The sequence below is a fragment of the Amaranthus tricolor genome, chromosome 17 (genome assembly GCF_026212465.1).
Source record: "Amaranthus tricolor cultivar Red isolate AtriRed21 chromosome 17, ASM2621246v1, whole genome shotgun sequence".
NCBI classification, from domain to species: Eukaryota; Viridiplantae; Streptophyta; class Magnoliopsida; order Caryophyllales; family Amaranthaceae; genus Amaranthus; species Amaranthus tricolor.
This window is the reverse complement of record NC_080063.1, coordinates 15,228,854-15,373,032: the sequence shown is the minus strand read 5'-3', so window position 1 is coordinate 15,373,032 and position 144,179 is coordinate 15,228,854. Positions and strand designations below refer to the sequence as shown.

Here is a 144,179-nt window from a genome sequence, read left to right as displayed (position 1 = left end):
AAAAAAATAAAAAATAGGAACAAATTAAAAAATATAAATAAGAATGAAAATAAAAATGTGAATCAGGACAAAGATATAAAATTAGTTATTTTATAAGAGGCTAGGGAGTAGTAAGAGCCTTCAATAGTATCTATATAAACCAACCTCCTTATTGTTATACATTCACAAAACCAATAAATTAAATCAAATTACAAACTAAACTACCTTTTGTTGTTTAAGCGATAAACATGTTAAGAATCTCCCCAGAAGAACCAAAAATCCATGTAGTATGCATACCATACCCGGCACAAGGCCATATAAGGCCAATGCTAAAACTAGCCAAACTCCTTCATTCAAAAGGCATTCATATAACAATGATCAACACTGAATACAACCACCGTCGTCTTCTCCGAGCTCGCGGCCTTAATTCGCTCAATGTCGTCCCATCTTTTCGGTTCGAGGCAATTCCAGACGGTTTACCATCATCCGATGCGGATGCTACACAAGATATTCCTACTTTATGTCATGCTGTTTTGAATTACTTTCTTGAACCATTCAAGAAGGTTATTCTTAGACTAAATGATTCTTCCTCGGGTTCGCCTCGTGTTAATATGATTATATCGGATTGTGTTATGCCTTTTAGTTTGGATGCTTCACGTGAGTTGGGTGGGATTCCCTTGATGTGGTTGTGGACTGCTAGTGCTTCAGGTTTTCTTGGGTATTCTCAGTATCGTAGTCTTATCGACAAGGGTATCGTGCCTTTTAAAGGTACGTACGTATCTCTATTATATGGATAGTAGATGCGATTTTGTTATAAATAGAAAATCAGTTTCTAAATCAAAGATAATACTCTTCATTTGACATAAATTTATTATATTTTATAAATAATTACCAATAATTTTAAACTTAATATGTATTAATTATATATATTTTAATTTCATTAAATTAAGGAAAAATTACAAGGAATAATACAACCTTTTACTTATTTTTCTATTATAATATCGACTTTTAATTAACCATGAATAATACCAATTTAGAGAGGTGTTTCTTACAAAATTCCCAACATATTAAAAGTCAAACTATAGGAGATTATATAACAAAAAAAATGGTAAATTAGTTAAAAAAAATAAAGTTGGTATCATTCTAGAAAAATACCCTCTAAGTTGGTGTTATTCATGGTTAATCAAAAGTTGGTATTATTGTATGGAAATTAACAAAAGATAGTATTATTCACGATAATTTTTCCTTAAATCAATTACATTTGTTAGATTTGAAAATAAATCAATGTTGTAGAATGTTATTCAATAAAAGTGTGTCTTAATTACATACACCTTGTCAAATAATGTTGTTCAATTTAAGGGAAAATCACTAAACTACACTCCTATTGCTTGTAATATATTTATGGTAAATTAATATTAATGGCTAAAGCTAACAAACACTTTTGCAGTGTTTTCTAAGAAAAATAATTATACATTTTATTCGAACTCAAAAATAATACTTATTAAAGAGTAATTTTTTAAAATTATTAAAATAAGTTGAGCATTGCACACAACAAAGTTTTTGCTGATTTTCCTTATTAATCCAAGTTTTCCCTTTGATTTAAAAAAAAATAAAAAATTGAACATTGCAGTTTGATGATAAAGTTTTCAATTAAAAAAAGAAAGTATTGAGTCTTGAGATTCACAACATTGGAAATTCGTGACAAAAAATTAATATAGACTTGAATTTTAGGAATTAATGAAGCTACAACTAATCACAAGATAAGATATATTATGTACGAGGTGACAATTAATAATTAATTGATAAATAATTTTTTGATGAGTAGTCGGTGAATAATAAATACATATAATTTTTTATATCTTCAATAATATCTTAGGTGGATAGTTTACCGACCATATAAACAAAGATTTTCTCTTACTTTCGTATAATGTAAAACGATCCTTTGTAATTTTAAAGTAATTAATTAAAGAAATGAGCTAATAGATGGATCCGTCTCATGGTGAAACGGTCTCATACAAGATGAGCTAAAAAAATTAGGTATTGTGTTAGTTTAAGCAAATACTTTTTTTTTACAAGATTTTTAAAGTTAATTATCACTGATGCAATCTTTTACTCGATCTATCATTTAACAAAAAATGATGGTTGTGTTTTTATAAGTGGAATAGTGGAAACGTAAATTTAATGGATATTTAAAAAAAATAGGAAAATGCAATTCAACCAAATTAATAATCCATTATGAACTCATTGTTTGTTTAGTAAAAATCTTTTATTACGGTCGACGTATCCAAGGCAGTGTGATACTTAATTGGATCAATTAACATGTATAATATAATATTATTAAAAATATATAATTTGGAAAACTTTATTAGTCCAATCAAAACATAACGCATGCATGCATGTGTAAACAAAATAATTTTACTAATTAAATAAATCTCTAAGGTTAATTATTTTATTTTTAAATCTGACGCATTTCTTATTAAAGCCATTAAATAACAAATAAAATATTAAAAAATAAAAATAAAATTTTAAAGCACCTTAATAATTAGGATCTTGCTAACGGACATCCAGATTATTTAATCAACAAAAATAAAAATAATTTTAAATAGTAAATTATAATATATTTTAAATTTTTTATTATATGAATATAGGTATTAATTATAGGAAAATTTACCCAGAATAATCCAACCTATTCACGATTTTCCTACAATAATCCCAACTATCGATTAACCATGAATAATCCCAACTATTGACTCACTTAACCTGTACTGTTGTTGCTCTTGTTTTTACCGGTGCAACAAGTAATTTTCTGGCATTTAGTCAATAGTTGGGATTATTGTAGGAAAATCGTAAATAGGTTGGATTATTCTGGGTAAATTTTTCATTTTTTAAAATATTTATCTTTTTTTTTATATTCAAAATGACTTGCTACAATGGGTAGCAGGTCACCCGGGTGTACCCAAGGCAAAGACCCTCCTAAGTTCGGATTATTCATGGTTAATCGATAGTTGGGATTATTGTAGGAAAATCGTGAATAGGTTGGATTATTCTGGGTAAATTTTCCTTAATTATATTGCCGTATATAACATAAAATTTATTATTTATCACCAAATCACACGTGAAAATACATTTTATTACTATTATTTAGTTTTAAATCTGATTTTACTTTTCAATTATATTATTGTTGTTGTTAACACCCTTTGTTAGCATTTGCTTATTAACAAAGAGTATTTTTAAATACTCGCCAATAGTGTTAAATTTTTTAGTTAAGATCAATAAATATTTTATAGTGATTGATTTTGTAATATGATTGTTGCCTCATAAACACAGATTCAAACTTCGCAATAAATGGTTCCTTAAACAAGGTCATGGATTGGGTGCCTAGCATGAATAATATACAATTGAAATATATTCCAAGCTTTATCAGAACCACAGACAAAGATGACATTATGTTAAATTTTCTAATAACTACAACTGAAACAGCTGCCCAATCATCTTTTCCTATAATTTTTAATTCCTTTGATGCATTTGAGTATGATGTTCTAAGGGACATTTCAAAAATAGTACTTGGTCCTATGTACACTATTGGACCCATGCAATTACAACTAAATAATGTGTTAGATGACCCTCTTGTCAAGTCTTTGGGATCTAATCTTTGGAAAGAAGATCAAGAATGTATAAAATGGCTTGATTCAAAGGACCCAAAATCAATTGTTTATGTGAGTTTTGGAAGCATTACAACTATGACAAATGAAAATCTAATTGAGTTTGCCTGGGGTCTTGCGAATAGTAATCATCCTTTTTTGTGGATTTTGAGACCTGATATTGTTAGTGGGGATTCAGCTGTTATACCACATGAATTTCTGGTTGAAACGAAAGATCGAGGATTAATTACTAGTTGGTGTGATCAAGAAAAGGTTTTGAATCATCCATCGATTGGTGCATTTTTAACGCATTGTGGATGGAATTCGATGTTGGATACGATTTGCAGTGGGGTGCCTGTGATATGCTGGCCTTTTTTTGCGGAACAACAGACTAATTGTTGGTTTAGTTTCGAAAAATGGGGGATTGGAATGGAAATTGATAATGAGGTTAGAAGGTATGAGGTTGAAAAGCAAGTGACAGAGCTTATGGAAGGTGAAAAGGGAAAAGAGATGTCAAAGAATGCAATGAAGTGGAAGAATTTAGCTGAAGAAGCAATTGCAACTCCTAATGGTTCATCCTACATAAACTTTGACAAGTTGATTAATCAAGTGATTCTTCCTCTTAAAAATCATGACAAGAAGTAATGTTATGTTAATTTATTGAATAAATTATGAGTTATTCTTTTGGGTTGATAGACATGGTTTGTTTTTGTTTTTTCATTAGATTATTTTGCATTAAATTTGAAAGCAAACTTGTGTTATTGATCTCATATGTTACTACTTTGCTTTACTTATTGATGAAGAGATTTTCTTTTGGTGATTTAATTTTATAATGGGATGAAATAGATTAATATATAAGTTCCAATCGTTGTGTTCTTAATATAATAAAAAAATCTAGAAAGTCGCAGTATAAAATTCTAACATCTCATCTTATTACATATTTTCATAAAATTCATTTAATGCGTGACTATAAAATATATAGAGGAAAAATATGAAAAAATCATTGATCCCAAAATATTAGATTGATCAATTATATAAACTAATAGAGTAGTCTTACTTCCTTAACAACTTACTTCACAAGAATATATATATATAGTAGTATCCTCTTTTAATCTCTACTATCTAATCGTTTGTTCCTTTTTGGCTTTGTTATTCTTCAATATCTTTTGTACACAAACGACCTGTATAAGTAACTTGTTTTTATTGATTTTACACCATACTCTAGCAATGTGTGTAGCGTGTTGCTTATATGCAACAAGCTAGTAAACTTTGCATACTTTACACTGCATACAAGCCTAAAAAGTGTTACACGTAGCTAAGCATAAAAAGACCCTATAAGAATTGATTTTCAATTCATAATTATAGAATGTAAGTAGATTTCACTGAGCTTGTTGTAACAAATTTTTGCCCACTCTTATTTTATTATCCCATCTTAAGACCAACAATAAGCGACAAGCAAGCAAAATTAGCATTACTAATGACAAATCCTAAAAGCTAAAAACAATTAATGCAATTCATCTCAACTCAAAAACTAAAAAAAATAACTAATTAAATACTAAATCCAATCAATCTATTAAAATAGTTTTGAGATATACATAAGAAATGCACTTCATACTTAAGATAGATCAGGACGTTCATTAATAAACATACAATATTTAGGAGTAAAATATCCTATATAATATTACTACAATGATGAACATCTTCAATGAAATTACTCCTGATTTAGCCAATACAAGTCTATAATCATGTTTTCCATCACACTCAATAAAATTTTTCTTTGACACACAAACTAATTGAACTGCTCTGAATCAAATAAAGGGGGAAGGGGGGCATGACCCGACCCAAAAGCACGAATATGATCCTTAAGTGATCTTTTGTGCTTGAAGTCGGAACCACAAAGACATAGCCAACGCTTGCCACAGTTCTTCTCGTGGGTACGCCAGTCGCCTTTGACGGCCAACGACTTGCCACACTTGCGGCAGCTAAAGGGCTTGTGGCCATGCTTACGCTTGTAATGAGTTTGGAGTGTGCGAAAGTCTTTTAATGGCTTAGATTTTGGATGGTTGATGTTGTTTTTGCACCCCTCCTCGCAGCAATAGCATGGTACACTTAGTATTGCTCTTGGTTGTACACCTTTTAAGGAGTCTGGACCTTTTCGATATTGTGATCCATGGCCCCACATGTGCATCTGACGTTCACGTAATAAAGTTGTTAGTTTAGAAATTGCAAGAGCCCCCAAGGCCAAATATTATTATACTCCATCTGATCTTTTTCATTTCAAATGTTTCATTTGCATTTTTCACGTTAGTCAATGTACTAATTTAATACTTAATAGTGATAATTATGTATAATTAAAAATTATAAAAACTATATATTAATAAATTTTATATTGAGACGAATCAAACAAGATTTCATTTAACTATATATTAATATATGTATTAAGAATAAAATACAAATTAGGAGAGATTGATGAGTAGTAACCCAAAAGCAAATGAGACATTTGAATAGAAACGGAAGGTGTATTAATCTTTCTGTCTCTCTCTGTCCCACGACATTTGCTACACATATTTTGTGGGATTATACTAGGAAAAAGAAAGAAAATAGATATTTTATGAAAAAAGTGTAATAAATATGTGAATGAGATAAAAAAATAAATAAATGTAGGAAAATAAATCGGAGAGTAGGGTTCAAAAAACATTTGAAGTTTTTAGATATAGCTCTAGAATAAAATTTAATAATATCATGATGATGAGAAACCTCACTTAAGAATTCTAAAATGAGCTTGTGTCTTGAACAGGAAAAGATATTACTTTTCTGTCTCACTTAATTTGCTATCTCAAAGTTATACGTAAGAGCTATTTATCCATATAAAGTTCGCAATATGAATAAGAATCACAATTCACAAACAATGGGCTACAAGTTGGTTCAATAATGTATCCCATAACCAATTAACCACCATAATAATATAAGGACTAATGAAAACCTAAATACTACAATTATATCAAACTAAAAATTTTCTTTCAATAAATTTGTTCATGATAGGTACATGTCCATTGTAAATAATTAGCATTACTTCTTTCAAAAAGAAAATAATTAGCATTACTCAGTACAAGAAAACTTTATTTTTTATTAAATCCAAAACATTCTTTAATTCTTCTTCAATTCATTTAATTTTGTTATAATTATTGAATTTAAAACCAAGTCATACACACATCAAAAAAACTAAGTCATACAAAATATAATTATCCAATTATTGCTTCAAACCCTACAAAAATCCAATTATTGCTTCAAACCCTACAAAAATCCAATTATTGCTTCAAACCCTAGATGCAAAATGGGTCGCAACAAGCTATTGTACCACAAACCAGCGCCACATATTATCAAGTCGTTGGGTGTCGTTGATTGCTACCAGCATAGGATAGTGGGTGTTTAGGTTGTTGAGCAACGAAATGTGTGTGGTCAGCTGGTCGGTGATATTTAATTTGGTCGGTGTCTCCGCACGTGTTTTTGTAGTAGTATGTCAAAATAAGTACTAAGTAATGAGAAAAGACAAATTCTTTATTAAGACCGTTTCACCGTGAAACGGCTTTGTATGGGCTGACTTAATTTTAATTTCCTAAAATTTTTGAAAAAAATTGTTTTTATTTAATTAACTGCTATGCAAGTTTAATATTGGGCTGCTTGTATGGGCCTGTCACGCGATGAGACGATCTCATAATACAAGACTTGCTGGTTAGAAAATAGTCTATGAAATAATCCAACCAAAAGTTTAAGCTAATGGCTGAGACTTTAAAATATGTTATGTAATTTATCATGCACATTCACATGAGAGCCCCAGAAATGTGCATGCATGCAACATATGTAAAAGGGTGGATGAGATTCGAATTGAACTGGTGACTATTTTGTCACGTTGGCTTGTAATACCAACTCAACCAAAAAAATATGTTAAGCACTATATCATATTATGTCAAAAAACCAATTCAATCAAAAGTTAAGTTATCAGTTGAGACTTTAAAATCATACGATTTAATAATTTTGTTGTAAAATGATGAATGATAGTCTCATAACCATTTGCCAAATCAATCAAAATGATTGGACTATTAAATTTTGATGTGGATCGTTATTTTAAAATACATCTAAAAATGATAGTTTATTTTAAAAATTGATTATAAAATATCTTTTAGTACACTCAATTTTATTCATGTAATAAACATCAAAACATAACTTTTTGACTTGATAAATGACATTATTCATGATTAAGAAATTTTTAAATTTAAATAAATTTAATTCGAATGATGCTATAACTACTATTATGTTAACTTATTTCAAAACTTTTTGCAAATAATATGCCTAATTAATAATATCTTGGGTTGGAAAAAGAATTTTTCTAAATTATATAAGCAATAATTTTTGCAAATTGTTTTAATTGCAGTAAATAATAATCTTAATATTGCTTTTTAAAATTTGTTTATCAGATTAGTAGTTTTGAAAATATATCAATAGTAATCATAAAAATTGCTTGTAATATATATATATATATATATATATATATATATATATATATATATATATATATAACAACAAATGAAATATTACCTGAAGATTATTGTATCGATTGAAAGTCTTATTGCAAAGGTGACAAGAAAAATGGGTAAAACCCACAAGAATTTGAACAGCACTTGGAATCCAATAATTCTTGGACCTTTGAACTTCATTATCTTCATTATTATCACTAATTCCCTTCCTAATCACATTATGATCATTATTATTATCTGGTAATCCAATATGTAAAGCAACCATAACACCGCCATTATCATCTTCTTCTTCTTCATTTTCCAGCTGTAATTTCTTGCTATCTAAATCCCTTGAAGAAAAAACATTCTCAGTTTTGTCTGGGAAAAGTTTAAGGGGCTCTATATTTTTATCATCTAATTCTATCTTACTAAAATTACTTAATGAAATGCATGAAAATGCACTAACTGGTTCCATTGTATTATATACTACTATTTAGGAGTATGCTATACATACTCTATATTAGTCTACAGAATGAAAAAAAATTGATAGATTGATAGATCCCTACATGCTAAACGATATTTTATAGAAGCATGTGTATATATATATATATATATACATATATATATATATATAAGCGCGTGTGTATATATATATGTATAAGTTTGATTACATGGTATGCTAACATAGGAGTTTCTGAGTATTTTCAACATGTTCGATCACATAGTGCCCCGAAAAATTAAGGGCTTCAATATTAAATTACTTAGTATATGCTAAGTAGGGGTGAAGTCAGAAAATAAAAATTTAGAAAGGAGGCCGAATAAAATGAAGCAATACTAGTTATATATAATCAAAAAATCTGTAGGAGCAAAGCTATAAAATAGGGTGCAAAAATGGACTTTGAAATTAGGTTGTGTGGCTTCGCCTTTGGCGCTAAGGGAAAAGAAGGGCTATAACTTATTATGTAAGAATTGAACTAAAAAATATTTTCGGAAAAGTAAAATAAAACTAAGACAAATCTAATTCTTTCAATTATATACTTATATTCTAAGTATTATACTTACAACAAATAATGTTATTTTTCTATGCAATATGTCACAATTATTTCATAATAGAGGTTATATACTACATATGTAGATGATCTATGAGTTTGGAAATTTTAATTTTAGTATTCAATCATGTATTGTAACGGTAAAATAAACTTTTTACAAGACTTTTAGGTGATGTGTGAGAATATATTAGGCAATCGTTATGATGCATTAATTGAGAGCACAATGATAGCATACCTTTTTTTATATGAATCATACTATAAATAGAAACAAATTATTATTAATATTAAAGGGAAATTATCAATTTTGGTCTAACGAACGATCATAATTAACAGTATGTTTTTTTGATTTATGATAATTCCAAGACAATTTTATGCTTGTTTACTAATAAAATACTGTAACGTATTACTTGATTTGTAGCAATGGTAAGTTTTGAAAATAACTAACGATTTGTTTACTGCATATCTCCTGTGATATTACAAAGATAGGAGAGAGTTGATTGATTTCTCTTAATGTAAATTTTATTAATATTAACTTTTTATATTTTTAAATCATGCATAATTAGAGATAATTACCATTAAAATATTATATTAGATAGAGTGCAAAAAAGCAAAATAAAAATAAATTGTGAATAAAAGTGTAACACCCGAATTTCGGGAGTAATAATTTTCGCGTCTTTAACTTTCAACTCAATATCCGCCTCATCATATACATTTATTTAAGAAAATGAAAGTAGGGTAGTTTTCACAAACTGAATAGCCAAAATACAACTTCTTTCTTGTGGACATGTAATTAACACTTAATAGTCATTCATTAAGAAAAAAGTCTAGTATGGACTTAGTCTACACTAATATTAGTGTAAAGCAATATTTACACTCCTCTCCATTTCACTCTTATACTTTTACACTTAACCCGCTCCACTCCACTCGACTCAACTCGACTCTACTCTACTCTCATACTCTTACACTCTACTTCTCTCCACTCCTAAAAAATTTTTTAAAAATTAAAAAAATTAAGATTAAAAAATAAAAAAAATTTAAAATTAAAATTTAAAATTTAACAATTTAAAATTTTAAAAATTTATAAAATTAAAAATTAAAAAATTTTAAATTAAATTAAAATTAAAAAATTAAATTAAATTATTTTTTTCAAAAAGTTTTTTTTTTTTTCCAATTGCTTTAAAGTATGTAATAAAGACCGCAAAGAGTAAGAATAAGAATATTAAAACTTAGTCCATACTATTTTAATTTCCACTAATTCCACAAAAGTGTTTCTCTTTCATTAAGCCTCAATCATACATTATAATTAAACCTAAAGCTTATATAGTACTCCATATAACTTGCTAGAAAAGAAACAAACAATAAAATATGGGGCCAAGCTTAGCATTGTTGGATGTAGGGCATATTATATGAGGTAGCTGGAGAATCTTGGTGAAGAAAACAACCTTTGAGAATTTTTATGTTTTGCACATCTGATCTCATTTAATACTCCCTATTACTCTCCCTAAGTGTGCCATTTGACTTTTCACCATCTTTTATTTAGTTAAACGGGACTACATGTGTAAGAGAAAAGTGTAAAGTTTTTAAATTTTTATAGGTGTAAAGTGGGGTTGGTAAGTGTAATGGCATAAAAAAGTTAAGTTTAGTAGGGATAAATTGATGAAATTAATATACCCAAAATAGAAATAACACATTTAAGGTGACTTGACCTAATAAGAAAATGAAACACGATGAATAGAAGGGAGTATCTTTAAATGGAAACACACTTTTAATCTTTTCTGTATGTTCTCTTTTCCTGTTATTGGATTCCAAAACCAAGTGAATTTAATATGGTGGCCCTAACTTTTGTAGTTTTAGAAATTTTCCTTTGCAGAAAGCTTGATAATGTGAAGCAATATAAAAGGCTTAAATGCACCATACCAAGTAATAGTTGGTATGAGAAAAGGAGATCTGTCCAAATGTATTGTTACCTCCATTTCTTTAAATTTGCACGGTATAACTCAAAAAACTCTAATGTATTTCAGTTATACAATACTCAAGTTGAGAGGCTCTATTCAACTGCAATCTCCTCGTAATGAGGGTATTGGTCTGCCTTCTTTACCACCCTTTTAAACTCTGCCTTGGACGGAATTCACTGAGAAGATGAGGTGATATATGATGATAATGTATGTGTAAACTCAAAGGGATAGTGAGAGTATAAGGGAATGAAGAATGTCTTGGGGTTTTTATTTTCTTATAATAATGTCAAATATGTCAAAAAACCAATTCAATCAAGAAGTTAAACTGATGGTTGAGAATATAGGATATGTTATATAGTCTTTTTTTTTTTTTTGAGTGGATAGTCTAATTTTAGTGTAGGATTAGAAGTTTGTATTTGAAGTGTAGTTGGAGCAACCTTATTCTGTTATTGATAGAGGAGTAAATAAGAGTATGAATTAGATGTATGCAGTAAATACATTCCTAGATGAATCCACAAGCAACTGCAGCATATGATAACACACGCAAATGCTGAATTTGGACTCTTGCATGCTACTTTCTGGGGTAACTGCTATGCTGCAGAAAATCTGCAATTCCACTCCCTTTATCGTCCCATTATATTTTATCCGTTCTGAAATACTTGCAATTGATATTCTATAGTGACTTGCATTGTATACCATTACCAGTGGTAGCAAGTATAATAGAATTGAGGAAGTATGTGTATATACTACTTCCTCCTGTTCACCTAATGCGTTTTCATTTGAACTTTTATCATTTTTTAAGTGGTTAAATGAGATCATATGTGAAAAAAAATATATAATTTTTAAGTTTTGATAGGGAAAAAATAGAATTAGTAAGTGTAAAGGTGTGAAAGAGTTATATTTATTAAGAGTAAAGTGATAAAGTTAACATATCAAAAATAAAAAAAATATTTAGGATAACTTTACTCAATAAGTAAATAAGACATTGAATAGGTACTATTTTACAAAGAAATCAGAAATGTCTTGGGCTTTATTTCCATCCATCATACTCATTCTCTAATTAGTTTACACGGTAATCAAAAGAATATTTGAGATTATCAAAAATTAATTGCTCTCCAAAAGTAAACAAAAATAATAAATATTGAAAAAATGTTTTAAAAAATCAGGGAAAATATATAGAGATAATAAATATAAAAAAAAATAAAAATAAAGATGAACCAAGTTAATTTGGTCCAACTAATGTTACATATATAGTGAAGATTAGTATAGAAATCACAAAGTACGGTTATTAGTATTAAGATATAAAAATATTATGATTTTTAAAGAATGATATAATATATATTATCTTTATCAAATTGAAATTTACACATTAACAAAAAAGTGATGAATCATTGCTCTAAAAAAAGAAATAATTTAAAATAAGTAAGATATCAAATAATGCTAAATAAGTAGAATAAAAGGAGTATTTTTTTTTTACCATGTTCCTCCCTTTTCTTGATTTGCTCAAAATATATACTTGAAACTTATTTAGTAAGACATGGAGTAGTTTATATAATATACTATTAAAAAAACAAAAGAAAATAGATAATCAAGAGTATACAAATATTAATTTTTAACTTTTATGTTAAGATGTTTATATTATTTTTAATGTCTTTGTTTTGTAAGTTTTTTATTAAAATGTAATAGAATAAAATCAACTTTATCTTATTTAGTTCAATAAATATAATAATTAACCAATTTAATTATTCTATGAGGCACATTTTTGTGATGGTGTCAAATGAAAATTTTCAATTCTTCTAGTTAATTATATGACTTGATTATTCAATGTGGCAAATTTTATAATGGTGCCATATTAAATTTTTTAATCATTTTAATTAATTGCATGATTTTATAACGATTGAAATTGCTTGTTTAGTAACTGTGACGATCATTGTAGAATGAAGTCAGTAAAGTATATATTATTTGTCTAATGATGTTTGAAATAACACAAAGAATAATATAATCGTGAGACATTTTGATGCGATTACTAGCCCATATCCATTTTTTATGTCATTTTATGAACAAAAGTTAGCTGAAATTCTGTAACATTTTCTTATTATTTTCTCATTTTTAAGGTAACAAAACATAAATGCTGAGACTGAATATATTTAAATTTTTAAATTTTAATTCAACAAAAAAAGTTTATACAAATTATTATATGAAACGATCTTACTGTGAAATACACTTCATATATAAAAATATAAAATACTTATTTTATGGCAGTCTTATCTCAACAACTACTTAAAGGTTTTTGAAATGTTTACAAAATGGTATACATTTTGACCCCTTCAATTTTCACCTAAAAGTGTGGACTTAATTCTTTGTAAGTCGCATATACTTATCAACTACTGATTTATATCATATACTCTCTAGTCTCTATGGATTTCTGAGTTCTCACCATATAACTTAAAAACTCTATCTTTGAGACATATTGTGCCTAATTACTAGGAAAATGAATACTTTAAGTAATTCTCTAAGTTGTCAAATACTCTTAAGAGCTAGTCTTGTGAGAGATTGAAACTCAATAAGACGACCTCAAACAAGAAGTTTATATACTCATATTATGTATTAAATGGATTATTTAACCTATGTATAAAGTGTATTTTTATGATGAAACCGTATATACATATAGCTTGTGTACTCTTAATAATAGGTAGAACTAATACTAAGTTAGGACTAATAAGCCCAAGCTAGTAGTTTGGAGTCCACATGCCAATGTACGTTCTTCCATGCTGCTTTTTTAGCCCAACACAACCTAGAGAATGAAACACATGAAGTAAGCTCGTTTAAACCATAGCCCAGTCTATATTTAAAAGAACAATACATACAAGAAGCCTAAATTTAAACTGTGAGTGTTTTAATATTGAAAATAAATATTTTAATTAATTTATATAATTGGATTATATACTATAATTTAAAACTATCTCAGATAAAATCATTTTTAATGAGAATTTTTGTAAAGAGAATTATTTTGTAGTGATTCCTTTTTGTCATACCAATTTTTAAATTTTTCACTAGCTTTAATACAACATTAACTAAAACAGATCAACTCTGATCTCACACAATATGTCTTGATTCTGTTTTTATTTATTCCTTGATCAAATTATTATTGTTAGCATTATCAGTTTTCTATATATAACTAAATCATCAATATTTCCTTATTTAAATGATATTATTGATGATATACAATGTAATATAAATTTATACTTCTTTCTACTCTTTTTATTACAATTTTTTCAAAAGTTAACTACATAAACATCTATTTTTTTTTTACTTTTTACCCTTAAACTCATTTTTTATGGTCATAACAGTCATTTCAATACAAAGATACTCATTTCATAATTCTAAGTCCGTGTAGAGCAGCTACAATAGAACATATAAAGTAATCACAAATTGTTGTGTGAGACGGTGTCATTGAGAGTCACGTCCCATACATGGGATAAATAGTCCATCTTATAAATATTATAAGTATATAGGCTTTTTATTTAAAGTCATTTCACCGAAAAATAGTCTCTTATAAAAATAGCTTTAAAGTAATTTGTAACATCTAAGATTCAAAAGTGACAAAAGTTTAAAGTTCCAAAAATTGAAAAGATACAACTGTTCATTTCCAGGTTCCACCACCCCTTTATCATATGATCAATCACTCTCCAATTCAAAAATGCAAATAAATCTTTAATTTTCAACTCTTTATCATTATTTTTAATTATAATTTATTTCAATCTTGAATTTAATTATAAATTGTGGTTGAAGATGATTGTAGTGATACTATTATTGTTAGAAATACTAGGATGCAATGACATAGAGGTTCAAAATGAGATTAGTTTATGGAGTTCATCCACTCAATTGAAGATGTTTGTTGATGAAGTGCAAGATGTTCCAAAACTCTATGGCTATAAAGTTGTTCATGGAAGACTTGTTCCCAATTCTTTGACTATTGGCATGTTCCAAATTACTTGGGTTAGTTCTTCCTTCTTCTATAATTTCTTTTTTCACTATATATCCATCACTCTTTGTATATGAAATACTAGATACTCTTTCCTGTTCACTTTATATGTTGCATTTGAGATTTTGGACTATTTATCCATCACTTTTGGTATGTATTTTTTATTCTCAAAATGCTTAACTTTTTCTAACATTTAATTATGTATAATTAAAACATTAATAATTAAATTGATGCATTGACAAGTGTTTAAGAAAATGGTACATATGAAGTGAATATACATTCATATTCATATTAAGTAAATGTTTAATAATATATATATATATATATATATATATATATATATATATATATATATATATATATATATATATATATATATATATATATATATATATATATATATATATATATATATATATATATATATATATATATATATATATATATATATATATATATACAACCTGCGTAAAACCTCAATTAATTTAACCATGGTTGTTTTGGGTCAATTCCAAGCTTGCAATTATCAACTTGAAAGTTGTAACTTATACGTAGAGTTGTTTATTTGGGTTTTTGAGTCGATTGTATATTACGTGTTTTGAATCAGTTTAAATTCGATTTTTTTGTTCATATTGATTTTACATAATTTTAAATTTATTTTGAAGTCGGATCAAGTTAGATTCAATTACAAAGTGAGATAAATATTAAGATATTGAATTTGTTTAGAACATCTCTATTTGTAAGTTGTAAGTTGTAAGTTGTAAGTTGTAAATTGTAAATTATAGTAACACTTAATTAGGCCCTATTTTTTTCCTCTTATCTCTAAAACCATCTTATTCCTTACCTTTCCAATGAAATATTGTAGGATAGTACTCCTTCTGTTTCTTTTTGATCTCACTGTTTACTTTTTGCATAGTTTTCAAAGTAAATTTTAGGTCTTAATATCTCTAAATACACATAATTAAAAATTATTAAAAATACATAATAAAAAAGTATATATTAAGAAAATCTAACGAAATCTCTCATGAATATATAAAAACATTAATCAAATTTCTTGGCAAATGAGAAAAACATTAAAAAATGAAGGGAGTATTAGTTTTGGATTAACTGACAAATTTTAGGATTTTTTGGTCATTTTATTCTCTAAATCTTTCAACCAAACTTTACTAGTCTTTTTAATTTGCTATATTCCACTTTATTTTCTTTTCATCCAAATTCATCATGCCGAGGAATATATTATTCTCTCCCTCCTAAGTTCTAATTAATAAATTTCTTTTATTTTATATTTTAGCTCATCCTAATAAATTTGCTTATTTTCTATTTTTAAATACAATCTCACTACTTTTACTTTTTATACATAATCTAACTCTGTTTTAACTTTTTAATTTATTTTAACCAATTATACCTAATTTTTTAATCACCATCCCATTTGCAAATAAGCTAAGAAAATGAGATGGAGGGCGTACTTTGAATTATCTTGTAACTTTTGAAATCAAAAGTTTTAATTCAATTAAGCAAACTTAAAGTCTATAAAAAACTCAAAGTTGAAACCAAATAATTATAAAAATATTTGTTTTATTAATTTGTGGTTTTGTTTTGGGAGCATTATTATTGGACAAATTCCTAAAATGTGTTAGATATAATGAAAACAATAACCAATGTACGTGTTGATGAAAAATAAATATTTCTAACAAAATTCTTAAATTTATGGTATACACAGAAATTTCATAGAGACCTTCCACCAACACAAGTGTTTGCCTACGGAACATCAATTAAGAAGGCAACAATTCCGGGACCAACAATTGAGGCTCATTATGGTATAGACACATACATAACATGGCAAAATCATCTCCCAAGCAAACACATCCTACCATGGGACCGAACCATACCAACCGCGATCCCACCCAATCAAGAAGGTGTTCCGACAGTGGTACACCTTCATGGTGGGATCGATGAGCCCGAAAGTGATGGACATGCTGACGCTTGGTTTACCAATGGGTTTAAACAAAGGGGACCACATTGGACTAAAAAGACGTATCATTATCATAACAAACAACAACCAGGGAATGCATGGTACCATGACCATGCAATGGGGTTAACACGAGTTAATCTCTTGGCCGGGTTGGCTGGATCTTATATTATTCGTCATCCACAAGTCGAAGATTCTCTTGGTTTGCCTTATGGAGACGAATTTGATAAGGTTTTGGTCGTTTGTGATAAGGATTTCTATAGAAATGGTTCCATTTTTCTGAATTCAACAGGTAAGTTATGCTACATCACTACATATGTACATGAACTTTTTATCGAAACTGAATTTTACTCAATGAATATTTGAAATTAAATTATATTTATCGAAACTTATTTTGAAAACATCCTTCGGAAAGTAATGATATTTGTAACAGTAAATATAGCATCTTAATAATTATTATTTTAAAATATTATAAAGGTAGAAAAATTAAATTGTATCATTTGATTAATATACATGTATTATAAAATAAAAAAATTCACAATATTGATTAATTTGAAATTGAAGACTTATAATTATATATATTGCAGGGACTTTAATTTTATATAACTTTAATAACTGATGCTCTGATACCATGTTAAATTGGAATGAACTTATTGTAAATATCAACAATATAAAATTGAGAAACATAAGGTGCACACACTTCATAAGTGAAAAAGATATCATCCTAAAATTATATGGCCAGTAATAAAATCTAGGATAAGCTAAGGGTAAGGGAAAGAAAGGGCGGCTAGGTAAAAAACTCGAATCGAGGACCACCTTGCCTAAAAAACGTGATACATACTCTAACTAAGACAAGATCCAATTATCGTTTTAGATTCTCATATGAGCTTATGATGTTTGTGCAGGAAACAATCCGGACATACATCCAGAATGGCAACCGGAATATTTCGGGTCAGTAATAATAGTAAATGGGAAAGCATGGCCGTACATGAAAGTTGAACGTAGAAAATACAGGTTTCGAATCATCAACACAAGCAATGCTCGGTATTATGGATTCTACTTAACCAATAGACTTCCTTTCATTCATATTGGGTCTGATTCAGCATATCTTGACCGTCCAATTACTACTAATCATACTTTGTTGGCTCCTTCTGAAATTGCTGATCTTATTATTGACTTTTCTAAGTCACAATCCAGTTTTGCTGTGCTTGCTAATGATGCCCCTTATCCTTTTCCATCTGGTAATTAATCTCTTTTTATAATTCCTCCATTATGTTATTAACTGGTTGAGTATAGCCAGGGTGTTTGACAATTAACTTTTTTTATTGACTTTTTTGATGTTAAAGCAGCTAAAAAATTATTAGGTAAATGACTTTTATGCTAGTTAAAAGTTGACTTTTAAGTCAAATTAAAAAGCTACTCATAGTTTTTTTTTCATTTGCTTTAAACCTATTTTTTTAATAAACAGTCAACAACCAACAAATATTTTTATCAAATATCTACATAACAGCTAGATTATGAGCTTATCAACCAATACTTGTAATGGTCGAGGCTCTTCTACACTTTTACATTAACTTCATAGATCAACTCATTACCAATGATATATTTGGGACATAGGTAGTTTTAGTGTTAAATAAATTCTTGCTTAAGACAGTTTCACTTTAAGACAATTTTAAATTATATTTTCCTCGTTTTTATATATTCTTCTCAAATAGATTTTACGAATTTTAGTATCAAACTTTGATTATGATTTCTCATCGATCTAAATGAAAAAACATATTCATAAGGAATCTTGATAAATTTGTCTGAATATATATTTTTTAAATATTAACTTTTTAGAATTTTTAAAAACTCAAAATTAAAGTTATTTAGCTTTTAAGTTTGCATTTAGATTTGCGTAAAAAGTAAATGAAAAGAACAAATGAAAACAAAGAAAGTATTAAATAGTCTAACTAATTAATTAAAACATTCGCTTTAAGTATAAAGACACTATATTTTCAATTTTGAGCTTTTGTATAAATTTGTCTCATAATAAAATGTCATTCGGTTTCATACGAGTTTTGCTTTTAATTAGTGTTAAAAAATTTAAAATTCTGCTAAAAATATTTCTTTATGTTTATTTACACAGGGAATTCAGTGAATGATGCCAACAGCAAAGTCATGAAATTCATAATCAAAGATAAAAATGTAGATGATCCAACCCACATTCCACCAACTCTAATAAAATACCCACCACCTGATTTATCCAGTGTTTCTCAAACAAGATACATAGCAATGTACGAGTACTCAGGTCCATCCGATCGACCCACCCATCTATACATCAACGCCCTATCTTTCGAGGCACCAGTAACCGAGACTCCTAAGGTAGGGTCCACCGAGATATGGTATGTCATCAATCTAACGGAGGATAATCACCCTTTTCATATCCATCTAGGGTTGTTTTTGGTTTTGGAGCAAACACAACTGTTGGATTTTGATACGTTTAAAGAATGTATGGTTAAGATGAATGATGCAGTGAAATGTAATGTACACCTGCATGCACAGGGTAATAATTTGGCTGTTCAAGATTATGAGAGTGGATGGAAAAATGTGTTCAAAATGTCACCTTTTTATATGACAAAGATTTTGGTGAAGTTTTCTTATATACATTCTAATGAATCCTATCCGTTTGATGCTACTAAGGAACCGGGTTACATCTATCATTGCCATGTAAGTGCTCTTACTTATGACTATGCAATACAGTTGTCAAATTTTGACCTGACCTAAAAACCCGACCAACTAGATCTATTTTTACTAATGAAAATTTGGTAAATTTTTAAGTTTTGCATCAATATATTCGAGTTGAAATCTAATTTTTTTTTGTCAATTTTTATTTGACTTAAAATGATACTTCCTCGTTCTGAATTAGTTGCACTTTTGAATTGCACTTTTGAATGTGACACAAGAATTAAAAAAGTAACTTTTAATGTATTTTTGTTTGCTTTACCTTGCTTTAAATGATATGCGACAAATTAATAATGTAGTTACTGAGAATACAATAAGAGTAAAATAGAGAATTATTAAGTTGATTTTGTCAAAGAAAAGTGTAAGTATTATAAACAACCAAAAACGATAATAAGTACAAGTATATTTTGACCAATATGATAAGAAAAATTAATTTTTAATTTTAACGAAAAAAATTAAATGTACATAATATATACTACTATTATTTACCTATCTTACAGCAATAAGAACAATTATAACAATTGATATCGATTTGATACATTTAATATAGAGTATACACGAGCTTACTCATTTTGCTATATTTTCACTAAAAAAACTCAAAAAGAAAGTGTTCCTTTTTGAGAACCTTGCTCTTATTAGTGACGAATTAATATATGGATTTTGCAGATATTGGAACATGAAGATAATGTGATGATGAGGCCGATGAAATTGGTAAAATAGGGATCATGTTGGATTGTTGGAACATCCTACATGAAGATGATGTGTAAACTAAGTGTTCAAATAAGAAATTTATACCAAATTTTAGTTGTATTTTTTTTTTAATATTAATATTAATATTGAGAAAGGTCATCCGTCAAAAGCATGAACGTACAATTGTCTTATATATCTTCTCAAGAGAGCTAAGGATATGAATATGATCAAAAGAATTCAAGGGTTAGAAAAGGAGACCAATTTTCATCTACTTATCTATCCCAACACCTCCATATTCCTAACATTATTCTATCAAACCAAACAAAAAATTTAATTACTCCATCATTTGCATTTTCCTTAGAAACAACCACACATTGATCTAACAAGTGGAAAATGTGCCGAAGTTGATAATTCTATCACCCTTAACAAATAAAAATTGAATTTTATCTCAGTTGGAGCATATACCGTCTTTTCCAGGAAAAGACTTGAGATCGAATCGCAGAAATCTCACATAGCTCTCTTTTCCTCAGATTAACCTATAATCCAAAAAAAAAAAAAAAAAAAAAAAAAATAACTATACAACTAGATAAAATTGGGTAAAAAGATAAATACAAATTAAAGGGTAACAAATAGCAAGTCTGAACATCAGACGCAAATAGGGCATCCAACAATATATTAGATCATTTTTTCCATCCTTTTTGATTACTATAAGCCATCAGTATTTAAGAATATACGAGGAATATACAACTTTCTCAAACTAGAACAAAAATTTTATCACACAAAAGATAGTCAGGTAAATGCAAAGTTCACGAGTCAGTGGAGCCAAATTCCTGGACCAATGTGAATGCCCTTTGTACAGACTTCTTGACAATGATTTCCGATGATTTCCAGCACATCAATTTACCTTGGAGTCGAACATATTCAAGTCATAGACGAGGCAAAATTGATAAGTTAATTATACCTCCGCAGCTTGTGAAACCTAATTTTCAGCACATCAATTTTACACTTATGGCAGCCTCCGAAAGCTATGCAGCAGAGTCGATCCATGTATATTAGCATATAATCAAACTGATGCTATTCATTGCCAAGATCCTTTACTCAAATTCTGAAAAAAGCAATAGTTAAACTCCGTCACGCCTATAGTCTTTGTCTGTTTTGACCAATACCATTGAGGGTCATTTCTTCATGTTCTTCGAGATCCTCTTCTTCGTCAGAGGATAAAAGGGAAGAGCCCATCCAGGTTTTAAAGCCTTCAGTGACACGTCTCTCAACGTCTGGTGTGAGTTCCCATGGATTTGTTTCTAACATCTCCAAACCTAAATTTCTTCCAGAGAAGTTTCCCTCATCCAAAATAACAGCAGCTTTCCTTCTCAGTAAAATTGCAGTGGCAGCATATAGAATGACGAGCCCCCATGCAGCAACCTCATAACACCAAAACAAGGGCATTGAACAGCTACTCCCCAATGTGAGAAGACTTGGACCCAAGAAAATTGCAAGAAGACCAAAGATGATGGCAAAAACCATATTAAGAATAGCTAAGCAGCGTACCCCGCCTGCAAATTAGAGTAAAAACATTTGACTTACAAATAACTCTTGACAAAGATTTTTGAAACTCTTTAAGCCAGTTTTGAGCGTCTTAAAGGGTTTTTCTTTGTGGGGGAACTTTTATAAATTGTTTGTAATTTCATAATTAAGAGCAAAATTTTCAGCGTCCCAGCTCTGTTGATAAGGGAAATTGTACAGTTGACATTTTGATCACTGCCAACAGAACCATTAAAGCAAATTTCAACTTGCCTCAGCACCACATTGGATAAACTACATCTATTATAGACTAACATCCTGAGGTTAAAGGTAACAATACCTATCAGCAAAGATCCAAAAATATCCTCAAGGCTGAAATCTTCTTACTACACAGCTCGGAAACGGAGTCACTTCATGAAGTTCCAAAATCTAACCCTTGATATACACAAGAATACCATATACAGCTTAAAGTGAATATTTTTTAACCAAATAAATAGGAATTGTTTCACAGAGGACTACCCCTGGACATGTTTCATCCACTAGAATTAGGAACACTTAGAGTGGAGAGTCACAACTAGAAGTGTTCATTCGGGTCATCGAATCGGTTTCCGATCAGGTGTTTCGGATCGGCTTAAATTGTGTCTTGTGTCCAAATTGGTATTTACATAATTTGAATTCATTTTGAAGCCGGGTCAAAGTCAGCTCTGGTTATAATGTTGGGTCGTCGAGTCTGTTTTGAACACCTCTAATCACAATAGCAAACATTAAAAACTTAAATATTTGGTTGTTGTACACCTTTTATGTTAAGTCTTTTCAAGCTGCAAGCTTACTTTTAAGCCATTCCGAAGAAACAAAAAATTTATCATCAAAAAGAGCTAAAAGGTAACATACCCCTTCTTGAAGCACAATAGTTGTTCTCTACCAACTTCAAACAACTATGCCTTTGTGGCGCAGAGTACGCAACCATAAATCCTGCACCACAAACAAAATTATCACCTACTGGAAAAAATAAACGGTAGGCCATTTTCCATGCTTCAAATATGCTTTACTTAATAGTCACTTCCCATGCTTTAAAAATCGTTCAACAAATTTTACAACCATGAAAGTTAAAAATAAGCTTTAATTAACAGACATTTTCCATGTTTAAATGATAATCAAAGCCTCACGCAACTCATCTGCCTTGTTTCGATCATGTGATCTAGGTTATGGCAAAAGTAAGTTGCATGGAAGAAAGAGAAAGGATGAAATTTCTGGTTATCACTAAGATGAAAAGGTTGCTTTACTTAACCGTCATTTCCCTTGCTCTAAACCAATAACCAATTAAGGCCTCATAACCTTGTTTGTTAGGCTGGCAAAAGTATGCACAAGCTAATGATAGAACAATATAGTACGATATTCGGTTGATTCACATCTGTATAACTTTTTATATAATGAGCATTTGAGTTCCTTGAAGCACATCAGATCTACACAAACACATATCAAAAGCACCTCTGTCCAAACTATAAATGTCTAAATAACTAGGCATTGTCTACAGCCAAATGAGTACATTATACAAAATGGGGGCTTACTTAAATGTTAACTTATATGCACATCATGTGAGGCAATATACTGAAGGTGCTGTTTTTGATTCACTGTAGAACAAGATTACGCTTTTATGGAACCATCATAAACTAACACCCGAATGAATTATTATATCTATAATGCATTAAGTGGCCGCAAATTGTTGTGAGAAACTCCTAAGAGCAACTACACAATGGGAGTGAGGAAGGAGTTGTATAACATCTAAGCCTCCTTACAAAGCTAACAATCCCAAAAGATTATCAACAAAGACATTTACAAACCACATTGCCCCCACATGCCACCACTTTTCCAATCGGACTTGCCTGTAACTAGCATTATTCCCATTGTCTATTAAAAAACCAGTTCTCAAGATCATTCCTAGTGGAACATGTTACTCTATACAAGCTAAATCAACATAAATATCAAGATGTCCATTCCAAATCTGATGCACATAAATAAAACTTAATTCAAAGGTCAACCTTAGGTCATCAGTGAGTAATTTTGTTAAGGTCTATTTCCCTATTCTTCAGCTATTACAAGGAGAACATGTGTAACCTACAAAACTCCCTCTTCAAAATTTTGGGACATTTAGACTTATCACAAAATCCAAGTTCAATACATATATATAACCATAATCAAAAATGAAAAGAATAACCATTGAAAATAATGCAAGTTCTGCTTCAGAAGATGAGTAACATCCCTACAAAAGATAATATAGTAGCCATCATTAAAAGCTTCACCTAGCTTGGTTGGCATTTCAACTACCTGAAAAATCAGCATAAAGGATAACTATATCCTCCCTCAGGACAACCTTTTAAAAAGAAAATTCCAAAGTTAATACTCACAGTTCCATCAGATTTCATCCTTCAAGCCTCAAGGTCAACCCAACTAACCAGCAGCCACTCCATCCTCTTATATATAGTGTCATGGAAAAATTAGAACACTATGCTTCAATGGTATACTAGAGGCGTAAGAAAGGGGAAGAAAGGAGAAGGACGAGGTATAGAGTTTCTTCCAAATCTCTCCAATGTTTGGATCCCTTCTAAACTATAACACTATGCTTTGATGGTAAAGTATAGGCGAAAGGAGAGGGAGGGTAAATGGATCCCTTCATTTTCTTTCTTCCAACCCTACATCCAAATTAGGGAACTAATCCTCCTTTCTCCCCCTCCCCTCCCTTTTCATTTCTTTGTTTTCTATCCAATGTGTAAATTTACACGAATCAGCTTCATAATCTAATCTAACTACAGGGTTAAATAAAATAGGACCTATGATGAAATGGGTAACCCACTCTAGCACTAGCTGCAAAGGGATATAGATGATACTTATTATGTTATTTAATACTTCATTAATTGTAATTTAGAATATAGTTTAAGTATATCTTGTATTATTGCATAATTAAGTAAGTTGGTGCAACCCTAATATTTAAATCCTAGTTTCCTCCTTGGCAATTAATCAACATGACAATATGTTGACAGTTCATTAATACTTGCGTGATGTTAATCATTATGTATATCAGCTGCCGAATATAATTCATGTAACTATAATTGCTAGAGATGTAAGGTCTGCAGGAAGTTCAATCCTTCAAATTTCTGCCAATTAGTGATACTAGCTTAATGTAAGCAAGAAAAAAGTTCGATAATTATAAAGAAATACTATATTTCTGTTACCTAGCTCTCATTTAATACCTCCCTAAATTATACTAGCACTCAAACGCTCCGATCAGATCACAATTACCATTCCGGAAATGAGGAGATTATTGATCAAATTTGACGCGTAAAATGTCTCAGCTAATAGCAATTATTCAGTAATATAAACACAACAATACAAACATTAAGCGCATGATAAACTCATAACTGTTGTAAAAATGCTAATGGTCAAATACAATTCGAATTAATCAAGATTGAACTAACCTGCAATAAGATATGCGAGAGAAACGAAGAACAAGATCGATGAAGGAAGAAACAAGACCATATAATAATAGTCAACAGTTTCTTGATCCGTAAGATAAAAAGCACCAGGAAACGAATCCGAATCACCAGAACTTCCACCACTAGTAACATTAATCGGCAAAGGTTGAAGACGAAGATCGAAACAAAAAGGTCGATTACCAGAATCACCAGGAAACACAATCTTCAAACTAATAGCAGTAGAAAAAACAATTGCAAAAGAGAGAAAACAAACAATTGCAACACAAATCGGTCGTTGAAGTTTAAGCCAAGCTTTATCTTCGTCTCGGAGGTTTTGGTACTCGTGTTTGGGCATAAAAGCTTGACGAAGTGCGTCGCCGATTAAATCCATTAAAGAAGACGATGCAAAACCTAACAATGGCAGATGAGAAAAGTGAAAAAGGGGAAGATGGAAGATTCCCGTGTGTTTGAGGAAATAGAAATGGATGTTTATGTGTTGAAGTTTGGTGGTTAATTGAAATTGAAAGGTAATGGAGGATGAGTGATAGTGAATTAATTGAACTTTGTTGTTGTATTATTATTAGTTTAATTAATACTAATATAAAACTGGTGCGCACCGATTATGAAATATATAAAAATATAATTTTAAAGAATAATATAAGTATATATTATTGTGATTAAATTTATCAAAAATATGATTTTTTTAAGTAAAAATTAAAAATTAATTTTTTAAAATTATTTATTGAATATATTACTTTTTCATTCAATTAAATATATTAAATTTTAGGTTAGTTATATAGCATTGGTATAATAAATTATACTTCATACTATAAATAATTTAGCTCTAATTTTAAAAACAATCAAATTTTAAATCATGTAAATATTATCATGTAATCAATCATCATTATCCATTAAAATAATTGCATTTGTTAGTCTCCTTAGAGGATGTCACATATAATTTTTCAATATTTTTATATGATTGTATGATATGATATGATAATATGATGATTAAGACAAGAAATTAATTTGGTGTAATCCTTAAAGATTAGGGATTAATTAATTGGGTTTCCGGTGTCTACTGTGGTCATCATGACTATGAGTACGTAAAAGGCGGGATAAGTTTATGAAGCTGCTAGTGTGGTTAGCGCCTTAGCGGTGCGGCATTATATATTATTTCGGTGATGGTTATAGTTATGATCATCTGTCAATTATTACCCACATATTATATTTGTATCTCTCAAAAGAGACGATAGGAGGAATGTGACATGTTTAGCAAAGAAATATTACTATCAGTAGCAAGTATAGAACATGAAAATTATATAAATAATTAAATATGGGATATGACCAAGTATATTACTAGTTTATTAGTTTTAATACTTATCTTACTTTTTATCGTGTCTCTAAAGCTGAAGTGTTACTCTAAATTTTCCAACATAAAATTTTAGGAAAATTTCACGTGATAATTCTAAATTTTCGACTTTTTATATAGTAGACGAATATTTTATTGATCCGCATAGTGATCCCAAGCTTTCAATTTTTCTCTAAATTAAGCAATCATAATTCATACATTGTTCTTTTTTCAATTAAAATGCTTTGTAATACTCTTTTTATTCATCCAATGTGTCCAATTTAACTTTTTATTAATTTTTAGGTTGTCAAATAAAATCACATGTGCAAGAAAAAAGTGTAGTATTTTTAAATTTTAATAAGGGTAAAATGGAGTTAGTAGGCATAAAAATGAGAAAGTTAAGTTTAATACGAGTAAATTAATATAGTTATTAATAGGAAGGGGTGGACCTAGTAAGCTCCGGCATGCAAGTAACCTCACTAACTTTTTTTTTTAAAAAAAAAAATATTTGTAAAAAATACTGACGCCTAGGGGAGAACGGAAACCGCGACCTATGCCGACTCAAAGAGCTCTTTGCACTCGCTGCCAACTGAAACACAATTCACTTGTGATTATTATTCCCAGTATCGGCATATATAATGGTTGTTTTAATCAAAAACTATAAATAACCAACGAAAAACATTACTCCTCAATTGCACCATTCCTAATATTATATCAGGGCATCTTTGATTCGTCTACCACCAGTCCACAATGACCACCACTGTGCCGTCTGCCGCCGTTTTCCGCCCTCGAATTAGAATATAAAAATATTCTTTTATAAGAATAAATTGAAAATATTATTTTTTTTGTATTTAACAATTTTTTTATTAAATTATTATTTTATCGACTGTGCTCTTACTGATTTTGAGTTCTGAATCTGCTACTGTTAATAGGGATAGTGATTTTTTATTTTCATCCCTAAACTTAACCATTAACAAAAGTACTTTTATATTCATCAATAAAAAGTAAAAATTCCAACCATATCCAAAGGTACAAATTAAAATACGGGCAAAAATGACATAATTAAATTCCACACCACAATCTCATCCCTTTCTCACAACTTTTTTACATGCTACTTCCTCCGTTAATAATTTTTTAAAATTCTTTTTACTGTTTCTTAGCAAGTTTTAAAATTTAATATTTCTAATTATACATTATAAAAATTTTAAAAAATACTTCCTCTAATTCACTATCAATATCCCATTTGCTTTATACACTCTATTCAATGCACATATTAAATCTCTAATCGTTCGTAATTAAAAATTATGAAAAGTTGATATAAATAATCTTTGCATTGAGAGAAATCAAATAAGATCCCACATGACTATGTTTTAAATTATAGATTAGTAATAAAATATAAATTAAGAGTAAAATAAATAGTATCCAAAAAGCAAATGAGACATTAGTAGTGAATTGGAAGGAGTAATAAGATAACATTAAGACAAATTTAACTATCTCAAATAAATATACTTCATCCGTTCTTTAAATCTTACTTTATTTTACCATCGTGTAGTATTTATGTATCCGTAAAATTTAACTCTTATAATGTCGTTAATTTATAAGTTAAAACATAGTATATAAAATCTTGTTTTGAACTGTCTCCATAAATTTGTAGTTCTTATAATTTTTTGATAAATATAAATAGAGATATTAACAATTAAAAACGATTAAAATTATACATTGAAGATGTGAAAAATTAAATAATAGAAGATTTAAAGAATGGAAGTAGTATTGTTTCTTCTATGCTTCGATTGCATACAAATCTAATCAAACTTTTTTCTTCTTTGATAGGAAAATCGGATAATTCTAAATAAGAATAACATTAAATAACGAACACATTTGACATTACCACATCAGAATTAAATATGAAATCATTAATTAAAAAATTATTTTCAATTCATGCCCTCATTGAGGGGATTAGAGAGAGAAAACGAGAGAGGAGAGAGAAAGATAGAGCAGAAAATTATGGAACCCTTGATTTCAATTTCTAATTTTTGTACTTATTTTAAATTTTATTTTAGGAGCTGATTTTCAGATCCACGAAGTGAGTTTTTTCTTATTTTTCCGGAAAAATTTCTGATTATCCAGTGTGATTTGTTAGCCGGAATATTGATTTATTCGTTGAAAATTTTGATTGATAATAGAAGGTGAGAAAGAATTTTGAATTTGAAAAAGAAAAAAAATGGTGAATTCAATGGTGGAAAGAGCTACAAGTGACATGTTGATCGGACCTGATTGGGCTATGAACATCGAGATCTGTGACATGCTTAATCACGATCCCGGGTAATTATTCCTTTTTATTCTTTTTTTTCTGTAATTACTGTTTCATTATATTGGTATTAGTAAATAGTAATATTGTTTGTTCTAAATTATTAATCGTAAATCTGCACAGCACCTACTGTTATATGAATATGATGCTTGTTTTTATTATGCAAGGAATTGTCTAATGATTGAATTTGTTATGGTTGGACCAGTAACGAAATGATTAAAATAAGGGGGTTCCTGGTATAGCAAATTTGATTATGGATGGTTTTGAGGAGTGGTTTTGTTTTAAGTAGAGATTAGAGAAGAGAGAGTTGAACGCCATGTTGTGCTGTGATTATGACGAAGAAAGGCACTTGTAAGTTTACCTAAGTGTAGAAAATTGTTACCTTATTGTATACGGTTTGGATGAGGGGATTCCGGCCCTTCATATGATTTCGAAAATTAAGGGAATGATGTAAATCATATAGAGAATAATGATGTTTGCAGTAGCTTAGCCCATTAATCTGATGCTAAGTGACTGTAGGCAGGGTTTGAGGGGGTCAACTGTACAAACCTTACCCTTCAATAATAAAAATGTTGTTTCCAATTGTTTGCAAACATAGTCACATGCTTGTGCATATCGAGAATTTTCATGTCATTTCTCCACTTATGCTATTCAAGCCATCTTCGGCCTAGTTTTTCTTAATTTAAACTTAGATTTGTTTTCCCTTCTAAATTTCTTAGTGTCTGTTTTTCTATCTTTGCACAAAACCTATGTAAACGGTTTTCTCTTCGTATGTTCAAGTATCTATGATTTCATGTCCTCTTCTTATGTCTTCATTTTGTATTCTACCCTACCTAACTCATCTTCCTACAACAATTTCTTCTAAAAACCGACCCACACAATAAAAGTGCAATAGGATTTTCCTTTTAACCTTTGTGTCACACCTTAGTCACATAAATATTTTGGTTATAATTCTTCATTTAAATCACCCACATTAAATACTACACTTAACGTCTCGTTTAAGTCTTTATATGCATCTAAAGCTACCATAAGCAGGAATGAACTTGAATAAGAACCTTGATGTAGACCAATCGTGGTTGGAAAATCTTTAATTGTTTCTCCATACGTCGTAACATTGGTTTGTACTATTTACATAGCATACCTTTCGTTTTTATAACCCACCAAAATTTTCTCTTGGTACTTTGTTATACGTTTGCTTTGTTATCAACAACAACGATGCCAAAGTCTTAATTCCAAAAATTTTCCTATAACTTGATAGTGTTACATGTCCATCATATCAATGAAAACCATGTGCAAATCATATCCTTTTTATTTTATATTGTAGTACTTCTTTTAATGTCGCATTACATAAATAGATTCCATGTTAGCTGGTCTTGTATAAAACCAAATTGGTTTTTGAAAACGCTTGCGCATTTTCTTATGCGTTGTTTAATCGCCTTCACTCATAAGTTCATGATGTGACTCGTCCTATATAGAAGCGCACAAAAATTCTTTGATAAGCCATATATAATGGGAGTAGGAACACAAGCAATAAATTTGTGTACTAAAATTTGTTGTGGAATGTATTATATATTTCAAAGTAACTCAACATGGTGCCATACTATGTCATTGAAAGGACTTAGAAGAACACTAAGAAGTGGGAATTATGATATGCGCTATTGAAAAATGATGAAAGAGACATTACTATATCAAGTGCCCTTTGGCAATATTCATGTTCCCTTGGCTCTTCAAACATCTTTTTCTCCTTATAGATCACTATGTCAAGTGCCCTTTGTGTCTTAACCCAATATTCTGTTGTGCTATCTACATCTTTTCCTCTTATCAATCTTTTTAAGTGGTTGAAATGAACACATATGGTGTTAATTGTCACTTCTTTTGTCGTTATAGGCAAGCTAAGGATGTCGTGAAGGGCATAAAGAAACGTGTTCGTAGCAGACACACCAAGGTCCAACTTCTAGCTCTAACGGTGAGAGTCTTACAAAATTTTAAGTTGTCTTCTGTATGAGCAATTGTATTTTTGTGAAAATTGGGTTTGATTATGATGCCCAATCCAACATGGGATATGACCAATCAGGTTGGAGACTATAGTAGAGAGGGTAATTGCTCAAACAAATTGTTCCATAAACAAAGGTCAGCCATATCAGTTTTGAAGTTTAGATTTAGGGTTTCTAAAGAAAAACTCTTGATCTAAGGATTGAAAAGAAAAGAAAACTGATGAAATTCAAGCAACTTTTATGGGGCTTTGTTTTCATGATATGGTTACCCCATTGAGCTTCCAATGATGTGAGTCGATAGAGAGAGAGATAGAAGGTTGTGGGGGTGTTGTGGGGTAGAACAATTGATTTGTTTTGTTTCATTTTCTTGTTGGAAAAGTAGATTTGTAATGTGGGTGAATTGTTACTTTTTATTGCCTTATTGGAAGAGTGGAGTTGTAAATGCTACATGTGGTTTCTGGCTTTGTTGACTTCTTGAACCTTTTTAAATACACAGCTGTTTCTATAGAACTAAATAAAAAAAATTGTGATATTTTTGATAGTATGCTCACTTGCTATAGTTTCGAGTTTTGGAATACATATCTTATTAAATTTTTTATAGTTTTGTTAAGTTCTATGAATGTTTAAGAATAGATATCAGGGATTCAGTATTTCCTATAATAAAGTTTATTGTATCAACTTGAATCACCAACCTGTCCATGTATCTCTGATAGTTGCAGTTTCTGGTGCATGCATTTGTTATTGTCTATAACATTATATATTCCATGGAGGCAATCGACTCACTTGTTAGGTTCTCAGATAATAACCTATTTCTACTATTTTTAAGATGCCTTTAATTCTGTTTTGCCAAGTTATTTTTTAATACGTCACATCTTTTGGTGTTTGGGCTTTGGGATTGTTGTTGTTCATCATGTCCCTTGGAATTTGTGTGTTTTTGATGTCGTATATGATTGTTTTGCATTTCTGCTGACAACCGTGTTGGCACATATATGATTGCCAAAGGACTGTGATTGTGAGGCTCAATGGTTATACTGGGTTTCATGATATGAGGGAAATGGATTGAATAACACCGAGACCCCCCCACCCACACCAAAATCAAGCGAAACACAATAGAACTGAAGGTAATTGATAATTGACAGTTTACTTACAATATTTTTGATTTTAAACACTTGTTATGAAAAGCGTGGCATTCTGCTGCTGCAATATGGTATTTTAAATTTCATTTTGGAAGTAGTGTTTTTATTTTCTTTATGCTATATAGGGAGCCACAAAGGGCAGAGATGTAAATTATTTCTGATCCTTGTCCTTGGCTGGCACCCTTAAAGGCTTTACAAATATACTATGCTTTTTGACAATCAGCCAACCACTTGTGTCTGTATATACATTTTGAAAGGCAAATCTGAGGGTTTGAAGTGTAAACAAAGTTGCGGCTGCAAAAATTCGCTTCTTGTTTACTTTGGAAAGCGGCGATCTTTGTGCTGTGAGGGAGCAAATACGAGGAGGGTATCACTTACAAATTAGTTAGTTAGGCAGTTTATTCTAGAAGAGGGATATATCAAGAGAAGGGGAATTTTAGTATAAATAGGAAAGAGGGGGGGGGGGGGGGGGGGGGGGGGGGGGGTGTGTGAAGAAAGCATGATAAATTTTTATTCACATTAGTTGAGTTTTATGCTTGCTCATCTTGGGAGAGAGTATGCCTCTCAAATGGCTGTGTTACTATCCTTATTGTAATTCTTTGAATTACACTAATACAAAATTCATTTACATTTCCATCTAATTCACGCCATTACTACATTTTACGACTTAAAAACTACAGTTATACTTTCCACATATTGCACTTTTTCATTCTATTACACACATGTGATGGTATATGTAAGTATAAGTTATTTTCAGGTGGGACAAAGGGTTTTTTTTTGTTGATAATGGACATTTCTTTTGAAGGGCTTTATTATTGTGACCAAACATATTCTTTTCTTGCTGTATAATCTTTGGTTTGGAGGACCCCTTGTATACCTGTCACTTGAAAAGAAGAACTGTTCTGTTTGATTTAGACTCTTTGGATTCATATTAAATAGTTGGTCCAGCTTTCTGAAAGTTCTTCAGTTGCGAAAGAGGCTTGTTTTTTTTGGCATATACTATTGCAGTTCACTTAATCTATTTTTCAAAATATTGGTTTATCTGCATACTGGAAATATAGCTACTGGAGACAATTGTAAAGAATTGTGGGGATATCGTACATATGCATGTAGCCGAGAAAGATCTACCTCGTGAGATGGTGAAAATTGCCAAAAAGAAGGTCGGCGATATTTTCTTATGATTTATTTTTTGTGTTGCAGATTACTATATTAACTGGGTCGCTGTTAAGGTTCTGACTCATGTTATTTATTTATTGATTTATGTTAAAGCCGGATTTACAAGTTAAGGAGAAGATATTGATACTTATAGACACTTGGCAAGAAGCTTTTGGTGGACCTAGAGCACGATACCCGCAGTATTATGCAGCTTATCAGGAGTTATTGGTACGCCTTTTTCATGCACCTCACTCTAAGGGAAAATATATTATCTTATTCATGAAATTTGAGTATGATGCACTTCTTGCTGTTAAGCAGAGGTTTGTTGGACTTTCTTGATGTTGATGCTCTATCATTCTATGGCTATTTGTCCCTTGTGAATCAGCGTGCTGGTGCCGTTTTTCCTCAGAGAACTGAAAGGTCTGCTCCAGTATTTACTCCACCACAAACACAGCCTCTGTCTAATTATCCTCCAAATGTACACAATTCAGAGCAAAGGCAAGAATCAGCAGGGGCTACATCAGAGGCCGACTATCCCTCTTTGAGGTTTACTTTCCCTCCCTTTGTGATAAGTTTAAATGATCAATGTCTGTTTAAAATGGGGGATTTTCTGTTTTCTCTTCAGTTTATGAAAATTTAACGTGTTTTTTAAAAGATGACATAAATTACTGACTGATGCCTACTAAAGAATATCCCTTCCGGTCCATATTCTTTGGAAATATGTAAATTATTGGGTGGAGAGAGGTGGAGTGATATTAAGTTTTTCTGACGTTTTCATGTATGCTAGGGTTTTGACAGTTAGATTTTCATTGTAATGTATTAGTCTTCCTCTGAGAATTCAGAATTCAAAATTTAGTTATCAATTTCTTGACCTTTTTTGTTATCATTTCTGCATTTTATTTCACAGCTGCATGCATGCATTATGTACCATTTTCATATGCAATACAAAATTCTGTTGATATTGTAGCAATAGGTATTAAAGGGGTATGAGTGACACTACTATTGGATTGCTTTTGCAAATAATCTTTGTAGTCTATTCTAATATCTTTTTTCATCTTGGACAGTCTGCCAGAAATTCAGAATGCACGGGGGATTGTGGATGTTCTATCTGAAATGTTAAGTGCAATTGATCCGTCAAAGAAAGAGGTAATTGTTACTCTGATAATTTTCAGTTGAAGTTATTTGATTTAGGAAAGTTTCTATAAGAAAAAGTGTGACAGTACCAAACATTTTTGAAAATCGAAAATGGTCTTTAGTAGAATGTAAGATGGAGGTTTTTCTTTAAAAACATTATGGCTTTGTAGTACAGAGTCAAAATGGATTTTTTGCAGTTTCAAACATAGCTGATCTCAGAAATGTTGGTCATTATACTTGCAAGTTGCAACAGATTTAGTTAGCTATCTCTTGTTATTGGGTCAATGTTAATTATTGATTTAATAGATTGACTTGGTGAGGTACAAGTGTACAACAACAATGCCAAATCCTTAATCCTAACAACTTGGGGTTGGCTACAAGAACCAAAACAAATCAAATGAGAGATTGTCTTTCAAGATCGAGTTGTTGAGGTACATGTGATAAATTAATCTATACGGTCGTAAAGGACACTTATGCAAAAGCAAAACACACTAAAACTCTAGTTGTGACCTTCCCAAAGGTCGTTTCATTAGGTGTTTTTAAACACTAACTTAAACATTGAGCTTCATGTTAAATTATACTTACCCTATAAACTAGCATCAATTGGAATCAGTAATGTCACATTATCAACTAGTATAAGTAAGCAGAGTTGAAAAACCATATGGCATATTTAAAATCTACCTTTTTGTGGCCTTCTGGCTAATTTTTGCTGCTTTCTCTTGTGGTAATCTTTGCAGGGACTTAAACAAGAGGTAATTATGGATTTGGTTGAACAATGTCGGACCTACAAGCAGAGAGTTATGCATTTAGTTAATTCCACATCGTAAGGCCTTCTGCTGTTCGATTATACTATTAGTTGGAGGTTGGGGAGGGGTAGCTTTCTTTTCATTGTGTCTTTCCTTGTGTCAGAGATATAAACGAGTTCACTGATGTTGAGAGGAGAAAATTTCGATTAGTTTTCCTGTTATGCTTATGTGTCAAAGAAGCTAATATGGCCTTGTAAAATATAAAATTGAAGAGATGTGTAATGCTCTAGAATGTTGTATTTCTTGTGAGCCCACAATTCCAAGTCTGTTTCTCCTTTTCTCGAATCTTATTAAGGACTCTTTTGTGAAATGCAGACTGGACTGAGCTCATTGTGATGTTTACTACTAAAAAAATTAAGTTTAAATATAGTCATCTGTGCATAAAGCTTGTTAAATTATTTGATACTTTATACGTCCTTCTTTTTCTCTGATAATCGCAGGTAAGTATTGAGTCAAATTGCTTAGTTTGGCTTTTGCTTTGTTCATGAAACTCGATTGCTAAAGTGTTCCACCAATAGATTGTTTTTCTGCCTTTTCTGTGATCATTCTTGGTTCTTTATTGAGACAAGAGCTGATTATGTGACGGACATGATGTAGATATGTGTGTAAGGTTTGTCAGAGATATTTTGTTGCTTGCGAAAAAATTGTGAATGCTTGAATACTTTATACTTTCATGAGGAAAAATTTGCTGGTGTGTCTGTAGTTCATACATTTCCTTTTGATGAAAGTGGTTGCAACATTTTATTAATCTGGAATATATGCGTACTGTGTTGAAGCCACATTATTACATTTTGCTCTCTAACTGATTTGAACCATTCTAATTTCAGGGATGAGTCATTACTTTGCCTAGGTCTGGCTTTAAATGATGACTTGCAGAAAGTACTTGCAAAGCATGAAGCTATTGCTTCAGCAAATGTTGCGCCACAGGAGAGCCCTAAACCTGAATCTAGTAAGGCTCTCGTTGATGTTGAAGCTCCTCTGGTTGATACAGGAGAAAACAGCAAGCAAACTGATGGAAGGTAATTCTGCGTTAAATTTATGATCTTGTGGTCTGCTTCATTGGAACTGGATACTCGTAGTGTTTGAGTTTCAGGAAGTCCTGAAAATATAATCCGCATATACTAAGACTCTATTTTACATTTTGAGTTTTATATTAGGTGTTGATGTCATTGCCTGGACTTCATATCAAGGAATAACTTTGATTGTGACCTGGATAGTTATTACATCTGCATGTATTTTGAACATTGTGATTCATGATTACCTCTTTAGTGGTCAATTTGATATTTGGAATTCGTTGCCAGTATCAAAAGTAAAGAATGATAGTGAAGAACTGAAAATTCTTGAGCACATGGCCCATTAATATGAAGGCTATATTATATGATCTGTTGGCCTGTGAGATACAAGGAGAGGTAATTGTGTAAATTTTGTCTATCAAAGATGTAAAGATTCAAAATGGATTGATTACTTCTTTGCATCCCTAAAATTGGTATGTAATCAAAGTATAAAAGATGGATTGTGTGATTGAATCCCTAAAATTGGTGGGTTATATTAAATATGCGTTATGTGATTGATTGGGTTTGGACAATTAATATTGGGTTATTAACCAACTTTCCCCGAGTTTTCCTTGTAGTCTGACTCAGTGAGACTCTGACTGTGCTGACTTGGTTAGTTGGGAGCCTATTGGCAGATGGGAAACCAAGAAAATTTTGTGCCAAGCTGCCAAGCATGGTTTAGACTAAGCTACCTGGTGTTGTTTGTTTGCTTTTGGATGTAAGTTGGCAGGCCGCAGGATACTGCAGAAATGAAGCGAAGTTCTTAACATGGGAGCTTAACTACACTTTTATGTTGTTTTATTTGTGCAGCTCTGCCTCAGGTGCAACTCTTCCAACTTCCCATGTGAATGGCTCTGCAGCTACGCTGACTAAAGAGCTTGCGAAAATTGACCTCCTGAGCGGGGATCTTTTAGGTGATGATTTTGGTACACCAAGTGCACAGGACTCATTGGCTCTGGTTCCGGTGTCTGCACCTCAATCATCTAGTCCAATTGCTTCCGAAAGTAATGCTTTGGCTCTTGTAGACATGTTTTCAGTGAACAATACTCCAGATTCCTCTAATTCCCAGACTGCCATTTCTTCTGGGCATGGACAAGCATACCCTTTACCACAAGAACTTCAACAGCAGCATAACTTACAGTTCGGTCAACAAACGCCATTTTCAAATGGAATTGCGACAAGCATGGGGTTACCTCAGTATGAGCAGGCAGGATATATGCAACCTCCTGGTGCTTCCTGGAACCCGCAGGTTTCCCAGCAGCAGCAGCCACCTTCTTCCATCTATGGTTATTTCCTCTTCTCAATTGCTCTTTTGTTAGCCATGAAAGAGACTGCAAACTCGTGGTAGATTTATGTTTCTGTTTTAAAATTATTTCTGGGGAAGGGTGTAAGAACTAAGCGCCTGTATTTTAGCTTGAAAAGTGACTTGGACCCTTTGCCCTTTTGACAAACATACAGAAGGCTGAGTTATACTAGTTGTAAATCAGAAGCGCAAATTATTTTTTACCTAGTACTTAACATACTTTTATCTGCCTTTTCAGGCTCTGATAATGGAGCATCGTTGCCGCCACCACCATGGGAATCTCAGCCAGCTGATACAAGCCCGTCATCGAGTCCTCAGTATGCTCCTGCAATGCAGACCTCACCTATGGCTGGACCTCCTTTCCAGGGTGGCATACATCCCTTTGCCCCTCAACAAACCGGAAATGATCAAGTTTCAGGAATGTATGCGCAGCACATGGCAGGTGGTCATATGCCTGGAATGAACATGCAAGCCATGAACCAAATGCCAAGCATGCTTCCTCAGGCATATCAGGGAGGTCAAATGATGGGTATTCCTCAGGCACTTCCAGGCTCCCAAATGAACTCTATGTATCCCCCTCAAATGTATGGAAATCAAATGGCAGCTTATGGCTATGCTTATGCACAGCAACCCAATGCTCAGTATATTGATCAGAGAATGTATGGCTTATCTTTGAGGGAAGACAGTTCTCTGAAAAACACTTCGAGCCAGACATCGATGGCATCATACTTACCTCCAATGAAGCAGCAATCCAAGGGAGATGACAAATTGTTCGGAGATCTTGTTAATATGGCAAAATTGAAGCCGGGAAAACCCACCCCAAGTAGGACCGAGAGTGTGTGATCAGTAATAACATGGCTTGTTCTTGCATATTAACCTAGATGTTTTGAAATTCTTATTTTGCTTGCTAACTTGATTCACATTGTTTTATATATTTAACGCCTCTATTTTATTCTGGGGTTTTTTCGGTGACTCAAAGTTTTTCAGTACTTCATTTCAGTATATATGTCATTTTTCTGTTCGGTCCAGGTTTGAACATATCCATGTGGGCATTGGATTCTTTGTACATCACCTTGTAGGAATAACCTTGATCGATAAGAAGTTGCGACTTGCGAGTCGCGTTGAATTGATTGAGGATCCTTTTCTTGTAGTCACATTTTGATTGTAATGAAATTATTTGGGGGAGTTTGATGGTGCATCTCCTATTTTCTTACTTTTTGTTCATTTTTCCTGTACTTAGAATTTGGAGAAATTCGACACGTGAATTGTATATGGCCTTTGAATTAATTGTTTAGGGCATGCGATAATTTGTTGCTCTTTTTCTACTCATGGTTGATGGAATTATGAAAATGATACTTATATGATTATATCATTCACAAATTATTCATGTTACTCTTTATTTTTGCTAGTTATAAAAGGTCAATAAAGTTTACATGAGAACTTCAATTATAGGCTTTTATTATGTGGAGTAAAAATTCAGCAATCTAGATATAATACTTACATAACAAAGTAGAAAAGAAAACTTCCTTCATTGTGTATTTAATCAATAATCCCATCTTTTGTACATTTTGGTTTTTAATTTCATAAATTGTTGGATGATGCAAATAATTAAGTTTAGTCTATTGAAACTTTAAGGGCAGTGATTACTTGTTACTTCAGTTGGCTTGTTATTTGTAAAAAAAGTCTGTTAAAGAATTTTTTTAAATGTTAGATGTTTAATAAAGAAAAAGTGGAAATCCAAAAGCCATTGAAAAAACTAAAATTAATTTATTTATTTTGGCTTAAAAAAAAACTTTCCAGCTTAATTAAAATCATTCCCAAAACGAAATTTTTGGTTGTGTGAGAGACTAACAAATCAAAAGTCAATTAATAAGCTAGCTTAAAACCCAATTATCAAATAAGACTCCAATTTAAAAAAATATTACGAAGTGTTTATGATATGGACTACCTTTACATAAAAAATGAAATGGATCTTTCAGGAGAATAAATTAAAAAAATAATACATACTTGAATTTTATAATTGTAATTAAAGTGCTACACATTGCTTGACACGAAGACTTGCCAACTTTCTACAGCGTGCCAAAGCGAACAAACACGCAACAATGAGCATCTGAAAATTGTTTCAGAAACTATATGATGTTACATTTAACAGCAGTGACAATGTAATTTCTTTTCTACAGCATGCAGTTTAAATATACAGACAAAATTTATTCAACCTTTGAGGCTGCTTCAGCCTTCACTTATTATTCTAAGCATTTTGCCAAATTAGAGCGGTTTATCACGAAACAATGAAAAAATACGCAGCAAAAACAGCATAGCATCCAACCTCACACCTCACACTCTAAAGGTATTTGTCAAACCAGTCACTAGCTTCTTTGACCATAGATGATGTCATACGGTGTCCTATTCCAGTGTCTGCTACGAGCTGAAGAACACACAATCATATATCAAAATGCTATAAGTGCAAGCAAGCTAAAAGAGAGTAAGGGCAGAACAGCAAAAGTTTCAAAGTATTCAAGACTGTACAGAATTATTTAATTCATTTATACCTTGACAATTTGAAGTGTGCAAAAGAAATTCAACTAGTACTGATTACTAAGTTAAACTGAGTGATATTCCTACCATGGTTCTATAATTACCTTGAAATAATCACTATGATGTTGTGCTTCATATGCTTTTTGAGCTTTCAATTTAGGTGTCTCTAGACCATCAAGGGGGCATCGATGGTCATCAGCACCTGTATAATTTTACAAAGAACGTGAGATACAACAACATTGCATTACGTACCCTAATGCAACTAACTGGTTCATGTCTAGACATGGTTGGGGCTTGGAGTCAGACATACACAGTGGCACTTGTAAGTAAAAACAAAGGAGGTTATTTCTAAATGATCCTTGATTGCACTAAAAAGGTTGAGTAATTTAATTATTCAAAAAATGGTGCATATGAGCATATCAACAGAACTTCCTGCTGCTGCTCACAAGAGAAAAAAATTGGAAAAGATATAGAAAGTTGGGGACTAAAAATCTGTTAATGAGGTTTTTATTAAATGTAGAGGAAATTTCCAAAATTCAACATTGTGATTTACAGGGAGTTGCTTTCTCGTCGGAAGTGGTTATGTAAGTAGATTAGGGAAGAGTGGTTTAGTTTAGACTTCTGATTTGTTTGAGTTTACTCTAAATTTAAAAACTGTTCATTAGGTTTAGTAATGCACTTAATTACCAGATTTTTCATTTATTACCGTCGACAGGGGCAGCTTTGGATTCTTACATCAGTAATTTCTAATCATTCAGTTGGCTGATATTCTGGACATTTCAATCTCAATTTAATTTTCAATTTTTCAATTAATTGTTTTTGCTTAATTACTTTATTAAATTTTAGTCCTTAAATTGTTTGGGTGTGTTCTGCATTTTTATAGTTCTGGCGTCAGTAATATACAGCGTCACTTTTATTATCTTTCCCAATTCCTATGTTTTGGTGATATTACGATCAAATCACCTCTTACTTTCTTTTGTTGCAGCACATCATGCTACTTATTAATTTATAAGATCAGCAAAGATGACAATGGCCATACGTCTCTAATGCAATGTAGATTTCTATTAGTGTCCCATTCTTCTATGGTATGATATATGAATGTACAATGGCAAAAAGGTTTCTGCCTCCCAAAAACGAAACAGGGAGAATACTTATCCAAATTCAAATTTTAAAAGATCTATAGGCGGGTCAAATGTCCATTCAGAATCTTAACATGTTGAAGTTGAAGTGCCATACCGTTCAAAATTAGCAGAGGACGAGGGGCTACTGCTGGAATTGTATATGGTGAATCAAAATGTGATGCTAGACCAGGAGCAATCCTATCCCAAACCTGCTTAAAAAGAAGTATCAAAGACCAAATCTAAAGAAATGGAATCTCAGAGCTACATATATCTAAGCAAAATTAGCATGTTCAAGCTTTGCCCTTCTTAGAAATTAACAACCAGAAAAAAGCACATGACAGACAAATAAATGACAGAACCAACAACATGCAGAACATAGATACATAGAATCAGAAGCTGACCTTCTCCACAACTTCTTTATCTATTACACTCTTTCCCAAATCAACACGGGCTTCTGCAAATGCAAAGTTTGGGAAAATCAGATAAATTCATCCAAGTCCCAAGTACAGACAACGAAACCTTTGCAAGTAAAAACTTAAACTTTCTCTTTGCTAATTTTTACCTTCAAAAACAATCTTGATACTATCCACACGTCCCTGCCATTTATCATTGTCTATGGCCCACCGAAACCCCTACATAGATCAATTACTTATTCAGCTTTTGAAATTTATCAATAAATCAAGTAGCATTTCATTAATGCACCTGAACTCCTATAATAGGTGCAACCACAGCATAGCGCGTATCCGCGAAAGCAGCAAACCATGCGTGCATTCCTGCATAACATCATAATCTTTGAGTTACATTGATATTGACATATAAATTAAATAAGAGTCTTGAGTTAAAGACCTCCAAGTGACTCGCCAGTGATTCCAATCCTCACAAAATCAATATCATCCCTTTGATTAGTGAGATAATCAGCCAGCTTAATTAGATCCCATACCTGCAAAGTTTTTATGCGCTTGAGATTTTTCCCAACACATTGAAACAAATTGGAACCAACTAAGGTTGATCCCCACCACACCCCACCCCATCTCCCTTATTCCAAACAAATAAAGTAACTGAAGAAAAAGAGTGATGAGAAACAACTTAAATGGATACAGATTAGAAAATCCATTTTATGGTTCATAATAGCATCGCATGATTACATCAAAACATCAATATATAATTCTTTGGTCAAAGCTTAGCATCTGTTCATTTTTTCCATCATCATCCTCTTTTCTTGAAGAATAGAATAGGAGGGATGAGTTTACCGTATCAAATATGAATGGCATAGTGTCACCATTTTTCCATGATGATACAAGTGCCTGCAATCATTAATTAGAAAGTACTCTAAATAAAACAAGGAAAATGAGAAACTAAGCTCATTCATATTACTTGAGAGTATTATTATTAAATAAAACATAAGAAAAATGCCTAGCTAGAGGGATCAAAAAGACCAACAAAAAAAACAAGGTAAAAAAAAACTACTTCACTATATGTTGTCAGACTATTCGCACGTTCACCATGATAACGGGAATCAATGGCAATAGCAACATAACCACGTGAAGCATAAGCCTGAGAGTGAAAATAAGAGAAAAATACTGAATTTTGTGCTCAATTATGCCAAATTAATTAAAATATTCACAAACATATAGTAATAGCAACCTCAAGTAGAGGTCGTAACCATTCTTTACACTTGTGTGTGCTGTGCAAGAAAACAATAGCTGGCCTCTTCAAATCACTACTTTGTTTCATGCTCAAAATCAAAACTGGCAATCGTCCTTGCTCGGAAGCCTATGCAAGATTAAGAAGGGACTCAACATAAATATCTGGATAGACTGACAATCGGCGCCTTCATAAAGACATGCCCCAGAAGCTGCAAAGTGAGCAGCAACTGCAACATGTGAAATTTTCAAATAAAACCATCACAACTTCTCACAATATAAACATCCATACTATTGCAGAAACAGAAATATAAAGTGGATTTCCAGAAGCAGGAAGGCACTTTGCTTGAAGGAAGCAAATCAGGCAGGTCAGGAAATTGCAGTCTGAGATTTTTTTTTCTTTTACAATTATTTTTTTCCTGTTCAATATCAATCATTGCCAATTGGAAAAGAGTACTTATAATATAAAATTATAAATTTATCGTTTAAGAGTATATGGTACACTATAAAAAAAGCAAATCAGAGGAAGAAACTCTCTTTTCAATTTGTAACAAATTCTTATTTGCAAGACTAACCATAATACCATAATATTGTTTAATCCCCTCAAAAATATAACACTGCTTGATAGCAAACTAAAAGAATTTCACTTTTGTAAATGAAATTCCAATTGAACCCGGAATTTTCTCCATGCATTTAACCAACTTTTAATCAAGGAATTCATCAATTCCTCAGAATAACTACAATCATAGACATGTAGCTTTTTAATAAGAAAATATATTTCTGTTTAGATTCATTCCATTTCTTCAATATTCTACAACAGTTGATATCAAATGGTCAAAAAGGATATACTTCTACAACAGATCTTTTCAACAATACAATGACTAATGTTAGCAACCAATATCAAGAACTAATAGAACGAAGTAGGAACATGAATCCGCCATCCCAAAGAAAAGAGCATACAATACCTCAGTGTACAAGTAAAGGTTTTCCTCTACAAGCAAATCCTCAAGATTCTCGATATCTGCTTTAGGACACGATTCCATTGGCTGAATAAAATTCGGATAAATCAAGCTAAAAATGTAATTTACAATATAGAACCAAGAAATGTAAGCACATCCGACTCGGTTCCAAATCCAGGGTGAAACAACAAAAAGTAATTAAACCTCACGGAGACTAGGTGAAGGCGGCTGATCCCCTTGATACAAAGGATGTGTAACAGGCTTTGCAAGTTCCACTGTCAAAGGAACTACAGCAAGAGAATCACTAATCAGTCTCGCATCCAAAAGTTCTCAATTCGTCCAATCATGACATTTACAATAATTTTACTAGTCCACTCCAAATAGGTAAGTATTTGAATCCTTCCCTGTTAATACCCTCCCGCGTGAACTGTAAACCGCAAAGGCAAATCACAACTTTTGTTCTTAGCTTTATTTATGTATGAGCACACTGACAACCTGATGATTCAGCAAACGATTTCTCGTGGCACCACGAGAATCACGCTTTCGAATGTGACAACTTTTTCCGAACATTCTTTGATAAGTCAATTCAACTATAATTTCCAGCAAATCAAAGTCAAATTACAAATTTTCACCAACGAATTCAAATTAATCACGTAATTACCAATTCAAGTGCATAAAAACCTAATCATACAAAAATCAATCGTAACATATCACCCATTCACCATTCTTCAAATTCAAAATAAGTACACGAAGTTTTAGCAATAGAAACTTAAACTTCAAAAGAAAATTCAATGAACTATAAAAATGATAATTGAGACCTTCAGCAGATCGACGACAGCGAAGAAGTTGAATAAAATCGGCGCGTAATTTGGCAGGATCAAATGATGATTGTTCCATTTTCTTCTTCTTCTTCTTCTTCGAATTTTCTGTGGTTGAAGTTGAATCAAAGCGACTGTTGATGACTCGAAGGAGAACTTGGTAACTACAGATAGAACCGGAAGTGATGCTTTGATGATGGAAAGGAGAGAAAATTAACGCTTTATTCGGGGCAGTTGTACCGCATGTTAGGCGTAGTTGAGGAGGAGCTCCAAAGCCAGATAATGAGGTTGACTGAAAAAAGCTAGCCATTAATAAGAATACATTCTTACTCATCAACACCAATAATTTGCTTGCTTCTTTTTTTTTTAGCTTTTTCATTTTCTTACTTTATTTGAAAACCCTTATTTTCATGTACTTTTTTTCTCCACCATTTTACTCCTAATCACATGTATTCAGTTAGATTGTTTCATTTAATTTGACATATTTATCAATGCACTATTTTTATAATTAATAATTTTAATTATATATATTAAAAAATTATAAAAATTTAATATTAATAATTTTTTTATTGAGACAGATTAAACAACATTTAATGACAAATATTGAAATATGTCTATTTTAAAGCATATTAATTAAAAATAAAATACAATTTAAGATTGATTGTTAAATATTATCAAAATTCAAATGAGTCGCTTATACTGAATTAAAGTAGTATTATTTCCTTTCAAAAGAAAAAACTAGTATTATTTTGATTTTAAATGTATCTAATTCGTTAACAATTATAAAAATTGATGTCAGTAAAATTTTAATCCTAAATCATCCCTACCACACGATCTACACCCCAATTTTCCATCCTTTTGCCATCACTTCTAGCACACTTAAAGACGGTAAAATTTGCATGAGTTACACCTCTTTGTGGATTTGACCTGGGATAGGGATAGTTGGAGGCGCCTTATCCATACTTTAGACTATTGATTTCCTCTTCACATACTAGCCGATGTTCTAATTGTTCTATGGCATTTACTCCCTCTATTATTATTATTGTTGTTGTTTTCTTTTTTAATTATTTTTTTTTATTTATATTTGCATTGTATTTACCTTCATTTTATGTTTAAGGGTCACACTTGGGCGATACGATGCAAGCAAACCAAGTTACCTTTAGCCTCACTCGACCCTAGACGTTGCAAAAACCTCTTATATTTTTTCTTGAGTCAAGGGACTCTTTGATCGCGCTCTCCTTTATCCTTTATGGGTATGAGTTGCCGCCATCCTTCCCTTTTCAAATGCCGACCATAATTTTTTATAGTTGAGATACACTGAATATGATGATGATGAATACAAGAGAATACATGTTAGCTAAATGAGAACATTTCACTACCCTCACCACAAAATTAAGAATTTCTAGTGTAATAACTTACTCGCCTAATTAAGCAGATTCAACACAACCTTACAACCCCTACAAAGAAGCTGTTATACAGTGAAACAATAGACATGAGATATGGGAAGTATGCAGGGTATGCTATAATAAATTTGTTAACGGAGTTGTACATAAGATCCACATAAAAGAAGATTTGACTGCACACAAATTCGATGAGATTCCATCCTAGAACCAATTGAAAATAGTAGGAGTAGCGCATCAAGTATATAAGTTAGTCAACCTCTCTTAAATTTTTGACGTGGGATCAAATGTGTTCCATCATGCTAGGGGAAAGGTTGGACGAAAAAGAATTGAAGGGGACCGAGAGATAGTTAGGGTAAGGTGTTTCCGTGTTGGAGTGAAGGGTGCCACGGAGTCGCGTACGTGCGTTTGGGGTAAAGATCAAACTTAACGGGCTTTGGAGGAAACCCTAGAGCAAGTACAAGACGTGCTCCACATGCATAGTCCCAAAATAGAAAAACCTGCATTTGGCTACTAGACAGCCTGCTCGAACAAGCAAGGGCACTACTCGAATGAGCAAGGGCACTATTCGAACGAGCAACTAGATCAGCCCTTTACTAGACTCTTGCGTAGCAGTTGTGCCTCGTTCAAGGCACCCTTCTTTGCCTGCTTTGCCCCGTTCAAGGCAATTCAAGTTCACTCCATAATTACTTATCAAGTGATCCAAATTTCAATTCTCTATATCTCATTACACACTTAATATCGTTCTCAAGTATACAAGCTATAAAATATGCAATAAAATGATCAAAATCATCACCAATTACACCAGGAGAACTAAAACTTACTTCAACACTAATTTTTTTTTACCCATGGAAATTTAAGCAAGAAAAAATGTATGTAATTTTGACATGCGTCATTGGAATTAATGTATAAATTTAGTTTTTCCTTTTCTACACCTCTTAGATATTTATCATAATGTTTAATAATTTAATAATTAAATACTAATGAAATCTGCACTTTATTAATTAATTAGCTTGTCTCTTGAGAGACCGTCTCTCTGAGAGACATATCTCAAAGCCAACCAATTAAAGATTAATGTTTACCTACGGTATTCTTAATGTCTACTTTGACTACTTATACTATCCTAATGTTTACATACCATATCCTTAATACTTATTCTCAATATTTTAAATGTCTACTTACGTCATTTTTAATGCCTACTTACAATATTTTGAAAAATATATAATGGACCGGTCCAAGTAGAGATAGTCTTTCAAAGAGACCGTCTCTCACGAGAATTTGTGTTAATTAAATTAAACAAGCAACAATTAGTGCAGGAGTCGATTAGTTAGGCATTAGTTAATGATTCTTGTAGCCTGTATTTATGCTATAATTAAGTTTTTTATTATTATTATTGACTAAGTCTTTATGTTCTTTATATTTGTTCTATATTTTTTATAATGTTTTAGTTTAGCGTTTATTTGACTGATTTTAAGTATGTTGGTTTTGAGCTAATCAAACTTTTGTTTTAATTTTCAACTCTTCAAATTTGGATAAAATATCCTTTTCGAATCATAATAATTCAATAATTATAATTATTATCTCTTTAAATCTGGATTATAGGAGTAAAAACTATCAATTTGGAATTTTATATATTGTCTCTACTCCATATGATTTCGTCGGAAAACATCCTCTCTAGTTATTCATGTACGCAATGAAGTATTCATCATAATGACATTCAGCTCAAACGTACTCCCTCCATTTTGTTAGATTTGCTTAAAAGTATACTTTTTTATTGTATGGAGTATTTTTTATAATTTCTTATGATGCGCATTTAGAGATATTAAGACTCAAATTTTACTTTGAAAACTGTGCAAAAAGTAAACGGGAAGAAGATTAGGAAACGGAGGGAGTATTACATATTCACAAACTCTTATATGATGCGGTCTTACTGTGAGACGTGCTTCATACTTGAGTTAATTAGCTCAATACTAAAAAACTTTTAGTATAATGTACCTTTTATATGGGTACGTCTCACAGTAGAACGCTTTCATACAAAACTTATTGCTACATATTTTACAATAATTCATTCTCCTTATTTTTACAAAAGATCATGCACAAATTTTTAAATGAGAGACTATTTTTATTAAGCTGATCCATTTATATTTATTTATAATTTTAAAGTAATTATTTACAAAAATGAGCTACTTAGATGAGTCTATCTCATGATGAGACAATCTATCTCATACAAAACATGATAAAATTTAAAATTATAAGCTCTTATGTACATAATTGAAAAACCATTTTTTTTTTCATTTTTACCGATAACCTACACAATGTCAAGGTCGACCCTCATGCTAATGACCATTAAATCACAAATCGTCGTCATCATCATCCTACTTAGTATATCCCGCTTATAAAAAAACTAAGGCCAGGATCTAGGGAGGGAAAGACGGCGACAACTCATACCCATAAAAGAAAGCGCGGCCAAAGAAGTCCTCCGATTCGAGAAAGATAAAGAGACGTGATTACACGTGCAAGATTACCTAAAGGCCTATAAAAATATGAGTTAATAAAATCGTCAATGAATGACCATCTTTTTTATATTTCTGCCATCTAATTACTCATGATTTTTTAAAATCATTTACAAAATTATAGTCATAAAGCTTAGGTGATTTATTATTTATATGGATGAAGTTCAATATTTACAAATTATAATTATTATAGTCCAAAAATCAAAATATGTAACATTATGATTATATTACCGGATTTCCTGTTTTAATTCATAATTAATCCCCGTGATATGTAAATAACCATAAAAAGACAAAAAAATAATACTAAAATAAACAAAACCAAAAAAGATAAATTAAAAATCACAAAACTCTTATCCTATCGTTAACTCACAAATCACTAGCATTTACTAAGACTTCCTCATTTCAGTTATCAAATTTTTAAGAAAAAATATTAGTAAATAACGGTTATTTGTGAGATTAATAAATCACAAGGATAGCACGTGAGAGTGAGAGGTTTGTTGTTTTAATTTATTTTTTTGATTTTGTTTATTTTAATTTATTTTGTTTGTCTTTTTTTTGTTGATTTAAAAATGACGCGATTAGAAATTTTTGAATTTTTAATGTCCTTTTAAACACAATTATGACATTTGACTCTCCCTAATTTTCTTTGACCTTTCAAACTTAACCCAACATTCTCTCGACACCATTTTTAAGCCATTCAAGCTTTCTCTCTCCTCTTCCAAACTCCTACAACCCTTAAAAACACTTCTTTTATCTTATCTCTAAAATTTTCTCCCAATATCCAAAATCATATAATTTCAAAGATGGATTTTTAATTTATGAACTGTGTACATTTCGGTATTAGGAGAAATTAAGAGAAAAGATGAGTGGAGAAATAATTTTAATGGTTGTAAGTGTTTAAAAGAGGAGAGAGAAAGCTTGAGTGATGGAGTATAAACATAGAGGAGAGATAATGTCGGTTTAAATTAGATGGAAGGGTAAAGCTAACTAGGGAAAGTCAAAACTCATAATTGAGTTTACTAGGTTATTTAATGATTTTAACAAAAAATTAATTAATTAAATTAAAATGCAACTGAACAAGACATATTTGATTATTGTTCCTTTTATTTTTTAAAAATGAATTAAATATTAGGACAGTTCATTTCAAGCCCTTTCATTGTGAGACGGTGTTAATAAAAAATTTGTCTTAATTAGAATCCGGTTCAATGGTCACTATGCATACACTTTTTGATTTATAGTGACTATAACTTTTAAACATTAAATTTTGCACGCGCTGGTATTTAATAAACAAACTAAATTTTACATCTATAAATTTTAAATGATTCTTATTTTTTCTCTTTTGTACGACTTTCATAGTTATTTTTCAATTTTCACCCTCATCACTGATAATGTGAAAGAAAGAAAAGAGGGTTTTGTTTTGGAAAAAAATGTTTTCAAGAATATTTATTTTTCTATTTTACACTTTGTTGCTAATAAGATATTAAAATGATAAAACTATTGCAAAAGATTTTTTTATTGTTAATATTTTTTTATTTATTGATTTAATTTTCATTAAATATTATTTATAAGAAAATATTGTTGGCCAAACCAAATACTCTAAAAATCAAAATATAGTTGCTTGTGTACTAAAGAATTACCCAAATTTTCCTTTGTAGTACGTATGTCCCAGTGATTTTGTCCCTTATCCCCTTTATAATTTTTTTATGACTCATACTCTTTAAAATATATATATATATATATATTTTTTCTTGATTTTTAACTCATTTAAATTTTATTTTCTAACTATTTTATCGAGACAGGAGTTATTATTATTCATAAAGTAACACACCAAGAAGAGATGCCAGCTAGAAAAACCCTCCATGACCATGGCCAATTTTAGTCCATTATTTTAATGTCCATAATTGAATTCCCTCATACAATATTTCTACTACCATATATATAATCCATTAATTTAGTAGGGAAAAATATTGACATTTCGTATTACCAATGGACTAAACTAAAGTAGGGATAAACTACTTATTAATTTCCATTTTCCATTAATTTATTGACATTTCGTTTTAATTTTGTAAGAAATAAATATTAATTATATTCTATTTTTTCTTAATTTATGTTTTTTATTAAACATTACTCTTTAGAAATTTTGACTATAAAAAATTATTATACTCCTGATTACAACGAAGCTTTGTAAACGGCAAAAGACTAATGCTGCAAATCTCTTCAATTTCCTTCATTCCAAATCTCCCACTCCAAAATTGTTAATTTACACCTCCTTTTTGTTTAAATAGTACTATAACCCTATTACCTTATTTTTAAAATTTAATTTCAAGAATCTCATGTTTAGTTGATTAACCTTTTAATATCTTACTTCTTATTTATTCTATAAAAATTCAACCTTTGAATTATTTTTAGTTTTTTTAAAAAAATGTAAAGGCAAATTTAATAGGATAAATATAAACTGTGATTTTTAAAAGCTGACAATCAAAAGTTAAGATTTGTAAAATTTAAATTTTCTTTTTTCTATATTCAAACCTACATAAATATTTTTTATTAAGTGTAGACAAAATTAAAATATAAAATTAAATTAATTAACTTTTTCTTTTTAGGATAAAATAAGTAACTAAAAGATATACTAATAGTCAAGCGGTATCAGCAAAATAGAAGTAATAATTTACTTTAAGCGAAACCCTAACCAGTAATTTAGTAGTGTTATCTGTTATCTCTAACAAACATTACAACCCACTATAGCCTATGGGCATATCATTTAGCTAGAGCTAATTGTTATTACATTATCAAAAATTATTTACTATTCAAATTGATTTTATATTTTGTAGTTAATATCTAAGAAAAACTATAGGTAAGTAGAATCTAATTTAAAATGTCTACTCACATACTTTAAAATATCAATTTTTTATAATTTTTATTTATAAATAACTTAAAATATAAAAAATCAAAATAATGCGAAAAAAAACATACTCTTTCCATCCCTTAAAAAAATTTCCACTTTTTATTTTGAAGCGTTTCATTTGTTGTTCCCATATAAAAATTTTTCATTTATATCACAAATTTTGGACAAAAATAACTTTTCTCATCCTCATTTTAATAATTTAATAATATTTACGGTCCCTACATATCTTCCACTAACTTTATTTTAATATTTTTAAATTTTTTATAGTCCTTCATATGTTTCCCACCAATTTTACTAAAATATTTTTTATTAGTTATGGTCCCTATCTACTAACTTATATTTATAATTTTTACTTTTCCTCCATTAAATTTATAATTTAATAAAATAATATGTTGATTAAGTAAAAGAATATTCTTTTATGATTTGGGTGAAAATTTCTTGTTAAAACTTCCTTAAAAAAACAGAGGGGTAGAAATTAGAAATGGAACGATAATACTAATAGTACTTTACTACACTCATTGTAGGGTTGAGTATGACAAAGATGTCTCTTTCAGGATATGAGAATATAATTATTGGGGTCCACCTTCTCTTCTTTTTTCTTTTTTCCTTTCTTAAAATTACTTTAGTTTGCCTATAGAGAAAAGTAGCTAAAAGTGGTGGGCCTACTTTTGTGATGTATGGTATGCATGTTATACTCAACTCTATTTCGAAGGTTTCTAATCAATACTTGCTCCTGTTTCGATCTTCCAACGTTTGTTTTTTTACCCTATTTAAATTCTTAATATCTTTAATTATGTACAATAAAAAGTCATGAAAATTTGATATTAATAATTTTCGCATGAAAACGAATCAAATAAGATCTCACTTGACTATTTTTTAACCTATAAATTAAAAACTAATCAAAAATTAAAAGTGATGAATGAATAGTATCATTTTTATAATGATGCGACTAATTTGAAACAAAAGAAGTATTTATTTAAATAATTATTTATGTTTGATATTAATTAATCCAATTAATTTTAACTAAACATTTTTTTTCTTATTTTTCGCTATACCACACCTTAATTATTTAAATCTCTTTTTATTTTTATTCATTCTACTACTTAACAACAATATTATAATTGTGCTAATAGACTATCTATTTTTAAGAATTTAATAATTTTTTAGAAAAAGAAGTATAACTTGAGTTGAGTTCTTAAAAGGGAGAAATGGCTTTTTTATTCTCCCTTTCTTTCTATTTGCAATATTCTACTTTAAAGATAGAAATTTATTTAAGATTTTTAGAGAAATATAGAAGAAAAAATATATTAATGTGAGATTTTGTTAAATTAATCTTAATATATAGTTTTTTTATTATTTAATATTAAAATAATACGTAATTAGACATATTAACGGTTAAAAACTATTTTGAAAACTGACAAAAAGTAAATATGAAGAACATAAAACAACAAAAAATTTTTAATTCGTAATATAGTTAATTTTATAATACCTTTAGTTATTAAGACTAAACATCAAGGCCTCACGAATATTTGAAATTACTCATAGATCATCCATTTCTACTCCCACAATCTCCATGAATTGAATTTGCGCCCAATAGACTGAATTATGACATAAAGATTAAAAAATAATAAAGATAATTAAATTGTATAGATATAATTAAAAGTAAGAGAAACTAAAAAAATATATATAAATAAAAGTTAATAAAAATAGTGACTAAATCACAAAAAAAAAAAAAAATATTACAAAATATAAGCAACATACCAAAATAAAAATATAACTACTCATAGAAAATTAGATTTATAGGGAGTACTAAAAAAAGGGCTAGCTAAGGTTTTAGGGTCCATTTTTAACTTTCATGGGATGTAAATTTGTTGATTTTCAAAATTGATGATTGCATCAATTAATTTATTCATTTATTTAGAGGCATGAACTTTTGTGTTCCATTATGATAATCGAGACGAATAAAGGAACTAAGTTCCGTCTATTAATACGTTTGTGGATAATGTGCTAACTTTTAAAGTTCAAAGGTGGCACTCAACTTTTGTTGGTGTGCGTTTTATAATAACTAAGTAAACCTGCCAAAATCTCGGGTGGACAAATTTTGGATAAGATCAATTTAGATTAGATTTTATTATTTATTTTTTGAAAATACTATCTCAAAAATAAGAGAATAATTTGCGAATTACAATTTTAAAGTTTGATACTTTTGCGATATAATTATAATATTTATTTTTTTGTAAATTACAGTCACCAAAGTACTAAACGCTATAACATTTAGGCCAAATCATATAATTCCGAACATTTTATTTGTCGGAATTTTAAATTAAGTCGTCTCACAGGTCTAATAACAAGTGTATGTTGTCTGTCGTCAATTCTTTGGCGGGCCTGATCCATTTTGAGATGCATCATATTAAGACAAATTCTGCAGTTATTTATTTACGGCAATTGTCTATTTACTCCATTACCGTACATATCTGAGCTTAATTAGGGTTGAAAGTAGCCAAGTACTACGAAATCAAGCCATCAAATGCATAATTTTAACTTTTTAACAACGTCATTTTAAGGAAAACTGACTATAATTAATTAATTTTTGTTTGATTTGCAGAAAATAAGTACAATTGTTGTTTATTTATTTATCAATAAATCCATATGCTAAAAATAAACTCACATATTGTTTATAACCATCTTTGAAGGCTTTTTTTAAATCAAACTTTGAAATAAACAATAATTAGGTATATCTTCAGCAATTATACCGAATATGTGAATTTACTCTAAAATAAACTATAATTTGGTTTATTTTTAGGACCGAGCAAATATTGATTTATTTTTGACAATTTTCCCATTATTTTATTTATAAAGTTTATATAACGTTACTGCATTGTTTCTTTGAGATTGCTAGTAATAGTGACAATTTTCTCACAGTATATCAGTAGCAACCTCAAATAAATATATATGATATGAGTATTTGAATTGTCTAATCAGGTCTTGTATCCTGTACCAAAAATATAGTGGCTGAACATTTGGATCAGATAAGTTAGCTTAGTGTTATTCATTAGACTATGTTATATGTTTTGAAATTATTTAGCGTTATTTAATTATTGAAATTTAAATGGGGTAAATGCTTCCGTTATAATTCAGTATTATTTGTCCTAGATAAGTTATTATTATGAAAGACCATTGTCTATTAGTGAGATGATCTTAAATAAAAAGTCTATATTTTTGTAATTGAATTTATGTGCTATTCATTCTAAGTGATGAGGCAAATTTAAGATTATATTTAATTAAAAGGCTTTTATCATAATCAAGATTAAGATGAAATGAGCTTTTAGAGTTTTGGCAATTTTGGGTCGAGCCTATTTTTCTAACTTAATTATATTTTTCAAGAAAATTTGGTGGACAAACAAAAAAAATCATACATAATAATAGAAGTCAACAGTTTAAGAAATTGGTTTTCGAGTTTTTTCCGTATCCCATTTATGAACTTTTCATTGAATTTTTTTCTAGTCATATAGAATTTTGGTGAGGGATATTCAAATATAATTTATTAATAGGCGGATGTTAAAATTTAAATATAACCTATTATATTGTTAGGAAAATACAATTACTTTGAATGTAATAATACCGACAATAACAATATAACACTAGCACGTAAATACAAGTCAAAGGATTTGTAATTTTAATGAAAGAACTCCCTCACACTTATATTTATTATCAGTGACAAATAATATAAGACTTCATTTGAGAATTCTCAAACTCTCCCTCAAGGCCTCAACCATTAATGAGAACTCTTACTAATCTTACATAGGTTCTCTCTCATAGTTAGAAAATATAAATATGAATAATCTAACATTTCGTTTTATAGGAGTACGTAAAAAAATAACAAGCAACCTACTATTATTAGGACACTTTTAGAAAACTTATATGATTAAGAAAACTAGAAAACTTATATAATTAACAAAACTATACTTTTCTAAATTATTTGATTCCAATTACCGAATTATTATCAAATAATAGTAAAAGATGAAACGAAAGCCTCTACGAGGTTCAACAAAGAAAAACAAGATGAAAAACAAATGTAAAATGAACACAAGTGTTTATTGAGGTATCTTAAATACCTCCCCCTCAAATGTAGTTTTATTATAAATAATTCAACAATACAATTATAATAAATCTTCCCTGTCTTGAGAACAATCCTCTCAAGATCACAAAATGCTTAAACAATGATGAACACTCTCAAGTTTTAATCAAATTAAAGCTCTCTCTCAATATGTATTTGTGGTGCCCTTTACTATATGAATGATATTCCCTTTTATAAAGGAAGGTGAGTATCATTCTTAGAGTCACACTTCAATGCACCATAAAGCACAATTACATCATACAATTAACATACCAATTAAGTATAACAATAAACATCACAATAAACAAGCATTAAACAAGAAGTTACACAACCTTTCAATGCCTTTCAAGTGGTCAAACTGACCAAAAAAAGGAATCCGAGGCATAGTGCTCGAACGAGCACCCCATGTGCTCGAACGAGCACTTAGTTCAGAACTCACCTGCAGAATGTGCCTTGAATGAGCACACCTCTCCAGTCCACTTTTGATTTAGTTTTCATGTTGCCTTGTTCGAGCAACCTTCATACCATGCCTTACCTTGTTCAAGGCATGGTTCCACCCTTTAGTGAAGCCTCATTTGCCTCACATTAAGCACCTCATCGATCATTTCAAACCTTAAACCATTCACATACGACACATCCTCATCATTCCTCTCCAAAGTACAAGCTAAGGCATGGCTAATTAAGTGATCAAATTCATCATCATTATTAAGTGTTTTGGCACTTGTATTAACAAAAGAAAATCTATCAAATAATAATATTATTCATATTTGGGTTTACATCTTAACATATATATCATCCCTCTTTCATTTGAATTTGCTACACAATATATAAAAAGTTTTTATTGTATTTTTATTCAATATAAAAATAATTCCAAATAATACTCTTATAAAATATATATTCAATCAAAATTCATTTTAAAATGCTAGGAGTAGTATTTCTTTACTTCTAAAAAAAATTTTCCCTTAAAATAGTAAAAAATTAAAATAATATTAATTTTATATTGTCAGTAAAAATAAATCTGTGTACCATTCACGTAGGACAAAGTTACTTACTGTAGTTTTTTAAAAAAATTGTCCTAATATATAGACGATGGACAGAGAATTATTTTTCTTACCAGAATAACATTGGTATTATTTATTTTTCAAATAATTATTGAACAAAAAATCACTATTCAAAATTCCTAGTTTTGAATCTACATCACAAAGTTTTTCATCCCTTCAATAATTGCAAAAATATTCTCTCTTATTCCAATCAAATTGATAATCTTTTACCTTACTAATAATTAATGACTTCATAAAATTTGATTATACAAATTACAAAATTATTATAAAATTATCATTTTTACTTGCTCACTCCTCGGTCCTCCCATATGATCCCTCCTTATTTTCTTAAATCAACAGTTCTCAAATGAGACATATGATTAACATTGTCCCTAAAAACCTAAAGAATTATGGGGACGACCGCAATAGGACTATTGGAGTATCTATCAGAACAGCTCACAAGTGCTGGGAACTTTAATGCAAAGATCTGTAATTTCTACTACAACACTAATTCTAATGTGAGGTTAATTTTTATGAATTGTTTTAATATTTATTTTTTTTTTATCTTAAAGTGACTAAATATAGTTTAAAGATATTATTTTTTTGTCTTAACGTCATTACTTATAATATTAAAATGATCACTTATAATCTTAAAATAAATAATTAAAAAAATAGAATACAAGTTTTGGAATAAACAATTAAAAAAATAGAATACAAGTTGTGTTTGTACAATATATGGGTGTGTACCGTGTGTGCGTGCGTGGCATTAGTTGTTTTGGGCAATCTAATTGGACCTCACTCACGGATTTCCGAGTCAATTACTAAACCAAGATAGAAAACCTTAAACCAAACTCAACTTTTTGCGTCTACGTTTCACTAATTTATTTAACAACACCTTTTTGAATTGAATTACCCTCTATTTCATCAAATTTGTTGGTAAGCTTAGTAAAACAGATCATATTGGGTCAAGTTTAAATTTAGGTCATATATAAATAAGTTTAAAATTCTTTGACCTAAACTTAATCCGTTTAATTAAGTGAACTGAAAATTACAACTAGGGACTTGATATGCAATAATCAGATTAACCTGATTTTGACTTACTTAAACAGTTTAGAGTATTTTGTTTTCATTTTATTGTTTTTAACATTAATTATATCTTGTTTTTTAGGTCTCAATTTTAAAATTTTCGCTTATGAGTTGTTTAATTTTTTTTACTTAGAAAATTAGAAATTTATTATATGAATTAAGTTTAGATTGTACGTATCTTTTAACTTGGAATTTAACTTGTTTAATTAAATGGGTTATTCAATTTTATTTCAGGACTAAAATTTTAACCTTATCTATTTAATTAATTGGGTCAAAAATCTCAACTCAAACCCTTTTATTTTGGATTAGGTTTAGGTCGGGTTAGCAAACTGAGTTAGCTTTTGCTAAACTTATTTGTCGTTATAATTATTTATTAGAATAATGAGAGAAGTATGGATAAAATAAAATTGTAAGTTAAATGTGTGGATGAAAATTTAGAAAAAATGAATAATTACCAAAAACGAAAAATATGACAAATTTATTAACACACAATAAAATGAAAGTAAAGTAAATTTCATGGAACTGAGTAATTATGTACTACCACTTTTATGCGGAAAGTAAATATGTAGGACTTAGATCTGCTATTTATCTGGAAATATTTTGTGCTGAAAAATCAAAATGGAGTTGATCGATCCTACTATGACCTAACTCAAACTTAATTATGGGTATGGAAAATAACTTTAAATCATAAATTGTAACTTTTAAAATAAATGATTATGATTCAACATACTAAACATAAATTTATTTATTAGATTGCATGATCCTAATATTTAATTTTATCGATTCAATCCTTTCAATCAAAACGGCATTCTAAGTAGATTTCCATCTGTTGAGTCAAACCTCAAATCTCAACATGATGAAGGTGTGTTCGATCACCTCGTAGTGTACTCCTTGGCTTGCACGTTTGAGAATGAGGTTGTGAGTGCAAGGAAGTATAAGGACTTATGTTTTGGATCACTTGATGAAGTGATCAAAGTGGGAGACTTTGTGTGCCTTGATGAAGGCAAAGGAGTGCTCATGAAAGGTTTCGAAGGTGGCTCGAGCATGTAGGGCTCGATCGAGCCACAAGACAGAAGCTGATTAGTGTAAATGAGTTTATTTTAGTGATAAGATACTTTGTTTGAGGGGGAGGTATCATTAGATACCTCATATATTCTTGTGTTTTGCCATTGTTGTTGCTTGCTCTGTTTTTGTGGTTTACTTTGCATTAATTTATTTATTATTTCTTCACCAAAGTAATAGCCCATCCCCAACACCATCCTTACAACTTTACTTATCATAATACGATGAATTTTTTTACAAGCAAGTGTTTTTTTTAATGTTTTTAATCAACATCTTGCAAATAATTAATTGGGTAAAAAGCCAAGAAAATATTTGGTTAATAACATTTAAGCTAGCTTGAAAGCGAAAATTTTAAGATAAAATGAAAATATTTGTATAAGTAGTTTTTTAAATTAATTTTTGATTTGTTGACCTATTTTTATCTAATAAAACAACAACAATAAATACCTAATGGAGCATCACTAACTACCCCTACAAACAACTCTCTATTACTCGAACAAAATAATAATCATTTGCCAAACATATCTAATAACAAAGTATTTCTTAGATTTCTTTGAATTTGCTAAATACTTTAGTTTGCCTAAAATAGCAAATTCAAATGAACAAAAAAAGTGCGTCTATTTCTTAACATTTTTATTTGATGGAAATTTCATAAAATTATGTTAAATTCAGGATAAATTGAGAAAAGACAAAAAAAGGTAAATAAAATTTAATTTTAAAACTTTATCCTAAAAAGACGGTTTTTTAAGAGAGATACAATTGAGTTTTAAGAAAACAATTACTTCCTAAAAAAAATTTGAACTTGAAAATGGAAAACGCTCTTCCATGAAAGGGGCTCGAAAAAAGAGGCATTAAAATTTGTAGGGTAGACAATTCACAAAAGGAAAGAACATGTTAATGTGATGTAACGATATTGCCGATGCCCATTTTGTTGGCAAACATCAACATTTTGGCAACAAACAAACAAACGTGTCCCACTTGCTGACCTACACATTTTTACTACGTATTTTATTTTTTTTATTACTAATTTTTACCGAGTGACACACTAACATCACCACAAATGAAAGTGTCCATCAAACCTAGGTTCTATTGAATGGAGTTAAATGGAATAAAATTTGATTTTCTTAAAATAATATTTTTTTCGATTTATATTTCTTTCACTAAATGAATTTTTGTATTATTCATCATTTTAGTTAATTTTTATATTTCGGTTATTATATATGGAAAAATATAGTCATGTGGGATTTTTTATTCGTCTCGTTGCATATTTTCATAATATTAATTTTTATAATTTTTATTTGTGTATAACTCTAGATATAAACAATTTGATAAACACATTGAATTGTTCAGTTGTTTGAAAGTAATAATAGTGAAAAATAATAATATTGAGATTTCAAACACAAAGAGTCAAAGACAGCACTATTATAGATCATTGCATTTGAAAAAAGGAGAATTTTGATTCAACATATTCCAAATTACAACCAAAAGTTTAAGTTGATAATTGTAGCTTTGATATATGTTATATATACTTGTGACCTGAATTTACGATACATTGTCAAGATATTAACTCAATCAAGAGTTTAAGTTGATGATTAAATTTATACTATATATTATATACTTTATCATATACAATTATTACTCATACTATTTAATATGGGATTGGAAATGGTTATTTCTCCATGACATAAATAATTCTATAAGAGATAATTATAAAATATAAATAAAACTAATAAGAAATGAGAGTCAATGAAATGATGTAATCAACTGAATATGCTCTAGCAAACAGACCGAGTCATTTGTGAATTGGAATTCAACAAAAAATCATATAAATAAGGTCTTAAATTTTTATATGAAATAATGTTATCATTAAATGTTTTTCAATATAGATTAAATAGTCTAATTTATTTAGACTTGATACTAAATTTAGAGTGAGAATCCAATTTTTTGAAATTCAAGGAGTTCGGGTTTGGGCTTAGACTTAGTTCAAAAAACAAAAATAATAAAACTAAGTTTTAGGCTCTCCACTCTTATTCAAACCTAGACCCACTCTAGATCTGACGAAGACTCGTTTTAAACTAGACCCCTGAGTCCCTGACATAACCTATAATTAATTTTATAGCATTTTAAAACTATCTTATACAACATATTATTATATGAGGTAGTCTCACTATAAGACACGCTCCATACATACACTAAATAGCTCAAATATTACAAATTAAATAGAAAATTAGAATATGGACTCCTTATTTTTGACACTGTCTTATTGAAAGACAGTCTCTCAAAAAAACAGACAATCTTATATTTATTTGGATTCAATTTAGATTTACATTGACCTATAAACCCATTTTTATACCTAATCAAATCTCAAAATGTAAAAATTAGGAAGTTAAAGAATAAACAATTAGATTGTGTCCCATAAAAGGTTATCTCAAAATGTAAAAATTAGGAAGTTAAAGAATAAACAATTAGATTGTGTCCCATAAAAGGTTTCATTAATGAATCATTTAGTGTCAAGAAATCAACTCAACGAAAAGTTTAAGTTAATGGTTAAAGCCTATGATATGTTTTATACTTTAACACAACTCCTTACATAAGAGCCCATTGGGTTAGAAGTGTGGATGCGCACGCATAGGGGCTGGATATTCCAATTTAAATAAGGGGTGGTTGAGATTCAAACCCGTAACCTTTTGTCATGCTAGCTTCTGATACCATGTCAAGGAACCAACTCAACCAAAAGCTTAAGCTGATGGTTGAGACCCCATGATATGTTATATACTCTAACATTTAGAACAACTAAAACATTTGGCTGATGATTGAACTTTAAGAATGTATTTAATATTTTATTTACATCCGACCTCTTATACAAGTCATTTGGGCAAGAAGTAAATGGATGTGATATATGTCTTCCTCATATAAAAAACTAAATATTCCACTTAAAATAAAATATAAACTAAATTTGAATTTATGATTTTTATGTTACTTTGACTTTAATACCATACCATAAAATCAAGTAAACTAAAAATTTAAGTTGATGATTAAAATTTAAAAGAATATAAGGTTTATAAATGCTTGTTATCCTTCCCGATTATTCCCATGTTGAAGATGGTGGGTCTACTAGAAAGTAGAAGAAAGCTAGGAAATTTGAAATGCATTGGATATAATATTCGTTAATTTCTATATTGATTATTAAACATACACAAAAATAATAATGAAGTGGACCTTTGAATAAGCTATCAAAATTCAAAACTTAGAAAAGTTATGCTTAGATACACTGTTGCAGCGCACTTTACTTTAATTTATAATGCTAATTTTTTGTTTAATTACTTGGATCTCGTTCCATACTGTACGGGTAAAAATTTATATATTAATTTTTATTTTATAGTATTGATAAATTATAGTATCTACATTTACATAATTATTAAATAATAAAAAAATATATACGTAAGTGTGCTGCAGATAGCTCTTCTCTTTACAATACTTAATTAGTTATTTGTTGCCTACTTCATTTGGAAAAATTTAATAAAAGAATCTAACTTTATTTAAATATAAAACTCTCTAACTTTCATATGATATATATAATTAAATTTCAATTTCACCATGTTTAAGTATAAATTTCACTTTTCTAAAGTAAGGTATTAAATTTAATATTCGCAGAATCATATAATTTAATAGATTACTTTAAAGTCAATCACTATACTTAATTTAATAAAATAAAATATATAAAATCTTAACAATAAGTTTGAGATTTTTTATGATAACTAAAAAAAATACTTACTAGATTGCAAAAAATAAATTAGTGACATTAAAAGCTAATAATTATAGAAATATATATATATATATATATATATATATATATATATATATATATATATATATATATATATATATATATATATATATATATATATATCGCCTCCTTTCCTCAGCATATATACGTTATTGAAAATTACTAACCGGTTTGATGAATATAATATACTTTTACTTGTCCATAGAACATTCTAGTAGAAGCTAAATTGTTAATTGACGTCGTCCAATTCGTACAGACATATGGCCCCCTACTAAAACAAAAATGACAAAAACATTTCAGGTATTTTTTCTTTGCCCATTTGATATTTTGATGCATGCAATGACGAAACAACCTAATTAAGGGCAGTAAAATACAAAAATACAAAGTACTTCTACTAGCTTGTGTATGCTAAATTAAATAGGACGTATATAGGATCAATTAGCTTTAAAGTTTAACACTTTTGCAAATTACAGCCTTAATGTTTATTTTTTTGCGAATTAGAACCACCAAAATATCAATGTTTACAGGTTCGGGCCAAAAATATACAATTCCAACCTCTTAACCTAAAATTCTGACCACTAAAATGGTTGGAATCCTATGACTGTAATTTGCCAAAAACAAATATTAAGACTGTAATTTACAAAAATATTAAACTTTAAAATTGTAATTTGCAAATTATTCTAAACATGTACCTCAGTTGAAAAAACTTCTAAACATGTTGAAAATAATAAGAGCTTTGAGTTTCAAATGTATCTTAACTAAAAATATATTTTAAATTTGTTAGTGCTTTTTTGTAATTTTTAATATATTACGCTACCCTTTCTCTAATGGAATTGAGTTTTAGCCAACTAACTTTGATGAGAGGATCCTAATACGCTTTCGAATGTGTTGTATTTTGAAAGTGATGAGCGTGAAACTCCCAATTCTATGGATATATTCCAAAAGGTTACGTATATATTCCCATCATCAAAAAATTATCTCTTTGTGTACGTAAAAAGAATATAACTCATAAAATTATTTGTATATATATATAGTTTTTGACACTATTATCTCAATGATGGTTTTTCTTTGAGTGAAGTAGATCGGAAGAATTGACCTCAAATTGGTTTGAAGAAAGTGTCTATAGGACTAGAATTGTGGTTGTGCACAAGCGTTGGATTTTCCACTTTGAATTGTCATTGGCTTTTAATATGCGAGAAATCAACTCAACTAAAAGCTTAAGCTAATAGTTAAGGTCTTAGGATATATTACATTCTAACAGAATGTAGTATATATATTCTCCTAATTAGATAAAACTCGATCATTTTGTTGAATTCTGGTTTGTGGATAGATAATACTTAGTTTGTCACTTTGAGTTTGCACCCTAAAATTAATTACATATATTTGAATTTTAAAATGTGAACTCAAAGAGACGATAGAAAGTATCCAACAACTGAATAAGATATACTCTAATATTCCATATATAAGGATAAAAGCGATGCTTAAAATTTCTCTAATTATCGAAGAATAAAACTTACAAACTATACTATGTATATGTATAAAGATAAGCGAAAGAGAGTTAGTAATACGTACGAGAAGATGTATAATATCAACAACTGTTTTAGATTTATGTGTTGAAAATCTATTATAAAAGTTATTCAACTAACGAGACAAATGATTGGATATTATAAACCTTAAACAAGACTAACATATGATTTTTATTGACTTTTTAATATATAAAAAATACCAGGATATGTAGTTTAGTAGAAAATTACAAATAAGAGTATTGACAAACATTATTATTTGTAAGATATATATGTATGAAGAAGTGAAGAAAAATATTTAAACATGTGGGGCAATAAAGGATTTTTCAATCACACATTTGCCATCACCAAGGTTTGGTACGATTTCCTTCCATTCTAGATGGGATAACTCGATCATTTCAAAGGTGCCTTGGGCAGTGTATCTTGTTTATTGACGACATTGCTTTAGTTGATTAAATTGCGGAGAAGAGGTAAATGTCAAGTTAGAACAATGTAAATAACAATAGGAGTCACGAGTGTTTAGGTCTAGTTAGAATAAGATAGAGTATATAAAATTTCACTGTAGCACACATTAAGAGAAGTAGCGATACTATAAACAGTAAAAAAAAGAAAATATCAGCAACACATGACCGCGCCATTTAACGCTATATTGCTCAAGCGACGGCTAGGCGAAAGTCGTTGCTACAAAAGTGGATGCTTATTATAAGTGAAAAAAAAAAATCACTAGAATGTTATGTATTTAAGGTGTGATTTAAAGCTAAAGAAAACATTTTATGGGATATTTTTTATATATATGAAAATGTTGGTATTTAGAAGAAATCATTGTACGAAGATTACTGACCTAATCTCCGCCTTCTAGATAGGGGCCCTGTCTCATGGTCATGATATGTGAGAAAAGTTACTTTCTTTTAAAATGTAGTTATAGATAAATTAGTCAATTATTTTAAGGAGTACATTTTAAGAAATTTGTATCATTTCTTTTTACTTCTAGCAGCTGATTTTCGAGTAAACTTTATTTGAAAAAAAATAATAGAGCTGATTATAGTACAGTAACGACTTATTTTATTTATTATTCTAGAAATCAACAAAAAGATTAACTGATATATCTGATATTTACTAGCCGACTTTTTAATTTCACGAGATTATAAATTAGTTAAATAATATTAATTATAATTAAAAATAATATATAAATAATTAGAAAAATTAATATTAATAACCCAACATTTCACACATCCGCTATGAATAATTCTACTTTTAGATTATTTTTTAATAATCTAACATTTGCTTTTAGTTCGCCATGAATAATCCAACATTTATCTTAGTTTGATGGCAGCGTATTCTATTATTACCCATTATTGGTAATGTGGTATATTGTGGGCAAAGGTATGACAAATGTTAGATTATTGAAAATAATTCAAATGTGGGATTATTCACAACAGATAGGTAAAGATTATTAATGTCAATTTTTTTCAAATAATATTATAAAAGTATACTCGCATTAAAACGAATCTATTAAAATTCCCACTTAATAAATTTTTATATATGAATAAAAACTAGAAAGTAAAATAATATTTCATTCCAAATTACTTGCAACATTAGAGATTTTACACTATCCATTCATCACTTTTAATATATGATTAATTTTTAATCTATAAGTAAAAACATAACTAAGTGTGATCTTATTTGTAAGTCTTAATGTAAAGATTTTTAATATTAATTTTTTATAATTTTTTATTATATATAATATAATTTGAAATATTAATGATTGAATTAGTACATCCACGCAAAAAATTTGAAACGAAAATAAGTACTATTTAATAATAATAATAATAATAATAATAATTACTATGAAAGTGTTACGACTAATAAAAAAAATTTGTCTCGACCCTTTCTTAAGAGAAACGAAAAGCTTCTTAGTAAGAGACTGGCTGGTGTGGAAAAGATCCTTGAATGCTTCTTGGACCCTTTCTAAAAAAATACAAGATGACCTCAGGTCTACCCTTCTTTTTTTGAATAATTAACTCTACACTTGATTGAGATGAAGACTACTAGAGAACTTGAGCCAAAGACTCTTGGCTTCAAGGTGGTAACCATAACTATCATTTTTTTTTTCGAGTCAAGAGATTTTTTGGTCGTATCTTCTTTTATGAGTATCTGACAATGATTTCTGTGAGTATGATATGTTAGACGTCATGATGATGATGATAAAGGGCAAATCCACATCAAGTCAATGATATCATCATATTAACTAACAATCAAAGCTGTCCTTGAGATTTGTGAGTTTCGGCTAAATATTAATTATGAGCTCTAACTATTGAATATATTATTATGGACCCTTAACTAGGTTAACTATTAAAATGTCTTTTTTTAATATTTTTGGATAGGCCCGAGGCATTGGCCCCTGTTGCCTCTTTATAGGGTCGGCCCTACTAACAACATTCAACTCATGCATACAAAAATTTTTAAAAATTTAAATATAAGTGTTGGTTAAATTGGTAAGTCGTACATTTACTATATGCTGGTTAAATTGGTAACTCATAAAACACATTTTTTTGGTAACTCATAAAACACATTTTTTCAATTTGGAAAGAATGCATTAGAATGTTGTATCGGATCGTAGCCATAGCTGAAAAAAGAGGAGATCTAAGAGAAGGGAATAATTTTGATAGACACGTTTTGCATGCTGAAATACAAACCTAATTTGTTGTTGTTAAGAATTTATGATTGCCAATTTGAAATTCCCTACGATATCTTATCATCTTATATAATTATGTACTCCATAATTTTATACTTTACCGTATCTTTCATTTAGCTCTTAATTTTTGACACAAAAAGATAAATTAAAAATTATTTTTTCATTGGCAAATTACTTGGAATGTTCTCCCGAGATCCCTAGTTCCAATCAGACATAGGTATATATTCTCATGTTAAAGATTGCCAATCTAAAGAAAACAAATGAAAGGGATGCAAGAAAAAAATAAACTAAAGTATTACAATTCCATTCAATGAATGTATTACAATGAGAGGTATTGCATATATATATATATATATATATATATATATATATATATATATAATGGGTATCACAAAAAGGAGTTAATTACTGTAGTAACAACTCATTAACAACCTTATAAACACAACCTATATCCTATACATGAAGCTGGTTAGGACTATCTATACAAAAGACACATGCTAAATATCAACACTACTAAGCCTTGACAGTAAGCTTCTGCATAGGAAGGAAGTTCTGAAGGGGAGCTGCTTCTTCTAATTGATAGAATGCTTGGGATCATGCTTCTTTGAGAATGTACACCTTCTGCCATCTATGATCTTGGACTGAAGCCTTAACCTCCTACATCATCATCAGGGTCTTCTATATCACTATCTTCAACACCCCCGCCCCCCCTCCTCAAACTAGGAAGGGGTTTAGACATTCCTAGTTTTCCTATTATCTCATTAAACTTAGAAGAAGGCAGAATCTTAGTCAAAATATCAGCTAACTGGTGTCTAGTCGATAAGTATGATAGCTGCAAGAGTCCCTCCAGGACTTTGTCCCTAGTGAAGTGACACTCCACCTCTATGTGCTTGGTTCTGTCATGAAAAACAGGATTCCTAGCAATGTAAAGTGAGGATTGGTTGTCATAGTGTAAGGTAATAGGTTTAAGATCATTAACACTTAACTCAAATAACAGTCTTACTACCCATGTGACCTCTGCTGCTGCAGCAGCCATAGCTCTATACTCAGCTTCAGAGCTAGATTTTGACACAATTGCTTGCTTCTTGGACCTCCATGAGACAGGAGATTTGCCTAACAAAAGAATATAACCAGTAAGGGATCTTCTACTATCAACACATGATGCCCAATAACTATCAGAGAAGGCTTGTAAGGTAATGTGATTGTCTGCAGAGAGTATTATCCCTTACCCACATGTAGAATGTATATAATTTAAGGTATGTTGGAGAGCATCCCAATGGGACTCTCTTGGGTGTTGCATGAACTGATTTAGTGTCTGTACTGTGTAGGAGAGATCTGGTCTAGTGTTTGTAAGATAATTCAATTTGCCTATAAGGCTCCTATAAGGTGTTGGATCTGGCATAAGGTTTCCATTATGTGCAGACAACTTGAGATGAAGAGGTAAAGGGGTTACAACCCTTTTAAATTTGTTAATCTTACTCTCTGAAAGAAGTCCTTTAGTGTACTTGTGTTGATGTAAAACCAGACCATCACTTGTGTATGATACCTCAATCCCTAGGAAGTAGTTCAATCTTCCTAAATCCTTTATGCTGAAGGTATTGTCCAAATGTTTCTTAACTTTGTTGATTTCAAGATTATTATTTCTTGTTATGATAATATCATCTACATAAATGGCTATGAAGGTCATGTCATTGCCTTGTTTTTTAATGAATAGGGAAAAATCATTTTTTGGTTGATAATACTCTAGGTTTAGATGTTCTTGAGCAAGCTTGGCAAACCATTGCCTTGAAGCTTGTTTTAAACCATATATGGATTTGGACAATTTGCAAACTTTATGGGTGGATTCATAATATCCAGGAGGAGGTGTCATATAAATGTCTTCTTTGAGGTCACCATGCAAGAATGCATTGTTGACATCTAATTGGTTCAATATCCAACCCCTATTGGTTGCCACAACTACTAGACATCTAATTGTGGTCATTTTAACCACAGGGGAGAAGGTTTCATCATAATCAATCCCATATTTTTGATTGTACCCCTTTGCAACAAGCCTAGCTTTATATCTTTAAAGTTCTCAATTGGCCTTATATTTGATTTTGAAAACCCATTTAGACCCAATGGCTTTCTTCCCTTTGGTAAGATCCACTTAGTTCCATGTTTTGTTCTTTTCAAGAGCATTAATTTCCTTATCCATGTCTTCTTTCCAGCTAGGATTTTGCATAGCTACTGCATAATATCTTGGTTCATAATGTTGGTTTTGAATAGAGTTTGCTTGTGCCTTATAATTGACTAATCCACACCAGTGTTTGTTAGTGGTGTTACAATGATAATCTTGAAGATATGATGGTCTTTTGGTTTCTCTTTGTGATCTTTTAGGTGATGATTTAATTATGTCAGTGCTCGTGACATTTTGATCCTGTGTTTCACATATATTTGGACCCTCATATTGATCAATGTAAGGTTCTGTGTTATTGGCCTCATTGATCAGATTAAAGGGATCTATAGTGCTCTCATTGTAATTGGTACAAGTAGGTAAGAATATTTGTTTTGTAATATTGGAACCTTCCTTTTGTTTGTTATATTTGTAAGGAAACTAATGTTTATGGAAAACAACATCTTTTGATACAACACAACTTTTTGTTTCCAGGTTGTAAACCTTATAACCCTTTTTTCCTAGGTAATAACCAACGAAAACTCCCTTTTAGGCTCTTTGTATAAGCTTGTGTCTATCTCTTTTGACAGTGCTTACAAAACATAAGCATCCAAACACCTTTAGGTGTGTATAATCTGGCTTTTTGCCAAACAAAACTTCCTGAGGAGTTTTATTTTTTAGAATAGCCAAGGCCATTCTATTTATAATGTACACTGCATATTGTGCACAGTCCCCCCAAAAACTTAGGGGTAAGTTGGATTGAAAAAGTAGAGTTCTAGCTGTCTCCATAAGATATTTTTGCTTTCTTTCTACTACCCCATTTTGTTGGGGTGTCTCTGGACAGCTAGTCTCATGTTTTATTCCTTTTTGGATATAAAACTCCAAGCCTTTCCCTTGCTTAGTTCCCTCTTATCAGTCCTTACTGTTTTAACTTGTAGGTTAAGTTGATTTTCAATGTAGCTCACAAATTGTCTAAAAATTTCTGCAAAATCGGATTTATGTTTAATCAAGAAAATCCAAATCATCCGACTATAGTCATCTATAATAGTGATGAAGATGGAGCAATTAGTTCTAGTGAGGTACCTAAAAGGTCCTCAAATATCAATGCGTAAGAGCTCCTAAGGTGGGGAGGTTTTTGAAAAAGATTTAGAATAGACACTTCTTGTTTGTCTTGCTTGGGGACAAATGGTACAAACAACATTATCATGAACAATTTTTCCATTTATTTCAGGAAACAAAAGATTTAGTTTGTACATGGGTAAATGCCCTAATCTTAAATGCCATAACTTGACTTTATTGTGTTTGTATAGCAGCAGTTATTGTGTTTGTATCACAAGTATTCTTTTGCATTCTGTCCATTGAAGACATGTATCCATTCACACTGAACCCTTCTTTTTTCAAGACATATAGTACATTCTTTAGTTTACCAAGAAGTCAAGACTTCTTCTTCAATCCATTATAAAGATTAACAGTTCCTATAAACTTCACACCTATTTTTCTGCCATGGGGTACAGTAATGACATGTTCCTTGTTGCTTATTACTTTGTAACTAGAAAAAATACTCAACAAATGGCACATGTGGTCAGATGCACCACTGTCAACAATCCAGTCATGCATCTTAAGAGAAGAAAAAAAATATGTACCTGTGAGTTGTGAAGTATTGGCATGAGTGTCATTGTTCTGGTTTGTTTGATTATTCAACATTTCTATTAGCTAAATATTGAGTAGATGTGAACTTGGCTGTCACTAATCCTCCTTCTGCACTAGAATCTTGTGTAAGGTGTGCAGTAGCAGGCTTTTCACTCCCTCTTTTCCAGGTGTTCCCTTTTAAATTTGCAGGGTATCCAACAATTTTCCAACACCTATCTTTGGTATGACCACTGATCTTACAGTGATCACAAAAAAATTGTTGTTTCTTGGCTTTTCCATATTCTGAGCTGCTCTTGTTAGAGACCTTTTCTTAGTATTTTCTTTTGTTCGCCTACAAGCTATAGTTACACTTGCTTCTATGGAACTTATATCAAAATGTGTTTCTTCTTGTAGAAGAATCCTATAGGCTTTAGCAGAAGTTGGTAGTTCAGTCATCATTAACATATTTGAACGTACTTGCCCAAAATTTTTGTCAAGTCTCATGAGGAAACTAATCACTCTGTTAGTCTGCAGCATTTTATGACACTTCTTTGCTATCTCACAAGAACATGTGTTAGCAGCATCACAAGAACAAATGGGAAGTGGGTTTAAGCTATCTAATTCATCCCATAGAGTTTTGATCTTGGTAAAGAACTCAGAAATCTTCATGTTTCGGGTTTAAACAAGATTATTTAACTCTTGTTGCAAAGAATAAAGCTGAGCATTAGAACTTTTGCCATACCTTTCATTAAGTTCATTCCATATCTCCCTTGTTGTTTTGTATGAGAGAATGCTCTTGGCTATACTATCTTCAAGAACCGCAATAATCCACCCCATTACTACATTATTAACCCTGTCCCATGCTCTTGCTGCTGTAGTTTGGGTTGGTCTTAGCAAAGATCCATCCACAAAATCGAGTTTATTCATCCCATTTAAAGCTATAACTCTCTTCCAATCCACAAAACCAGTACCTGAAAATGTGATATTGACCAAAATCTGTCATGTATCTGATGGATGTAGGTAATATGGTGATCTTGCATTCATTGTTGGATCAAGATTGGAAGTTGCATTCTGGGTATTTTGATTTACCATGATATACAAAGATTTCAAGAAAGCAAAAGGCAAAGAAAGAAAGAAAGAAAAAGCCAAAATGCAGTAGATGATGTATCAAGAGAAGAAGGGATTGAAACAATCTGGGTTAAAATCCAGTTTGCCTTGATACAAAGATTGCACAAAGAAACAATCTAAAGAAAACAAATGAAAAGGATGCAAGAAAAAAACAAACTAATGTATTACAATTCCATTCAATGAATGTATTACAATGAGAGGCATTGCATATATATATATACAATGGGTATCACAGAAAGGAGTTAGTTATTGCAGTAACAACTCCTTAACAACCTTATAACAGAAAACAAATAAACACAACCTATATCCTATATAAGAAGCTGACTAGGACTAATCTATACAAAAGACACGTGCTAAATATCAACACTACTAAGCCTTGACAGTAAGCTTCTGCAAAGGAAGGAAGTTCTGAAGGGGAGCTGCTTCTTCTGATTGATAGAATGCTTGGGATCATACTTATTTGAGAATGTACACCTTCTGCCATCTATGATCTTGGACTGAAGTCTTAACCTCTTGCATCATCATCATGGTCTTCTATATCACTATCTTCAACATCTTATGCGATCTTTGTAAGGAGCCCGTAAACGGGAAATATAAAAAGGAGGTCCGTTGAAATAAACTCAATTATTGTTTAATTTTAAATATATCTACCTATTCGCTATTTGATATATTTGCTAAAAATAAACTCAACTAATGTTTATTCCTTATTTTTGACTTAAAATAAGTTTTGTAAATGTTTATAAATAATAGGTGAGTTTATTTTTAGCAAATATACTTATATAGATTTATTAAAAAATAAATAATAAATGGGTTTATTTTCAATAGATCAAGTAAATTGGTTTACTATTAGCACTTTACCATAATTTCTAATACCTTAACTTTTGTTTCTTTTTATTCTACTATATTTTTTTCAAAAAAATACTTCTATTATAGAAAATTTTTTAAAGTTATATGAAGAAATAGAATTGGATCAAGTATGGCATACACTAAAAAACTAATTCTTTGACTCTCCCCCATTTTTTTTTTTTCGTGTGTGTGGATCCATTGATTCACCAGCTTTACAATTTTTTTTGTGAATACTCTATTTTTAAGCCAACAACGACTTTTCCTGTTTATTTTAGGGATGCTTTTAGGACAAATAGGTAATTATTAGCGGAAAAAATGACAAGACCTCCAAGGGTAATAATAATTTCTGACCAATTTTGATTCTTGACATGCACTTTCCCAAATTTGTACAGTTGGCCTTTAGTGTCTGACCAGGTTTTCATCAAACCACCACCTCAAAACCCAAACCCAGATCCAAATCTACTTCCAAGCCCAAACCCAAACCCAAATTTAAATCCAAACCTAAACCCAAACGGGTATGTTGTGTCCGCTACCTTCCTCCCGTTGGACCCTGATTTGTGTTGGATAGTGGATACTGGACTGGTGACTCTAACTCTAACTTTAGAGATTTAGAAAAAAACGGGAACAAGTAAATTGTGTGGATAAAACCATTCAAAATAAAATTGTGTGAATAAGAATTTAAAAAAGTACCCTCTCACTTTTCTAATGAAATTCCTATAAAGAATGTTTACGTGAATTAAGAAAAATAGAATATTTTACAAAGTAGATATATTATTTTATTGAATAATAAATTTAATGGAACCATAACTAATGAAAAAATATTCTTTTAAAGTTCATGAAAATCATGTGGGGACCATAAGAAATATAAAAATATTAAAATAAAGTTTATGGAAGATATAAAGGGATTATAAACATTACTAAAATATTAAAATGAGGATGCACACAGCTATTTTTGTACAAATAAAAAGTATCACAACAAATAAAAACACCCAAAATAAAAAGTAAGAACTTTAACTTTATCCAAAATAAAATTATTACAGAGTTAAAAGAATAAAAAGTATCCTGATTATTTTTAAACAAAAGGGTAAATGTAATGCGAAGTGTTTGATAAGAGAAATGTTCTGACAACTAAGTGGACCCTATTAATTTTAAGGATGACAGCGTTTATATCATCACTATTATTGAGACAGATTGAGTGACTGAAACTGTGTATGAGAGAATCAACTCCTTGTTATGAATCTAATTTTTAGTACCCTATTCTAAACTGAGTTATTAACTCGTTTTGATTCAACTCACTTAAAATCAATGAGTTTTGAGTTTTGACCAACCCATGACTCCTTAGATACAGAGTCGTGTCTGTTTTCAGCTGATCTGGAAGACTTGATATTTGACTGGGACTCAGGAGGTAGTAATGACTAGTGGGTCAAAACCGGGTCTGATTTGCAAACTCGGTACTGACTCAGTCTTGGGCAAAGATGGAAATATGATACTTTTGAGGTACTAAAAACATATATATGATTTTTGAGTGGGGAAGATTGATCGTGTTCTCCTTTCAGAGTCGTTACTGACTCTAAATAAGGTAGTCATTTGTCTAGAATTCAGAGTTTAGGGTGGGGTTAATGCCTCAGTTTATCAATATAGTATCACGTAGAACGAAAAATATCCTTGTAAAATATAATTATATTTTTGTCAAACGCTCATAAATATCGAAATCGACCCTTTATAAAAAGACTTATTTCTTTCGTTTTGCCTAAATATATCAAGACTGCCTCCTTCAACGGATAATATTTCAGCAAATAAAAAAAATAAAAGTGGGAAAAAAGAGAATTTTAGAGAAGTGGATAAATCTATGGATGAAATAGAAAACAAAATTAAATATATGGATGAAGAAATTATAAAAAGAATGCTGAGTTATGTTAAAAAAAATGTAGCAAAGTTTTTTTTGAAGAGGAGGTAAAAGAGGAAACTTTTTACTGTCTTGATAATGGTGAAAGTAAAATTCCCCAAAATTGTGGGAAAATACTAGATCAGTTACTCTTCTAAGATTTCCCTTCTAAACCTATATCACGTGGTAACTAATGGTGTAGTATAAAGTATTTTGAGTAAAATAATTTGGTAAATACTTTAGGGCATGTTTGAATAAGTTCCAGTGTATTATATTTGATCAAATTTTATTAGAGTATATAACATATTTTAGAGTTATATATTAAAGAATCAATTCAACAACTAAAAATTTAAGTTAATGGTTGAGACTCCATAATATATTATATACTCTAATATATCATGTATCTTAATATTTATTATTTGTACCTTTTTTTTTAAAAAAAAATTGAATTTCAAGCTAAGATGAATAATCTTATATATGCGGTGACCCATAAGAGTTAAAAGAGGAAATAATTTCTCTTGATAATCAAACTTTTATTATAAAGATAAAAGAGAAAATCTTCAACTACTTGTCTATTAGGTCAGTTCAAAATTTGTGTATTGATCTTTAGCTTGATCACATAATAACTTTGTTTCAATTCAAATTAGACATAATTTGATGATTTTCTTTGAGATGTAGTCATAATCTACCATATCATAGTTATATTCAACAAGAATTTTTAATTTAAAATTAATAACGTATTGTATGAGCAAGAGGTTGAAATACTATTTTGAGGAAAATGACTAATCCTTGTAAACCTCTTAAAATATCACAATATAATAAGTGGTTATTCCTTTCTTGCAAAAAGTTGTTTGTCATTGAAGATGGGTTAATAATGTGATGATGCAAACACGTTGATTTATATTCATGGATTTTCTCTAGAAAAGCTTTTATTTTATTTTATATTATTATTATTATTATTATTATTATTATTATTGGATTGGCTGAGAAAATGGATGATCTAAATGAAAATTAAATCTAAATTCTCATGCTAAAACAAAATCCAATTCTAAAAAGAGTAATTTTGAACTTCATCAATTTAAAATATAATTATCGGCAAATGAATTTGTTACAAACGACTCTAATATAACTACAATTACCAACCTATTTTCATTAAGGTAGATAGTGCGATCATTGGCTAGATATAGTTCGATAGTTTGTCGGTCATTAAAAAATTACAAGAGAAACTAACACAAATATTGTTTAACTAATATAAGGAAAAAGAAGATATATATACACGAAAATTAACAAACAATAGTAAAAAAAAATCCATAAAAAAAATGTCATGAATTGATTACAAAAAAAGTGAAAAAGTTTCATAATTCTAAAATAATCAATTAAAAACAAATATAACAATTTCAACAAGCATAGAAGTAACGTTTTAAAATACTTACAACGTTTGACTTTTCATGCAGTCCAATGCACTAATTTAATTCTTAATATCTCTAATTATATATAATAAAAAATTATAAAAATTTAATAATAATAATAACCTTTGCATTGAGACAAATCAAATAAAATCTCATTTGATAATGTTTTAATTTATAAATTAAAAACTAATCACAAAATTAAAATAATAAATAAATAGTAAAATATTTATAATGTTGCAAGTAATTTAAAATACATTTATTAATTGTGAAATAATTACAACTAATTATAATATATTAATTATAAGAAAGCGTATTAAGTTCTATAGTGGACCACCTTCTATGTATAGAAAAAAAGCTTATCTGCTTTTCCACCTTCACATAGGAAATGACAACTGATGGAATTTTGCCTTACTAATCCTTTATTTATTTATTTATTTCTACTTGTATATTGAAACACTCATGAAATCACTCTTTGCCTCAATAGTTATCTGGGGAAACAAGTTTTTAAACTAGTATAATTAATTACTAATTTATAATTAATTAATCCTGATTAATGGGGTCCAGTTGTTTATTATAAACGTTAATCTTTCTGATTCCTGCAGGTAAATTCTATGAAGTATATGAATATATCTTCATTAAAATAACTAATAACAAATCTTAATTAAAATCAGTTCAGTAAGTTAAGAAATTAGGTAACAATTTGTTAGAATTTAAAAAAATGGACCTGAACAAGGAGTAGTAATCTACATCATTCTGAACCCAAATAGAGATTCATTATTAAAACCATTGATATTAGTGTTAGTTACTTTTTAAGTTTATGAAGGGGACGGTAGGCAAAATAGTTTATTGGGTAATTTTAACTTATTTTGATATAAATATAAGGTTGTGTGGTTAAATTAGCTATGATAATGTTTGGTAGACTAACTGGTAGAAACAATTTATTGTTATAAATAAGCTGTTTTGAACAAGCACTTCATAGCAGCGGATTCAAAATCATTTGGTCAAACCAATTAATAAAATCAGTTGGTTAAATTAGTCATTGTAACTAGCTATCAGTTATTCACCAAATATTCTTAAAGTGAAATATCTTCTTCTCTTTCTCCAATATAGAACAACTTACATGTAGGTAGTAATAATGAGCAATTAAAGTTTTGATCTGCTAGCAAGATATTATGAACGAGAAGGTGAATTTATCTGACAAAGAATTGTGAAGAATAAAAATTGTAAAATGGGTTTCATCAAAGTTTAGCGATTCCATCTGCTCTTATCTCATACTCTATCCGTCTACAAAATTAATACAATGGAAAATAACATACAGATTATAAAAGCGGTGGGATACTAAAATTGTATAATTAAAATAACTAAAAGGGAGAAAAGTAAAATAAAAAATATGCAGATAAAAAAAAAAAAATTGGTTTGAATATTGTCCAAAATAAAAATATTACAAAGTAAAAGAGACAAATTAAAATAAAAATGTGGACAAATTTATAACAACGGTGGGCGTAAATATTCTAAAGGAATACTTCTATGGTGAGGTACTAAATCAGCGGCAGCGTCTTCTCAACGGAGGGAACATCAGTAAATTGATGTTTTTATTTATTAAATTAAGATGATGTAATTTACAGCAAATTTAAAATAAATATAAGTGTATGGATGGAATATTTATCTTTATATGTATATTATTCTATTGGAGTGCTATTTATATTTTATTTTAAAATTCAATAATAATACCATTGATTTTAAGCAAATAATTTGAGACTTGTCCTAAACAAGTTCGAATATAGATTCTTCTGTACAACTCCTTGTCTACTGGAAATAATGATGAGTATAGATCTTACATGGCTTTTGTTCGAGCAACAATTCTAAAGTAAATTTTTAATTTAAACTGTTAAAGTATATAACATATTTTAAAGTCTTAATCGTAAGTTTAAGTTTTAACTGGGTTGGTTTCTTGACATTATATTAGAAGTCAAGATATGAGAAGGGAGTATGGTAAGTATACATAACATATCGTAGGGCCTTAATAAACAGTTTAAACTTTTGGTTGAGTTGGTTTCTTGAAATAAACTTATAGTATTCCCTCCAACCTACTTTTCTTTTTAATTTGTTCCATAAAATTTATGTATTTATATATATTTTTTTATTTCATTCATACACTTAGTTTACTTTAATCTCGTACATATGCTTCTCTTATTTTTCCATAAAAATCACTCTTCATTTTTTGAAATTTTCCCACCAATGGCCTGATAAAATTAGTGGGACAGAAAAAATATATAATTGTTTTTAGAAAAATAAGTTGAGAGTTTTTTCGAATGAGATAAAAAATAAGTTTAAGTAACTGTCAATAACTTAAAATATTAAGTATAGGGAAGCTCTATCAGCCATACAAATTAAAATGAAGTCTTAGCCGGAAAATAGCCCTAGTCAATTAATAGTCACTTGCGGAATTTTCAAGAAAATGAAAACTACCATATCAAGTTTATAAAAAAATATTTTGTTTTAAAAAAGAATATAAAAAGTTAAGTCCCTCTATCATTAGTTAGGTTTACTTGGCTCATTAGACCAAAAATACTTTAAAAACATTTTGGGTCATTATATAAAAGATAAATGTGAATAACTATTAAATTTTAAAATATTGATAAATAAGTAAAAAAAATTTAATTTTTGAATTTGAGATTTGAATCTTAAGCTTCATAGTTTAATTGTTTAAACAACAAAAATATTTACTAATGGTTAAAACCACGATACAACCTAATATAAAATAATTATTTTTATGAATCTATATATGAATATAATTTACAAATACAATCTATTGCTTGTACATATGAAGCACACAAATCGATCAAATTATGGTAATCGTCTCTGTTTTGTTCAAATATTATCATAAATATGAGAAGTTTATTGTATTACTCCATATGATTTGAGTAATATTTACATGATTACAAAACACTTTATCAACTTTATCACTATTTATCCTATCTTCAATTTAAAGTGAAATATATAAAGAATTAGATTTTTTCTCGTTTAAAATAAATATATAACTTTTTCTGTTAAAATACTAAATTTAATTTTTACCTAGTTCTTTTCTTTTTCGTCATAATTTATAGTCCAAATAAATAAATTGGATATATTAGAAAAAATTAAAATTCATGGTTGACTTTTCTCATAATATTATATATGTCATCATTATTATACCCAGTGTATCCAGTTTATAGAAAACTATGATCAGGGTATGAGAAGGGAAAAACAACGGCAGCTCATACCTATAGAGGAGAGTGCGGTCAAAGAGTTTCTCAGCTCGAGAAAGGTCTTTAAAGAGAGAGAAACCAACAACTTACAAATAAAATACATAAAATACGTACAAATAACTAAAAATATAGATAAAAGTAACAAAGAAGGTAAAGAGCGATAATCAAAGCCAATGAACAATGACAAACGAAATGACCCAAATACTAAAGAGCATGTAGATGATGCATATATCGGGCAATTCTTACACTTTAATTTCTAATGAAATTCTATTTTAATCATTATCATCAACATCAATATACTCGGTATATCCCATTCATAAAAAACTATAATTAGGGTATGGAGAGTGAAAGAAAGCGGCAACCTATAATACCCATAAAGAAGGATGCGGCGAAAAAATTTATTGATGGGAAAATCCTCATAGAGAAAGGAATAACCTGATGGCTTCCCTGAATCAATATATTAATATACATAGCTGAAGTTTTACTTAAATATATAATCTCATTTTCTCTTTTATTAAGTTGATATTTTAGCAGTATTTTCAAAACGAATCATGTTAAATGTTATTATTATTAATTGTTTGGTAAAATAAGATGGTAGGGATCAGAATTAAAAAAGAGATTGAATACAAGAAAGAGAATCGACTTCAAATGAGAAATAATGGGTAATAATTTAGAATATATACATAAAACTTATGAAAAAAATTGTAGAATTGTCTTAACCTAATATCATAACAAAACTAAATAGTGAAATGAGTTAAATTACATCCTTTATCCTTATATGAACCTAAATAGCTTATACCAAACACCCATAAGTAATTAAGTATATACAATTCACATATAAAAGTCTCAAATATATATTAATAAAAATCATTTTGCATGCGGCCGATTGATATTATTGCTGTTTGATCACTTAAATTGTCCTTTACACATAACATAATCTCTCGAAAGTATGTAATAAATTTAACCAAGTAAAGATATTAATGCAAAACCAAGTTTATAAATACAATTCAATCATCAAATTACCGTAAATGAATTAAACATACCTATAAAAACACATGATAGTACTACTAAAGATCAAAGTTAAGGAGAATAACACGTGTTAGTTGAATTATTAAAAACTTTAATTTTATCATTCACCTTGTGATAGAAATTTAATTTTATGATAAAGAATAATTAGGGGTTTTTGGCAATTGTTGTTGGCTGTTAATTTTTTAATAGGCGTATTTGACTAGTTGATAGCTGAAAATATTGGTTGTTTTTTGTTGACTTTTAAGTTAGTTGAAAAGGTAAACTTTTTATGAAAATGTTATGTATATTTAGGTATCGGCTGTTAGCTGTTTATTAGAAAATATGTGGATTAACAAGCTAAAAATCAATAAAAAAAGCTAACTAGAGTAGCTTTTAAAATTTCACTTAAAAACCTGCATTTTAGCTGATTTAAAAGTCATTTACCAAATACTTTTTTAACTGATTGACCAAACAACAAAATAAAACCAAAAACCAACCTAAAAAACTAACATTCAAACGGCCTTAGCTTTTCCCGAATACATGAGAATTGAGATTAAAGGCATGCATCTATAATTCTTCATGCCAATCATGCATTACACTAGCCGTACACGTACGTCGAAAAATGAGCTAGATAACTTCACATGAATAGCACAATATTCTACATTTGTAAATAGTGAGTATTTTTTGCCAATTTATGTGTCAAAAATTAGATATATAATAGAGAATTAGAGATTTAATTGTTGATTAATGTTGTATTATTTTCAATTCTTTGACTGTTCCAATTTAGAAATTTTTTCTTTGACCTTTTGCAACAATTTTTTTTAAATATAATTATGTGATTAATTTCGGCTAAAAAAGCAGTTTCAATAAAATAACCTTTTAAAATTTTAAATATACATAATTAAATAGAAAAAAAAGAAGGTTAATTCTAAATGTTTCTGTAACGACGCTATCCTTATACTTTAATGAGAATCCAATCAGCTGAGATTTAGTTCTTGATGGATTATATAATTAATATATATAATCAAAAAAGACATTTTACTGTAAAACATGATATCACGTGATACAATAAATACATTAACTATCAGAGATATGGATACAATGTATCTGTAAAAATTGTCTGTTTATGTACACTATATTGCACGCGCTTATTTCTAATCATAACTTTACCTTATAATCTAATTTTTTTTAATATTTCACAAGTTCTTTTCACCTGTGATTTTTATGTCACAATAACATTAGTTATTTTTTTTGAAATTATACAATAATAACATTATTAAATGAGCTCAAAATATGAATAGTAATGCAAGTACAAAAACAACAATAATAAGGCAAAAAGAAACCCACATACACACATCATTGCCATATTTGTAATTAAGAGTTCCAAATTACTATGCTCTAAGCACATGCAAATAGTTGGCTAATACTTATTCCTAACTTTTTGTTTTCCAAAATATAATTTTACCCATTCCCAAATATTTTATTTTTCAATAACTTGTATTTTTTTTACCACCAAATAAACAATAAAAAAATTGAAAATGCAATCCCCACCACATTTAAAGACCCCAGGTTTTAGGGTTAGATTTCACTTGCCAGAAATTTAGGGTTTTTTTACCTTAAATATCTAGGGTTGGTGGGACAAACCAACCCAACTTTTTCCATAACCTAAAACCCATCACCCCAACCTCACGTGAATGTCACGCTCCAATTATATCTTGGATTTGTGGGGATGTGTGGCATCTTATGCCAAAAATCTGACTGTATGGCGCGTGAATCCCACTTTCTAGGGTTTTCCCATAAATTTTCCTTACAATAATTTAAAATTATTTTTATTATTTCTCTTTGATAATTAATGGATTGTGATAAGAACGCACTAGCAAAGGCTAGTAACCTGATAGAGAAAGAGAAATATGTATGCTTTTTATTCTCCTTTTTTTTTTTTTCTTATCTCTATAAAACATGCTATAGTATATGATGGATAAGACATGACATGTTTTATCAATTTTTTAAAAAATAAATATTTTACTTTATTATTTTTGTAGTGTAAAAGATTATACTCCTAGTAATTTTTTATAAGAGATAGTTTACTTTATATTTGTTGATTATTATTAAAAATTTTAATTTAACAATTCAACAATAATACAAAGCCTCTAAAAGATTAGAGTCGAAGTACATAAATCAGAAACCAGTCATAATGATTGTTCATTTAAATTTTTTCTTTTTTCTTTTGATAGTCTATCATACTTTAAATTTGAACTCTTATTTACAAATAGAATAACAAATTATGATAAAAATAAGAAAAAATCTTTTTTATTATTATAAATAAAGTTAAAAAATTAAATTTATCATTTTTAATTATAGAGTGACATATTTAATCAGCTGATTTTATTAATTAATTTGACCAACTCATGACTTTAAACTTACTAGTGGGAACAACTTAGCTTGTTGTTTTAAGTTTTAACCGACTCATCTAGCAAACACTATAGACTAAATTGAAATATTATTTTTTTGTAAAAAAAAATCGTTCCTAGTACCATATTGTCAATTATTTTGTGTATTAAAACTATTGACATTTATTTTATTTGAAGTAGGAGTATTAATTTTGTATAAATAGAGGTATACTAAAAGGAGGGTAAGATGGGGACATTGAGATGTGTGTTGTTCAATACAACAAAACCACCTTTCAAGGACAAACAACATCAACTAGATTAAAAAAAAGCATAGAAGGCTCTTTCTCTCTCAGCTCTCTCTCTCTCTCTTTCTATTTCTCTCATTTTCAGTCTCTCCATTTTCTCTCACTTCTACTTTCTCTCTCCTCTTCTTTAGAGAATCAAAAACCTCATCTACTCCCATCCCTTCTAATACCCACAAAATTAAAATTAAAAAAGTTAGGGTTTTGTCTAATTTCTTCATCAAATTCATCTCTATATATTAGGAATCTTATCTTAAAGTTTCCACCTTTGAGTTGATGGTGGAGCTTTCTCTCTCTTCTTTGGAGTTTAAAACGGCGCCGTTTCAGATCCAAGTCAAGCCATCTTCTTGATTTTTCCTCTTTTCTGAGATTACCCAGGTCAGTTTTCTCTCTCTTTTTCCATAAATTTTTGTGGGTTTTTTTTCCTTCAATTTGTTCATATTTTTATTGTTTTTAGCTGAGTTTATTTTGCTATTTTTTTCATTTTTTATTTTGATAGAAAGATTATAACTTTACTAATTCCTTTTGTTTTGGTAGCTAGTACTATTTCTTACCTATTATAACTTTTATTTTATCCTCTAGTAATTATTGGTAGCTCTCATTTTTATAATTCTAGTTGAATACCTGATTATTATTATTTCATATTTAAAAAACATTTCTAAAAAAACCCTAAATTTTATTAAATTTTTTCTGGGTATTTGAGTTTAACCCTAAATTTTTATTATCTAGTATTAAAGTTGATTCCTTTCTTTGTCTATTGAGGCTAAAACTTTCTTGTAAGAACTGGGTTTATTGGGTGTTCTCAATTTTACAAAATTCAATAGATTTTATATTTTATGTAAAATTGATTCTTTTCCAAATTAAGAAAACCCTAATGACTTTCTCAAATCAAAATTGAAAATAAATTCAAATCATTTGTGGGTTTTTAGGCATTTACTTGAATGGATTAGTTATCATCAAATCTTGCTTCTTTCAATCAATTGTCTTCTAGTTCCTATAATCCTTGTTATCATTTTGGATCTAGGGTTTGCTTTTCTATAATGAATTCGTATGATTGACTTAATTTTATTGCTAGCTTTTCAATTATAAATCATTAGTCCTTAATTGAATCCTTAACTCCAAACATTTTTTGCCTTAGAGGATGTCAAATCACTAATGCTTTACAAAGGTCAAGCCACTTAGTGATCATGGGCCACACTTGATGTTTTATTTTCAAACTTGTGATTATGGCTTTTGTTTGATAATTCTTGCATCCACGATTTTTCTCCATTGAGGTTTGGTGTCAAATCACAAGCTTTTTTAGTGTAAAAACTTATTCTTTTTCATTTTCTAGTATTTAATCTCTTTTATTTGATACTTACATATATAATAATTTATCTCTTTTTCTAAGATTTCATGTGGTGTTGTTTATACTTAGATTGATTACCATTTTGGATATAAAGGTTATTTCTTTGATGTCATAAAAATTTAATTAGAATTTAATGTATTATTTCAAATTTATTATATTCATTTCCCACCTGTAAGAGTTAATCCTATACAAAGTGTATGCTTGTAATCTAAAAGGGTTCAAAAATTAATGTTTTTGCAAAGAGGGGGAAGGCATAGATGTCTTAGTAATTAATTAATCTCACTTAATTATTATAATTTACCTCTATAAATACTTTCTTTGACATAGATGTTTAACTATTCAAACTCAATTATTCGTAGTAAGATCCATTACACGTTTAAATTATGTAGCAAGGGTTTTGTAATACACTTTAAAGCTTATATTGTAAAATTTACCTGAAAGCTTATATTGTAAAATTTACCTTGAAGTTATAGTGAATGCCAAAATATAAAATCAACAAAACACGAGGTCCATATACTTCATAAGTCGAGTAGATACCATTTTAAAACCATATGATAATGGAAAGGAAGGACTCCAATGACTTATAAAGTGTTCACACCATATTTAATTTAGTGATGTGAGATAAACATTCCTATGATAGAATATATATTATTGCAAAATAATTTATTTATCGTTTAAAATAGCTTATTGGACATTTTGGTCAAGCCCCACGGTATATTATATATTGTTGTCTATTCTTATACATAGTGCTAAGGTTTTTATCGAGAAGCTTCTAAAGGTTGTATCTTTTTACGGTTCTTAACAAGAATGATCTGAAGGTTTAGGTCGTGTATGTGAAGATCATTCAACATGGCAAGTGCTATTTTGGAGTCGTTTAATCAACAAAGTGAATCCAATCTTGCTTCTAAATCCATAACATTGCATGCTTCATCAATGGATTTGGTACCTGTGAATGACACTTCTGCCGAGAATCGTGAGGAGACGCCAGAGAAATGCAGGCATTTCTCTATACGGTATGATTCTAGCCTTTGGTTTGTTTGATAGACTATATAACCATATCCGAAACCTAGGCTCACTGTACTTAGATTTCATAGAAGCCAACATGATAAAAAGATTATGGGTTTGAATACCATTCACGTTTAGCGCTAAGTATAAGAAAGTCTTGTGCTGCATCCATACTCTTAGCCTACAGGGCGCTTGTGTGACGGGGCCGTCTTGAAAAATTTAGGGTCCTGTGCAAAACTTTTATTTTGCACCTTGTTTATAGTAAATATATTTATTTTATTAATAAATTTAATATTTTCTTATTTTGATTAACTTTTTCATATATGGGAGAAAGAGGGGCTCTGTGCAGTCGATCACCTCGCATATTCTCAAAGACCCCCTGTGCATGATAGAATATATAGCATATCATACAATCTTAACCATCAGCTTTAATTTTTAGTTGAATTGACTTATTGACATTTTTCACAGATTAGTAGAAGGTTGCATAAGTGTTCGCTTTAGATTTTTGTTGCATTCAACCTACATGTTTTCTAGTGATTTCCATGCTTGTAAGAAATAATTGATGATAGCTATAAGTTGGTTAAGCTTTCGATTTTGTCTCTTTCATTGATGATTTGTCGTCTTGTAGCTCTTATAGGTTATAAAATTAACACTATTATGTTGTTCAGAGGCTATGTATCAGAAGTGCGCAAAAAGGATCCAAAACTTTGCTATCCATTCACACTTAAGGACTCCATTGATCCACTTTGTATTGAGCTTCCTCCTATGGTGGTTCCCAAGTTTAGGTGGTGGCAGTGTGTTAGTTGTGTCCCGGAAGCTAGTACTTCGTGTGGTGTCGAAAATATTGAAAGTCAGAAGCCTGATGAGGTTGCAGAAACTTCATTGCCACTGGTAGGGGAATCTTCAAAGGTGTATGCTCCTAGAGGGCTCAATGCGGACACTAGTACTTCTATTGATTCGAACGAGAATCGAAACTTTCTTAATAATGTGTTTGCTGATCCAAAAGGAAAAGGCAAGGCTTATGTTGAAGATAAGCCTGCAGCACATTCAGGTTCTTGCCAACCTTTATATATGTTGTGGTGTGCTAATTTTACTGTCAATAAGTGAGATATGATTCTTATGAGATTTACTCCTCTGTGCCTTTGAATGTGGTAGCAAATTCAAAGGGACGGAGGAGCATTTTACGCACCTTGCGTTATATGAAAGCGTAAAGTAGGGGATTTGAAGATTAATTGTATGTTATACTTTTCCCTCAGCTCGGGAAAATGGCTTTGTCAAGGAATCAATTCAAGGATATCTGCAGCAAACTGGTGGAAAAAGTGAAGATAGCCCGGTTGCTGATGAAGGTGTTAAATTTTGATTTGCTTTAATTTACCATGTTGCTATCTATTGTGTTGCGATGAACTGTTCTAATGACAACATGTCAAGGAACCAACTTAACCATTAATGGTTGAAACTCTGTGATATGTAATATGATGTTAGGGCTGACAACCCTGGGGGTGGGCAAGAGGAGCCACCGCCCAGGGTCCAAGAATGTTAAGTAAAATTGAGTTAATTTAAGGGCCCAATTTAAGTACGTTTGTTTTCCAAGGAACTAACCCTCCCAATAAATGGACTTTGATTTCTTGGATACATCAAAATATTTATTTTCTATGTACTTGTCACTGAATTGGTTATTGATATTGTTTATTTTCATTAAATTGGGTTTTGTATAGAGGTAATTTTTACTTGAAAATGGTATACAAAAATGGAGGAAATGGAGAATTATTTGATGATGAAACTGACTGAAGCCATGAAAATCCAACACGCCCTAACAAAGCTTCTTGTTTCTTGGGTATGATGGTTAAGATACCCTTTATTTGTGGCGACATTATTTGCTAAAGGCAATGAATTCAATTATTGTCATAGTAGTAAGAAAAAGACCAAGAAATATTCGTAGAAACAAGGTATAAGGTATTTGACGTTTTTAGTGTTCTTTCAATTCAATGTTGCATTTTTTTAACTTACAAGATAGTCATACAATGTTCGGTTTATTACTTGGTATATGAACGATTGTTATACCATAGTTCTATTAATATTTCAAAGGGCCCCAACTTAAAATTTCGCCGCGGGCCCCAAAAGTTTAAGGCCGGCCTTGTATGATGTATCATAATAATGGTGCTATGATGTTTGTGCAGTTGGGGCGGTAGGAGTAAGATGCAATGGAAATGGAAACATTGAAGCCGTTCAAAACGAGTGTAGAGAGGATGGAACGAAAGCAGGGCGTTCTCAAGAGAATCAGCTTGCAGATTTGGCAAACAATGTTGTAGGAGTGGAGGTAAATGATGTACCGAGCATTGACAGAAAAACTCGTGTAGTGAACTTACCGGATCTGAACGAGTGCAGTGGAGAAGCTCTGTATGATGAAAATAACGGAGCCTTGATTACCATTAATAGTAACGATGTATTATCTGAAGATGATGACGATTATTTAGGGGCAGAGCGTAGGAAATTCCCAAAAACGAGGCTTTTGAGTGAATTATTGAGAGTGCCCGAAACTCAAAATCTTGGTAAGGGAAGGAAGAAGAATCCTTCATTGAGTAATTGTTTGGACGAGAAAGTTAAACGAAAGAAGTTGGGATATGAAGAGGAGGGGTTGAAATCGATGGAGATCAGGATTGCAGATAGTGGAAATTCGGAGTATGATTCAGAGTCTAGTACTGAATCGGATGATTATTCAACAGAGATAATCTCGAAAGCTTTGGTGAAAAGGCGATGCAAGTCTAAAATCCCTTTACTTGAGACGAGGCTGAGTAAGAAGAGTAAACTTGATCATGGTGGTACTGCTACTTCAATTTCTCGGCAGAAGATCATTTCAAGATCAGAAAATATGGTGCGAAAAACTGATCGGCTGATTGAGAGAAGTTCGGTTGTGACCAAGAAGAGAGGAACTCAAACAGGGAAGGAGACAATGTGTTCAATACCCCGGGTGCCTAAAGACTTTATAACGACCCAAAGAGTCGAGAAAAGTCCTGCACACAACATTCCAAACGTTGATGAAAATGATCTCCAGGTTCCCACAAGTTTCATTATTAACAGGAACTGTCAGGCTCAGGCTCGTGTTCTAGACGATGGACTCTGTCTCCCGTCATCTCTGCTTGTTGAGGGAAAACATTCCGAAAATAGAATTAATATCAAGGAGACTAGTGTAGCTTTCAAAGGAGACTTTATTGATCAAAATGGGGAGACGACTAATTTGAAGAAAAAATCCGGGACCCCAGAAGCTGAAGAGAACAGTCCTCTGCCACAGGAACAGGATACTCCTCTGCAGGTTTGCATATGATACGAATCTATAATTTTGAATCCTGGATCCGCCACTGAAAGTATGTTTGTTGATTCTTGATGTTTATGTATATTAATGTGTAGGTGTCGAATCAAGTTCGAAATGGAAAAGAACAGATGAGTGAAGTTCGGAGGCGCAAGCATGATATTGATATAAACAGTATCCCAACAGACGACAAAGTTCCAGACGACATACCGATGGATATTGTGGAGCTTATGGCTAAGAATCAATATGAGAGGCATTTCGGTGACCTGAAAGAAAAGCAAGATAACCCAGCACCCCCAGGTAACTCGGGAAAATATACCCGAGATGATCGAGTCAATACTTACGGTGAATACTGGAAAAAATTTGGGCAATCTCATTTTCTGAGCATGCAAAATCCGACAACTCCTAATCCTAGAAAGTGCATAGTGAATGGTAATATGGTTCGTTTCTCTGACTATAACCGCAACTCTCCTAGTGTCCCAGGTTGTCATCCGAGAGAAAATCCAATTTCCGCAAGGTTTATCTCGCCTATACAAACCCAAGAGCACAATTTCCCTCGTGGCTTGGATTTAAACAATTGGAATAGGAATTTTAGTATGGAAGCGACACAAAGATACTCTCCAAATTATTTCCAACCACTAGAGTCATATACATTTCCAAGACCGAATACTCCTGAGGCCTCCAGCGTATGGCCCCCTGTAACAGCAAGCCGTGTGCCTTTGGGAATCGCAAACTCACAGATGGTCGCACACCCACACAAGACTAAATTTGGCCACCATCACACTTCTAGCGGCATCTTGAATTTCAATGCACCGGGTTCTGTGAGCATCGGGAAACAGCAGAATCTTAATTTCTCTAACCGGTACAGCGTTGGAGCACATTTGGAAACTTCTGCAGGTTCGGTTGATGGGTATACCAATGATGCCATTTCTGCTATGCATTTACTAAGCATGATGCAAAACGCCGCCAAAATACAGGATGCAGCCGTCTTGTCCTTGGCTCCCCCTCAACAAGGTGTGGCCGCTACTAGCTCAAGGCACCTAATTATCGATAATATTCAAAAGACTGCTCATCATCCATGTTACCCGACACCAATTCCCATAGCTCGATCTTTTCCTTCTACCTTTCAGAATGACGCGGGTAATATTCGAAAGAATAACAATAGCACTGGCACCGGATTCCTGGGACCTATTCCATTGACATTGCGAGGGCAAAGGAACATCGAGAATTCACATTTTTCCCTTCAAGCTCCTCAAACAAGGCATGTAAAGGGTTCTTCTTTGGATAAGGGGAAAAACCCATTTGTTATAGCACATCCCTCCCAGTCCTATCCAACTCCTTTGCCAACTTCTAGCTTCCTGGTTCGGGGAGGAGTAAGACGTGATGAGAGGACTATTTCGCCAACCCCTGAGACAATGATTTGCAAGTTGAACCAGAATCCAAGCGAGTTTAATGACTTGAAGAAGATGTCTCGGTATATGATCGGGCCAGAGGATTTGAAGCCTCGGGGAAAGCCTCGTGTAAAATCATCGCGGCTCAGGGAAGATTCAAAGCGACAAGACGTCAAGCTAAACAAGCATAACCTTCCTGTTCCTGGTAAAGACCGCGAAAAGCAGAGAAAACCTTAAGTATTATTGACACATTTTGATCGATGAACACAAAGGAACATATAAAGCCTTTAAGATCATAAATAAATGAATGGAGAAATTCCAGAAAGTTGGAAGAATCTCTTCATCAAAAAACCAAACATACATCTGTTTTTGTTGCTAAGGTTATTACTTGTAGTTGTAGCCTAGTAGAGTTGTACTAAGATCCTTTCCTTAAAGGGAATAAACTAAATATGTAGTAATTTATGTTACTAATAATGGTATAGTAACAAAATGGTCATGTATTTACATAGGTTTTGTTGAGATCTAATCCATTTGGATGGTTTGTAAAGAAGAGATTGGAACCTCCATTTGACTGTATTCTAATTGTAAGTGAGATGGTTCTCAAAATTCTTCTGCCCTGTTTTGGGGTATAGGCTCAAATTATTATGTTAAAAAAGGACACAAATTCACAAACAGCTGGTCTCTTGAAATACCGTCTTTTTTAGAGATATCTTTCAGGCATAACCCATTAAAAATTAATTAAACAAAAAGATGATAATGAGCTTACTCAATTAGAAATGGTCTCTCAAAGAGACCGTCTCTTACAAAAATTTTTGTGATTTACAAAATAGATGGTCTTATGATGAGACTATTTTTATTGAGCTAGCTCAATATACGTTTATTGTTTAAAGTGATAACTTATATAGCAATTCTTGTATGACACCGTCTTATTATGAGATGAGCTTATATAATTGGTCAATTTTCCTAATTGTATCACTTTAAAATTGCAAGTATTTACTTTAAGAAAGTACATTTACATTGAGCAAGCCTAATAAAGATAATTTTACCGTGAGACTGTGTCATTTGAGAATTTATGGCAACGTTAAAGTGATCAATAACAATTTTAAAGTGGTCATTTTTTATTGTTTTAAAGTGATCACTTGTATAAACCAAAAAAAATTGATCACTTATAACTCATTTACAATTTAAAAATGATCAATTAGAAAAATAAATTTATTATGAGTCGGTATTATGATAAGACGGTCTCATACAACACAAGTTGAAAAAAGAAGAAAATTTGAAACAAATAAGCAAAAAAATATAAAAATTTCACATAATAGCCAAAGTTTCAAAATATTTCCCAAGATAAGCAGTTTTTTCCCAAAGCAAAGGTTCGGCTTATTCGCGGTTAGTAACAGTGAACACAAAAGCTTGGTCAAAAAAGGGTCAAAATCTTTGTTCGCTATTAGTAACAACGAATAAAGACCTTGACTTTTTTTGACCAAGCTTCTCTATTCACTGTTACTAACAGCAAATAAGCCGAACCTCTGCTTTGGGGAAAAATTGCTTATCTTGGGAAATATTTTGAAACTTTGACTATTATGTGAATTTTTCAAATTTTTTTTGCTTTTCATTTCAAATTTTTTTTTAGAAAAAAAAAAGGTTCAAAATGGGCCCATTTAAGCATTTGGGTCGACCAGTCTAAAAAACTACAAATGACCAGTGAATTGGACTTCATGTCCACCAACAAGAATCAGCCATAAATCCCTTGGGAATAATAAGGTTTTAGAGGAGTAATAGCCAGTTACCATTTACTCCACAAATTTTTGTGATAGACGGTCTCTCTGATAGATGCATTAAATATATGGGCTAAATAACCCAACTATTACAAATTAAAGTGAAAATAAAAATGTGAACTTCTTGTTTTGAGGTCGCTTCTTTGGGAAACGGTCTCTAATAAGAGTAGTTGTTTACTCTGGTAAAGCAACTACTTTTGCTTAACAGGTAGCAATGGGCCCGTTTGATCAACACAAATTCTTGTGAGAGGCGGTCTCTTTGAGAGACCATCTCTAATTGGGCCAACCCATTATATTTTTTTAAAAATATTGTAAATAGGCATTAAGAATAATGTAAGTAAACATTTAAGATATTAAAAGTAGGCATTAAGGATATGGTAAGTAAGCATTAAGAATAATGTAAGTAGACATTAATTTTTAATGGGCCGCGTTTAAAATATGTCTCTCAAAGAGACGGTCTCTCAAGAGACTAACTGAATAATTAGTGGCAATGGAAATAATTTGTAGTGTAAACTTTCATGATATGTATCATGATTCCCATGGTAATGAACGTTTAATCATTAAAAAATTTTTTGTTCACAATTTTTCATTACCACTTAATACCATATGCTCAAATGGTAATGCATTGAAATAAATTTTGTGAAGAAAATGTGATTCTTGAAGGAGAATAAGCATAGTCATTAAATTTGTCAAAAAATATTTCTACCAAAATTACGCTAACTATCCATTAACATTCCCAACATTTAATACTAATTACCAAACAAACAGTTAATAATTCTGCCAACATGGTCAAGAAGTTCACATCAAAGCGGGAGTATTGAACTAGTTGGATCAGGCTCGATCCAGCGACCAAGAAGAAGCAAAACAAAATGTTTTCAGCCAAGGTGTCTCGATCGAGCTAGCCAATTACTCAGTTAAGCAGTCTTTCAAATGCTTATTTTGCCCTCATGCATTTATTTGTAATTGAGCCAATCCAAGCATCGACATGTATATCATACTCCTATAACTCTATCTCTTCCATGTTCTTAGTCTTGTGATTCTTTCTAATTATATCTTCAAACTTTTATGTAATTATTCTTTAACTCGAGTTTAAATTCTATTCTAAATTATTTTTCTATGTTTTTTGCCCAATTTAATAAATATACAAAAAACTTGGATGAGACGGTCTCATTATGAAACCGTCAATTTGGGACGATCCAATTCGTGCGTGTAACAACATCACACGCTTTTTCTCGTTTTTTTTTTTTCATTTTCTGGATATTTATCAATTTTGACCTTAAGGTATCAATTTCAACGTAAAGTAATACTTAAAACAGATCAATTAAAATAAAAAATTTCAATTTGGACCTATAAGTGATCAATTTTGACGTTAAACTGATCAATTTCTACCTAAATATGGTTTTGTTTCACAATTTTAGATCAAAATTTTATAAAATGGTATTATTCTATCATTTTATGGATGAATTTCAAACAACAAATGAATGGTCAATAAAACTATCAATAATAGTGTTAAAACTATTAAAATATTAAATTTGAACTAAATGTTAAACAATATATCTAAATAATTTGAATACTTATTTTTAAAACGATAATTGAAGATTAAAAGTTCAAAATTGAGTTAGATTATAACGCATCATTGTCAAATTTATGTCATAATTTAACTATTAACATATTCAATTTAAACTAAAACCTATATAATATCTTTATAGACTTTGAATACTTAGTTGAAAACGATAATTGAAGCTTATACGTTCAAAATTAAGTTAGATCATAAAATGTCAATTGTCAATTTAATGTCATAATTTAACTATTAACATATTCAATTTGAATTATTTACAAATATATATATAAACGTGTTAAGGAATGAAAAATATCATTATTATTGATCGATAATTAAAGAGTACAAGTACTCTTATGTTCTATTAGAACCATCATGTTGCATTGAATAAGAGTATTTGTATTGTACAATGTTTTAACACTATTATTGATGATGTTATTGACCATTCATTTGTTGTTTGAAATTCATCCATAAAATGATAAAATAATATCATTTCATTAACTCCGTTCTGAAATTGTGAAACAGAACCATAATTAGGTAGAAATTGATTAGTTTAGCATCAAAATTGATCAATTATAGGTCCAAATTGAAATTTTTTATTGTAATTGATCTGTTTAAAGTTTACTTTTAAGTTGAAATTGATACCTTTAGAATCAAAATTGAATAATGCCCAGAAAATGAAAAAAAAATGAGAGAAAGCATATAAGGTTGTAACACGTGCGAATTGAGCCGGTCAAAATCGACGATTTTATTATGAGGTCGTCTCGTACAAGACCAGCTGTAATAAATATGTCATGAAGTGATGGAAGGCAATACATACGAACGAGCTTTCTTTGATTGCTTAAGAATTAATGTGACATAGTTAGGGATGCAAACGGGACGGGGCGGGGCGGGTATTGGAATTCTCATCCCCATCCCCATTTGTTAATGCAATACCCATCCCCGTCCCCATCACCGCGGTGGGTATAATTTTTTTCCCCGTCCCCGCCCGATGGGTTTGTACCTAAAACCATCCCCGCCCCATCACCCATCCAAAGTTTCAAACAATTACATATCCAAAGTCTCAAACAAACATATAATCAAGTCTCAAACAAAAATACATGTCTAAAACAAAAGTATTTCAACATCAACTCAAAATCATCCAAAGTAAATCAATCTAGAATAATCTCATCACTATCCAATTCCATTTCGCATTCCCATCCTCATCCTCATCCCCATTCCATCCCCGCGGGTATCACCTAAAACCCATCCCCATCCCCATCCCCGCGGTGGGTATGAATTTTATACCCGTACCCGCCCCATAACCCATCAAACCGGGACCCATCCCCGCCCCGATGGGACGGGGATGGGACGGGTCTCCTATTAGACCTGCCCCGCCTGCATCCCTAGACATAGTCGTCCGTTCGTCCTTAAAGAGATGACACAAATATTAAAATATTGATAGAACCATTAAGTTTCTATTTGATGTAAAATTACTAATTGAAATTAATTGATTGATGAAAACTTATTTTTATTGATAGTTACTGATTGAAAATGATTATATTAATTGTAATTGATTTTTAGTTATAAATTATAACTCAATTTTACTTATTAAAACTGATTTTTACTTATTATTTTTTAAGGTGAACTAAATAGAGCCCAAACAGTGTGAGAAGGATTAAAAGTGAGAGCAAATGATAAATAATGTATGGATAAGAATTATAGTATCCCACTTTATTAACCCAGGGACTACTACTACTACCATCAGTTGTACTCCCTCAGTTTTTATATGTTATCAAATAGAATTTACGAATTTTAGTGTCAAAATTTAACTATAATTTCCCATCAATCTATATAAAAAAATATATTTATGTGAGATCTTAAATGATTCGTCAAAATATATATATATATATATATATATGTATATATATATATATGTATATATATATGCGTGTATATATATATATATATGTATATATATATATATGCGTGTATATATATATATATTGGACAAGTGTGAAAAACTAAATAAAATAATAAATTAAATAGAATGGAATATTACGTTGTAAGAAGAAATGTCAATATGAGAGGAGTATTAATTGGTAAGAAATACACCCAAATGAAAAGCAAAGAAGAGTAGAGGGAATTAAGTTGAAGTTACTAATGAGCAAAAAGGAAGAAAATGGGAGACAAAGGTAAGCCATAGGGCATAGGGAGTAGGGCATAGGGCATAGGGCATAGGGCATAGGAGGGCATAGTTGAAGGTGCCAATATAGTTTGTGTAAGGAATCTTGAAAGAGCATTCATAAATTTGTAGGGCTTGGAAGTGTTGTTATCATGTTTTTGGCTTATGTCACCCAAATATCTGACAAATGCTCATTCACTCTACAGTCTACAGTGCATAATCTTTTTCCTGTGAATAACCCAAAATCAACCCCACTACATGTGATGTAATTTCAGTCTTTCATTTCATTTTATCTTATCACTTTTTTTTTTTATTGTTGTTTCTAATAATGTTGGATTGGTTCTTGTTGTATTGTTATCGAAGGGACTTCATTATTTTATTGAGTGTTGTTGTGGGTATTAATTAAAGTTGTTCAACGGGTCAGATCGACCCAACGGGTCAAGAATCGGGTTATATTTTAACGGGTTATTAGTGGGTTGGATCATTAACGGGTCTGTGTAAAGGGCCGAATAATTATAGGAATTGGTTGTAAAAAATATTTTATCACTTTTTTTATATATTTTTATATGATATTATTATATACATAGTTGAATTGATCCAACGGGTCATAAAATATAATAAAAAAACTATTTTATGAACTTTTAAAAAACGGTTCAAAGTGGGTCGTATTTAAACGGGCTTTGACCCGCCCCATTTAAATTATGACTCGACCTGGCCCTTTAAATACCTCTAGTGCTAATCTTATTGGTTGTTGTTGCTAATGGTTTGGTTTGCGGGTTCAGTTTCACTTAATTTTTTTCGTTGCAAGAAATTTTTTTAGGGGTTTTTCTCAAGCCGAGTGACTCTTTGATTGTATCATCCTCTATGGGTATGGGTAACCGTCTTCCATCTCTTCCCAAATCTTGATCGTAATTCCTATGAGCGGAAATACACTAAGTACGATGATGAAATAATGATGGGTACTAATACTTCTTAAAATTCATAATAATCAAATAAAGTAATGATTTGATTTGTCTTTTTCTTAAGTCGATTTAATTTTGATAAAATTAATTTAATTCGGTTTTTGGTTCATATTTTGTTTTTTTCCAAATCGTGTTGAATTTTTATGTGTTTATGCTAAGATGCCTTCCATTGTTCGGCAGTGAAAGTCTGTCCAAAAGCAGAGATGGATGGAATGATGGTGGAACTACTACTAGCAGCATTAGCACGCGGCTGTCCTTTGCCACGACTGGATGTTTTCTTCCCAGCAAACCAACTATCTGGATAACCAACAGACTCATAGCAATGACTAGAATCATGCCCTCGCTTTTTGCAATGACCACAAGTAGTATTAGCCCAACAACGAGAGGCTTCATGACCAAGTTTATTACATTTAGAACATAGTGGTCGCTCAGAAGAACCACGAACCCGAACTGCCTCTGTATGAACAGCAAAGCCAAGAACATCTGGCGGTTTATGATTAACCTCGAGCCTTGACGTTCGCACTCGTTCTTCTTGAGTGACTAACTGGTAAGCACGATCAAGACTGGGTAAAGGGTCTTGCGAAAGTATTTGGGTTCGTAAAGGCCCATAAAAATCGGAATTTAATCCCATTAAAAATTCATGTAATTGATTTTGCTCTCGACGTTTTTCATGTAAACAACCACAATTGCAAGAAGAAATAGAGCATGAGATTAGAGGTTCATGATGATCCAATTCTTGCCATAAAGAGTGAAGTTTACCGTAATAAATCGAGACGGGCATCTCCTTTGATTGTTCACACTTAGCGATTGAAGATTTCAATTGTTGAATTCGCGGACCGTTAGTTTGAGCATATCTGTGTTTAAGATGATCCCAAAACGGCTTGGCCTCCCGAAATTTGGATAAAGAAGAGCGTATTTCAGGAGCAATGGTATTCGAGATCCAAGAAATTAGCATAGCATTAATGGCCGTCCAGTCTGACCGGGTGCATGGTGGCGAAGGTGTAGTGATGGTGCCATCCAAGAACTCGAATTTACGGCGAGCTTCAAGGGCCATTTGAATGTCAGCTGCCCAAGAATCGTAATTATCGGACTGCAATCGGGTTGGAGTGATAAAGTCGCCCGGTCTATCTTGGGAACCAAGATAATAGGGAGAATTGGGTTTGATTTCCGGTGGTGGCGGCGGTGGCGGTGGAGTAGTGCCCGCCATTGAAGAAGAGAAGAGGAAGGAAGAAAGCTAGCCTGATACCATGTGAAGAAGGAAGAATGATTTAAAACATTCTGCAAAAGAGCAAAAATCCTTTTTGTGTTTTATTTCTTTTTGAAAAGACTTATTTATATTACATCAGAAAAGAGTATTCTAGAGTACTCATTAAGATGATATTTGTTGTCCTATGTGTACAAGCTTATTCTAAGAATATTATTGTGTGTACAAGCTTATTCTGAGAATATTATTTCAATATAAGAGCATGCATTAAAACAAAAGAAAAATATCTAACCTTTGAATTGTAGTTGTTTTCTTTTGATGTTTTCAAACTATAATTCAACACTCAATATCTATAAATATGTTTCAGTCAAATTATAACAAGTAAATATTAAAATTATAATATATATTGATCGAATCTTAAAAGATTTTACATAAATATATTTTAACTTAATTAATTTTATATATTCATGAATAAAAATGTTCTCTCCTTATATGTAATAATCTAAGCACAACCAACAAAATAAAAAGGAGCGAGTACCTAATAACTCGTCAGAAATTTTTAATTAGGTTTATTTAATTAGATGCTTTGAACTTTGAAGTCTTTAATATATTGAACTTTTGATTTTTTTATTTGAGAATCAATTAATTGTGACAAAAGTTTTAATAATTGGTTGAGCTAATTTGATTAATTGATTGTAATTTGGTTTAATTTAATTTAGTTTAGTAATATTTTAGTTTGAATTTGAATTATAAAATAAAAATTGAAATTACTTTAGTTTAATTTAGTTTTGTATTAATACCAAATCAAATACCGAACTTAAATCTTTACTTGGCAACATCATATATGTATGATGCTTCAGTTGTTACAAACACCAACAAATTACACATGCAGCTCTGATTAGTCAATAAGAAAATATTTAATTTCTCATACTGATTTATTTTTATATAAATTAAGAATATAAAATGTTTGAAATTATCGTCATTTATATATTCTAATGGGAGTTCGTTTGATTGATTGAGAGTCTCTATGGTCTGAAATTAATAATGACAACAGCCAGTCTTCTAAGAGATCGTCTTTTTTGGAGACGTCTTTCAGACCTAATTATAGCTTAATTAAATCTAAAAAATGATAATGGGCTCACCAAATTAGATTTTATCTCTTAAAAAGACCGTTTCTCAAAAGAATTTGTGTAATGACAAACCTAGCTCTAATCAAGGATGTTTCTTTCTTATTTAATTTTATTTTTTGTTTTATTTCAGTTCACCTTTAATAAACTTGATTATTAAGCTCAATACAAGTCAATAGAAATATATAATTTTTAATTTTGTTTTGTTTTGTTTTATGTTACAATTTCAATGGATATAAGTTTTGTTTTTTATGTTACAATCTTAATTTCAATAAATACAATTTCAATTTCAAGCAAATATATACTTCTTTTGTCTTTTTATGCTACAATTTAACTTTTTTTTTTTTGAGGTAATGCTACAATTTAGCTTTTAAATAAACAATACAAGTTTTGTTTTGACATTATGAGTGACTTGTCTAAAACATATATTGTCTCATCAAAATGTGAAACAATTTCATATTTGTCTCATCAATATATAATTTCAACCGTTATATATTTATCATATATGATATATATAACTGAACATATTAGCAATTAAAAATGTACATTTAATCTATACTAGTATGTGCTTTTGAAAAATTTAAGTAAAAAGAACAAAGAAGGTAATAAAATTTATGTTTTTTAAATAGTTAGTTTTTTTAATAAATAAATTCAATAATCAATAAATTTGATTTAGTGGAACATATATTGAGCCCTTCTGATAGTCGACTCAACCTTATAAAAAAGAAGACTAGAGTATGTTATAACAAGAATCAGAAATAATTTAGTATATAACATATTTTGAGTATTAATCCTAAATTATTAATTAGTTTAAATTCTAAATTGAGTTAGTATTTTTGACCTAATATTAAAAGGCAATGAGATGAAATATCACATATTTAAATTTCATTCATCATGTCAAGAGATCAAACTCAATCAGAAATTTAAGATAATAATATTGTTAATTTACACTCCAAATTATTTAATACATCCTCTATTCCTTTAAATTTCTCGAGTCGAGTGACTCTTTGACTGCACTCTCCTCTATAGGTATGAGTTGCCGTCTTTCTTTCCTCCCTAAACCCTAACCATAGTTTTCTATGAACGGGATGATACACTGGATATGATGATGATTTGTCATTTTGGGGTGCTTAATATGTTGTTCACATATAGAATCTTTATATATATATATATATATATATATATATATATATATATATATATATATATATATATATATATATATATATATATATATAATTTAGACAAAAATAACTTTTTCATATTCTTTTTTAATATTTTAATAATGCTTATGGTCCTCACATATCTTCCACAAACTTAATTTTAACTTTTTTACATTCCTTATAGTCCCACATGTTTTTCACTAACTTTATAAAAATATTTTTTATTAGTGTTGGTCCCCATATTTTTCACTAACTTTCTTTTAATATTTTTTAAATGTTTATGGCTCTCACTTTTGCCTTTATTAAAATAATTTGCAAATTACAACGTTAAAGTTTTGGACTTTTGCGATTTACAGGTTACAACCTTAATGTTTATTTTTATGAATTGCAGCCACCAAAGTATAAAAATCTACAGTGTTTAGACCCAATTAAAGAATTCTGACCACTTAACTTAAAATTTCGACCATCATAATGGTTGCAATTCGGTGATTTGGCCTAAATGACATAGACTTTGATACTTTTGTGGTTATAATTCGCAAAAAATAAACATTGAGACTGTAATTTACAAATTATCATCAAATTTATTATTCAATAAAATAATATATTTACTGTTTAGAAGGTTTTATTTTTTTCTATTCTTATGAATATTTTTTGTAGGAACTTTATTAAGTAACAGGGTAAGTGTAATATAACATTCTATAACATTAGGTTACACTATAATTTTTTTTTTTTTTTTGAAACTCGAATAACAGATATTTTATAACTGTCGTCACACCATCCAACAAAATAGGATATATTTTGGAAATTGAAAGTTTGGAATGCTTCACATTGGCATCACTGTGATGGTATAATATACAAATAAAGATATTAATTTATACATATATATGGTTACTATCAAAACATAGTTCTTTCGACTTGTTCATCTTGCCTCAATCTAGGATTATTCTTCAGTTCGTTCCAATTATTTGAAGCTTTTAATATAAATATAAATATAAATATGTGGTTGATGAATAAGATTAAAGAAGATAATAAATATTTAAAAAAAATTTCTTTTTAGACTAAGATTTGACAAAAATATATGATTTTAATAAATTATTTTATTTAATGATAGGGTAGGCTGGAAAAAGAAAAAGTAGAGTGAAAACCTAGCTCATAATCTTACTAGAGAAAAATACTACTTGCTCGAACTAAGATATATAAGATTCGGGTTTTAGATTTGAATGATATTTTATGATTATATATATTGTAAAGAAAAAGTATAATTATCCTCTCAAAAAAAAGCAAAAGTATCATTATTAATAATAAATTAATGTCTAGTTTTTTTTTTATTTTTACTTGCAGCAATTTTTTATTCACAATTTTTTTTATTATTTCGCTTTTTTCTTTTTTGATGTAAAAACATTTTTACTAATTTTACTACTTTAATTTATTTGTATTGATCTCAATATAATTTCTATAAACAAGAGAAATATTAAAATTTTCTCAATAATGTTTTTAACATTTAAGCTTTAACTAATCTCTTTTTCAAAAAAAAAAAAAGCTTTAATTAATCTCTCTAAATGTTGTAATTCTACTATTTTAAATTTGTAACCATACTTTGCAATATAATTTAAAAAAAAAGGAATTTTGCTCAAAATAATGTCCAAAAAACATACTCATATCTTTTTTATTTAGGGTCACTAAAATTATATTTCCATTCTATGATCCACGCACGGTTCAATTTGTATACAAAAACTAAAATCTTGATAAAAACAAGTAGAATGTTGTTATTGTCAGTAATTCTACATTTTATATACTACAAAATTTAACTTTTACAATACAAATACAATCACTGACAATGCGAAAAAGCTCTTAGAATAACCACGGATAATATCATCAAATCGATTTGCAACTAATGGGTGACAACTAAATTTTTCTAGAGTGATTAATATTATCCGACAATATAATCGATTTTAAACTTACATTAAATAAAATAAAAATAAAAACATTAATTTGAGTAAAAATTCCCAAATAAAATGAGAGGAGAAGGTACAAATGATGATAAAAACAAGTTATAGAATAAAGACAACATCAATAAATATGTATTGTCTACTTATCATAGACAGTTTTGGTATGTGACATTATTAATTAGACACCACCCCTCATTGTTTTCTAATGCTTGCTTATCCATGCTTGGATTATCTGGAATTGATATACGAAACTTCCCACGCATAAATCTTTAATTCAATTAAATAAAAAAGTTTTGTTTTTATTTTGAATTATTTTCATGCATTTTCAAAATTACATTTTTGTTTTGGTGTAAAATAGTCATTTTCTAATCTACTTTATTCTTTTTTAATGTATTTTCATTAATTTTTCATTCTCACTAATAGATTTGGAATTTTTAAAAAATATTTACTCTTATCGTTTGATTTCATATTAATGAAAAATAACAAAACGTATTCAATTAAAGTGTAGAAATTTCTCTGTAATTAAGCTTTTTATTTTATCTATTTCATTTCATTAATACACAAAAACTGTATAATATATTATTCTCTCTATTTCATTTCATTAATCAAAAGTTGTATAGTGGTATTAATCAAACATTTTACAATATTATTGAAGTTGCCAATTCGGGCAGCTAAAATTATATATTATTCTCTTTATTCTATTTTATTGGTTCCATGTGGAATATTAATACATACATGAAAAGAGAAATAAAAATGTGGTTAATCTGAATATATATGAGTTTAATACATCATATATAGAATTTTTTTTAATTCATTTCGCGTTTAAATCTATTATTTTATTTAATATGGATGGACGACTTCAAATGGATCAGCTTAAAGTATTTTAAAAAAATAAGCGCTTTTTGTTCGGGAATTCAATTTTCATTTTTTTTAATGTTTTTTTTATTATTAGGCCTTTTGTGTGGACTCGACTCATATTGAAATGGTAAATTTTTGATGTATATCTACGAAGTTGTATAATAGACGATATAAATGGAACTAATTAATCGGTTAGACCATAAATATCAAAAGTACTGTACCTTTAGAGAGGATGGTGAAAAAACAAACTTGAATATACTTCCCTCTGATCCCATATTATATTTTACTTTTTATACATTTTAATGTGTTATTTTGTTTATTTATATGTTGAATTATATAAATTTAAAAATGATAAAAAGTTAATATTATGAAAGTATGCGATTAGACGATTCAAACAAGAGCTCATTAGACTATATTTTTACTTATACATAAGTCGAAACATATAAAATAAGCTTGAATGATGAATAGTGCACATAATCGAGATGTAGCGAGTATTTCAGAACGGAGAAAATATATACATGATATCTTCAATATTGTTCTATGCCATTCTAACCAAACTCTTCATTTTAATTAACCAATTTTCTAATTAAGAGTTAATAGATTTTAGCTGATTATAATCTTTTGAAATTAAGATTCTGACATTATTAATAATAATACTAGTTAATAATTTTCTAACATATTGTTTGAATAATTTTCGTAATTTAATATATATCTTAAATTTTTATTCCAAAATAGTAAAACATTTATGTGAGATTGAGTTATACTATGTTTATATAATTGTTCTACTTAATTAACCTACGCAAATGAGAATATATCTTCAATAATACTAGTTCTTTTAGTGGGGTTATGTGTTTCGTGCTCTTTGTCTTGCGGGTCGCTAACCTTGAGCAGTTCACTTTAAAATTAATAAAATCTCTTATTTAAAAAAAAAAAATAAAATATTAAAGGTTTTTGATAACTACCCAATTTGATATGTTTGATTCGCTTAGCAAGCTAGCTAATTACTAGTAGTAGTATATACTAACAAATAACAATAAAAAAATAAATTACAACTTTCCTTTTTATACATGAAATTCGTCAACATACATGAGATAATAAACGTTGAATAACATTTATCATCATATCACAAATATTTTTTTATCTTTTTTTCTCTCTATTTGCAAGCTGAACTTAATTTCAAATATAATCTGTAATTATATATTACTATTACTCTAACAGACATTAAGGGTGTGTTTGGAGGGAGTTGAAGTTGGGGATTGAAATTTTAGGGTGAAATTATAAAAAGTCCCTTGTATGTTTAAGGGGAACGAAAATTGACTAATGTTGAGACTTAGATATGAGTTGAGGCTCGGGAATGGAAAGTCACACAAAAGAAAGTTTTGAAGGAGGGTGGTATTTAGAGTTGAGACTTGGAAAATTTATAAAAATGACATTTTTGCCTTTAATGAAAGTAAACTAAAAGTTATAAGGACATAAAACATTTATTTTCAAAGTCTAAATTCAAGTCTCATTCCAAAGTCTCAATTATAGTCTCATAATTCTCATTTCCACGTGCCAAACACCCCCTAACTATACAACAATTTAAAAAATCAACATGCATAAGCAGTGATAACCATAAAGTAAACTATAATTATGAGAAAATCTTCAACCATTCAACTCGTGATTTTAATAGAATATCTGCGGTTTCTTCAATTACTTAATCTTAATATATATAATGATGCATCATAAGTAATTAATTATTGGGTTAAATCTACCCTCCCATTTTCTTGAAGAACTTTTAGAAGTTGAGCACCTTTCCTTTTCCCTCTAGCACTACAATCCCCTTGTTGCATGGCCAACACCACCGCACGTGCCACCTCTTCTGGTGGGGCTGCTTCCCACACTTGGTGATCATCATCCCCGCCACCATATACAGCGGTGAGCACACTAATCGCGTACTCCCGCCCTCGACCTTCCATCCTCCCCATTGTCGCCACCAGCATTGGCACCGCCAATGCATGTGCTCGCACCTCGGCAGCCCCCTCGGGGACCGTGCACATAAGCTCTAACGCCGCTAAAGCCCTTTCCGCCACCGCCCCATCAAGGTCCGCCAATGCATCCACCACCTGTGACGGCGCCCCACATTCCACCGCAACACGGCGGTTTCCTTCCGCCAAGCAAAGTGCTAGGAGCACTTTAGTAGCGGGTTTTGACAAGGTGGCCCGGGTCATTTCCCGGACCACCCCCTCCACCACCACTGCCGGGACAACCACTGAGGCCCCACTTTCAGGGACCGCATCGGATGGTGGGTTCGGGACAAGTGACTGTTCTAACATATGGAGTGCTGTAAGACAGTCTGATTCCGACCCAGATGTAAAATGGAGCTCCGCCATGTGAAAAAGCTCCATAAGGTCAGAAAACTGAAACCCTTTTTTCTTTTCCGGCAAACTCGCCGGGGAAACCACCATCTGTGGCGGCGGAGAGAATTCCGGTGGAGGATGAGGAAATGTAGGGGGAAACCTCCATTGAGTAAAACTCTGAGAAGTTGAAGATGAAGAAGATTCAGATTCAGAAGTTTTACCATGGTTGTTGTGATTATGAAGTGGTGGAATATTTATTGCATGGACAGAATTTTGACTTGTTAACTGCGGTGGCGGAACCGGTGGTTGGAGAGGAAGTGACGCCGGAAAATGCGACGGAGCTGAGCGAGTTGGGGTTGTAGGACTAAGAGGAGAATCAGTACAATGACGGAAAAAAGCACAAGAAAATAGTGAATGGCTTCTTTTTTGTGATTGATGGTTGTGAGAATGAGCTGCTTTCATGGTGTTAATCTAGAGAGAGAGAATAAAATGAAATAACTAGAGAATTATTAGTCATCAATAATGAAAAAATATATACTTGATCCAAGGTTTCAACAAGCTAGGTGTACTAGACTTTTTTTATTAGTGGGTCTAAAAATGAACTATACAACCCTGAGTGTATTAGACCCCGTTAAATTTAGACTTGAAAATTCAATTGAACTCGACCATGTTTAAGATTCGACAATCTGATCTATTTTTCTATAAGAATGGTGAATTTTTGAGTTTTATAAAATTATTTTCGAGTTATAACCTAATATTTTTTTTGTCAGTTCTATTATTTGAGTCAATATTTCAGAATTATAACTTTAAGGTTATTTTTCACGCAATTTGATAAGAAACTTAAATTCTAAATTTTATTAGAATAAACTGATCTAGTTTTTATATTAAATTTATTATCTATTAAGTTAAATCAAATGAGCTAATATCAATGGAATTGAATCGACTAATTTGACAAGTCTAGCCACAAAATTTTAACAATTCGTCTTGTATGGGATCATCTAACCACAAGATAGACTCATATAATTAGCTTATTTCTCTAATTAATCACATTAAAATTATATATAATCATTACGTTAAGATTATAAATAATTATTTTAAGATTACAAATAATAATTACTTTACAATAAAAATCAGTGAATAAGTGGGTAAGAGTAAAGATGGAGTAAATGAAAGAAAATGGTTTAGTTAGAAATGGTAGAAAAAAGAGGATGCTAACTTCAAGAAAGAAAAAGGGTTAAGTACGGAGAAAAGAGGGAGGTTTTAGTATGTCAGAATCAGACTGTATTTTCTTTTAATACAGTAGCCAGTAGGACTGGAGTAAATAAAAAACTATAAATGGGGATTGGTGAAAATAAAAAGATCACTAAAGAGTTTTTATTTTAGGGTGCAGTTTCCTCTCAAAGCTCATTAGGATGAAAGGAAAGTACCCTTAATTTGGAAGTTGCCTATCCCTATTCCCTATTATTATTCCTAATTGTTTTACTTGGAAGGGTTACTCCTGCAAGGGTGAGGGCCTGAGGGGAGAAAGAAAGGAGACTATAAATGGGATATTTTTCACTCAAAAGGTATAACTTGGAGTAAATTGTAAAGGAAAAGCCACAAAGTAGCAGTAGAAAGTTAGAGTTAATAAAGCAAAAAGCTAGTTTTACTCATTTTTTTAATTTAAAATACTTAATACGTCTCAAATTACTTGTAATATTAGAAACATAACTTTTATCACTCATATCTGCTTTATGCAAGGCTTTTACATGTTTGAAGGTAAAACCGACTACATTCCTCTAATACTCTCTTTGAAGGGAGTACGCGTATGAATTGTCCGTCACCTTTCCTCACTCAAACCCTACTTCCGAGCGGGACATTGAATATGATGATGATTAGAACTATAACATTATTTATTCATTATCCTTATTTTGTGATTAGTCTTATTTAATTCGTCTCATTGCAAAGATTTTTAATATCAAATTAGTATAATTTCGTATTTGTATCCCTTTAGAATGGACTAATAGGATAATCATTGAATAGAGACACACCTAAGTCGCATTAAAACCATTTTGTCTTTATTCACAAAACTAGCACCTCATGCGTTAATTGTAATAATATTACTATAAAAAGTATATTGAATTCTTAATTATGCTTTCAAAACAAATTAAAAAAAAACTTAAGGCTAGTTCGTTTTCATTTTTTTTTAATTTTTTCTTTTTTTTAATCAAAGTCATTATACTCCCTCAATTCCTATGGTATTGCATCACCTATATATCAATTAAAGAAATGAGTAAGAATGTGTAGATAAAAATTAAAAACTAGTGAAAATACACTATTTAAAATAAAAATGTTATAAGATTAAAAAAACGGATAAAAATAAAAATGATAACAAATTTCTAAGAAATGATAAATTATAATGTGTTTTTGTTGAATTTCATAAGTGTATATCGTGCTGAAAATGCTAAAACATGGATATTTATCAACTTGCAAACAAATACACCACTATAGAAACTTCATCACTAATATTTCTCTACATGAAGGGGCAATTACATGTCATCCTCAATAATTAGATAATGTTAAGCCCAAAATTAAATGATTTGAGTCATTGAATGACATTGTTCATGTGGCGTGATAAGATTCCTTATGTTTTCGTAATAATCTTATTCTACGATCATTTTGAGTTTACACCGTAATACTTAAAAAATTTTCAAATATTTAAGTTAAATAGTAAATAGTAAAAACAATTTGTTATTTCTTAGATGTTCCTTTTCACAAGGGAATACTAGCCCAATGCTAAAATTGCTTTGATTAATTCACCATTATTCCCTGCGGAAAGGAAGATCCAATAGATAAGATCCATGTCTAATTCATATTTTGATCAAATTGAAATTGATAATTATGATTGGAGTCATGTTCGATTAGCAAACTTGTAGTTCAAGTGTAGAATTTGAAGTGGTGGAAGGTCAAGTCCGATAATATTCGATTTTGGATTTGTAAAATCAATTTTAGTTATTTAACGAGCTCAGTTGATCAGTAGTCGATTTAAAGTTCTACTTGTTTGGGTTTAGAAATGGACTTGATTGATAGAGATGAATAATTAGTCAAACTTACTTTATGCAGTGACTGTTAAGTATAAATATGGTTTAATTTCATTTTTAAATTACAAACCTTCATACATAACAAGCAACAAAAAACATTGTTACAAAGATTAAATAATTAAGTTTGGTTATATGCAAAATGATTAAAACTTAACAACGGATTAAAAGTGAGATTCTCACCATTCAATTTTAAGTCTAAGACTAGTTTGTAGTTTCATCTTAAGTTCAAACGAGATTAATTGATTCTTAATTAATTTAAATTAACATTAAGTTAGTTGAAAGATGAAATGTGTTTTATATTTTTTATATTTTCACGTCAGTTTAACATACTTTAATTACCATTTAATTTAGTCAATTAATAGTAGAGTCAATTGTACTTTAGTCAAGAGCTTCAAATATTGATTCAACTCGAGTTTAGTTAGACTACCATAAAATTATACGTAAAGCAGCCTAATGCTTAAAAATAAACTATTGAAGTTCCATCAATTGATAATTTTTGGGATTGAAAATTTGCAGCATGAATATATATGAAAGAAAAATAGAGAATATATATGATGATCAAAGTGTGAAGATAATTTTTGATTACATTTGAGAGAAGAGTTTGAAGATAACTCAGATTACATTTAATTTATACTCAAAACTTTACAAATACTTCATAGCCATTGTGGTATTAAATCCACAGGATTTTACCTGCCTGCTATATGGAATTATTAGTAAATCCACAGAATTTTACCAGCCTGCCATATGGAATTACTAGTACTCCTTAATTATTGGCTCATGAAGACAATTACTCCCATTGCCCCACCAATTTCGCCCCAAAGGCAATTGCATTAAAATATAAAAATGGATAAAATAATATTTTATGGAAAAGCTTGAAAAAGACGTAGATGAGAATTAAAAAAAGAATGTAAATTATGACTAAAATAAAAATAAGATAAATTTAATAATACAGATAAAAAGAAAGTGAGATAAATTTGATGGAACAGATTAAGGCTATTTCATTTGTGTAGTAATCTCTAGTAATTCTAGATTTACAATGACGATGAGTTACCTCACCACAAATATGCTACAAAATTTGTTAAGTGTAAATATTGTTCAAAAAAAATGTTAAACTTGTCAAAAACAAAATATTGGATACAGAAAAATCACCTCCACTTATCTCTCAATTCTTTTCGCTCAGATAAGATCCAGGTGACAAAGATTGCAGCTACAAGCGCAACAATGGTTAAGAGAAGTAGTGCATAACTGAAGTCTTCTGTCAAGGAGTCATAAGTTCTCGATGGGGTAAGGCGGGTGAAAGACAAATCGGTTTCATAAGCAAAGATGAGTATAGTCGACTCTAGTTTTGCTGGAATAGAAACTATGCCTCTAAGACCTTCCACTTTGAGTGCATGAGTCAGATAGGACTGCAAAAAAAACATCATCAGATATACATAAAATACCAAAATCCGTAGGTCTTAATATAGGTCAAGTATGGAAATCTGAGGACAAATACGTTCTTTATTTCGATGTGGCCAAGATTCATAGTTTTTTAGTTTTGTATTATAATTGACTATTGAAATGACTTATTAAATCACGTGCACTTCTTATTTGCGTGAAGTTGCAAAAGACGTTTGCTACCAAGGTTCAATCAACAAAAACCTCTTTGTCAGCACGGGTAAGTTGCGTACATCCAACCGCCCAGCTCCTATAGGTTGGAGCCATTTAAAGGTATTTGAATAATGGAAACAATAATTCAAACAAGAAGAAATGATTTTTATTGTTCAGATACAATTACAACAGGTTCTTGAGTCCTCAGTAGTCACTACCTCCACTCAAGTTTAGGCAAGTTCTATGAGTTTCAGAACCAGGATAGAGATAATTACAGCTAAAAACCTTATTTTTATGGGTAGGAGGGATAGATGGGGTGAAAGTTTGGTGCCTGGCATGCCTATGCAGACTTGCAGAGTAGAATACATAGGGGTACTGAAGAATTGAACATAGATGCCGAGAAACTATAACATAAGATAAGAAGATGAGAACTCTAAAGACAAATATTAAAGGTTCAGTAATACTCCACATTTAGCTACAAGCCTGGCTACCAAGATCAGATATTTAGCAAATTTTGACACCACCCAAAGCAACAATGCTTTAATGCACTCAGTGTCTACATCAAAACTCTTCAAGTATCACCATGACTCAACATCATACCAATTTTCAAAGATTTCCTTCAAGAGGCTTGAAGCATTATAAATGATTTTGTTGAAGAGGTTTGGACTTTGGAGCCACATGGATCATGGTACAACGAAGTAAAAACAAGACCAGCTAACCAAAGGTCAACTGTGACGGACGTGCATAATATAACATACCTTGGGATTAATAGGCAATGAATCTGTTAGAGGTATAATACATCCTCTAAATCAGTCGGCGTTGGATTCGTTGTCCGACGAGGATCAAGAAACCGCTTTTCACGAGCCAAAACCTGAGAATAATTGACAAATTTAAATCATTACACATCAAGTGGTTTAGAAATGAGCTTTTGCAAAAAAAAAAAAAAAAAGAAAAAAAAAAGAAAACTTATCAAACCCAACCTAACCTGTTCACCAGTAGTTCCTACAAGAAGCTGCTTTGCTGTTATTCCCTTTGCGGTCAAGGTTACGGATATTGTCTTCACAGATTGGGTAAAAAAATAAGATTGTGACTTTGTCATGATTTCTGACCGAGAATAAGAGGAAATTAGGGAAGTAAGATTATGTTTCCCAATGATCAAGCTCCAGACATTCTTGTCCAGCAGATAGCAAATATGTTAAAAAACATGGTTAGGTGAACTCGGATTGCATAAACAATCAGCACATGGAGTTCAAAATTATACCGCTCGAGATTGATCATAAAGCTCAATCACCGTCATCTCATATCGATGGGCCCTGAGATTAAAATAGTGATAGACAACCCAGTTCTCACTGAAAACCTTCAAGGACAGGTAAAAATAAGGTGCATGAGAATGGAGGAATTTGCAATTATAGAGTTACAATATAAAAGAGAAAAAAAAACCCTGGAAACAACTTACTGCACGGACAGGACCCTGTGCGCCATGGTGCGTCACACGGTGTAGTATCCGACCAGTCACAGTATCTATGAGGTACACAACCAAACATGCCTCATCAGGGGTTACCGATCCAATTTCACCAGCCGCTTTTGGTGCAACAGTGGCAACAAATAATAGATTTTTGGATATATACTTGTACATCACATCTCGGTCAGCCATCACCTTTGCTTGAGTGTGTACCACCAAAAGAGCAACAAACAAGTTTTTAAGATCCAAATGTTTAATATGACAGAAAACACTGGTGCCGAAAAAAAGAATAATAAATAAGGATCACCAATGCCTGAAGGAAATTCAAAATGGATCAAATTTGGGATAACCATCATAATATTATCATGCTTTATTGCTATGCACTAAGATCTGATATCACTAAAAAATCACATCAATTAAAATGACGAAGCAGCTTTAAGGATTTTTTAGCCATCTAACTAGAACAATTCGGCACCAAAGTGCACTTCAGATAAATCTATCACCTTAAATTTTAGAGTCCGTGTTCTAATAACTAAATCAAAGAACCTAAAAGCTACATGCACATCACCCTGACTACACTAAAATTATGCAACAGCCGCAACTTTAGACACTAAATTCTATGAACAGATCAACAGAATAAAATTCTTCAAAACATCACAGAACAAATAGATGAACAGACAAAGAGGAAACAAAGTTCAGAGGAAAAAGTAGCCCAAACATACCTCACTTGACTTCCTTGCAGCAGTTGCAATGATCTTTTCCGAGTCTGAAGGGAGTACAATTGACCATAGATCCTTTGACCTAAAGCAAAATTGATCAGCCAGCTCATTCATGCATTTTCCATTTAATGCGAATCCTCTCAATATGTTATTTTCAGTATCAACAGAGTGCCAGTACACATTAGAAAACTCCTCAAATATAGCAGCAGATTCAGGAGTCTTAGGGTATAAATGCACAATGCTATTTGCATCTACAAATAAGTGAAGACACCTTACTGTTGAGTCCACAAATGGCAATGGTATGACTTCAGCAACAGAATGAGCTAACCCCAGTGAGTTCAGCTCCTGCCCTATGTAGGTGTCAACAATTGAAATAATACCAGGCGCATCAACTACATTCCCACAACGACCAACAACAAGAACAGCTGGATTCTCATTCAAAGCGTGATGATGAGGAACCTGCCACTGATACAGATTGAGAACAACAGGATTCTCACACGTATCGGATTTCCGCAATTTAGGCAGAAAAATGGACCAAACTACTCGTCCATCTCCCGACTGCAATGCATAAACTTTCCCGGCTTTAGTCAGTGCTACTAGCAATTTCCAAAAGCCATTATGATCTTCGGTCAAATTGCTTTTTCCAGAACTCTTTATCCTCAATTCCTGAATGGCGGCCATATCTTCAGGGTGACCAAGCATCAAAGTCCCTTTAAGTTTCAAAAAGTGTCTGACATAAAAGTCAATCAGGAAACAACACAGGTAAAGATAATTCTTGTACACTCTTAAGTCTTAACTGAACATTGCAAAACAACACTGGCGAGAAAGCTAACAAATCTACAAGCAAATCAGTAGATGTGATCACCAATAAAGTATTTGCTTATTTTTTTGAAGTACTTTTCCTTTTTTTAATAAGTGTTGGGTGCCTTCATTCAACAGCGTTCTTTTGGGGATTGAAAGAAAAGATGACATTCAAATCTCAATTCTAAAAGAGCTATCCATCAATATGAAAATGACATGTAATTCAATACACTTATAATTTAACAGTGATTGACTGATTAAAATGTTCACAAAAATTAAAAGATGTTCATCTGAACCTATAGAAATAGCTTTTGGTGGAATCATCATCAAAATAAACAAGAGAACTATTACTTATTGTATCCTTTAACAATAAATCTGGACAGAAATATTTTTAAATAGTTTGAAATTGAAGTAGTTGGTTCTTTTTTCATTTTTCTATTTCATGGGTAAGAGGTATAGGCGAGAACATCTAGAACCTGTAAAAGAAGCTCCACATACAGGTTTCTCTACATAAAACAACGACAAAGCATAAAAATTGATTTTAATTTTTATCCAGTACCACTTCTACAACAACGATACCAAAGCATTAATCGATAAGGGTCAGTCGCACGAACTAAAACAGATTAGTATGAGAGAATATCAATTAAAAAAGATTATAGTACTTTATTTGACTTATTGAATACTAATCTTTTAATGATCATCATACAATTTTCTTTTCCTTCTATTGTCAAACGCAGAATGCTCCTACATATGCAGAATGCTCCTAAAATACTCACTTGGAAAAAGCTACTTTGTCATTAATTTTACAACACATGTCCAATAATCACCAATGACAAATCAAATTTCTATATACTCTTATCTTATTCCGACTTTGTTTGAAACCTTTTGGTGATAGCGTCTTGCTCCACATCTATATTCTATATCTTAACACTTGACTAGAATAGAATGGGTCGTAGACTCTCAGTTAAGAGTGACCCATCATTAATGGGTCAACTTAATTTGATTAGAAACAAATGACCCATTGTAGGCAAATATAACGCATTCAATTAACGGATAAATAAAAGGCTCTTCCTTCAACTAAGAATGTAAAACAAAACACTCTTGTTTCTTCCTAAACAAAAGGCTCTCTTCACGGGAAAGCTTCACAATTGAATCTACCCTTAAATGTTAAACCAAATTTGACACGATGGAAGTTTTTATCATTTCATTATCAAGTAAGAATCACAGGAGCTCGAAGATGAAAAATTAAAATTCGCAATACATTTAAACAACACCAAAATTCCAATCATTCATCAAAACTCAAAAGTTCTTTACAATTTGACAAAAACTTAGTTTCAAAAAGCGCGAGGCGCACTGAGGTGCAAAAGGTCTTAGAGCCTAAGCGCAAAGTGCAGGTTAAAAGAGCAAGCTTTTTGTAGGTGGGGCACACTTTTTTGCTAAAAAGCTTAAAAATCAATTTAAAAACATATATAATACTTAAAACAAGATGACATTCATATTTTAGTTCAACAAGTTTGAAATCGTTTATTATCCTTGTAGTAAACACATAACTATTTTAATGAGAATATGAGGAATACCCAAAGTTATTATTTTCTTCTTCTTCTTCACTTCTTTTATTCTTCTAAAGAAGCAATGGCTTCTTGCACTTCACATTCGACTAATTTTGGGTTTCCAGTCATATTTCTTTTCCAAACAAACAAGCATTAGTAAATTACCCAGTCCAACAAGGAGGCTCACCGCGCCAAGCGGTTTTGAGTTAGTTTTTCGAAGATTCAATTTTTTTATTCAAAAAGTAAAGATCAAAACTTTAGAATAATTATTTAAAGTTACCAAATAAAGATGAAGTGGTGATGAAATAAAACCTATACTAATTTCTTAATCAAACCCAAAAGATTGAATTAATTAAAAGAATTAACTTTGAAAAAATAAATTAAATGAATCAAGGTTGACTAATGGTGGTTTGGCTCAAGGCATAACTAGGAAGGGCCAAAAGGTGGTTGCAAGTGGGGTGCTGGGTTGCGCAAAACTGGCTGGGTGTGTGGATGTGCTTGCATAGTAAAATCATCCGCCATGACGTTCCAAACACAAGTAGAAATGCAGAATAGTAAAACCAGTGCAAAAGCAATAAAACGGATAATTAGTATCTACATTGTAATCACTTACAAACAAGGGGTACTCACTTATATCTACTGCCAAGACTATCCCTCACTGCTTAAAAAATAAGTCGACATCGAAATTCATACCTTCAGCCACTCAAGAAGACCTTGCTCCATTTTGCCAACTGATACACCTTTCTTTTTCTAGGGGTAGCTCTGAAGTAGTTACATCTACAATTGAAGCAAGCCCATCTTCTCTGGTCCAAACAATATTACCTTGTTGCAATAATAATGAAGAGTGATCTTCCATAACAACCAATGCTCTAAATCAATAAGATCCATCGGTGCGAATATAATTATTTATGAAAACCTTCTGAACAAGCCCTCGTTCTGGTCAATCTGAATGCTTTCTTTCAGAAGATCAGTACTATAGTCATCACCAGGCTTCACTGTAAGATGAGTTTTACCACCCCCTTGTTGAACAATTCCAAACGCTTGCTGCTCTTCAGTAAATGAAAGAGCATCACTAACTGCTGCAGAATCTTCAATTTTGTCCACAACTTCAAGCTTGCTTTGGTCATTAACTTTCACAAAAACTATATAGGGACTGCACCTTATGGCAAACATTCCTACTAGCTTCAAAGGTAATACAGTAGCCCTTTCAAAAATTTGTGGAACAAGATCATGAATCTCTGCTTCCTTGAAACTGAGTTTTCCATCATTTAACCTTACTATCCCCAGCAATGTAAGCTGAACATCCAGAGCTACAAATATTTCACTGGAAACAGGAGATAAATCCCTAGAGAAGCCACCAGGAATGTCAATAGAATCTCGCAGGAGTAACTCTCCAGTTTTGATATTCATTCCATAGGCATGTAACTTGGAGGAGCCGGCAAAACCTACAGCATACATGACATCACCACTGACAGGCTTGACTAACTGTTGAAGCTCCACACTGACAAAAAAAGGCACATGAAATACAAAAACAAGGCTATCAAGTAGCTGCAGTAAAGAAAGTAGACTAAGTAATTTATCAACCTTTCAAGTTCCAAATTCCACAGGACTAGTCCATCTACACTAGATACTGCATGGAGGCAACCATTACTATATACAAGAATTACATTATCACGCTCCACCTTCAAATCAATCTGTGCAATAATAGAGGAAGTTTTAGAAGGCTATGTGATATGTTGTGCAAGAATACCCAGCTGTTCAGGTTATAAAGATAATCTGATAAACTGAAATACAACTTATCAGTAAAAACAATTCAGAAATAAAGTCTCACACTTTCTTAGCAGCATCACATACAAAGGGGAGAACCTTACTGATAAAAGATTTTCATATACTATTCATCCCCAATGAAAAAAAACCATGAACAATATGGAAACCATCAACAGCTACAGCAGAAGTAAATGAGGAAATGCTATAACTAACCACTGTCAACAACAAAGATTCTGATGGTTTCTTGCCAACAAGAAATGACTCCCACACCATCTGCCCATCAGGAAGATTCCATGCTCTAAGGATGCTCCCCTTTGATGAAAGTGTAAGGACATCTGGTCAAATGTCAAATTAAACAAATATAGAGAAGAATGTTAAGAAACACTGTTCCTACTTGAGATCTGTCACTCAACTGACAACACAAGGGCACTAGTTCATTTTAAATTTCTAATTTTTCTTTCTTTTTGGAAAATGTTGCAATTACTGAAAGCATATTAGCTTGTGATCTATTAGAAAGGAAGGCCACAATCCCATCTTGAAGGGTGGATAAAAGATTCCGCTATCGACGATGGTTTCAACTTCAAAAATAACCCTCCCACCTCCTCTGCAGTTATGGAACTCTCCAAAACACTTCCCGTATGAGGAATACAACAAAGCCTAGCTTCCCTATTAAAAATACTTGCAAAAATTAGAGGGCCAAAAAGGGTTCTTCGTACTTCTTCTGACCTTTGCGAAAAATCCCTCGACGATAAAAAAGTTCACACAATCTCTCCATTGATATCAAAGCAAAACAAACTTCAAGAACAAACCTCAAGCACCGATGTCGAGCTCCCCTATTTTGACAAGTTTAATGGTCATGCTCGTTTAACTTTCATCATATTATTTTCTTCACAAAATTCATTTAAATGTATTATTATTTGAAGATCTAGAATTAGTTGGTAATGAAAAATTGTAAGCAACAACACCTTTTTATGATAAAAGTTTTATTATAATGGAGATGACATGGTAAATCTCAGCAAAATTTTACATTACAAATATTTAATATCAACAACCAAAAAGGCCCTGCGTCTTAGTGATATCAATATAGTTTCTACTTATAGACACTCCATCCACCTGAAAGCTAACGCCTTCAACTACTCTCCAAGTTATAAGCAAAAAAAAAAAACAAGAACTACATAAAGTCAACGATTAATACCACACAAGAAAAATAAATTTGTATCACAAAATAATTGGTATATCACGTGGCAAAAACATCATATCTCCCCATCATAAAAACATCACATATCAATCAACATGACAACATTTCAAATTCCTAATCAAATTCCGATAACTTATAAAAAAATTCAAAAGCATGCTTAAAATAACTGAAAAACAACAAAATCAACTTACAAGAGCAATATCAATGTGATCAATTGGATCCTTCTCTCCAAGCACGTGTCTCCAAACTTCAATAAAACAACAGCCGAACCAAAAATCAAAATTTCACCAATAATCTCATAAATTAAAACAGAATAACACAAAACAGGAGGAAAAGCATACAAATCTGGCCTCGACGAAGATCAAGAGAAGCGATAACACTCTCTTCAGTGGAAACAACAAGTCTCTTTCGTTCAGCTTTTGGAGTGTGAAAAACAGCTTGTTTTACTTTACCTAAGTACTGCTGATTCTGCGAAAAGTAATCGAAAACAATGACTTGAAGACATGGATTGAGATTGATGACATTGAAATGAAACTGAAGAAAGTGACAATTACCAGTCCATTAAGCCAATTTGATCTTCATAGAGAGCGAAAGCAAAAAAAGAAGAAGAAAGGAAGAAAAAATAAGGAGAAATGCCCTAATCGCCATAGCCATGGCGGGCAGCGAAGACGATGATGGATGTTCTCTCAGGAGAGAAAAACAGAGAAATCTATTTGGCGGTTAACAGCTATACTTGAGACTGATTCTTTCGTATTAGTAGGATTAGGAGTCCTTTACTTTTTCTGGTGTGCCGGATAATCTAATCCCTAAATACTAGCATGTCATTGTAACATATTATGTGAGAAAATATCACTGTTAATATAAAATAATAGTGCTACAAAGTAAGTATGATACAAACATAGACTCAATTATTTTGTATAGGCAGTGAGAATTAAACAAAGTAAAATAGAAAATCCAACCACTATATCATCATGTAATTTTAAAAGTTTTTGGATTTAAAAATAGTAGAGTTCAATAAAATTAAAATTTAAATCGATACATGTAACATTGGAACATTAACTTTTAGTTCTAAATAAAAACATTATCATTAACATGAAAGTCGAATTTCATGTCAATTAAAATGTACTACTTATCAAAAAATATATATATGTTTGATTGTCGATGTTTCTCCCTAGCGAACTAGACCTTCACTTCTTTCTTTCTACTAAGAACCAAAGTATTTAACATCAACTCATTATAGAGCTACACAACTCCAAGTAAAGCATAATAGAGCTATTTGCATTAATTATTTTCAATGATGAAGAACATTATCACTTATTAAATGAAGTATATTTTTTAAAAGATCACTTATCAAATATTAATACACTTATTTAAAACTGATTAAAAGCTATTGAAACTTTCTTTGGTAATTGAAAATTATTTGTATTGATTTTTAGTATTGTAAATGATTTTTTCTAGTTGAAACTAACTAAAAGTGATTGTCATTAAATATATATTTTTATAAAAATGAATTAATGAAAATCTTAGTTTACATTTACTTATGTCAATATCATACTTCAGGAAATCATTATAATAATTTAAGAATTAAGCTTACCTCGATTGAATAATAAATACAATTTTCTCAAAAATGTTCTTAAAAGAAGGAAAATTTGATATTAATAATTTAATTTTTTACCCATCCGTTGTGAATAATTCTATCTTTAGATTAATTTTTTTTAATTCAACCTTTGCCTTTAATTTGCTACCAACATAACCTTTTAATTTATAATAATTCAACCTTTACCCTTAGTTTGCTGTTTAAAGTATACTGACAGTAAACTAAGAACAAAAGTTGAATTAATAAGAAGTAATTTAAAAGTGAATTATTCACGATAAATTAATAAAAAATTAAATTATTAATTTTAATTTTTCCTAAATTTAATTCACCCCTTAACCCGCTGCTATTATACTGCTATCCTCTAATAAAATAAACAAAAACCATTGCAACTTCATAAGTGATCCCATCTTCAAAAACTGTGCTTGACAATTTTTATATCTCTAGACCCACAAGGCCACAAAACTCCAGAGTCTAGACATCATTATTAAGCTGTTCAAAACCCATTATCTTCCAACCCATAGATTCCCATTCCAGTACTTAATTTGCAAGATCTAAACTAATCAATATCGTTATTATCCTGGCCAATGTAATTTATTCACAAAATTAAAGTCCTTAAACGTTTATTTTGATTTTTTTTCCTAACTTTTTTTACTCCCAGTTCCCACGTGGGGGATGCCCATTATCAATGACATCTTACTCCTACTAGAACTCTACAATTTCTCATTTTCTCCCTCTAGAGATCTTGAACAATACTAATTTTTTTCACAGCCCATCTTTTTCTGTTCAAAACCCTCTACAACCGACTTTTTTGAAGTAAAAACTAAGGCCTACTCGTTGTATTTTGGTAGAAAGCTGGAGAATTTATAAACATTATGTGGTAATTATGCTTCAGTATATACATTTTTCTGATTTAATTTATGCCCATGTTTACATCTTTGAATCTCCTGCTCATTTAAGTTTGTGGGTATAGACTAGTTTTTTGTGGGTTTTTTTGTACTATGAATTTTTTGATAGATGAAATTTTAGCTAAAGTTTGATCCTTTTTATGAGTTGGATCTTCATGTTTTGTTATTGGGTTCAATGGGAAAGGTGGGAACTTTCATGCTTCTAAAGGTTGGAAAATGGTGTTTTGTGCATGGTTTATAATGATGATATGATTATGACAAGCATGATGGAAGTAAGAATTTGATGCAAATGGTGGTATGATTGTGATATTGAAGTTGTAATCTTGCTAATTTATGTGGAAAAATTGAGAATTTGATTGTTTTTAAGATTGGATTTTATATAAGGGTTAGTTGTCCATTTGTTAAGGGTATCTAGACTAGTTAAAATGGCTTCAATTAGAAGAACACTTTCTCCTGTTCCTCGTCCTGGTTCGAGATCGAATGGTGAAGCTTGTTCAGTGGCATCTCCATTATCTAAATCATCATCTGTTGTACAAAACCCTTTACAACCAAATGGATTATCATATTCTTATTTTAATTCATTGGAGTATGCATTGTATAAGGTGCATAACTATATACTTGGTTGGTTCTCACATAGATCGTCGCGTCCGTTAGATAGATCAAAACCTAAAGGCCATGTATGGAAGAGGGCACTCCTACATTTTCTAGTATGCTTCTTGGTTGGACTATCTATTGGGTTGACCCCTTTTGGCTCTATGAATTTCCCAGCAAGAATTTCGCCTCATCATCAAACTCTTTTCTTTGACATAATTCCTTCGAGTGTTAAATACCCTCCTTTTAGTGCTAGGAATATTTCCATGGCTGACGAGAATAAGTTGAATGTGGAAAATGCTACCTTGCAAGAGCAAGTGGAAAGTATATCAAGTGAAACACTTGCTATTAAACTGGTTATTGAGGACCCACCATTGGAAGTTAACAAGCTCTTGATAGTTATTACCCCAACGAATTCTCGGCCATTTCAAGCTTACTATCTCAATCGATTGGGACAAACGTTGAAACTTGTTCCACCACCATTGGTATGGATTGTTGTTGAAATGGACTCTCAATCTATCGAAACAGCAGAGATTTTGAGGAAGACTGGACTTATGTACAGACATTTGGTTTGCAATAAGAATATAACTGATATAAAGTACAGAAATGTTTATCAGAGAAATGCTGCCTTGGCACATATTGAAACGCATCGCCTTAATGGAATCGTATATTTTGCAGATGATGCCAATGTTTACTCTGTTGATCTTTTTACTCAGTTGAGGCAGATAAGGTGCATATCTCTCACAAAATTTCCGTTTGTTGTTTACGATATTTTCTTATTTGTTGCATTTAAGGTTGTTTGTATGTGCACGTTTTTATTGAGTTTGCTAGATTTAGGTTTTAATACTATGTCTATAGTCAAGTACATTCCAATTATAGGTGGAAAACACTCTCTAATGCGAAATATCTGAAAAAGGGCCAAGATGATCAGCTCGTATTAGCGGGTTTTGGTCTTACCCGAGGATTTGATTTCCTTTTTTGGATGTGCTGCTTTATTGAGGTTGTTTGTATGTGCGCGTTTTTGTTGAGGTTGCTAGATTTAGGTTTTAATGCTGTCTATAGTCAAGTACATTTCCAATTATAGGTAGATAACAGTCATAACACTCTCTAATGCGAAATATCTGAAAAAAGGCCAAGATGATTAGCTCGTATTAGCGGGTTTTGGTCTTACCCGAGGATTCGATTTCCTTTTTCGGATATGTTGCTTTATTTTTTGGCGTTTTGCATGCCTAAAGGCTGATTCATGACGTCTATCATGTTTACATATACATAACATCGGTTAAGTTATAGTAAACTCTTTCAGTTTCATGGATTGTGGGTGTAATCTATGTGCCTCGGGGTTTACCACCCACATAAGTGAGTGGGCTCTTGTGAAAAAAAAGGTTGTGCTCACAATCCACGTCTAGTTTTTATGTATTGTTGGGTCACATTGTGATTTGTGAACTTACTTTCATGTCTTCTCGCTTTTTTATAGAATGTTGCTGGAGCAATCAGCCTTAATAAAGAAAGAAAAAGTTTGTCGATGATGGTGTCACTATAGAAATGCCTTTCAACTTTGTAGCTGCTTTTGATATTCTTCTCCACAATTGAAAAAATACGTCTAATAATAATTAATAATTTGATTAATTAACTAGTTTTAGTTGGGCCTAATGGTAGACACCGTTATGTAAGCCTTTACTTTCCAAATATGTGGTCCTATGTCCCATTAAACTTGCTACAAGTACAAATTCACGCTTTTTAAGTTATTGGTTGGTTTTAGGGAGAACGAGAGAATATATTTGAAATGTGTGGGTAAAAATAAAGAGAGAAATTATATGATTGAAGGATACTTAATGAGTGTGTGGGGTCATTTCCAAAGAAGAAAATGTAGCAAATTAAGTACGTGAAAATTGTTACAAATTGACCGGGATAGAGGGAAGGAGTAAATGTTTGAATGAGATTTTTCTTGTAAACAATGGTTGTAAAAATTTGCATCTAAATTATATGGCTAGTTTTTTCTTATGTTCTACCCTTGTCTAAGTGATTTTGTTTTTTACTTCTCGTAGTAGCTTACTAAGATTCTAGATCTGAGAATCATGGATTGGCCTAATGGTTGAAGGTTTTTTCTTTCACTTTTGCGACAACAGCTTGATTCTCACTGCGTACACTAAGGATGAATTTCTCCTTCCCCTTGTCTATATGGGTATTCTCGATCCTTATCCCCGATCAAAAAAGAGAAGTTTCTAGATAATAGGAGGCTATAGGCACATAGATCTCTTGGGATACTCTCTTGTTTCAAATAAAAAGTGTTTGTATATCATCAAGACCGTTGGCGGTTGATCTCTGAATAATGGAAGGGACAACTCTTTTTGACTGATTATGAAAATTAAGAATGAGACATTTTATTTCCTATAAAGGTTCCTATCATTTGATTAACTTCCATTTCTATTTCTAATACTGCCATTTAGTACTTTCTGATTTTGATGTCTGGGATCTGGGTACATGATTACAGGAGATTTGGGACTTGGAAGGTGGCCGCACTTTCGATGAGGGGTGCAATTTTTCGTGATGGCCCTGTATTTAATGGGAGTGAGATTATCGGTTGGAGCACTCGTGAATTGACTCGGCGATTTCATGCTGATATGTCTGGTTTTGCTTTCAATAGTACTATACTATGGGATCCAAAGAGATGGCACCGCCATATACTTGAGCCTATTCGGCAGATTGACACTCTAAAAGAGAGATTCCTGGTTGGGTTCAATTCTTTTTTTTTTTTTTTTTTTTTGCAATTTTTGTCTTCTTCTTGAAGGCAAAATAAGTTGTCTCTCTATATGTATGTCATTGTTCAAATGGGCTTATCTTTTGGAAAGAATAACAATTTATTGGAATCTAGAGCTTTGTTACCTGGACTCGTCACTTAAGCTTAGGTAGCCGTGTCGCTCCCTTTATAGTTGACACTCGGTCATGGGTATTGAACTTGGACATTTCAATTTTGGTTCAAAATATTAAGTTTTTTCATAAAGTAGCCAAGTCAGACACTTGGACACGTACCCAAGTCGGACATAGGTATATAAGTGAAAGTGTCTAATCCCGACAATATGACGGATCGGGAGTATAGAAAAGGGTTATTAACTAGAAACACGGAACATAACTTCTATTTTCTTTTCGGTCGGGGGAATTATCTGCATTTCTCGGGCTGCAGCGTGTGGACTTAAATTCTAAACACGAAGTTATCTAACTAGTTGTTTAGTGCTAATGCATCTTTATATCATTTGTCTTTTTAGGCGAGTGCGTTCATTGAGCAAATTGTAGAGGATGAAAGCCAAATGGAGGGGTTACTAGGGAATTGCTCGAGCATTATGGTATGGCGCTTTCCCCTTGAATCATCTTCCTCATCATACCCTCGCCAGTGGTTTATCAGCAGAAATGTCGAGAAGCAACTTTCAACTGAAGTGGTATGACCTGAAGTAAGAAGGTATCGGAAATCCTCTTTGTTCTCTACTTTTAACTGTTTTTGTCCTGAGTTTCAAGGGGTTATTGTTTAAGTCATTCGAGCTTTACAAACATCCTGTTTTGTGCTTGCACTTTTGATCATACCGAAAACATTGTTGAAATGGCCACCATATTCATGTGATTTCTTAAGAGTTAAGACGTTGCCTACTATGTTTAGATGCTCAAACCGAACAATGTATCAAATACTATCAGTTGATCTACTTAGTATACCTGCAAAAGACGTCTTTTAACCATGAGCAACCTTGTTGCCGGTACTGGCATGAGAATAGATGTCTCCATGGACCATTTATTCAATAATCAAAATAAAGTCCTAAGAACGTGGTATTTGAAGAGTTTACTCGCAAAAAACCTGCCTCCAAGGGTTGGGCGTGTCGGCGGGACCATAGAAGAGGTCAGCTCTAGTCACCTTTAGAAAACCCAAAGGGCTAAACCCCCATATCATTTAGAAAAACAGCCAAAGCCAAAGGAAAAACCGAACCATGAATGGAGAACCTGTACAAACACTAATTCAACTCATAACACACAAGCTGAAACTAAAGAAAAATGTCTTTAGCTTTCAACCCAGTCGTCCGGGTGAACTTCTTTCAAGGACATCAAAAATCTCTATTATGAAATTTTAATCTTCTCCTACTCATCCTCTCATTTTGCATGGCTCTCTATACCTGGAGATTTAAATTGATTGCATGTATTTCATCTGCCCTCTCCCTTGAGGGGGTACGGATATCATATGTCCGTTACCTCTTCCCCGAACCCTAACTTTGTGCGGAACACTGGGCTGATGGCCATGGCCTTGACCATGATCAATCTTCTAAGATGCTATTAATGCATATAAAAGTACACATTCTTATGGATACAAATATTTGTGAACTCAACCTTTTGCATTATACATGAAAAGCTACTCGTTCTTTGATAATTTAAGATCAAAGATAGTATTCATTCCTTTTTTTTTTTTTTTTAACTCTTTTCCCTTTTGAAATGCAGAAATTAATACTCCCTAAAAGCATAGAACACATTGCAAAACAGCAAGTGCAGCTTATACTAATTTTACACCCCCAACAAGAAGAGGGAGTGTATCTAGGTTTCGAATTTTTTGCGGGGCTAGATATTGTAGTTATACAGATCTTTAGTGATCTTCCGTCCCTGGCTCGCCATATATTAGTTTTGCCTTTGCAAAGATGCAAAAGTGCATTGAGATTTCTATTCTAGGATTGTGAAATTGTTCAAACTAGAATCTATCATTGAGTAGTAGAGAGAATTCAATCCGTTTTTCGCATTTTTTTGTAGTTTCAGGCTGATGAAAAATTGTAACTTGGTATTTTCAATTGTGACTTGTGGGGAATTTGTTGATACATCATCATTAGCTTATATATTAGTCTAAAATCTTTTTGATTTTTCGATGTGATATCATATATGGATTATTTTTTCCAACAAAATAAATAGACTATATTTCTATCGATGTTAATCTAATTATACTTCATATCCTAAAGTTCATCATGGGGTGTTTGGCAAAATTGTTAAATGAGCAATTTTAGCTTATTTTGTTACAAATAGAGGATTGGGTAGTCAAACCATCCAATGCTAATATTTGATAAATTAGTTGGTTAAAACAATTTATTGTTATGAATAAACAATTTTTGAACTAGTTGATCAAATCAACCACTGTAACCAACTATCAGTTACCATCTATCAGTTGTTTTTCAATCACCCACATAATGTAAATGTATAATATATGAAACAATATCTATAAACATAAACTTAATATTAGACATATGGGGAGGTTTTGATCATGTTCAACACATTTGACCGTTCAATATAAAACTACGTAGCATATGTTAAGTGTTTAATGATGCAACGTTGTTAACAAAATATCTTACTTTTTAAAATTGCACGAAATCTTCAAAGAAGTTGTCAATTTTTGTCCCACCTCTGAATCAGACAATCTTATAGTCCTTATGGACACTACAACTATGCAGTTGCTTCTTCATCTTCACCCATGGAGGAGACAATACAGGACTCTTCTGGATCACATTGATGGATTCATTACCCTCCATATCTTCATCTCTTAAAGGTGATTTCCTCATTTCTTGCAACAATTTAACTCTCCATACCTTAAAAGTTTGATCCAAGCTCCCACTATAGACCAAAAAACTCATAGCACTTAAATCCTCAAGCTGCACCCTAGCAGCCAAGCATGTAATAGGCCCTCTATGCCCTTCCAAAACAGCAAGGCAATCATGGTTTGAACTTCTTTTTTGTCTCTTCCATATCCTTATTGTTGAGTCCTCAGATCCACTAATGACTAAATTCTCAAGGACTACAAGGCAAAGGACTCCAAATTGGTGCCCTTGTAGAACGCCTCCGTGACTGTATCTGCAAGAGGATAATTCTATAGTAGTTGACTTTTATAATATTTGTATGTTTGAAAATTACTAAGAAATATTAATTAATTTGGGTTAAATATATATTTTTCAATAAAATATTTGCTATTTCTATATATTTATACTAATAAACTCAATAATTCCTCTTTACACATAATACATCCAACTATCAATTGACTCCACCCAAGTATCAGAGTTGTAGTCCAGATATGAACCACAATTAAATAACGGTAATAACAATAAAAGGTAATTGTGGTTTGTTTCTAGATTACAATCCAAATACTTGGGTTTATACCGAATTAATTGATTAATTTGATAGTGAGGTCTATTTTGAGCAAATAGAATGATAAACGGTTAAGATTGCAATGTTGTAGTGATTGGCTATAAATTACCTATAAGAAAGTTGTTGCTCCCAAAAGTTAATAGATCCATCTGAAGATCCTGAATACAAGAAACTTTCTTGTAATTGAGACATGCTTATAGCTAAAGCATAAATTGGGTTTCCAAGAAAACAAAGAACCTTGAAAAGGGTATGAGAGGTTTCCCCATAAACCCTTAACCATATTTTTATTGTCCCATCTGAAGAGCAAGTAAAAAGGTAGCCATTTAGTTGGTTAATTACCATGTCATTAACATTTCCTCCATGAGCTATAAATGTGTCTACACACTTCTTGTCATTTATGCTCCAAGCTTTAATGGTTCTATCAAAAGATCCACTATATAATATCCCTTCAATATGGTAATAAGCCATACAAGATATAATTTCTTCATGTTGTTGGGTAGTTTGTTTAGAGATGAGGGATTTTAGATGGTGATTATATGGTAAGGTAGTGACCTTTCTAGGCCTAAAACTACCATTATTAGACCTAATGTTCCAAACCCTAATTTTGTGATCTTTGTGTGAGGTGAAAAGCCAATTAGAATAGGTCACCATGGCTCGAACATCGCCTGAGTTTGCGTGTATGTAACCTTTTGCATGGCAGTTGCTAGACAGCGATTGCCATGCATGGACTCGACGACTGTTCGAGCCAGTGAAGACAAGGTCTTCTGATACCGCGATGGAATGAATATTTCCATTGCGGTGTAAGGAGGAAATGCAACAGAAAAGAAGAGAAGGCTGGGAAGGGGTTTGTAGAGGGGAATAAGACCATAATGATTCAGGGCTTTGAGGTAGCACTGGTGAGGCTTGAGGATCCAAGTGGGTTGGATGAGAATTTAGGGGAAGGTTTTCATGGAGTTGGGTTGTAAAATGATGAAAGCTTGGAGATTCATCTTTAGTTTCTTCATTAATTAAGCAAGAAAGGGTTTTATTGTGATTCATTTGACTATACAAGTAAAAGGAGGTAACAAAAAAAACATAAGTTTGAATATCAAGCATGTTTTGAAGTTATGCAAGCAAAAGCATGTATTTATATAAAACTTGTCTTGTATGAAACTGTCTCAACATAAAATAGACTCGTATAATTAATTAACTTTTTTAATTATAAATAATTACTTTAACACATGAAATATACATAGATCAGTGATAGACCGAAAAACTTAACCGTAGAGTCATCAAAATTGATTATGATAATTAAACGAAAAAAAATAAGGGGTCATAATATTCTTTATATGTACTTCAATAAGATATTTAAAATTTATTTTTTTTAAAAATAAAATTCGATATAATTTACAATTAATAGTAGAGCTTAACCATTCCAACCCCTAAATAGATCAAACATGGTACGTACATCATAAGAAAGTTACCTAATCATTGTACAGAAATTTTTTTAATTATGATTAGTTTTTAATGATTAAAGTTGGTTGGAAAGTGAAAAATAAATAAATTTTTGCATAAGAACAGAAAACCAGTTAAGTTTTTTTGCAGGAATTAATTGGTCAAAAAAGAATAGAATGAGAGTGACAAGACATAGCAAAAACAATAATATCTTAAAATGGTAGGGCAGGTCAAAAGAGAAATGATAATAATAGTAACATAGGACACATTGTTTAAAAAGCGTGATAATAACTATGATTAATGCTTAGCTCTGCCTCTTATAAAAAGGGTGTTACTAAATATCGCCACCCCTTTTATTTTATCGCTACCCCTTGAAATTACGTATTTGCTTTTGGAGTTTAAAAAATTACAAAATTGTCACTGGACTTAAAACTTAATTAATAAATGTAAATCACACCTAATAACACTATTAACAATTTAATGCGGAAGATTTGTCTATATATATCGAATTCTGAGATGCGTATGAAGTACGAATTAAAACACAGTACTATCTCTCTAAAAACTCTTAAAGAAGTTGTCACCCGTAATTGGTTAAATATGGCTAACGAAAGCGACTATGAATCAGATGCAGTACGTAAATTTTTCGATTTGAATCGTTGGAAATTTAAAAAAAAAAATAAATCGTGGTTCAGTCGCCCATTTTTGTGCGATTTATAATTTTTTTTTATTTTTTTTACTTTTATTTACGTAATTTTATTATTATTATTATTATTATTATTATTATTATTATTATTATTATTATTATTATTATTGTTGTTATTGTTTTAGTTTTCATTATTTTATTATTATTATTATTAATTTTATTATTATTATTATTATTATTATTATTATTATTATTATTATTGTTGTTGTTGTCGTCGTCGTTTTAGTTTTCATTATTTTATTATTATTATTAATTTTATTATTATTATTATTATTATTATTATTATTATTATTATTATTATTATTATTATTATTATTGTTGTTGTCATTATTATTATTATTATTATTATTGTTGATATATTAACTTTTTAAAATTTTTTTCTTTTTTTTATTTAAGTAATTATTATTATTATTATTATTATTATTATTATTATTATTATTATTATTATTATTATTGTTGTTGTTGTTGTTGTCATTATTAATTTTACTTTTCGTTATTTATTTATTATTCTTATTATTATTATTATTATTATTATTATTATTATTATTATTATTATTATTATTATTATTATTATTATTGTTGTTGTCATTATTATTATTATTATTATTGTAGTCATTATTATTATTAATAATTAAAAGAAAAAGAATAATTTAATAATAAAATTAATAACAATCACAAAAATAAAAATAAAAAAAATAATATCAGTAACAATAATAATAATACCAACAAAAATAAAATTAAAAATAACAATAATAATTATCAAAAACAAACGAAAAAATAAAAATAAAAAAATCGCCTAGATCTGGGTGATTGGACCCCGGTTCAATCGCCCCATTTTTGGTGATTGAACAAGGGTCCAATCGCCCAGATCTGGGCGATTTATTTTTTTTTTTTTAATTTAAATAATTTAAATTCGAAAAATAAAAAAAAACACAACAACAACAGCAATAATAAAAATTATAATAATAATTATAACAAACATATTTTCATTAATAAATTTATAATCAAAACATAAAAATATATTTAATAATAAAAAAATAAAAATCACAACAATAATATCAATAATAATAAAATTATTAAAACAACAGTAATAATAATAATAATAATAATAACAATAATATAATTAAAATTTATAATAATTATACAAAAACAAACGAAAAAAAAATAATTTAAAGTTGAACCGCCCAGATCTGGGCGACTGGACCCCAGTCGCCCAGATCTGGGCGGTTTAACTTATATTTTTTTTTTCGTTTGAAAATTTAAATTAATTACATTCGAAAACAAATTACCTCAATTAATTGTTTGCGGATTGAACTTAGTTTTTTCTCCAATAATTTGCATTTGTAAGTTGGTTTTTAAGTATGGTAGGAAATATTTTAGTGAGAATGTGGTATATATAGAAAATTTTAGATTCGAGGGCAAAATTGTAATTTTTTGATTATTCAGGGGCAAATACGTAATTTTCTCAGGGAGTGGCGATAAAATGAAAAGGGTGGCGATATTTAAGGATTGGGTATAAAAACTATCATCCATTTTATTATGCATATTGAAGTATCACTTTTTTATGCAATTGAATCTATAAGTTTGATTATTTGTATTTTAAATTATTATTAGTTAAAAATTATAAAAATTTAATATAAAAAGTACCGATTATACAATTCAAACAAGATTTCAATTGAGTATATTTTTCTTATACATTAGATGCAATATATTAAATAATGGATAAATAGAATTATGTCTAATATAACAAGTATTTCAGAATGAAGAAAGTATATGTAAATAGCTGACAATGTGCGGTCAATTTTTTCGCAAATTGAATTTTCAAAATTGACTCAATTGATTGAAATAGGAATAAATTAATTTAACTTTAAACTAATCTACACGTAAATTTTTGATTAGATCGTGAATATATTTACATATGAACAAGATACATAATTAATCTTACTCAAAATTCAGCCGATCACCAATAGGCAACAGGTATACCTCTACTCTTAAAGCTTTGTGAGCCGAATATTAATCATTAATATTCGTAATTGCTCAGACAAACAGGTGCTTGATCCAGCGTGTGTTTGTTTAGTCCATTGTGTAATTCTTTTAGTTTGCGGTTTATTTTTATTTGAACTAATTTTTCCTTAGGATTTTAGGAAATTTTCCTCCATATTAGAATTTTAAAAAAAATTAATTATTTTTTTATTCATTTTCTTGTTAAAATTTAGAGTAGTTTTTCAAAAAAACATGAAATTGTAAATTTGCAGCTTCATAACTTTATTTATAATAAATTATAATTTAGGGCAACACTATACAAATACTACTAAGTCTCATAAGGACTTAATTACCCTACAACAGACAAACAGTACATACTAATATTAATATTTTTCATTTTCTATTTAAATCATTTTATTATTTTTCATTTTCTATTTAAATCATTTTATTACACTCTTTGAATGAAAAGATACATTTTATTTTAATGTGGATCAAATAAATGAAAAGATACATTCTATTTTAACGTAGATTAAATGAATAAAAAGATACATTCATTTTATAAATATTAATGATTAATCTTTCTCGAGTCGAGGAACTTTTTGGCCGCGCTCTCTTTTATGGGTATGAGTTGCCGCCGTCCTTTCCTTCTAGATTCTGATCATAATTTTTTATGGTCGGAATACACTGGATATGACAATGATGATGAAATTAAAAAAAACTTTGACCTAAATCCGCTAGTCTTTGACACATTTGCTCATGTGGCGATATGAAGTGAGCTATAATTCGTCTACCGCCACTTTTATGAGGTAAAATTTCAGAGTTAATGCAACACCTCTAAATTTTCAACCCCTTAAACGAAATCAAACTTGCGAAGGATAGGTGGAAATTCGGGTGTTACATAAAAAGAAAAGGAAAAGAATTTAGATAAACGTTAAAAATTAATTTTAAAAAGTGAGTGAAAATTTCGACATATCTCTACTAACCATCGAACATGTAGTTGAGTAATTTACACAATAAAACATTAAACTAATCTAAGGCATCATTGCCTTTAAAATCTCACACCACGGCGGAATGATTCATCGCCAACTTTTCAAATCAACATGCCAAGCATGCATGAATTGTGGTTTCAGTGTCAATGCGTGCGTTTTAAAATGACTTAATTTGTTAAAACTATACAAAGTTATAAATTTCATCATCATCATCATCATCCTACTCAGTATCTCCTGCTTATAGAAAACTAAGGACAGGGTCTGGATAGGGAAAGATGGCGACAACTCATACCCATAAAGGAGAGCGCGACCAAAGGAGTTCCTCGGCTCGAGGAAGATAAAGAGACGTAGATACACATGAAAGATAACTAAAAGGCCTATAAATAAATAAAAGAAGAACCCACTACAAAAAGAAAACAAAGAACTAAAAGATTGAAAACGAGAAAAGTAAGAGGTTAAGGACACAAAAGATACACTAAGAAGACATCAGTAATCTAAGACGTGAATATGGCGTCTCCAACTACTCCTATCCCTAATCAGGTCCGCAGTGAGGTTTAACTCATGCAAGTCAACTCTTACTTGCTCATCCCAAGTTCTCCTGGGTCTTCCTCGACTCCTCTTACCCTCTGCTATAATGTTTTCTACCCTCCTCGCAGGGGCGTCGAAAGTCTTTCTCTACACATGTCCAAACCACCTCAATCTATTTTCGCGCATTTTTCCAAATATAGGGGTTACCCCTAGTTTGTCTCTAAACGCTTGGTTCCTCATTCGATCCATCAAAGTATTCCCACACATCCACCTTAGCATACGCATCTCTGTAACTTCCATCTTATGTTCGAAAATCTTCTTTATAGGCCACCATTCGGTCTCATATAGCTGAGCAGGTCTGATTGCTACCTGGTAGAATTTTCCTTTTAACTTGCTTGAGAATTTCCTATCACATAGCACTGCGGTGGCTACTCGCCACTTGAGCCAACCCGCCTGTATACGATGATTTACATCCCCGTCAATCTCCCCATCCTTTTGAATGATCGATCCCAAAATACTTGTACTTGGTTGTAATTTTAACAACTGTTTCATCTATGGACACCTCTGGTTCACCTACCAGTGGTGACCCGCTAAAGTCACAGCGTAAATACTCGGTCTTCGTACGACTAATGTGCAATCCTTTACCTTATAGAATTTCCCTCCATTCATCCAATTTAATGCAAACCTCCTCTCTAGTCTCTGATACCGGCACTATGTCGTCAGCGAAATCATGCACCACGATACCGTCTCCCAAATAGATTTAGAAATCTCTTCCATTATGACAGTAAAAATGAAAGGGCTTATAGTCGATCCTTGATACCGTCTCCGTTATCCCCACCGATGTTTGGATGTTAGTGGAAACTCTGTCATACATATCGCGTATAGCCTCAATGTATATTGATGAAATACCTTTAGCCTTGAGGCTATCCCAGATGACACGTCGTGATATGCTATCATAGGCTTTCTCCAAGTTGATGAACACCATATGCAGATCTTTCTTTCGCTACCCATATTTCTCCATCAGTCTCCTCAATGCATGAATTGCATCAATGGTTGACATTCTTGGCATAAAACTGAATTGGTTCTCTCTAATCACCGTTTCCTGTCAAATTCTCCCCTCTATCACTCTTTCCCACAATTTCATTGTGTGGTTAGGAGTTTCATACCTATATAATTGCCACATACATGCGCATTGCCTTTGTTCTTAAACAGTGGTACTAGTGTGTTATTCCTCCATTCCTCGGACATCTTATGTGTCCTCAAAATAATACAAAATTATAAACTACGCAGCAGAAATACAAATATACAAAGGAGGACACAAGGCCTCATAAAAAAACGTATACAACCAAAGTTTACAAAAGATAAACAACAGCTGCCAAAACGAAAGATAACGGTGTGACATAGGTTATGCTTCGCCCTTATCACTCTCCCCCAATGTAATGCAAAAGAACCTTCAATACCTGCTACGCCTGTCTATGATCCTCTTGCTGCTTAACATCAGATCAAAGGCCAACGTGTCATAGTAGAACAATCATAGAAAGTCATCAAACAATTAAACATAAAAAACACAAACACGTACGCGTTAGTAACTAACATCAAACATAATAAGGCCAATCTACTAGATAACATTATGTTATACAACATAAGATAATTTCATAAGACACAAACACAAATAGTAACCGTTTATCATCCACCTATAATTCTTAATCTCATTACGTCCTTTCCAACTCGAACTATGTGTTTGTGGCTAAAATACAGGTCTTCACACTCCTCTTCTCAAAACATAAACTCTTGTAAAACACATGTAGTATCAACTCAATCAAGGCATTAACAGACTACAACACCTGACCTTATTGAGCTTCTATATCCTAAAATAAGTGTGATCATAGTCTATCTTTGGGACTGGTAACTCCCTTGAGGTAACTTAACTTAGGCGCACTTCTCACTAGCATAAACTACTCTTCATTGAATAAATTTTCTATTAATGAGTAAACGTTCTATCAGTGTGTAAGCTTTCTATGAAAGAATAAACTTTCTATCAATGAGTAACATTCTATCAGTGGATCTTTTCTCCGCTTCATGGCATAGTGACACGGCCAAGGGCGTTATCAGCCACCAGGGGCCCATGGCAAAGTATGAACTCATGCCCCCTTTTGCTGACCCTCTCGAAACCTACCTTCAAGAAAAAGACACACTGAGGTACAAATCAAGTGAAGAGGCCACCATAATGGGTTTGCAAAGCCCGCATGGTAACACCTCGGTCAAGGGGCGGTATCCGCCACTCGGCACCCAATGACAAAAGTATCTCATACCCCCCATACGGTGATCCCGTCAGATCTCACCTAGGGGACTACTAAATCAATCGAATATAATCTAGTTGAGTCACGCCAACTAATTGTAATCTAATGCTTAATCAAATGGGAATAACTCCCGCTTTCTACTATTAACGAGTGCGTTGGAATAGCATAATGCCAAAACCACTGAACAACTTAAACGAAGTACGAAATCCACCTATAAAGGAGTCATTCTAACTCCTAGTAAGACATGATCCAATTTTTAAATAAATAAGGGGGTGGTCCCTTCTACTAACACTCTCATTCTCTAAACTATTCCAAGCGCAAGGATTTCATAATCGATAGCTCTTCATATAGAGTGTACTTACTAGTACCTCATAATTTTCATACAATGCATATTATCACGATAAACAACAATGTCTTAAAGCAAATTGCATATAAGGGTTAGTTACTGCGTGTATGTACCTATAAGGGTCACTGCACGACCAAAAAGTCACAAAAATCACCCAACTAAAGTTCTACCTTCCTCTTATGAAATGGGCACCTATATAAGTTAGGAGTAGAACTAAAAAGTCCACTTATCTACTTTGTCATACCAATTAAATGTCAAACCACTATCATCCATTTAAGATAAGTCTCTAATTACTCTAGCACGCACGCATCTCATTCAACATAATCATAATCATCAACTAAACAATGACACAAGTCTTTCCATCACTTTAAGAATAGAAGTATTATGTGAATCGTTCCTTTACATCAATTAAATGTAAGTTATATTGATTCACGTTTCTTTAAATATATAACAAATCACACTTAAATCTTACAATGCTAATATGACACTAGCATGACGATAATGACAAATCTTAAAGGCATCACATCGCGATATCATTCATTACATTATCCATAGCTAGAAAATCTACAATCAAAACATCACAACAAGTAACTTTAGCAACCATCAACGACAAATTGACACTATGCTCATAACCTCATTTATAACTTCGATTACATCCTAACAAGAGTACTTGTAATTAATCAATGATCAAACAACAATTAACAACTATCACTCCCAATTAATAACAAAATCACTTCTATAAGTCAACTACAATCATAACCATTACCGACTATCACTATCACAACAATAATCAACCAAACTAAATCTTAAGACAATTTTGGTTATCCAATCAATCATCACACCACCAAATGTTACATAAAAGCACACACCATGAATAATTTTATCCCTAAATCAAACCCTAATCAAATCATGTTCAAAGAAAACACCTTTAACTACTACCCATAATAAGATTCATTAAAAAAATACAAAATCAACACAAAATCCATAACTTGATAAAATTCTGATTAGAAAAAAGAATAAAATCAATGGGAAAAGAGGAGATGACTTACTATGGTGAAACTAGAAAAGGAGGTGAAAGGATAGATGGTTGTTGTGATGGTGGAGCAAGTGTGCAACAGTTGATGGTGGGGACCAAACCACCATAGCTGTTGGTGGAGGGGGCTGAAAACGCAGCCTCTTGCTGCTGGCGGCACACGTGCAGCTTGGTTGCTGTCGATGGAGGACAAGGGGAGGGTTATGGCTGCAGGTGGAACGCCTGTGCGGCTGGTCGACAGTCGGCTGGTGACCAGGTACAGTGGCGGTGCACAGGTGAGAGGGGAAAGAGAGAAAGAAGGAAGGAGGAGGGAGAAGGAACTGTGATTTTCGAATGTGAGGGTAAGGACTAAGGAGTGTTCTCACTTAAAACCCTAACTCAGTGCTTTTTATTTTAATTACTTAATTATTTATTTATTTATCTATTTATCTAGATTCATATTCTTACAAGGTCAAACTAAGAAAACTCACCTTTGTGTGCTCACAAATTTTAATAAAATAATAATTTGATTCGAACCTCTTTATTTTAGTAATTACAAATTTATTTTTTTAATATAAATATGCTAATATTTAAATTCGTATATGAAAGAAATTTATCTAAACTAACTCAAAATAATTTAATATAATTATAAAATATCCAAAATCAATTATAATAATAATTAATGACGTTATAACATGACGGGGTGTTACAGTTAATTTTGGGCAACACTCCCTTATTGTACATTTGTACGTAATAGGGAATAATCGAATAACTAATCATAGTTTGGTTTAACAATAGTCTTTTGTTTTTGTTGAAGCTATGTGAAATCGTTTCTCAAAGAAACGGTCTCAAAACAAAATTCTCATAAGTTAATAATTTGTATTAATTAGACTATTTTAATTCATATAAAATCGTGTATTACAATAAGACTGTTTCATACAAAAAATTTTGATCATAGTATAACAAAATATCAACTCCATCATTTATGCCGTACTAGAGAAACTGATTGAAGCTGTTCGTCTGCTAAAAGGTGACATACAATTAAGACGTACATTCCACCATGGCCATCCTATATGTTACCAAGTATGGATAAAAAATTTGTGGTTAAAATCAACATAAGTGCATTTTAGATGGTTGGTGCAAATATACAACATGGCTTAATCAACTAGTCTCTTGAGAGTTCATCTCTTTAAGAGACGTCTCTCAAGCTCAACCCATTAAAATTTAATGACTACTTACATTATTCTTAATGCCTATTTACCGTATTTTTAATACCTATTCACAATATCTTAAATGTCTACTTATATCATTTTTAATGCCTACTTACAATATTTCAAAATATAATATTTAGCCGGCCCAATTACAAGAATTTGTGGAGCTTAATAGCCTAATGTGATGGTGTTTTCAATGTCTCATATGCTTAGTTCTCCATAGTTCATATCAGATGATTTCCCTTGTAGAAAATTAAGTATCCCAACTAGGAAGTTGATTCTGAAGGCAGTTTCTTAGGAATTTCCGAAGTTGTATTTAGTAGCTAGTCTAATAGTCGGACAGTTAATATAATGTTCAACTGAAAAATGTAGCATTGATTATAAAATAGCATTATCATACATCCTGCTCATAAAAACTATAATCAGGATTTGAGAAGGAATAAAAAAGTCAAACTGTACCCATAATAAAAGATGCAACCAAAAACTCCATAGACCTGAGAAAGACCTACAAAGAAAAGCAAAGAAACATAACACAAGGCAAAAAAACACAACAAGACAATGATTTATAAACAAAGTGCAAGGAACAAAACTGAGTCGTTGGCTATTTGGCCTGCATACAAAAACAAAATAAGAAAGTGAAGGAAGCAAACAAGATTAGCAGAAAGCTTGAAATGAGCTATTTACTTCATACACTACTTCAATTTTGTAGTATTTCCAGATTAATCCTGAACGAATTTTCACTTAACAGATTACTATCATCACTTCAAGTTAAACTCATTACATTTGACTTATAATCTAGAGGATTCAATAGTTGAAAATATGCATATAACAGAACAATGTACATTTATTCTTATAATATATCTTTGTAAACACTTTCATCTCATTGTTACCGACTATCTATCTGTTTTCGTTTTAGTTCATTTAGCCGATCTATAGGGGCTAGGACCTTGTTTAGATGGAGGGAAATAGAGGAAAAAAAAGTAAAGAATTTGGAGGGATGAAGATCCCCTTATTTAGATATAAAAAAGGGAGGGAGAAGATTTGGAGAGATTAACTCCCTTCATTTTGTTGACGTCCAAATCTCTCCGTAAGAAGAACGATTTGGAAGGAAAATGAAATTATTTTCTTTCCCCTCCTTTTTCTTCCTATACAAACAATGCATTTTTTTTCCCTCTTTCCCTTCTCTTCCCTTCCCTTCCTTTCCCTTTCCTTCCCTTTCTTTCTTTTCTCTCCTAATATGTTATCCAAACATATTGTAAAGGCACACATTATTTTTGTAAGCAATTCCATCGAAATATGCTCCTCGTAACTTCTACCAACACCTATTGGGACTAAAGGCACTACCAATAATAATAATTCATTGTCAACATCGGTTAAAAGAACACCCAATATGATACATAAAATTAAAGTAGATGCAGACATGCAGTACATACTTTTTCTCTTAGTTGAGATAATTGAACATCAGAATAATTTTGAATCACAAACCATACTGGTTCATCTATGAAAAATCCTGATGATGTCGACTAAATTAATGAACCTATCAACCACATTTCTCATTAAAATCAAAGAGAAGACAGAGTCTTTATTACAAAATTAAGTGACTTATGGTGCAGTTAACATCAATCTTCAAGGCCACCCAACTGCAGAGGTGAGTCACGTAGTTACATTTTAGTCCATACAAGTGCATACATTTTCAAATCCATACACACTAAAAAATAAAACGAAATTGCATCGAGGAATGAATACTATTGAATAGAACTTAAAATAGACTTTAAAATTCATAAAATCATTCTAGAAAAGACATACAGGTTTTGAGAGATCTAAAAAAGAAAAGACTTGGGCATCAGTATTTTTGTTATCAACAAATAAACTTACCTGAAATTCAGAGATCAAGTGTAAAACATCATATGCCCTCTGCAGATGCCAAACATCTTTTTTAAGGAGTTGTTTGCTTTAAAGTAGTTGGAACGAATGCATAGGGATTTGTGAGCACAAGCAGCAAGGTGTTGGATTTCCATCCCAAAACATGTTTGATTCTAAAATGCACTCTGTATGTATGGTTTGGCTCAGCTTTGTACTAGACTCAAACTAATTCATCTATATTTTTCTTGTTCTCTAAGGATTTTATTCATATACTTGTCCATTTTCTGCCTTATTCAAAACATTTTAGGAGTATTTTTTTGCCTTTGTAAGAACAAGTTAAAATATGTAGTACCAATTTCACCAAAAACCTCACAAAAAAATGGAAACGATGCTCTTTCAAAGAGAAACATATGTTCCTAATCCATACTCATTGTTAGACTTCAGCAAGAAAGGTTTGGCATATAGCAAGAATTTATCAATGAAAACCTTTCTAGAAACAAATTTGAATTAAAAACAAATACTTACAAAAAATATCAAAATGAACATTCCACAGAACCAACCAAGCATTAGGTTGAGTAATGAGGTATTAGAGGGGTAGATGGTGCTAGAAGCCAACTGATATGAGATGGAGTAAGAAATGCATTTTTTTGGCTAACAACTATAAGATCTATGAATAATTTTCTTACCTAGATAAAACTTCTACAAAACTTAGTCACATCACATAAATAAAAACTTTCCTTATAGACCTTCTCCCTACAAATTGAGATTTAAAAAGCACTTCTAAAACACTTGCACAAAATGTATCTACAAAATAAAAAAAGAAAAAAAAAAGGTTTCGAGAGATCTGCAAAGACTTGGGCATCAGCATTTTTTGAATTCTCAACAGAACTTACCTGAAATTCAGAGATCAAGTGTAAGACATCATATGCCCTCTGCAAATGCTAATTCTCTATATGACCGTAATAGATTTTAATATCAAAGAGCAACAATTTCCACTAAATAAGATAAGAAATGATATTCTCATGAATAACTTCTCGTTCATTTCAAAACTTGAAAAGGCGTCAACCTTTTAAAAGACAATTTGATGTAGAGGATAAGTGAATGGATATGAGAAGAGCGCAGAAACTATAGGGAGAGAGGAAAACAGACTGCCCCTCCAATTTTGCTTAAATCAAACATCTATATCTAAACTCTATTCCTATCAGGAAAAAAAATTCTAAACTCCATCAGAGCATCAAATGAACATTGCAAGTCATTCAATCACAGCAACAGATCCAAAAAAGAATATCTTAAAGAGAAATCTCTTACATACATTTTGGAAATCGATTAATATGCCTCCTCCATGTTTTAATTCTTGGCTTTTCTCCCTTGAGGGGGACAGGAAGCGGTCTAAATAAATAAGACATCATCAAATTTATTTACAGCAAAAAAAATAAGATAGCAAAACAGTTCAGCCTTAAGAATTAGAAAAACAATTAAAAAAAGATAAGGTCACATAACATAGCATCAATAAATCACTTTCAAGCAAGCAAAGTGACTGCTCCCAACAAAAAAAGATTCTAACCGAATACAGATTTTTGTAGTGTTCAATGAACAGGAACTCCAGCGAAAGTACAGATGTTTTGTAGTGTTCTCTTTAGTATCATCTCGTACTCCTCTCCAATTTCCCTAGTTAATTGAAAATTGTTGATTCAGGGAGAAAATCGATGTTGGGTGAATGGAATTTAAACCTGAGAGCTGAGACTATAAAAATCTAAGTCAATCAAATTAGACTATGTCTTTTTAGAGGTCACCAAAAGGGGACAATCAAAAGTTATTAGATTAGAACTTCAAAATTTACTTAAAATTCCATTTGATATATCCTCCAAATCATGGAATAAACATGAGGCTATTAGGTTACATAACAGCTGCTTTATAACGTATTTTAAGCCTCTCGAACCACAAAAATCCCGTTACGTAACCTAGTGAAAACCATTATATGTTGCTATAGTAACACATTGGCCTGTATTACCTTTTAAAAGTATATGAGGTTCAAAGAGGTCTATTATAAGCTTTCATTAAGATACATTTTGCAAGAAAATATGAAATAATGTGATAAAAAGAATTTTTTTTCAAGCTAAAAATTCATATTGTCATGTCCACGAACGAGTCGTAACACTGCGATATACCATTTCCGCGACATTGCAGCCATTACCGCAATCACAGCAATGTCGACAATTATTTATATGCTCCAAATACAAATATGGACTCAAGTTAGCTGTTAAAATCCATACCTTTATGTCCTATTAATAAGTGACACAAAAAATCAAGCTCCTTGCCCCTAGAACCTAACAAATCACTTCCACCACCACCATTGTCTCATATTTCATACTCACAACTTTCCTTGCCTCCTAGAACATTCATCAGTAATCACATTTGGCAAACCTTGTTAGTGCAAATAAAAACTATCATGAACATTGATGTCATTTTGTAAAAAGATGCAAGAAACGTAAGTAAGTGCAACATACATCAACAAAACCTCATCATATTATTCAAGAATATTAATGGAGTATTTACTTATCCTTTGAGAACATATATGCACTACACAAACCCTAATCTTACCACTTTGCCTGTCTTTGGCTTCCAAATTACTTCAATAGAAGCTTTTTCTGGATTTTCATTCTTCTTAGTCCCAGCTTTTGGTCCATAAACTGCAGGTGCAGCTAACACCTTGGTAATTGGTATCTCCTATAAAACAAAAATAAAAAACGTCACACAGCCGAACAACATTATATGCTATATGATATCATGAAACATAACCAAATGTCAAAAAATTTCAACCTCCAATGAATAATGAATCACTGATTACAAAAACAATCTTAATTACACTGTGTTATGCTACGAATTTCGACACTTTCGCAGCAAATTAAAGCAACATACAATTATACATTGCATCAAGCAAACATCCAAAAACAAATATAAGCATACAAATTCAATTAACAATATTAGCACTTATCGAAATCCATTTCGCATATTTGCATTGCATAAACAAGTATATAATAATAAAAAGGATTTAAAACATAATTAACACAAAAATTATACATGAATACCTTGAGACCAACTATAAGAGCCGTGAACACGACAAAGAACTTGAAAGTCAAATCCATTTGCATTGCTGGCGTCCGATCGTATTTAATGCAGAAATGATCTTCGACAGCAGGATGAAGCGGCGTGTTTAGAAATTAGGGTTTGGTGATCGATCAAGTCGATTGATGTTTAGAAAATTGGCACTACCGAAGAGGCCTATTGTGTTTGACTGTTTGTATCCGGTTTTTACTTTTGCACAACATTTTTCAATAAACTTATGGAAAATTGAAACCTAAGAACTTGAAAGTCGAAATGCATAAAGGTTGAACATTTACCTTGAAAATAGAAGTTGAGCAGCTTATTACGAAATAATGTCAAAAAAATTCAAATATTTATGGGCACTTTAAAATTTAGGGGCCTGAGTGACTTGTGAGTTGATTCTAATCGATTTGGTTGTTGATACTAATAATTGTAATAGAAATAATAGTAGTGTAAATTTTCGTGAAATATCTTATGGCATTCTATGATGATAAAACTTGATCATAAAAGAAGTTTTATTCATAATTTTTGGTTATCATTTTATTCCATCGAGATACCATTACAATTAATAAACACTAAGCTTGGCTAGTGTTAGGGAGGGATTGTGAGGTACTTGCTGGGTAAGAGGCTTATCTTTGTAATCTTGTCTTTCTTGCAATAACACCGGTTCAACGACCTGGTTTGCACAAGTAACACACGTTAGAGGGCAACTTCGGGGATCACCTCCGTTGCTCAATGAATATACTTGATAAATATCTAGAAAGTCCGATCCCAAGTGCATTGTGGTCTCAGCTTAATGATGTTAGTTGTGACAATTATATTTTTTTTGTGATACAATTAAAAATAAGAGAAAAGGACCATCAGATACTTGATTCGGGGAGTTCATTCCACATTACATCTTATGGGCATTAGTAAATATGGCTGTGTTCAAGGTGAAGTTGTGCATATATATATGGGTAATAATTCCTCATGCAGGGTTGAGGGTATTTGTTCTATTTGGATTGCTTTGTCTAATATTAGGTATCTTACAATATGAAGAAGAATATAATCTTCTTAAGTACTCTTGATAGTAATAGTTGTAGGTACTCTTGAAAACAGTACAATTTTGTAGAGTTTCTTTGGGTTGTCAAGTTTTGATGAAGGTAAGAAGGTTGGGTCAAGGTAAGAAGGTTGGGTCACTATATGAGCTTATCGACTCTACTATTTAAGGTTCCGCATCTAGTGTGAGTGCTTCAATAAAAAAGGCAGATCATATAAAGTAACGACATTTTTATCCAAGTTATTCAAGAGAGGTCTTTTAGGTTATCAAGCTACGGGTTATATAAAATTTTGTGAGAATTATGTATTTGGTAAACCAAGGAGGATTAGCCTCAAAGTGGTCGTGCATAGATAAAGGCAATATTTAATTACATTCATTATGATTTGTTGTGTCCTTCAAGGCATCCATCCATAGGAGGATCCAAGTATTTGCTCACAATCATTATTGATTACTCTAGAAAGTATGGATATTCTTATGTGCGGATCATGTCTTTAGGAAATTCAAAGATTGAAAGAAAATGATAAAGAAGCAAATTGACAAGGAAATGAAGAGATTTAGAACATATATTAGGCTTGGGTATGTGAAAGATAAGTTCACTAACTTTTACAAGAAGCTTAATAGTAATCGACACAGGACTTGTGCGGGTAAACCTCAATAAAGTGGGATGACAGAGTGAATGAATAGGACCTTGTGCTAGAGAAGGCTTGACGTATGAATTTCCATTCTAGTTGAGTAAGGGGTTTTATATTGAAGCGGTCAATATGGCGACTTATTTGGCGAATAGATCACCAGACATCGATCTTCGGTTGAAGAAGATAAGAAGATGTGGTTGGGCTCACATGTACACTATTCTAAAATTAAAATCTTTAGTTGTACTATGCACTTATACTTATGTGAATGATGAAGTTGAAGCCTCGTGTCAAGAAGCTTGTGTTCTTGGGTTACACAGATGGAATAAAAGGGTATAAAATGTGGAATCATAGTGCATCAAGAGTCATCACAAACTGAGATGTTTATAAAAAAAATTTCATTGATTAAAAATTTAAAATTATCTTTTCATTCTTAACAATCTTCACTGTCTAAATTGTAACAATTAATATAAGCAAAAAAAGCTTGAACAAAATCTGAAAAACCCTATTAAATAAAAAGGATGCTTATTGGTAAAAACG

General features: G+C 31.0%; 12 protein-coding genes and 2 non-coding genes across 32 annotated transcripts; 5 read left to right on the top strand and 9 right to left on the bottom strand.

Moving 5' to 3' along the window:
- Positions 1-93: 93 nt before the first annotated feature.
- On the top strand, positions 94-4,439 carry LOC130804606 (7-deoxyloganetin glucosyltransferase-like). The gene is made up of 2 exons (XM_057669104.1): positions 94-747; positions 3,307-4,439. Exons 1-2 carry the CDS (start codon positions 228-230, stop codon positions 4,263-4,265), a joined length of 1,479 nt encoding a protein of 492 aa, XP_057525087.1. The 5' UTR covers positions 94-227; the 3' UTR covers positions 4,266-4,439.
- Positions 4,440-5,409: 970 nt separating this feature from the next.
- Positions 5,410-8,609, bottom strand: LOC130803791 (protein TRANSPARENT TESTA 1-like). Its single transcript, XM_057667992.1, has 2 exons — positions 8,217-8,609; positions 5,410-5,808 (listed from the first exon to the last, which is right to left on the bottom strand). The coding sequence occupies exons 1-2, from the start codon at positions 8,607-8,609 to the stop codon at positions 5,410-5,412; spliced, it is 792 nt and encodes a 263-aa protein (XP_057523975.1).
- Positions 8,610-14,907: 6,298 nt separating this feature from the next.
- LOC130804605 (multicopper oxidase LPR1-like) lies at positions 14,908-20,725 on the top strand. Its single transcript, XM_057669103.1, has 5 exons — positions 14,908-15,137; positions 16,844-17,384; positions 17,998-18,333; positions 19,221-19,801; positions 20,483-20,725. Exons 1-5 carry the CDS (start codon positions 14,931-14,933, stop codon positions 20,534-20,536), a joined length of 1,719 nt encoding a protein of 572 aa, XP_057525086.1. The 5' UTR covers positions 14,908-14,930; the 3' UTR covers positions 20,537-20,725.
- A 414-nt stretch (positions 20,726-21,139) lies between these two features.
- LOC130804604 (uncharacterized) lies at positions 21,140-26,048 on the bottom strand. The gene is made up of 3 exons (XM_057669102.1): positions 25,501-26,048; positions 22,919-22,999; positions 21,140-22,059 (listed from the first exon to the last, which is right to left on the bottom strand). Exons 1-3 carry the CDS (start codon positions 25,886-25,888, stop codon positions 21,644-21,646), a joined length of 885 nt encoding a protein of 294 aa, XP_057525085.1. The 5' UTR covers positions 25,889-26,048; the 3' UTR covers positions 21,140-21,643.
- Positions 26,049-28,650: 2,602 nt separating this feature from the next.
- Positions 28,651-39,041, top strand: LOC130804601 (TOM1-like protein 9). Of its 2 annotated transcripts, XM_057669099.1 has the most exons (11): positions 28,651-28,928; positions 29,029-29,167; positions 31,041-31,119; positions 33,345-33,443; positions 33,553-33,666; positions 33,824-33,984; positions 34,503-34,584; positions 35,310-35,395; positions 36,206-36,397; positions 37,241-37,716; positions 37,972-39,040. In XM_057669099.1, the coding sequence occupies exons 2-11, from the start codon at positions 29,067-29,069 to the stop codon at positions 38,574-38,576; spliced, it is 1,995 nt and encodes a 664-aa protein (XP_057525082.1). In that variant the 5' UTR covers positions 28,651-28,928; positions 29,029-29,066; the 3' UTR covers positions 38,577-39,040. The 2 variants fall into 2 exon arrangements, with proteins under 2 accessions (XP_057525082.1, XP_057525083.1); XM_057669100.1 differs by lacking the exons at positions 28,651-28,928; positions 29,029-29,167 and adding an exon at positions 32,150-32,268 and having other exon boundaries at positions 31,042-31,119; positions 37,972-39,041.
- A 783-nt stretch (positions 39,042-39,824) lies between these two features.
- LOC130804602 (uncharacterized) lies at positions 39,825-45,188 on the bottom strand. The gene is made up of 13 exons (XM_057669101.1): positions 44,810-45,188; positions 44,196-44,278; positions 43,998-44,078; positions 43,034-43,162; positions 42,857-42,943; positions 42,640-42,693; positions 42,236-42,329; positions 42,092-42,162; positions 41,952-42,021; positions 41,791-41,843; positions 41,505-41,598; positions 40,373-40,470; positions 39,825-40,158 (listed from the first exon to the last, which is right to left on the bottom strand). Exons 1-13 carry the CDS (start codon positions 45,186-45,188, stop codon positions 40,075-40,077), a joined length of 1,377 nt encoding a protein of 458 aa, XP_057525084.1. The 3' UTR covers positions 39,825-40,074.
- A 37,714-nt stretch (positions 45,189-82,902) lies between these two features.
- Positions 82,903-90,666, top strand: LOC130804600 (protein EMBRYONIC FLOWER 1). Of its 3 annotated transcripts, none has more exons than XM_057669097.1 (6): positions 82,903-83,312; positions 85,101-85,295; positions 85,956-86,338; positions 86,544-86,633; positions 87,465-88,597; positions 88,693-90,666. In XM_057669097.1, exons 2-6 carry the CDS (start codon positions 85,132-85,134, stop codon positions 90,220-90,222), a joined length of 3,300 nt encoding a protein of 1,099 aa, XP_057525080.1. In that variant the 5' UTR covers positions 82,903-83,312; positions 85,101-85,131; the 3' UTR covers positions 90,223-90,666. The 3 variants fall into 3 exon arrangements, with proteins under 3 accessions (XP_057525080.1, XP_057525079.1, XP_057525081.1); XM_057669096.1 differs by having other exon boundaries at positions 85,089-85,295; XM_057669098.1 differs by having other exon boundaries at positions 82,954-83,312; positions 85,107-85,295.
- A 13,121-nt stretch (positions 90,667-103,787) lies between these two features.
- Positions 103,788-105,634, bottom strand: LOC130804599 (uncharacterized). The gene has a single exon (XM_057669095.1). It carries the CDS (start codon positions 105,544-105,546, stop codon positions 104,482-104,484), a length of 1,065 nt encoding a protein of 354 aa, XP_057525078.1. The 5' UTR covers positions 105,547-105,634; the 3' UTR covers positions 103,788-104,481.
- Positions 105,635-109,137: 3,503 nt separating this feature from the next.
- On the bottom strand, positions 109,138-118,040 carry LOC130804598 (uncharacterized). The gene is given in 16 exon segments (XM_057669094.1): positions 109,138-109,570; positions 110,513-110,553; positions 110,556-110,625; positions 110,740-110,925; positions 111,016-111,111; positions 111,211-111,411; positions 111,939-112,666; positions 114,979-115,033; positions 115,035-115,228; positions 115,231-115,787; positions 115,871-115,980; positions 116,267-116,365; positions 117,443-117,498; positions 117,593-117,719; positions 117,787-117,875; positions 117,878-118,040. Coding segments are annotated over 16 exon segments (2,898 nt in total). The 5' UTR covers positions 117,906-118,040; the 3' UTR covers positions 109,138-109,309.
- Positions 118,041-119,299: 1,259 nt separating this feature from the next.
- On the top strand, positions 119,300-125,915 carry LOC130804596 (probable beta-1,4-xylosyltransferase IRX9H). 2 transcript variants are annotated; one of them, XM_057669093.1, is made up of 4 exons: positions 119,300-121,074; positions 122,836-123,073; positions 123,608-123,798; positions 124,818-125,314. In XM_057669093.1, exons 1-3 carry the CDS (start codon positions 120,179-120,181, stop codon positions 123,782-123,784), a joined length of 1,311 nt encoding a protein of 436 aa, XP_057525076.1. In that variant the 5' UTR covers positions 119,300-120,178; the 3' UTR covers positions 123,785-123,798; positions 124,818-125,314. The 2 variants fall into 2 exon arrangements, with proteins under 2 accessions (XP_057525076.1, XP_057525075.1); XM_057669092.1 differs by lacking the exon at positions 124,818-125,314 and adding an exon at positions 125,810-125,915 and having other exon boundaries at positions 119,323-121,074.
- Positions 125,585-127,592, bottom strand: LOC130803789 (protein JINGUBANG-like). The gene is made up of 2 exons (XM_057667991.1): positions 126,607-127,592; positions 125,585-126,206 (listed from the first exon to the last, which is right to left on the bottom strand). Exons 1-2 carry the CDS (start codon positions 127,590-127,592, stop codon positions 125,768-125,770), a joined length of 1,425 nt encoding a protein of 474 aa, XP_057523974.1. The 3' UTR covers positions 125,585-125,767.
- Positions 127,593-131,964: 4,372 nt separating this feature from the next.
- Positions 131,965-142,297, bottom strand: LOC130804595 (uncharacterized). Of its 15 annotated transcripts, XM_057669087.1 has the most exons (7): positions 141,956-142,297; positions 141,468-141,593; positions 140,431-140,534; positions 140,179-140,255; positions 137,463-137,508; positions 135,830-136,861; positions 131,965-133,621 (listed from the first exon to the last, which is right to left on the bottom strand). In XM_057669087.1, the coding sequence occupies exons 1-6, from the start codon at positions 142,016-142,018 to the stop codon at positions 136,834-136,836; spliced, it is 444 nt and encodes a 147-aa protein (XP_057525070.1). In that variant the 5' UTR covers positions 142,019-142,297; the 3' UTR covers positions 131,965-133,621; positions 135,830-136,833. The 15 variants fall into 15 exon arrangements, 6 of the variants coding, with proteins under 6 accessions (XP_057525070.1, XP_057525069.1, XP_057525068.1 ...); XR_009040035.1 differs by adding an exon at positions 138,879-138,917 and having other exon boundaries at positions 140,179-141,593; positions 141,956-141,978; XM_057669086.1 differs by having other exon boundaries at positions 131,965-133,624; positions 135,830-137,508.
- LOC130804927 (small nucleolar RNA snoR101) lies at positions 138,843-138,905 on the bottom strand. Its single transcript, XR_009040106.1, has one exon. It is a non-coding gene; the product is annotated as a small nucleolar RNA snoR101 (small nucleolar RNA).
- Positions 139,724-139,786, bottom strand: LOC130804929 (small nucleolar RNA snoR101). The gene has a single exon (XR_009040107.1). It is a non-coding gene; the product is annotated as a small nucleolar RNA snoR101 (small nucleolar RNA).
- Positions 142,298-144,179: the final 1,882 nt, after the last annotated feature.

What these genes read in the sequence shown, in the direction of transcription:
- LOC130804606 (XM_057669104.1), top strand. Translation starts at nt 228, where the DNA reads ATGTTAAGAATCTCCCCAGAAGAACCAAAAATCCATGTAGTATGCATA. An exon ending in GGGTATCGTGCCTTTTAAAG is followed by an intron (nt 748 to 3,306) that starts GTACGTACGTAT and finishes TCATAAACACAG; the next exon opens with ATTCAAACTTCGCAATAAAT.
- LOC130803791 (XM_057667992.1), bottom strand. Translation starts at nt 8,609, where the DNA reads ATGGAACCAGTTAGTGCATTTTCATGCATTTCATTAAGTAATTTTAGT. An exon ending in ATCGATACAATAATCTTCAG is followed by an intron (nt 5,809 to 8,216) that starts GTAATATTTCAT and finishes CGTGAACGTCAG; the next exon opens with ATGCACATGTGGGGCCATGG.
- LOC130804605 (XM_057669103.1), top strand. Translation starts at nt 14,931, where the DNA reads ATGATTGTAGTGATACTATTATTGTTAGAAATACTAGGATGCAATGAC. An exon ending in CATTTTTCTGAATTCAACAG is followed by an intron (nt 17,385 to 17,997) that starts GTAAGTTATGCT and finishes ATGTTTGTGCAG; the next exon opens with GAAACAATCCGGACATACAT. An exon ending in GTTACATCTATCATTGCCAT is followed by an intron (nt 19,802 to 20,482) that starts GTAAGTGCTCTT and finishes TGGATTTTGCAG; the next exon opens with ATATTGGAACATGAAGATAA.
- LOC130804604 (XM_057669102.1), bottom strand. Translation starts at nt 25,888, where the DNA reads ATGGATTTAATCGGCGACGCACTTCGTCAAGCTTTTATGCCCAAACAC. An exon ending in TCTCGCATATCTTATTGCAG is followed by an intron (nt 23,000 to 25,500) that starts GTTAGTTCAATC and finishes TTTGTGGTGCAG; the next exon opens with GATTTATGGTTGCGTACTCT. An exon ending in CTATTGTGCTTCAAGAAGGG is followed by an intron (nt 22,060 to 22,918) that starts GTATGTTACCTT and finishes TCTAATTTGCAG; the next exon opens with GCGGGGTACGCTGCTTAGCT.
- LOC130804601 (XM_057669099.1), top strand. Translation starts at nt 29,067, where the DNA reads ATGGTGAATTCAATGGTGGAAAGAGCTACAAGTGACATGTTGATCGGA. An exon ending in TCCAACTTCTAGCTCTAACG is followed by an intron (nt 31,120 to 33,344) that starts GTGAGAGTCTTA and finishes CTGGAAATATAG; the next exon opens with CTACTGGAGACAATTGTAAA. An exon ending in TGAAAATTGCCAAAAAGAAG is followed by an intron (nt 33,444 to 33,552) that starts GTCGGCGATATT and finishes TTTATGTTAAAG; the next exon opens with CCGGATTTACAAGTTAAGGA.
- LOC130804602 (XM_057669101.1), bottom strand. Translation starts at nt 45,188, where the DNA reads ATGAAAAAGCTAAAAAAAAAAGAAGCAAGCAAATTATTGGTGTTGATG. An exon ending in ATAAAGAAGTTGTGGAGAAG is followed by an intron (nt 41,599 to 41,790) that starts GTCAGCTTCTGA and finishes CTTTTTAAGCAG; the next exon opens with GTTTGGGATAGGATTGCTCC. An exon ending in ATCATAGTGATTATTTCAAG is followed by an intron (nt 40,159 to 40,372) that starts GTAATTATAGAA and finishes TGTGTTCTTCAG; the next exon opens with CTCGTAGCAGACACTGGAAT.
- LOC130804600 (XM_057669097.1), top strand. Translation starts at nt 85,132, where the DNA reads ATGGCAAGTGCTATTTTGGAGTCGTTTAATCAACAAAGTGAATCCAAT. An exon ending in TGCAGGCATTTCTCTATACG is followed by an intron (nt 85,296 to 85,955) that starts GTATGATTCTAG and finishes TATGTTGTTCAG; the next exon opens with AGGCTATGTATCAGAAGTGC. An exon ending in AACAGGATACTCCTCTGCAG is followed by an intron (nt 88,598 to 88,692) that starts GTTTGCATATGA and finishes ATTAATGTGTAG; the next exon opens with GTGTCGAATCAAGTTCGAAA.
- LOC130804599 (XM_057669095.1), bottom strand. Translation starts at nt 105,546, where the DNA reads ATGAAAGCAGCTCATTCTCACAACCATCAATCACAAAAAAGAAGCCAT.
- LOC130804596 (XM_057669092.1), top strand. Translation starts at nt 120,179, where the DNA reads ATGGCTTCAATTAGAAGAACACTTTCTCCTGTTCCTCGTCCTGGTTCG. An exon ending in ACTCAGTTGAGGCAGATAAG is followed by an intron (nt 121,075 to 122,835) that starts GTGCATATCTCT and finishes ACATGATTACAG; the next exon opens with GAGATTTGGGACTTGGAAGG. An exon ending in CTCTAAAAGAGAGATTCCTG is followed by an intron (nt 123,074 to 123,607) that starts GTTGGGTTCAAT and finishes TTGTCTTTTTAG; the next exon opens with GCGAGTGCGTTCATTGAGCA.
- LOC130803789 (XM_057667991.1), bottom strand. Translation starts at nt 127,592, where the DNA reads ATGCTTGATATTCAAACTTATGTTTTTTTTGTTACCTCCTTTTACTTG. An exon ending in GAGCAACAACTTTCTTATAG is followed by an intron (nt 126,207 to 126,606) that starts GTAATTTATAGC and finishes ATCCTCTTGCAG; the next exon opens with ATACAGTCACGGAGGCGTTC.
- LOC130804595 (XM_057669086.1), bottom strand. Translation starts at nt 142,018, where the DNA reads ATGCAAATGGATTTGACTTTCAAGTTCTTTGTCGTGTTCACGGCTCTT. An exon ending in CTCTTATAGTTGGTCTCAAG is followed by an intron (nt 141,594 to 141,955) that starts GTATTCATGTAT and finishes TTTGTTTTATAG; the next exon opens with GAGATACCAATTACCAAGGT. An exon ending in TATTAATCGATTTCCAAAAT is followed by an intron (nt 137,509 to 140,178) that starts GTATGTAAGAGA and finishes TTTTCTTTGTAG; the next exon opens with GTCTTTCTCAGGTCTATGGA.